Consider the following 131,527-nt stretch of genomic DNA (forward strand, 5'->3'; position numbering starts at 1 on the left):
ACGCGCATAATCATGCGCATGCAAATCTGACAGGCGATGGGGCGCATGCGCTCGGTGCCCGTTTTGAATATGCCCCTGCCGCCGATGCTCGAATGCGCTGACGACGCCTTTGTCACCGATGCTCGACTTTGCTGAAAACGCCCATGTCGCCGATGCTCGATTTTGCTGAATACGCCCCTGTCGTCGATGGTCGACTGCGTTGAGTACGCCCCTGTCGCCGATGCTCTACTGTGCGAGCTACTGCCGCCCATGTCGCTGCTGTGCTCCCGCTCACGTCATGTGACGGTTTACTGCCCTACAACACACGCGCCGATCAGAAAGTGAGTTTTACTACGCGCTCCCTGGCAATGACCTCGTGAGTCGAAGAAAGTGCTCCCGTCCGACCCGCATGAAGAGAAATCGGCCGCGCTGCCAGCATCAGTACTTACTCCCGTATCAGGCGGAGGGGCGCCGGAGAAACCCGGCAATTCAACATGCCAGAGAAACCGGCCCATGCAAAATGTCCGCGACCGTTGCCGGCCGGCCACCAGGGCCCGTCACCCGACCCGAGCGCGGGTCACGTGGCGTCGCGACGCCGCCAGAGGGAGGTCTCGTTCTTCTGTGCCGAGCGGCCGGTCGCAGCTTGCCCCGGGAGCGGGTGCTGGCCCCGTGCGTGTCGGTAGGTCACGCTCCGCGTTGACGTCATCATTTGACGCCGGCGCGGATGCGCGGCTGGCCGCCGTCGTCCTTCAGCCATCGGGCCAGACCCGGAGCGGGCGTGAGTACAGTTCCGTGCTGCAGGGACGCTGGCGGAAAGTGAAATTCGTGCTGGCTTGGGATGTGACTACGAAAGGAAGTGGTGGCGATAACACTGCCCTCTCGCCCGACTGCCGGAGTCCCCTCAACCGGTCGCGGCGCACAAGAAAGTCAATGACTGGCTTTCAGAAATCCGCCGCTAAATCCGAGCTTTCTTTCGACGGCCGGGCGCGCCCCTGCCACTAAGCCCAGCCAGCTCGCGGAAGAAAGGTTTCGGAAAATCCGCGCGCGCACGTGTTTCAAGGACAGGCGACAGAGGGCGAGTCCATGCCACCGGTCGGCAAGGGTGTGAGCGGCCGCCTCTGCACAAGGACACGGCGGGTGAACGAACGTGACCGTGAACCGCGCCAGCCCCTGCAGTCGTCAGTCGGATTACCTGACCGCCGCTCTCGGCTCGGCCGCGGCCTCAGGACACTGCAGCAGACGCGTGACGTCACTCGGAGGCCGGTCCGCGCTGCCGGCTCACGCAGCCGGCGGCGCGGCCGGCCCGGGGCCGAGCTGCGGTCATCGTTGCATAACGGGCCACGAGCTGGCTAGCGCGACGAGACCGGTGCTGCGCTGCGCCGCGCCCGACGAGACCGGTGCTGCGCCGCGCCCGACGCCGGCCGTGGAAAGTTCGCGGCCCGCCACTCGGCGCCGCCGGAGCGGCAGCTCAGTTTCACTTTCGGACGCCGCCGCGACGACGACTCCGGCGGCTCCGGCGACGGCGGCGACCAAGCTTCCGCGGCGCTGTCGGCTTCGGCTTCATTTTCGACGGAGGCCGCTTGGCTGGCAAACAGGGCTCTGGCTGTGTAGGCGTCTTGGTGGGGCTTTTCCGCACTTAGAAAATGTCTCAAAGCGCCGAGCAGACAAAAATGTGGCACAGAGGCGGAGGACTTAGCGCTTCGGCAGTAGAGCCAGTAGCGTCCCTGAACCGATGACAGATGAGCCGCTGCACTGGGGGTCAGCGACCAAAGCGGAACCAGCAGAGTGACAGCTCGGGGTCACCATGGCGAAAGATCTCCTGATAGAGTTTCTTGGTCCTTGTAATCGTGAACGGGTAGTTACGAGGTATTATTAAGCAGCGTGCAAGACAAGACGTGATGGGGTAGATGGTTTGGAAAACAATTAATTCAGGTCGACGAGATCCAGTGTCATCCGGAACAGAAATCCAGTGTTACCTGGATCAGTGATCCAGGTGCTTCTACCTGCTGTGGCATGCCGGCTGTAGAAGCAGGTAGAAGCACGCGGTCATCAAATTTCATAAACATGACACGATTGGGGGCCTCAGGTGCAACCGATGCTTGGTCTGTGGTTCAGAATAGTATGATGGGTTTCGTTTTGCATCTTGCATGCATCAAATGTTCATACAAATATGTTGTTGCGTAAGCATTACAAAATTATGTACAATTGTTAATGCAGCTATTATGATGACGGTATGTGACAGATAGCAGCATATACAGATAACGTAGGAGGAACTGCCCACATGCAAGGAAGATAGCATATGTTGAGCGAAAACACATCGCCAAAATAAATCACGGACAGCAACGTTGCCGTGCTTCGCCTTCGAACGTCGCACCGTTAACGCCCCTCACATACTTCCGCGTGGACGACGACTTTTAGTTCGTTGTGACAGGGTTGAGTCACCGGCCGACCTGCTGGTCATTCCGTGGCATCTGGAGCCAAAGGTTCGCTGCTCAGCCATTCCGCTGACGTACGATGCACTCCCCTGCCAAGAGCGCTGGCAGCAAACTTTCATCCGATTTCGCCCGCTGGTGGGCGAGCGACCGAATTCATTTTCCAATCCGGCGGAGGCGGCGGGCGCTGCAGGTCTGATTCAGCGGCGCGCGGCACCAGACACAATCCCGGTCGTGTTGTTCTTGGAGTGCCATCGCCTGGCCGGTCGCACTAGGCTCGCCGCTTGAGAAGTGACTGCCTTCCCCCCCCCCCCCTTTCCTCGCTCGCGGCAGCGCACGAGTGACGTCACGGAGCGCTGCCAGCCGGCCCAGCCGGGACGCGCCCCGAGGCTTCGCGCGGCGCCTGCCGCGAGGGTTCGCTGCTGCTCCCGACCAGGAGCAAGCGATAGCCAATTAGCTGTCGGCTGGGGACCGTCCGCTCGGCCGGCTGCCGGACGACCGGCTCGCTCGGATGGCCGAATGGCGTATTGGCTGCCGCGGGCGCTGCGCTCCTCGATGTGCACGATGTCCGCAGGCCGGCGGCGGCGGGTGGTGCAATACACACACACGACTAGCAGGCGGGTCAGGGAGGTCAGGAGGTCGCGTTCCCAGCGATGACTCAGTCGGGACAGTCCCGTGTTTGGTCCATCACGCCTTCGGAGCGGAGTGCCGGCTGATTACGGAGTCCAAATACAACACACTTCCGGGCTGATGGACTGGTTTAAGTGCATGCCTGGACCCACGCCCATGGCCGGAGGAACAGCCCACCGACACCGACCACTGTACACTGAGACAGGCTCATAGGGCGTCACGATGCACAAGCTCGGTTGTTTCTACAGCTTCTTTTCGTCATCTCGGACTTATTCCAGATGAATTTCCATTGTGACTTGATGCAGGAATACTTAAGTCTAATCCCTGCTGGATCCGTATCTATGGCTGCATGTTATACCGCCGACACACATCTGGTGAAACTTACCTGATACGTATTTCAAAGTTGCATGAGGTATGGTGGCCGACGCTTAAGCAGCCCACAAAGTAGGCCACTTGGAACCAAGTGGCCGCAAGCAGAGAATGTCACCCAGCCACATTTACTCTTCAACGGTTCCCCTGCAACCCGCTTCCCAAAGAGCTGCAAACAAATCTGCACGAAACTCTCGGCTGCGTTCATCGCGCACTTCAACACCACACGCAACATCGGTATGTTAGCGCTAACCAGGGCTGACAAAAATAGTATAATATGCTCTGATGCATTGAATCCGTTCTCTAACATCGATCAGAAAATTTCGATTGCAGCGGCTTGTAGTTTTTCATGAGGCTTTCAGTAACAACAAATTGAGAACAACTAAAATATTGCATATTTGGCATTTGACATTCGGCTATAATGCAATGACTTTCGAGGTTATCCTACCTATACTACCATGCCCACCATACTACAATGCATTGTTACATCTATTACGTATAATACTAATATCTAAACTTATTTGGAGCCGGGTCGCGCAAGAACGAATATTATCACCCCTGGCCATGACAAAGGCTCGAGAAGATGCACCTCAGCCAACCAAGGCATAACATGAGCAAACCACTGATGTTTAAGTGTAAAAGGCTTGGTCAAATCCGCAATCAACGATAATTCATTTCAAAGACGGCCGACCTCATCCATGTACCGTCCGATTGCCCAATCACAGGGCAGATACTCAACAGTCCTCAACCAATCCGCTGCAATGCGGAGAGCTTGGCTTTAGCTCTGCCAAATGGATGAAATTTTCTTAAACGCCTAAACTTTATTCTGCGATTTCCGCTAGACTGCTTTGTTTCAGCAAAAAATTTACATCAATAAAAGACACCATGAAGCTCGCCTACGAATATTTACAAGGTGTTTGACGGCAGATAACTAACCTCTAGCCTTATTAGCAATGACATTTTTGCTGTCGGAGACTTATGGGCTGGTAGACGAGCGAAGACCAGAAAATGAATTGAAGCGCAAAACTGCGGCGTTCGCCATCATGAGGCGGGCAGAAGGGAAAAAGGGATGGGATGGTCAGCACTGGCGGCGATAGGGGGTACGGCGGGCGTATCGCCTCCTGTTTCCTCTTTTCTCTTTCTGTCCGTTAATCGTGCGATGTGAATCTTTCCATGAATCATGCGGCTAAAAAGCACGGAAAATTCCCATTCGGTTAGCCGAACAGGCATTGAGATGACTTGACCTTGACGTGGCCATGACCCTTAATTTCTGTCAACATTATGGCATCTCACGCAAAAGAAGACGGTCTTCCGATTCACATCATCGGTCGCAAAGCTTTACGACCATTTTAAATAATGTCAGAATGTTCCTCAGACTTATGCTGAATTAGTACTAGTATGACTGGCAATGAGTACTTTTTTACTAGCTGGTTTACCATTTTTCAGTACTAGGCAATGACTAATACTGAACCCCACGGATTTCACAAACGGGCGGTACGACAAATGCCTTCCACAAATTTGAGGAATTTTAAGTAGCTTTGCGCGGCCTCTCATATTAACAGCCGTGTTACGGCGATCACCGTAACGTTTCTTGAATGAGCTTCCTCACTGGGTCGATGCCCCAAATGTCTCATCCCGACGGTTACCCTTAGGCCCCTGGGAGAGCAGTAACACCACAGGCGACCGCAGTGGGCGAAAGGCCCGGGCGCCGCCAGGTTGGATTCGCCAAGATCGGGCTATATCTGCTCTTGAGGGAAAAATCAGCGTTTGGCTCCCAGCGCTGTCAGATGTGTGACTGTTGTCGCCTGATACAGCGCTGTCAGATGTGTGACTGTTGTCCCCTGATACAGCGCTGTCAGATGTGTGACTGTTGTCCACTGATACAGCGCTGTCAGATGTGTGACTGTTGTCCCCTGATACAGCGCTGTCAGATGTGTGACTGTTGTCCCCTGATACAGCGCTGTCAGATTGTGACTGTTGTCCACTGATACAGCGCTGTCAGATGTGTGACTGTTGTCCCCTGGTACAGCGCTGTCAGATGTGTGACTGTTGTCCCCTGATATGTTTGTGCTTGTGTTGACGCTCAATTGAAGTGTTCAACCCGACCAATTTCACATGCGAGCTATACGGCAGAGGACCAAAAACTTCGTGTTACGGCATTCCCTAGCTACCTCCAGTAAGCTCCAACAGAACAGCCACCTTTGGCCAAGGGCGACTGACCAACAGAACAGCCACCTTTGATACGCTGATAATGGTGTAACATACGTGCTATCCGCCGTATCCATCCACAGACCGCCACGTTTCATTTATTCAGTAAGTGAGGTGTGATCTATAATTGCCGCTTCCATGTCTGCATAAAATGCTCACAACTTGATAAAATTGCAAGAACAATGGGCTGTCCACAACTTAATAAAATCGTTTTAACAACTGCCAGGCAGGAACGAGGCCTAAACTCTTAAAAAACATTGCAAAGGCTTGCAAATCAGTTCTTTGTTTCCTTTGGTTAAAGACAACTTTTTATCAAAACATCTCAGTTACAAATTGTCCTAGGCACCAAAAACTAATTGCTAACAACAACCAAAACTACATCGAGGCAAGTTGCCAGATGGACGTAAGATAATTACATCCAGTTTATGGCACCTAACAATGACAGCTCAGAACCCTGGTTTGAACCGGTTGAAACTGTGCAATGGCTTTACTTCAGAAGCCCTCGTGCCAACGCGTTTCAAGTACGAATTGGGTCGGTTGAGCTGGGCGCTTTGTTTCACCGCATCACTGCACACTTCCGTGTAGGCGATCACGCTGTTATCATCCGTCCAATAATCTTTTAGAGGCATGCCGCCTGAGCCCCCCCCCCCCCCAAGCCAACTGCCGTACCGCCCGCTCTGCGAACGCGGCTGGTTCAGCAGCCGAAACAGATGGCTGAGTCAGCAGTTGCAGCCGGGGGCCGACTCGACAGCCGACTCCGCGGAATGAACCAGCAGCTGTCTCCGCGCGAACCAGCAGCAGTAGCCCTGGGCTGACACAACAGCCGTTTCCACGAACTAGCTCTGCAGCTGTCAGCAGCTATTCCTGGTGGCTGTCTCAGCAGCTACAGCCGGAAGCTGTCAGCAGCTATTCCTGGTGGCTGTCTCAGCAGCTGCAGCCGGGAGCTGTTAGCACCTATTCCTGGTGGCTAGCTCAGCACCTGCAGCCGGAAGCTGTCAGCAGCTATTCCTGGTGGCTGTCTCAGCAGCTGCAACCGGGAGCTGTTAGCACCTATTCCTGGTGGCTGGCTCAGCAGCTGCAGACGGGAGCTGTCAGCAGCTATTCCTGCGAGCTGGCTCAGCAGATGACTTCGCTGGCTGACTCGGCAGCATTTTACATGGAATGAGTCAGAGGACGTACGTGCTGGTAACGTGATGATTAGCATCAGCAGGTGTCACGGCTCGCCTCTGAAGCCGTAATCCAGCCATGCCTCACCAGGTGGCCTGATCCGTGAGGTCTGCACCGGTCTCCAGGACGGCCGCTACTCGTTTTTGAAGCGTGGTGAAGGATCTGCTCACCGTGCTCGACGAATGAACACACTGGCACCCCCGTCACGACCATTATTCGTGGTCGGAAACTGCCATCCAGATTCGGAGAGCACGGCGGCGCGACCAAACCAAGAACTTGGCGTGGGAGGGACGCCAGGCTCGGCTCCGCGTGACGATGGCCGGCGCGGTCCATGTCCGAGACAATGCGAGCGAGATGACATTTCGACCAGGACGCGCAGTAGACCTCACACGTGGGTGCGGATAAGCCAGCTGAAACATCCGCCGCTCAGCGCAAACAGCGTGCCAAACGTCCGCTGACCAGGCGGAGACCGCTGCGGGCCCGTCACCTTCAGGGGTGACCGAACCAGTGGCCGTAATCTCAAGCAAGAATTGGTCCGATCAAGGGAGCGCCGAGGCCCCTCGACTAACGCCGCGAGAGACGCCAGGCTCATGTGGTTAGACATAGCAGAGGGGGGGGGGGAGGGGGACGCTGACCCCCAGAAGCCGTTGCTCACTTGAGAGGAATAGAACATTTTATCACCACTGTGCTGGTGCCGCAAACCTCGTACCGTGGGGAGAAAGCGTGCGCCATCGTACGATTCCGAAGTTGCGCTGTCAATATCGGACTCAACGTGCCAAACTGTTCTATTCGGCTGAGAATGTGGTTTACATTTGATCAAATTGCACACGACTCTGTCCGAAACTGAAGTAGTTTGGCAGCAGCCTTGCCTAAATGGATGGCTCGATCATTTCTAGATGAGACGATAACTACAACAATGCGGAACATTTTTAAAGACAGCTCCAAGGCGTTGCTCCTTTATTCCGAAGCGGGTCCGAACAACACGGGCGGATAGCTACGGAGTGATGTGATGTTATCAGTCTTACACGGACGTTTCAGTCCGAACCGCAAGAGCCAATCAGTCACTTGTCTATCTCAGCTGTCCAAGGACGGCCAGTCAAGCAATCCGGAGCCAGCCAAGCATCTAAGAGCCGCAGTCGCAGTCGGTCGCAGTCTCCGTCTGCACTCGCAGCTAAAAACCCAGCTTTAAACGCGACACTGAAATGTGGCTGCGGCTCGAAGAGGTTTCCCCTCGCAAAACCTTTCATTTCTGCGGCCTTGATAGCATGCGTTTGTTATGCAATCCGCACGCACACAAACTTCGCGACGCCGGTCACAAACAAGCGGGCAATGGGCGCGCTTGGAGCGCGGCTGCCTCTCCATCTCACGCTTGACGGCGGCCGTACCGGCCAGCCTCGCGGCTGCGGCAGCTGGCCCTCTCGAAACGACGCTGGGAGTGCGGAGACCGACGCCGCTCTCGCCGCAGTCGAGCGCGCTGGCGACGGCCCGCACGGCACACCTCCGACCAGACGGGCACAGGGCCACACCCGTAACGTCGCACGACCCGCACACCACGGCTGGGCGGGGGCGTCACCCTCCCCGCTCACTGGACCCCGCCTGAGTGTGGAGCTGTGGGGGGGGGGGGAGATATTGCCACCGGCGATGACTTCTGAGCGCGGTTCTGGGCGCCGCGCTCTCCAGATCAGAGAGTGGCCGTCAGCGCCGGCCCCGACGCCGCACGCTCGCAGATGCTTGTTAAAATGGAAAAGTCGGTCCAAGTTTGCGGCCCGCCGGCCGGGGCACGTGAAAAGGCTGCCGACCGCTCCCACTGCGGAGCGGATCTGGTTCGGCCCCGCGGCCGCCGGGTCTATTTCCATCCAGTGCGCATGCAAGTGCCCAGCACGCGGGTCTCCAACGGCGGGTGCAAGCCCCGACCGTCGGCACTGCGTGGTCCAGAGCCGTCAACGCATGGCGGCGGCCCGGCGGCCGGCCAAGCGGCCTCTGAACGTTAGCGCGGCCATATACAGGCGAGACCGCCGCAGGCAGCCCCGACCCCGGGCCACCTCGCACGGGCCTCGAGGCGGCGGCGCCCGAGCTGCACATGGCCGGCCGCTCCGCCGCCGCGTGTGGAACCGCCAGCCACCGCTGCATCGACCGGGCACCGGCCGCCCTGCAGCCGGCAGCAGGCCGGCTCCGACTCCGGCGTCGGCTCCGGCTCCGGCGGGCTCGGTTCACCTGGCCGGGCCGGCCGGAGGTCAATGACTCGCCGACCGCGCGCTGCTCACCTGGACGGCTCCCGGTTGTGGCGCGGCGCTCCCCGCCGGCGGCTCCTGCTCGCCGTGCACGCTCACCGGCACTGGACGCGCTCGCCCCGACCCGGCGCTCGGGGCTGATAACGCTCAGCGCTCCGACGACAGCACCGCACCGCTCGCGCCCCCGCTCCCAGCCCGCGCCGCATGGACTGCCGGCCGGCCGGCCGCCGCGCTGCCGGCCGGCCGCCAGTGACGTCACTCGTCGGCGGGTGACGTCACCGGGCGGAGCGGGGCGGCGCCGGGGCGGCGGAGGGCGGCGGTGGGACTGGGGGTCGCGCCCTTCGGTAAGGCCCTCCGTGGCGGCCGAGGCCGGGTCAGGGCACCACAGGCTTCGCGCGGGGCGCGTGTGACGTCACCGGTCGGTGCTGGAGTCATTCACCTCTGGGGTGCAGTCGATAGGCGGCCCGGGGCGGCGGGCTGCCAAAACTGGGCGGTCGACAGCCGCCGCCCGGGGCGACGCCCCGCTGGGTCAAGCAGGGAAGCCCGGAGATGCCGCTGCGGCTGCAGACCAGAGCTCAATACCACATGTGACCACCGAGCTCAACACCGAAGCTCCCTGCAGCTGTCCAACAGTACTCGGATCGGCGTTCATCATAATGCTCACTTCACAGCTTACTGAAACACACCACCAAGAGGCACTGTACTAGGTGGGGAGCACACAGGGGTCGTAGGAACGCTGAGCCCCCTCTTAGGTACAGAGGAGTATTAAAGGAAGCATCTTAACTTGGTAATACCTTTTACGTACTGATAGATCAGACGCGTGCGATTTGATCAGTAATACCGTCTTTTTCTGGAAATCCGTTTGAAGAGCTCAGAATTTGTATTTGAAGTAGTCGCTTCTGTGGTAGAAATCTCATTAGACCACCTCCTCACCACTATAAAAATAATAAACTTGATTTGCCTTTCTTTTTCCAACGTGTGCATCCTGTAATGTTTGCAACACACAAAGGTGTCAAAATGTTTGTGCAATGAATGCTACAAAAGCTTGAAACACTCTGCCCAGACCAAGACATGGAACACGACGCTTTTATCTCACAAATTCCAAATTGTCATGACGACGGTAATCGCGACCGCAGGGAAGAAGCAAAGTGCTATTACAAAGCATTGACAGCGCAATTGAGACAAGAAAATAAGTAACATTGCCATCCTTGTGATGTCTTGACGGTGCTGCAGTGACATTACCCAGTGCTTGACGGTGCTGCAGTGACATTACCCAGTGCTTTTTTAGACGTAACTGGTCTTGACGTTTCACAAGAGTACGCTTTTGAAATATGCCCAAAAGTTGGGGCACTCCTTTTGAGGTTTCCTCGGGACCGACAATAGAGGGCCTCCTACATCAGGATCGATGCGTCATACGTCCCTCTAAGGGCCTCCGGATAGCTGAATTGAATTGGCGATCTCACCTGTCCCACTGTTGGTGGGTAAGTCTGCAACGAATGAGAAGGCAGAAGGCAGGGACTTTTCCGCATTGTTAGACAAAAAATAGCATTCTTATAATCTCAAAGGATCACAAACCGGGCACAGGACATCTGGCCATTACAACATAAGGATATTGCGGATGCCAACACAACAATTCTTATAATCTCGAAGGATCACAAACCGGGCACAGGACATCTGGCCATTACAACATAAGGATATTGCGGATGCCAACACAACGGATGATTACAAGCGCCCACGTACGAATGAAAAAGCCTCTTACGGCTCACAATCTTTTTTGGGAACTACCCACGGACGTGTCACATAATTATCGCTACCACATGAATCCACCGCAAGAGCATAATGGCCTGGGATTGCTTCTGATTTCATCCGAGCACAGCTAATCCGCCGGAGCGTCCGATGCTGGAGGCATCATGGCGTCTCAGGGTGTGTGGGGGGGGGGGGGGGACCGCAGCTGTGCACAGACGGAACGCCGCTTAAGGCTTAGGAGCCGCCGCAGCGAGTCGGTCTTAAGCTCGATGCTGAGAGGGTCATTGTCCAGCCGTCGTGCCGCAGCGAGAGTGACCCTGGCCGCCGAGCGGAGCCTTGCACGGGCCGCAGGACACCGGGTGAGGACGGACGGGCTGTGGGCTGCCCAGGGATATCATACTTTTGTTATGACCGTTTCGAGAGTAGTGTACATGAAGCGGACAAGGTCACGGATAAGATGTGAAATCTCGTGCTGGTAGGACGAGATCATGAGGCGGTTATGAAACAAGTGGTGGGAGCCAGAAAGCAGGGTGTAACGTTTGTAGAAATCCCATGGCAATCAGCAATTAGGGTTTGGTGCTTATGAGGGAATCATTGGGAGCCAGAATTAATGAGAACCAGAGATCCGTTCTGTGTGTTCGCGAAGACAAAACATTGAGAGCCAAGAGCCAAGATGTGGTGTTTTCAAAACAACCGAAAGGATCTAGGAATCACGGGTGGTGACGATGAAGAAGTCGGTCAGAGCCAGGATCCAAGATATTATTTTCGGAGGCGGGATGGGGAGGTGGGAGGGAACCAAGAAGCAACAATGGAAACCAGAGACGTCCATGGGTTCCACAAACATTCCACAGCATTGTTTCGGTTCGCCGACTTTTGGGAAAGCGTGGCGCTTGGAGGCGCTCGTAACTCCAACGCACGCGGCCTAAGGCGCGAGCAGCTCATTTCGTGACAGGATGAAGGCATGGACAACTTCTTGAGTCGGAGGCGTATTAACGCTGAGTTGAGGGATGCTGGAATATTAACCGAATATCCCGACTAAGAGAATATTCAGATAGTGAAATCTTGGAAATATTTTAACAGACACGGAATTCAGCATGCACGTGCTGACTATTGCTATTCTGACGCGATGACTGCTATTCAGACGCGTGCAATGTCAGTTCGGACCTAAAAACTCACATTGTTGACCGTTTTAGGTTGAAATTAATTTAGGTGCAATCAGGCATCGGTGTACATTTATGTAAGGCTCAGAGCGAAATGCTGATGTGAACAATGCACACCTGAGGGCAGAAGCGAACAAACACAGCTGCAGCCACTATTTCCAGAATGACGAAATCGGCCTTTGACCAGACATTTCCCACCGCTAGGTCCGGTCATCAAAGCTTACAACTGAGTATGAAACGGCTGCTGGAATAACTCTGTTCACCATATTACGACGGTGCAGTTAAAACTCTCGCCATGGTGCAGAAGCCCAGCCCGGCGTCAGAAGCAATGCTTGATCAGTGGTAAAACATCGGTGGTCGATCGGAGGCAGCTTAGAAAGCATGTTGATGTTCTCTAAATAATCGAGAGATATCCTAAGCTGCTGGTTTCTTGTTATTGTGGCTTCTTATGCTGAAATAGCCGTTCTTCAATGTACCAGAGGGCAGGAGCAAATGAAGTTGTCAAGGCTGGGGAAGGGGGTGGGGGTGGGTGGGGCGCAGCGCACTCGCTTCTTCTCACGCAATGCCATAAGCTTAGATTATCCCCATTTTGGTGGAGGATGGGGGAGGGGGGAAGGCTCGATCCTCAAAACCGTGCAGCACGATAGTTCCTGCACCTATGCCAGGAGGTACTGTTTAAACCAAGACATTCAGTACTCATTGGGTGGCATGACACGTATGTACCTGGATAGGTACCTAGGGTATACACGATCACGGAAAGCGTGCAGATCATTAAGGGATAGCTACCTAGGGTATACACGATCACGGAAAGCGTGCAGATCATTAAGGCATAGATACCTACGGTATACACGACCACGGAAAGCGTGCAGATCATTAAGGGCACACATGCTAGCCTGGCAGGACACTTAGAATAGTGCTGCAAACACCGACTGAAGACGCACATTGTATGGACGCTGACAAACGGCACAAAACTGCAAACAAAACATCAAAACTGATGCATATTCACATCTTCGTCTGGGGCTAAGCACCCAAACTTTTGTCCTTGTATGTGATTTGGGTAGCATATTTCGGATAAGATTAGTTCAGAAATCGTTTGCAATTTGCTGGCTTTAATGCTGATGTGCTTTAGTAAGCTACCTTTTAAGCTCGCTGCCAGTGCGGGCCGTCGACATCATTCCGTTTAGGTGTCTGTGATTCCGGCAGTCTTTTGCATGGCCTCGTTTATCGGGTGTTATGATGTACGCATCTGAATGACTCCCCTGATGTTTTTAGTTCGTTCATTTCCGAATTTCTGTGAGCCATGGTTCATCGGGGGCTGTTGGCTCAGACGCCTGTGCCGGAGCAGCCTTTAGCATAGCTATCATCATTATTACCAGCACATTCATCATGACTACTCGCTACATAAATTCATTCATCATCATCATCCATCACGGATAACATTCATCATTACCGGAATATTCCGGTGTGATCGGCGTCTTCAGAATACACATTCATAGCTCTGTCGTCCCTTGATCCATCGCCGTGGGTCATCATTAAATGACTGCCAAAGTTGTCAAACGGTCATGCACGTGAAAAGCTAGTGCCATTCGCTAGACGGAATGGTAGCGGTGACGAGAATGTGGTGTTCTCGGTCACTGCACTACACACGCGGAAGAACTGTCTTCATGTAACTTATGAGCGAGTCGTGCGATGGCATGACGCGCCCGTGGTCACGAGCATGCTATGGTTTTGACGGGAATACGCACAGGGTGCCACGACACTAGCTCTACGGCAAAACCGCTACCGACAGGAGTGCTGCGTCAGTTTAACGCAAAATTACTTACGCTGCAAGAGCTTGTACAGACCTTACTTGTACGCGACATGACTTCAACTGCAAAGGCTTACACACGACATGAGTGCAACACGACAAAATTGTTGCTTCGAAAACTTATGCGCGTCATTACGTCTGCTGCAAGAACTTATGCGGCCTTTACCTACACGCGATATTACTTCTACCGCAAGAGCCTCATACACGGCGTAAATACTACACAACGTAGCTTATAGTGCAAAAACATATACCAATCATTACCTCTAAGGTAAAGGCTTGACCACAAGTATTTGCTGTAGCACCAATGTCGCATGAACGTATATGCAGTAGCATAATTCTGTGTATAAGCAATGACTGCATAAGCTTTTTTTGCAGTAGAGTTCATGACGGGTGTAAGTTTTTGAAGCATAAATTTTGTCGTGTAGTGCTAATGTTGCGTTTAAGTCTTTGCAGCAGAGGGAAAGTCGTGTTTACGTTTTGACTGTATACGTTTTTGTAGTGAAAGTAATGAAGAGCATGCATTTTTGCAATATAAGTTTTGTTACGCAGCACTTCTATCATGTACAAACATTGGCAAGTGAAAATAATGTCATAGCACTCCAGTCGGTAAGATTTTTTGTTGTGGCACCAATGTCGTGGAACCTGCGCACTGCACACTGAAGTCTTTCTTTCAGGCTTTAGGCCACGGGAACATCTTGACAGCAATCACTGTACCTGCACTGATGACCACGTTGAAATAGTATCATTGTTTCCGATAGAGAACTCACAACATCGGAAGGTTTTCTCAACAAAGGCGCACGTTTTCTCGTATAAGTAATGACTGTACAAGCTTTGCAGCAAATGTATGGACGTGTACAAGTTCCTGAGGCATAACTTTTGACGTGCAGCACTCATGTCGTATATAAGGTAATGCAGGTTACATACACAACAAACGCACACACCTAGGGTGGCACGGGTTGTGGTGGTTGTTGTGCACCGACCGTATCTGGACAAATGACCTCATCACACAGCAATCGTGCCCGGACGATGGACCAGTGACCGTGTCACACGTTAGCTGGACCTGAGTCAGTGATCTTGCCACAATGACATCCGTACTAGTGTCCCCGTCGCTAGTCAGCGGAATTCGTGTTGGTGACCCTATGGCGGGGCAGTGAGCTTGTTGTACGCCCTCGGCGCGAGCTGTCAGCGGCATGGGTGGCCTCGGCTCACCCGGAAGACCGACTCTGCGCAGCACTCTCAGGCTTTCCTCACTTAGCCGGGCAACGCTTTCGAAGATAAAGTTGCCCGCGGCACGAAGTTGACGCCGCCCACGACCGCGCGCCCACACGAGCCGCGTCACTCTGGCTGAGCGGTACCTGGTGGCGGAGCAGTTGCCTTGAGGGTCGAGGACATAATCACAGTTCGATACGGGGACATATCGAACGCGACGTATTATTTTCAGCGGTGTTCATAACCGTTGGAGCGTTCTGGGACACTGTAGTACTTTATTACCATTAACCTGTCATAACCGATCCAGATTTAAGTGCCCGGCTCTATCCAGAGGAAAATCCAGAGACGGCTTTTGGAACTATGTTAATATGAAGGGAAGGGAAAGCCCATGGCAAAGATGGTTTCACTGTTTTTTGTGTGTACCCAGCCGATGTTTGACTGAAGCAGACATGGCACTGTATGTTATATGTTGCATGGTGAGTGGGGGCTTCAAGACTTAACACATGTCTCGGCGGTCGGCTGAATGCCCTTCGCTTGCGCGGGAGAAAGGGGTCAAATTGACCTGAAATATTGAAACTAAGATAGCTAGAAACACAAAATTCATAAGGTATGATGACTTGTGTGAGCTCACTTGTGTCAAAATTTGAGGTTCCTAGATTATGGCTCTGTAGTAAAAAAACGTTAAAAATGTCGAACTTCAGAATGGTATTCAAGTGCCCCAAACTTCCCCATGCAGCCGTCGCGAAGCTAGATACCTGGTTTAAGTAAGGTTTCAGTGGTGTTCAAATAAGGCCAGTGACCAAACTTGACCTTTATTAAGTCAAGGTGATCAAATATCTTCGAGATTGCTACTTTTTTGTTCTTCAAATAAGCTTCAGGGATTAGGCCAGGCGGTATGGTCCTGAAAATAAAATGCCGAGCGGGATCATTTTGAAGTTAGTGAGTCATCCTGACCCTAGAATGTTTATGGGACATGTCTGTAGCGGTCCCTGTCATTAATAAATTTAAAATGAGCACCAGAAACTATCCCATCAGCCAAGCTCTCAAGTACAAAAGCGGTTTAGCTTTGATCTAGGCCTGGCCTTCATATCTGCCCTAGGTGAATGGAATTTGTTGCAATTCTTAATTCAATTGGTTTTTTGTTTAAGAAACTACCTCATATATATATATATATATATATATATATATATATATATATATATATGTGTGTGTGTGTGTGTGTGTGTGTGTGTGTGGCTCTGTCTAACACCCCGTTGTTGCATATCATTGAACGATTCCCAAGCTGAACGCCACGGCCTGACTTTGAGCCTCTTTAGGTCAGCGATCTTACAAGGACATAGGATATTTCTTTTCTATTCTCTGTAGCCAAAAGAATTAATACGTCTACGCCGCGCAGCACGGAAATAATTCCGGAAAACTTTCGGGAAGGGACAGGGGCAAATTCCCCCCCCCCCCTCCCCCAAGCGCGTGTTAAAGTTAAAGGCTTGAACGCCAAAATAAGTCCAGCGAAATCTGTTATCTCCACGTGTGAAATTCAATATCCACAAATAATGCAAGCGTACTTTGACGCGGGAAAATCGGATTAATCGGTCAGGGCAGCGTTAGATAAGCACTCTTCTCCTAAGAAGAGATGACGCGGTCGGAGTAAGCTCTAGTGACAAACGAGATGTCATGTAGTTGCAGGTTTGGCAGCCATGCTTACTGCACTGCACGGAGGTCTTGATGTTTAAAGTGAAGGTTTCGCCTGGGTACGTTTTTTTGCATGCTGCCACAACATTTCGAAGAATAAATTTGGCAACCGGGAGCTCCAAAGCTTGATTCCGGGAAGGTATTATGCTGAACTTTGCTAGTCGAATTCGATGGCAGAGCCGGTTTCAGAGTAGCAAACAGGGGTGCTGCGTGTAAAACAAGTTCAGAAGATACTGAAAGCAATGCACGTAACCATATAAAGAATACGATTAGTTTATTATATACATATAATCCTCCAGGCATATTTCGATACCCTAGACAGAAAAATTGTCCTCAGGCCAAAGATCGCGTCGCTCATTTGCTTGTTAATGATTTATTGGTGTTTCAGGTAAAACAGACATTTGGTGAAGTATATACAAGCATTATTTAGTGGTCCTTGTGCAAATTTCTAGGTTCTAGGTTGTCAATCGATGAGTAGGAGAGGGAAGAACTTAGGATAGGTAGATGTCTCTGATTGTCAATAGACGAACATCTTTCCTTCTCGACATCCTGGGGATGTATATGTACCCCCTTTTGCAACGCGGGTACGCTTCTGAGACAAATATTTGCAAGAAGACAGTAACCGTACGTTGTGCTCTCTTGTGTCATTGACATCACGTCCTGCAAGTTTCCTGCTGTAAGTGCTACAACCAGAAATGCATCCCTCAACTAGTCCATGAGAAATGTGTTTGTTGTACGAAATATACAATTTGGACCAACAACCCGCGCTAGATACTCAAGAAAGATGCAGAACGGCAGCTTGGCAAAAAGTCGTCACACCCACACCCTCACTCTTTCGCCTTCGTGACTTCGCCTATGACACTGGGACTTCCTGTTCAAATCAGGTGCGCAGTACCTATCGAACCGCGTAACCTGCATGAAATTTGGATCACAAAAGCAGTGAACGATAAAATACCTCCTGGAATTTGCACTTTCGTCCCCTTTACCCCGCTTCCACATATTTGTAAGACTTCACAAGGGCGCGGGAACTGGGAGCGGGGGAATTGGGGTCAGGTGCCTCCCAAATTGAGAGCTTGGTTGCCCCCTTCCCCCCCCCCCTTCTAACTTGGAGGGCCTGTGGAGGGTTCATTCTGGTATGTTAACGGCTGATTCTAAACTGAAAAGGGATTATGTACGCCTGTAAAAGTCCATTCTGACCTGTCGAGGGCTCATTCTAGTCTGTGTAGGATCCGTTCTGACCAAAAAGAGCATTTTTGAGCCTGTAGAGGTCCCATTCTGATCTCAAGAAGCCAGTCATTGACTGTGGAGGGCCCATCCCTGCGTGAAGAAACATATCCTCATCTGAAGACGGCCCATTATTGACTAGAGAACCGTTTCTGGTCCGTAGAGGAACCAGTCTGGCCTTTAAAGAACCCATTCTGCCCTTTAGAGGGCACCCCCTGGCCCTTAGAGGACCCGTTCTGCCTTTTAGAGGGCCCACTCCGGCTTTTAGAGAGCAAGTTATGGCCTGAAGAGGGCTCGTTATGAGCTATAGAGGGCCAATTATTGGCTGTCGATGGCTCATATGGACCGTGCATGGTCCATTCTGACCTATGTAAGGCACTTTACCGACGGTGGAGGTTCCATTCTAGCGTGTACATGGGGCCCATTCAGGCTTGTAGAGGAACCATCATTGACTGCAGAGTGCCAGTTCTAGCTTGTAGAGAAGCCATTACTGGCCATGGAGGGCCCATTCTGACCAGCAAAGGACCCATTATTGACTGCGGAGAGCCCGTTATGGCATCTGGAGGGACCACTCTGGCCTCTAGAAGACCCAGTCTGGTCCCTAGAGGGACCAGAGTGTTTTTGAAATGATTCAGGGCTACAGACGGTCTATTCTGACATGTGGAGGGCATACTATCGACCAGGGAGTGCCATGCTGGCCTGTAGAGGGGTTCATTCAGGTCCGTAGAGTGGCTGTTCTAGCTTGTGAAGAGCCCATCCTGAGCTAACAGGGGCCGTCGTGAACCGTGGAGGTCCCAGTCCGACCTGCAGTGGGCCCTTCTTACCTGTAGGTGGCCCATTATTGACTACGGAGGACTATTTTCTCCTGTGGAGGGCACAAAAAGTAGACTCAAAAATAGGCGAAAGTAGACTGCAGAGGCTTATTCGGTCTTGTAGCGGTCGTGCTATGATCCTCTAGGCCACATTCTGAATTGTAAAGGGTCCATCATTGACTTAAATGACCCATTTCGGCTTGTACGGGGCCTACTGTCTAATCTAATGGGCTCATTTTGGTATTTTGCAGTTCACCCCCAAGCTTGAACATAGTGCCCGTGTCGCTGAGACTAGATTACGACAAATAAAACGCGATTTTGCCTGGGACAAATCTTTGCGGTGATTCTCGGCAGTCTGCCCCCTGGACGTTATCGCGCTACGCGGCTAAACATGAAGTGAATCGTGGGTCATTCGGTAGCGCGTTGCTTTCTAGTGCCGTTCTGCCGAATTAAACTTGCAAGTCCGTAGGTTATCAACGCTTTAAATGCCGTACATGCTTACCGCACGGGCTCTGAACTTGTTTTAAAATGAACAATTCTGCAGATACGCAGAACATACTGTTCTGACGTTTACTAGTACACAAAGTATGTCATCCGCACTCAGCCGGTAATTGCCTGCCTCATGGAGCCGTGTCACACAATCAAATTGTTAGGCCCTCTCTGGGCTCTGTCATGACTTGCATGAATCCAACAGTCTGTTACAAGCACCTCTCGTGTGGTACAGTACTCAGTTCAGCGGCAGTCGTACGGTACAGTACTCATTTCAGCGGCAGTCGTACGGTACGGTACTCAGTTCAGCGGCAGTCGTACGGTACAGTACCCATTTCAGCGGCAGTTGTACGCCTTGGTGTCATCTCAGCTTCCCGCGGACGTGCTCGTATCGTAGTTCATCAGGTGTACCGTTTAAGAAGACCCTGCTAGCAATTATATGTACATGCACCACTTGCAAAGGTGCTTTGCTTCCAGCATAAGCCACCGCGAACAAGAAGACAACGAGCTCTCATTTCCAACGGCATCTCACAGTTCCTCAGCAAGCTTGAATCTGAGTCCCACCCTGAGTCCTGGCACATGTGGCTCGAGCTGGAACGTGGATCATCAATGTCCCTACCATGCGAGCGCCAGATCAAAGTTTGTCAAAGCACATTGGACTGCTAAATTTCTGTGTAAAATCGAATGGTCACGCATGCCGTAACTTCGTGCCTGATCACTGGTTTCAAGCTTGGACCCAATCCATTATTCAATTCCCTTTGCACTGCATTATTATTTCTTAATTTGGCTTTATTAGTGACAATCATTTGAATAATGGCAATGCCTTAGTAATGAGTCTAAGTCGTAAGCCTTAAGATCTGATTCGATTTAGAAACTAAGTCTTTGAAACATGCACCGTTGTAAAAATTTAAGTGCGTGCCAAACGATATCTTCGTATACGCTGTTTAGCCTGGCCACCAGCTCTCAACATTGCTGTTTTTCTCAGGCGGCTCATTCGTTATCTTTAAAGGATATTTTAGCAGGTCAAGTATGCATGTTCTCTCTCTCTCGGACAACCTCCCACGAACGATGATCGTTATCTGTTTCCGGTGATCACATCGGATCGTCTCATTAGAATGTTTTCTGTGAATTACACCCAACTTTAAGATTCTAAAATGGCTGCAATTTCACAGGGGCTTGAGCTGGGAAGTTGGTACCGGGCGATGAAAAACAAATCCTTTGCACCAGGAACGCAAAGTTAAGTGGCCCAAATTCTGAGAACAATCAGGCTTTGGGGTAGACTAGTTCAGCTTTATCAGCCAAGCCCTCAACCGATTTTTAAAAATGACGCCCCTGTTCCTTCCCCGTTACCCACTGATTACGCTGGGTGCCCCCCCCCCCCCGCTGGTTACGATGTGTTATGCGTAATGTCCAAAACAGTAGGAACGTCTGTTTGGACCTCAATTAAGATAGAGACGCGAAACAAATAACGGGCGTATTCCTTGGCATGGCAGGGAGCAAATGACATCCAGCTTTAAGGCTTTAGGCTTTTTGTGTTTAATTATTTTGCCATGATTAACATCCTCACCTGGGCGTAACGTTAAGTTTTCGAAAACTTCCCCGTCCCTCTCTTGTAACAGTCTCGTTACGCTCCACCGAAGTCCCTCCGCTTCCCCTCCATGCGTAGCGTAATTTATGGACGGCCCCCACAGTTACTCCCTCCACAATAACCCAACAGTTTTCTCCCCCTCTTCCACGTGTAGCGCCTCACTGTAGTCATAATTATTCTCCTCCACTGTTTCTTCGGCAGCCTATTCTAAACAATTGATCACACTCAAAAATGCTGACTAACCTGTTCATTAACTGTCACGTGGGTACCCTTTATGTGAAAATAAATGGCAAACCAGACGCTGATTTTTACCTCAGCATCATTATGTTTAACTTCAAGACGTTCCTTCACTTGGGAGGAGGGGGTAAGCTCGCAGCAAATCGTAAGCCCCGGTGCGGTAGCTGTTCGGGTATCTAAAAAAAACATGTAAAACATGAAATGCTATTGAAATCTCTCTCCCTGTCCCCCTTCTTCTTTTTTCACGATGGAACAGTTCTGTATTTTAAAGTAGGAAAGAACTTGAGGTGCTGATGTTTCGCCGTCATTAGTCGGGTGTTCTTATTCTGAGCACAACCGACATTTATTTTACCAAAGAGGTAACGGTTGAACGGCGTTATCAAGCAAGCACTGACTGTACTTAACAAAACTAGACGTTTTATGCTGTGCCCATGGTCACAAGTAACAATGAGTCCATCATAAGTCCGGATATTTAGGCTTCCGCCTTCGATTTGTGGCGAACAACTCGAAGCACGCCATAAAACATGGCCAGGTGCGAAAGGTCAGGTGACAGGACAGTCTGCATCAAGCATTGCGCTACGTTAAGCTTTCATTAAGCTTTCCCGGTCAAGTTCTGTCCGTGACCCGGAATTTCACAATCGGATGGTGGGGCCAGGGCTTACTTCACAGGCTTTGCCCAGAGAGGGCGCTGATCCTGGAGTTTCATCCGATCAAAATGTTAGAACGGAATCATAAAACGACGGTAACTGCAGAATATAGTCAAATTCAGCCCCGGGAATGCATCCAATTCATCATTACTTGAAGTTAGTGAGCAATTTGACAGATCGTTGTGCTGGACAACATAGAAATAGACATGATCCTTTCAACTCTCTGTTATGATCAAACCTATGCAGCCCTCGCACTTCCTGGGAATGTAGAAAATGTGAATGAAATCCTTTTCTCAGGACCCTTTGCTAAGATGGAGGAGATCAGCACGTACGTGAGGTGAGGGTTAGAGATTAATTTAACTCAAGAAAAGACGAAAAGTGCTTACTTTGGACAGCAGCTCAACGCCTAGGGCACTGGACCAAGGCGCGCCCGACAAAAAAAAACCATGCTGCTAGCCCATCGAGGGTCATCCGCACTACGGGTCTGGGATATTTAGCTGATCGGCATTCTTCTGGCTCGGTAGTAGTGGCCAAAGGCGGACCAGCACTGGCAGGGCTGTAGGAATGAGCCACACGATAGTGAGTAGCAGCAATGTGTGTATTCGAACGTGTCAAACGTGAATTACTCGCCCGGTCGCTATGCTTCACATGCTACCGTCAGGCTGGCATCACGAAGCCAGTACGCCCCCAATGACCAAAGTGTTGCAATATCAATGTTCGTCAGCTCCCGAAGGATAGCGAATGGTCGATAGAGAGCACCAACCATGGGAGCGCATAACACCAAATGGTAACGGGAATGCATTATTTCGCTTTTCAACGCAAAGCGGGACTGAAGTATTTTAGGGATTTGTTGCACTTTTTTCTACAAAACATGAGTGTATTTACGTAATTTGAGAATGAATGAGTGAAGTTTTACCATGCTGTTTCTACAGGATTACAAGGATTACATTATCACAAAGAGTCAAAAACTTCCCATTTGACATTATGTATGTCGAGAGCTTTCCTGGACACACATGGGGCACTGAGATTTGCTCCATTCAAAAGACCTAATCAAGAATGTTAATGTAACCGATATTTACCGCCCATGAGCACAATGCGTAAATGTCTTTCGTATAAATCAGTGTACCTACTCAACACAAGAACGCCTCTTCCCCCGTCATAAAAAGTCGTGTTTACCCTAGCTGCCGGATAAAAATCGCAGCCGCTGCGCGGATAAACGATGCAACCAACGTTACACACCGAGGGCTTTAAGATGCACAAAGAATGGAGAGGTGAAAATAAAAAGCTCCGGATCACGGAAATGACCCAAGTTCCTCCTAACTAACCCCGTTCCCGTCTCCCAAATGAAAAATACCTGCCGTTGTCTTCGAGCGGTCATAAAGAAGTGCCTTCGGTGCCATGAAGTGACCTCTGGAGGGGTGCCTTTACTTTCCCATCAAAATGGGCACGTACTTCCGGTACCCCCTGCCTCTAGATCTGCCCCTGCATGGCTATTACGCTGCTTAAATTAGATATCATTGTTTGCTTAGTATAAAAATGACTTGCTTTCCGTCGCACCTATGTGTCGACGGCTACAAAGTAAAGTGACTGAAATCTAGAGAGAAACAGATATTTTGCGCAGATTAGACCGTTCTTAAGGCCATTCACCTTGCTGGGGAGGGAAACCTGGATATACTGCACCCAGGAGGGACTGTTAGCGGCGCAGAATCCGAGCGTCATTAATTTTGACACCGTAAGATCAGGTACCTGAAAAATGCACAGTAACACCTTACTTTCTGTGATTGCTTTGCAAGATATGTTTGGGATGCAAACGCCAGTTCAAGCTCATTTTACGCCCCATGTCTTTTAGCAACTTTCCCAAACGTTCTAGCATCCCCGGCCAATCGTTAAGTTTTTTTGCATGGTAGCCGACCATCAAAAACCTGTTTATATTCCTACTGCAACCCCATGGGCATGCAACTTACCACGCCACGCCTCTTCTGTCGCTTCCCTTCCCAAATCGTTCAACGATTCGTGCCACGAAATCTTTACCACGCGCTCGGGTGGGGGTCAAATTGATCCCCCCCGAAGGTTTTTCAAAAATGGTTTCCGAACAGCGTGGCGTAGCCGCGCCAAATTTAGCATAGCTGTAGACAATTGAATAGCGGATCGTTTGACATCAAACATTTAGGCGCATCTTGTAAGGTCGCTGACCTATTGTAGGTCAAAGTCAGGTCATGGTTTTAGCGAAGGCAATTTCTAGGGAATCATCCAATCTGATACAATAACGAAGTGTTTGACGAATCCATACATCTCTGAGATGTTTTCTTAGGCAACACAAATATTGAATGAGCAAATCACATTGACCTAAGGGTAGGTATAAAGGTCAGACCAAGGTCAAAACCAACCTGATTTATAACTCTAGGGCTTCCTGTATGGGATAGTTTGTGGTGCTCATTTTGAACTTATTGACATCAGGAACCACATTATACATCTTTCATTGACTTCTTAGAGGTCAGAATAGGTCGTTGACCTAAGATGACCCGGGTTAACATTTTGTTTTAGGGACATACTGCCTAGCGTTATGTTTGTCGCTTATTCAAATGCAAAGCTCAGAGAAGTCTTGTATGGTTTTGGTCACCATGACCTTCAAAAGGTCAAACAAGGTCATTAACCTCAAATGGGCTTGTGAACTTATGCTAAAAACAGTTGCCTAGGTTCTGGGGGCACTTTGGAGAACAATCTGGAGTTTGACCTTTTTAACCTTAATTAATCTAGGTCATGACCTAGGAAGTTCAAACTTTTGCCTAAGTAAATTCACGTATAGGTCAAGACACCCTGCAAATTCGGTGTTTCTAGCTTTCTTAGTCCCCGAGATCTCAGGGGGGCAAATTGACCCCCCACCCACCCACCCGAGCGAAGGGTATCTAGCCGGCCACCCGGGCGCACGTTTAACATCAGAGAAGGCGCCGACGGCAGCGTCCGACAGGATGCATGTGGAAACGTCCAGAGTTCGTAAAGTCCAGTGGTCAAAAAGTCTAGGATCGCAGCATTCAGCGCTCATAACGTTCAGAAATCGTCCAATACCCTTGAACAGAGGAAAATCATAAAGTCCAGGCTCGCAGCATCCAGTGTTCATTAAGTCCAGTGTTCATAAAGTCCAGTGTTCATAAATTCCAGCGTGCGTGAGATCTGCGAGTTGGGATATTATCCCACTTCCTCGTGACCCTTCACCTAATGGTGCTGATATTGCCCGATCGAGAGCTACCGGAACCGATTTCGCCCGCCTCAGCCCGACGAGTGACGTCATGCGGCACAGTGCTGCCCAGTTAAACCACTGTGCATGACATGAATATGGACGCTTTGTTTGAGCGCACCAATTCTGCCGCGTCAGCACGACCTTGGCAGCAGGCGCGTTAAATAATCCAAAACTTTGATCCCTGGCTCGCGGCATCGGAAATAGCTGGTTACTCGGTGGTAGCTGCACGGTAATCGTGGAAGGCACTTGCCAGGGTACCTGCTAATTGGTATTGTGGGCTATGGATAAAATTGTCCGCTGTATTTAGTTCCTTTATTTACTGTGTGTGTTGGTGATGTCTCTCATTTTTTGAAGGACTTGACTGATGAGTAAGGCTAGACTGATTTGATGTCTGCTCCAGGCAGGCGCGCATATAGATTTCCAGCTCCTGGCAAGCTGACCTATATTGTTAGTGATTTTATTTGGCTGATTCCCCTCCCCCAATTATACATTTTTTTCACAAGCTCCTGCAGATGGGACTTGTTCGGAATTATACATGTCTTTACTCTCAAAGAGAGAGGGTGGGGCTGTCTCATCAGCTGAATCCGGGCACTACTCCCTGGTGAGACACATTCAATGGCCCAGCCTACAAACGGCTCCTCTCTTCAATCAGTCACGTTTTAAACGGGCGTGGTTTACCAAAATAAGTCGGTTGGCTGAGCGATGAAAATACAGCGCAGAGCACCGTGATAATATGCCAACAAACTGGTTTCCCTCCGAATTTGGCTCACTTTTTCACAAATCTGCAGGCTGCAACTCAAATTACGGTGGGGATGAAACCCATGCAACTGAATGGGGAAGCGCACTTCTGGCTGTAAGTAAAAAGGAAGTAAAAAAGCAAACGTTGACTGCAAATGTACTCAACTGCCTTTCAAACGTTACACAAAACGCTACACACGTGCTGCGCTTAAAGTCACTGTTGATTCACCATCTGAACAGCGGAGCCTAGTGTGTCACTGAGGTGATTTGCGAGATATAAGCTGAATGAATTGGGAGAATTATGAGCTTGTATTCGCCATCAACTTCATCAATCTTGACGCGTTTTATTTTCCTTTTACGCTTCAGAACCTCCTAAGTATAAAATTTGAGGTCCGGCAACACCAGTCTGGGGCTTATCGAGACAGGTCCTGTTCGCGCCGCAGAGGGGCGATGATGGCATAGTGGTTAGTGGTTAGGGTGTTCATCTCTGGACTTTTGTATTCTGGTATGGAGTCCTGGTCACACCACTACCGCATCCCGCGTACCTAATGTCTGATCAATACGTAATACAGGCGTTCCGCCTCGAAACAGCCATAGCAGCCGGTGAGACGTAAAGCCCTAGTCGGTATGACAGCCCGTCCCGACAAACAAAGCGTCGCCCGCCAAATTTGTAGACAATGCTTTCGCTCAATCACTGTGTAGATATGGGAATAATAATGTGCAATCGGTTGTACGCGGAGCTCGGACACACATACATACCAGCCCAGAGGCTGCACAGCTCGACGGTCCGGCCGGCAGCTACGCCAGCGGCGGGCCGGCGGACGAGGCAGCCCGGCCGCCAAACAAAGAACGCATTCACGCGCGCGCCGTCCCTCGCCCGAGAACGGAACCCCGCCATACGCGCGCGAGCCCCGTGCGTGGGAAAGCCCGTCCGCGGTCGAAACACTGCCAGCTTAGTCGGGCACGCCACCATCTTCGCGTCAGAGCCCGAGGCCCCTGGCTCGGTTTCACTCGGTTCGCCGCGGTACACATCCCGGCGGACCAGACATCCGGACATGCCGGACATCTCGGGATCTCGCTCGTGCTGGACCGGAGCCCCCCCTCCCCCTTCCTTCTTCTTGACAGGCGCCTTATGGAAGAGCCTTGTGTCAGTCAGGAACCAGCACCGAAAAGGGTCCCTCTGTTCGTTTCCTCTAGGGCCAAATGTGTCGAACTGGGATCCCTGCGTTATTTATTAAACCCGCTACGCTTGGGACTTTTTGGGTCGGTGAGTGGCTCCGCGTTGATCCAGGGTCAACCATCCCGGTCAGAGAGCCTTCGGTGTCAGAGAGGGGACCAGTATATCGTGTACATTAATAGTAACCGACTGGAAAAATGAAAGGGGACGGAAGGTCCTTCAGCCCCAATCGGGAAATGCGTGGGGTCTCAAGTCTTTGCTGAAAACTCTATTGGGATCTGGCTGTTGAAGGGGGGGGGGGGCGTGGGGGAGAGGGAGAAGGGCGAGGGGTCCAGGAACCCCTGGGAGGAGCTTTTTTCGGAACCGTGAAGCCCAAAACTTGACAGAACTGAACGAGAAGAGCAAGAAATATTGCCAAACACAAATTCTGACAATACCGTAGCAGTGTCTAGCAGTCCAGAAAACCCTTCTGGTAACCTCGTGAACCCCCTCTTGCCACTCAGTCGGGAGTTCTTGGTTGCCAGGAGAACACTGGTATTTAAGGCCTCTTGCAACTACTTAGACTTCTGTAGTCCTTCCAGCTATGGACACTAAAGGAACTGGAAAGCTACTAAGATACCCTGGTCGCTCAGGGGTCGCATTAACCGCTCAGGTATCTCCAGCAGCGCACACAGAAGATGTACAGGGACCCGTGTCCCGTCCCCTCCCGTCCAAGGGCTCTGCGGACAGACGATCAAAAACCCGATTCGTGGCTTCGAAAGGCCCGAAGGGCTCGGTGGAGATCGTATTAAGAATTCCGGCCCTGCGACCCGGGTCCGCATGGCCGGTATTACAAAAGATGATGTATGTAGGTATAAGATTCATGTAAGAACAAGCAAGAGAACAAATTCATAAGCTGTTCAGTGCATTAGTGAGGAGCATTGCTCACATAGATAAGACAACAGTGGTATGAGCCTTATTGCTCGGAGAAAAAAAAACAGGAGAATAGAGATATAGTTAGGTTGATATTTTGGCAAGATGCCTTTATCTAAACAGTAGCAGAAGTGAATTCAAAATTCCCTGCCGATTATCCTATTCGATTTTTCAGTTTTTTTTTAAACAGCAAGCCACAGTTTTTGCAAGACACCAACATTCAGGGGATTATACAAAGAACAATTGTCAGCCATTTCGATGATGCAATGTTTTTTCTGAGAATTATAGTGCGCAAACATACGTGCACATGCAAACGAATTTAAGCAAATGGGCATTACGCAGCACGTTTCATTCGAACGTGCAAGCAAGTTGAAGTGAACAGGCATCACACATCGCCCATCAATTATACATGCAAGCGATTTCAATTGAACAGGCATCACACATCGCGCGGCAGGCATCACTTACACATGCAAACGATTTTGTGCTAGCACTCATCACACAAAGGCACGTACCACGCTTGCATAATCGGCCACGATGAGCCTTGTAGGTTAAGATTTGGTCGCCGACTTTTTATAACAATGGATTCACTTATTTTCCTGTCTGGGTGGTCCTGTGCTCTGTAGATGACTACAGAGCACATCCATCTACAGAGAACATCAACCTTTGCGTATGTTTGTATATAAGTGCATTTTGCTATCATATATACATATATATATATATATATATATATATATATATATATATATATGCATATATATATATATAATATATTTTGCTATATAATATTTGCTAATTTGCCAATTTTGAACCCTTATCTATTTTGCTTATTTTGCTAATTTTGAACAAAATAATTTTGAATTTTAAATAATTTTAAAATAATTTGCTACTTTGCTATACAACATATCAGTGCATTTTGCATCAATGGTCATGCGGTTAACTCAGATTTTGCGCCAGGTAGTCGTCCAGAATCGTCCAAGATAAAGGGCCATTATAGGTTAAGTCGATCGGATTTGTTATGGAAAATTATCTTCATTGCCTGTCCCCGTTCACTAACGACAGTCTCATGGGAGGGTAATGCAAATACACCTTCAAAAATAATTATGTCCCAAAAGCACTGCCACGCCAAATGCTCACATGCATCATATATGTTTTCGTGATTGACGGCGACAAGTTATTTAGATCCCTCTTTCGGTGAAAATGACAGCACATCGTGCAATTTTCTGTTTCTTGTAAAGATTATCTAGCCTCCGGAACATCTGGCCGAATTATGACCTGAGGACATAACGGGAGAGCATTGGCACTCACAGATCGAAGTGCAAAGGTGTGGATTCATGAAATGTTACGCCAAGGAAATATGTGGCTGATAGCAATATCCCCTCTGCATATGCGTTATACGCATGGTTAAGCACCTATGCCCGCTGTACGTCTTAACCATCGCCCTGGTTCGCCGTTTTGCATAACTCGGACTGATAGGGGAGAGGTGGCTGGTGCGACTCTCCCCCCGGCGTTTCCATTCTTATAAAATAGAGCTTGCCGAGAGCACCAATATGCTGTTCTGAACACGACCTCACGATTGGTATTCATTTGTATGTTGTTGACAGGTCAAAGGTCGAATTTCCCAGAAAACTGCACTTTGTAGCTGTAGTATCGTCCACTCTCACAGCCCGACCAAACACTAAGTCAGGTGCTACCGTGAGTATTTTCCCAATACCTCGGTAATAACAACAAAGTAATAATATAACGCCCGAGGCGTCCGAACACGTCGCGCCCCCGCCACGCGCCACCTTGTCAAGGCCAACTCTCTCGCGCAACTGCCACTTGCCTGGCGCGTAGGCTCCCTAAACAACTGCCATACACCACAGTAGCTTTACTTAATATTTACGGAGAATAAGCCTTGCGGTGACAAGAAACTTAAACTGGCGTGTGTCTTGTTCAATTCTGAGTACATTCTGTAGTGTAATTCTCTAGCCGCCTGCCGCCCGAGTCAGCCATAGATCGCCGTCGAGTGTTCATCACAAAGTGCCGCTGCTCCGAAGCCAGAAAACCTAGGAACACGTTTTGGTATCAACACACGTACGATAATCACCGCCAATCATGGCGATGGTTAAACGTCATGTTATTGCTGCGTTGGGTATCGGGCACGATCTTTCGTGAAACAATATTCCTCATTTTGCTAAAAGCTGAAGCTGTAGCAAGCAAAACAGAAAAAAAATGTTCGCTTACTTCGATATTTTCTTGCTCCTAGCCCGACCTCACGCTGACCCCGTCCCAAAAGACCAAGTCCCTCGCGACAAGTTGGACTCTGTCCGTGGGCTGGCGCCGAAAGGTTCTGATGCTTGCGAAGCTTTTCCCGTCAGAACAACTAGAACATCTTCATTGACGCGCCAAACTGTTCGCATGCGCATTGGCCAACAGGCAGGTTGGGGCGAAAGAAAATGGCGCAAACCATAAGATGATCGACCAAGGCAACCGATCGCTGTTATCGCGTGAGACGAACTGCAGTGAGCGCATAAAACCGAACGAAATATGACAGAGATACAGGTATTTAATTTGAATATGATCATAATAGTTTTCAAAATGTTCAGCTCCTTTCATCGTTTCGCTATGTCTTTAACAATGGATGTAGGAACACACAGTGCGTTTACGGCAAGCCCACTGTGTGGGGCATGCTACAAATGCTCTTGAAACGGGAGATGCAATAATGTGGGCGTTATGCGACAAGCAGCCGATCGCATATAGCAACACCGAGACAAATGTCAGAGCATCATGTTATTGTCGGTATTTAGCGGATACGTGGCCAGCAGGCAGAAGGGCGGCGGCAGGTTCTGCCGTTTAATTTGATCGTTCCCCCATTTCAGGCGGAGGTAGGCTTCTCTGATGCATGCCCCGGTTAAGGTGACAGCATACCGTGCATTTGTGTTTCTTCTCACATTTTTCTAGTCTCCGTAATATCTTGCCCAGTTGTGAACGGAGTTATATAACGGGATGTATGTGTAACCAGAATTAAAGTGCGAATGTGTGAATTCATATGATGTAATGCTTAGAAATATGTGGTTAATGGTGATATCCCTTCTGTATGCGTTATGTCGCACGCATGTGTAAGTGCCTACTCTCGTTGTCATACACATTACTTTGTTGCTGCATTGGATATCGGCAATGATGTTTCGTGAAAAGGTGATCCCTATTTTGCGACAATTGCAACCATGGAGGCAGGAATGCTTGCTTACTTCCACATTTACTTGCTGCTTGTTTCATCCCACACTGAGCCCACCTCTGAAAACCAACTCCCATGCTACAAGTCGTGATCTGCCTGGGGTTCGTTGCTGGACGACTACGGCGCTTGAGAAGCTCAAAGCGGGAAACGTCCCCGTCCGACCAATTATGAATGTCATTAGAACATTTTCATCCACGCGCCAAACTTCACGCGCTTGACAACAGGCAGGCTGGCGCGAACGAAAATGGCGCGAAAGATGAGCTGATCGGCCAAGGCAACCGATGGGCGTAACCGCGTAAGTCAGGAGTCAGTGAACCATACGTCGCATGAGGCCAAGGGAAATATAACCACGATACAGGTGTATATATGTATAATGGATGTGATAACAAAAGTTTTTCACTTGCACAATTTGTTTCATTGTTTTGCTACGTCCTTGGTAATGGGGGTAGGTACACCGTGTGCTCAGGGCAAGGGCAGCAGAGAGCACTTTGAACGGTGCTTATCGCAAATGCTCTTGAAACGGGATGAACGATGGAGTATGCAATAGGCGTCCAGCGGCGGGCCATGTGTAGCAACACAGCGCGCGTACCTGTTCGCGTGCGTACCTCAGCCGCTGGTGGGTACCTGTTGACTTGAAGGAAACATGCGATTAGAGCCTGATTGGGGATAGTTTAGAGGCAGCATGGCCCAGTGCACATGTCTCGTACGAAGGAGGCACCAGCTATATAGCATGTACAAACAATACTTTTCGGAACATAGAATCGGGCTTTGCAGTCATAGACACAACACGGGATATCTAAGATCCACACTAAAGTGACATAAATAAGGCTTACGCGTGGAGCCGAATGACGAATTAAGAAGAAAGAACGTGCTACGCTTTGAGGCGATGAGGCGATGAGCTGTGTCTTGGCAACCGACCTTGAGCAATGGCGGGTCAAGAGCGGTAGGGGGTGAGGGTGGGATGGGGATACGCCACCTGTCCCTTGGGGCGAGGGGGCAGCAAAATATCATGGTGAAGGGGCAGCAAAATCTTCATTTCGGATCCACATAATCTTCGTTTTCAAAAGGCCCCCAAATTTCACAGGCATCACAAATGACTACAAATCTTTATTTCCGATGGGCACTGAAATCCAAGTACACCATAACCGGCCCCAAACCTTTATTCTCTAAAGGCACCAAATTTCAGGGATACAACAATGTTGTGCCTCCCACCCTGATGAAATCTTGGATTGGCCCCTTGGGCTAGGGGGCACCAAAATGGTCAGTTTGGGGCACCATAACTTCCATTTCGCGGCACCATAGCTTTTATTTTGAAAAGCCCCTCTATCAAAGTGGGTAATTTAAATTTGCCAAAGCTTTGGTTGTAAACAGGGTTCAAAATCAATGGACATCACAATATTTATGCCTTTCATCCTGGCAAAATTATTGATCTGTCTGTTCCACGAGGGAGCATCAAAAAACTTCCTTACCGAGCATCCTAGCTTATATTTTCTAGAGGCACACACTTCCTGGGGCACCACAAAGCGGGAGCGGTTCCAAAGGGAGGAGGGGGAGGGTCTGGGGTCATTCCTCTCCCCTTGGGCCCAAGTAGGTTTGGATGCCCAGAAGAGGCACCAAGCCTCATCGCGAAGGGGCAACAATGTCTTCATTTCGGAACCACATAACCGACATGTTTATGAGGCACCAAATTGCAGGAGCACCACGACGTTCGTACCCCGGCCTCGACAAAACCCTGCGTCGGCCCATGCGGTGAGTGAGCACCAAATCCTTTATTTCGGGGCAACATAATCTATATTTTCAAGAAGCACCCAATTCCAGAGAGCACCAGAAAGGGCCCTAATTCTTTATTCTGAAAGGGCCATTAATTCCAGGGGCATAACTATGTTGAGCTTTCCGCCCTGATAAAATCCTGGATCGGACCCTTGGGCAAGGAGGCACAAGGAGGCATTGCAATCGGCGTGCCTTTCACTTTGGAAAAATTCTGAATCGGACCGTTCAGGAAAGGGGCACCCTGCTCAGGGAAACAGGCACCAACAGCCTCCGTTGTGATTGGGGCTTTACGACGAGTCATCACAATATCCGTGCTTCTGCATTGACGAAATCCTGCATCGGCCCATTCGGCCAAGTGACACCTTTCTTTCGGACCACCACTGTATCGTTTTCCTTGGGACACGAAATGCAAGTGGGCGATTGAAGAACAGTTCAAGGTGGTCCAAAACTTCCCTTTCGAGGGGCGCCGAAATACGGGGGCACCACGATTGCCCTGCCTTACGCTGTTAAAATCCTGGTTCGGCTCTTACGGTGAATAGACGGCAAGAACCCTGATTGGAGGGGGGGGGGACAGCATAACGTTTATTTTTATGAGCCCTCATTTAAATTGGAGTACCACAATCAGCCCAAACAGTTATTTCAAAGCGATGCAAGATTTCAGGGGCACTTAAAATAGCCCCTAAAGCTCTATTTTCACGGGGAACCGAATCAAGCAGGACTCCCCCTCCCCCCCCCCACCCCACCACCTCCATCTTAGGCTCCAAGGGTCCCTGGGTTGCAAAGGTCCTTTTTTGGTCGCTTGGGGCCGAAGATCAGGAGCCCGATTAAAGAGTTCGAAGGGCAGGCCAGAGATCGTATGGAGGGATCACAGCCTGAAGATCGGACCCTAAAATGTAAGAGCGGCTCTAGCACTGATCGGAGACCGATGCGACTGTGTCTCTATTTGAAACAACTGACTGAGAACAGCCATATCGAACAGCCCGTTTCGTAATATTCTGTGGCGTAGTGGTTATTTCCCGAGCAGAGACAAGTCCACGATCTCTGAATGCCAATTAGAGGGCATCTTGCATTCGTCGGGACACCTGGAACAATGAAGGACCCACACTGCTGGTCTGTGACCACAGTCCCTAGCAGGAGACCATCCATCGGCAATGAGCCCCAGGGCGGCCAGGAGCACATTTGCTGAAGAGGGACGATGATGGGCCCTCGTATGTCAAAGGGTCTATTGTGCTGGTTTGGACCCTTCTGACAATGAAAGGATTCATGAGAAATGACAAAACGGGGTTCTCATGTACAACAAGACAGTGGAGCGGCCTGTGCCAACCAGGGACACCAGAACCGGACGCCTTTGAATCCCCTGCACCATTTCAACCAGGGACCGATAAGGCGAATTAGTGTCTCGATACCAGTCATTGGACTTCCTGTGCCAGTAAAGAGTCTGTTTGCATCAGCGAGGGCGCCTGTGCCGATCCGTTGCTGGATGTCTCAGTTAGAGGGCCAGCCGCATCGAGGAGGGGACCGGTCGTGATGCATCCTTCTGATGGTCTCTGTACGGTCCTGTGGGCTATCACTAGACTATAAGCCGCTGGGGACCCCAGAATGCGACGCAATGCCCTTGAGCTGCTGACCAGAACGTTTTACCAATGTCATTTAGTTGACTGACCAGTTGATTCTCCGAGCGGGTTCAGCAGTTGCAGCATTACGAGCAAGAGAGATTACGTCATTGCACCTTCCCATTGCGCCTTACCGTAATCCGTCCCGACTGCCAATCTAAAAATTGCACTAGTGAAACATCCAGCAAGGGGACACTTTTTATCCGCCTACCCATTGATTTCATAAAACGTTAGAAAGTGCCGATTTCGATGCGTGGTCATTTCCATCCGTCTGTTGACCGCTGCCAGGTATTGCTGCAAGGTCCCGTATGTTACAATGGTGTAACGACAACATTTTTGTTCAGACGTCTTACGGAGCACCTTACGGAGGGACACCAAGGCATCATGTACAGCTTGCCTACAATACTCTTCTCGCGCGCCGAGCGCTTACACAAAGCACTGCAATTCCATCATATACACACAAAACAATAAAACGTAACATTCTGGATGCATTGCTCATTTATGATCACAAACGACTTCTAAGCAAAGAAATGAATCAAACTACTGAATTGTTTCTTTGGAACAGCATTACACATAAATCAATTAAACAAGGAGCAAGACACTGATGAATGGCACGGGTATTGGGTGATTGGCATGCAGTGTTGGGTGATTTGCTGTGTTGGTTGTGCTCTTCACAATGTGCGGTGCTAATGATGCCTTCTACACGGCTAAAGAATTGTTTGTTGCTGCCAAGTCAAAACGACAATGAGTGCTGTCAATTGAAAAGTATGTTGCTGGTTTGCATGCTGGTGCTTTATGCTCTGATTTGAGGTGTTTAAGGTGCCGAAATGAAATGTAGAGTCAGACATTTAGAAGAGTCAGTCAGCAGTCATATACCATGCAAGTTCTGCGAGCTTTGTGTGTCTTGTCGTCATAAAAGTATATATATATGTAAATATGTGTGTGTATGTACGTATGTATGTATATATACATCATTATTAAACGCTCTGTGCGATTCGGGCAAAAGCACCGGCTAGAACTAAAACGACACCATATCGGAGTGATCGGAAGCAGTAAACTTCACGGTAACTAGATATCCACGCATGGACGTTGCGAAAATGCTAGAGGACTGGAGAAGGCCTCTTGCTTTGTGAGCTCTTTAGACTTCAGGGTTCTATCCACCACAAATCCTCGTATTCCGGCCATTGAGTTTTAATATTCCTACGTCCGCCGTTTGTATACGGGAGCCTAGCTTACTGCGCACAGCCCTAGAAAACTAGGCGTGCTTCGTGTGCAAATACTTGGAACTTGTTCATTTTCGTCGGATCATGGTGGATCCTGTCATTTTAAGGCTAGGTACTTGAAAGAAAACATGACAACACGCACTTAATTGGCAGCTAAATGCCATCAAAATCAAGCATAAGCTGGATTCCTACCTCATATACGATTAGCGGGGTAGTTGAGATCAGGTGATGGCTGAGGACTGATACAGAGTTTTTGCTTTGTCTGTTGCAAGGGAATATAGAATATCCTATCCTTTGAGATATATTAAAACGTGACTTACAAGCATAATAATCGTCCCAAATTCAATAAACAACGGAAATAAAATACACGACGTCGGCGGTGTGTAAAATTATGTTCGACGTTGACAAGAACGAATTCATCGGCGTAATCAGCATAGCCGCACATTCAGTCATCGGTCGGCAAGAAGTAAAGCCCCAATAAAAATTATTAAGACTTAGGTCCCAATCAACGGCGTAGGCTCTTCTATAATATGGGAAAACTCGAGCCTAGTAATGACGGCACCTGGGCGATCGAAACTGCCGTTGTAAACCAACAAAAAGGCTCCAGTGAACAGCAAATGGTCATCATAACAAGCGAAAAGAACCTTACACCAATATGGTGGGACCCCCCGAACGATCGGGAGCACCCCGGCAGGCTAACATATATAATCCGGCTGGAGTACAGGATCCCCTGAACAGAGGGCAATAACCGAAGATTAGTGTACATGAGCTAACGCCCCTGCGCGATCAAGAGTGCCCGGGCTGGTAAACAGAGAGCGCTCTGACAAGTGAAGTGGAGTGAAGGATCCTCAGCAAATAAGCTCAAAAAGGGAAAGAGCCATAGGTCAATGAAGAGGGCCCCTGAACATGGAGTGCCTCGGAGCGTTAGCTTATATGGGGACCAGCAACAGCACAGTGTCCTCCAAGCAAGTGGATAGAATCCGATATCAATATGAAGGGCCCCTGAACAACCGAGTGTACCCCGGCATTTGGGGCCCAGGCAGCAGCGGCGGCGCGGCAGAGCCCGCTTACCCCGCGGGCACAGCGGTCTTTGCCGAGCCCGCACCGCTCGCCATGTCCCCAGCCGCACCGCCGCCCGGCGCGTCTGCGCCCAGTCCGCGGTGAGCCCTGGGCGCGGCTACGCCCAGACCGGACACGGCCGCCAGGCGTCTAGGTAATTTATCGTAACCATGCTTGATGTACGCATCACGAGACCACCTGTGGAATGTCAGGTTGACTGTGCCATCTGTTGACAAAAGAGGGAAATGGCGGCAAAACTCACAGATGCTTCTGTAGTGTTATCTAGCGGCAGGAATCCAAACTAGCCTGGTTGCCATGGATACTGGACGTTTTGAACACTGGAATTTACGACCCTGGATTTTGCGACTCTTGAAGCTGCGTCCCTAGACCTTATGAACGTCTCAATGGGCACGGAATTGGACGTTTTCTGGACTTTATGAACGTTGGATGCTGCGATTCTGGACGACATGAACACTAGACGCTGCGATCCCGGACGTTTTGATGGTTCCCCGGAAAATGGCGCCCCCGACGCTCAGCCATCCACACTGAGCACGTGATCTTCCACAATAAATGAGGTTTGTTCCACTATCACATTTATTGAACCCATTTATGCCTGATGCACCTCTGCCTCTACGACAAAATTGTCCAAGAATTGTAAGCAGTGGTGGATTGTAATTGTAATTGTACAAGAATGAAAAAATGTAACAAGAATTGTAAGCAGTGGTGGAGGGGTGTAAGCAGTGGTCATCTGTCGGCATGACAAAGGTCAAAGCTGATCTTTGCGCTCACTGTGTATGAACATTGCAATGTTGACTAGGTGGACCAGATGACTGGTGGAATTGGACCCTTTGCCGAGAACACGGTTTGTGAAGGATATCAGATCGGCATGGGAACCAGAGCCACAATCGTAGAACCACAGAGCCACAACCTTACCAGCCCAGGGCTACATCGGCATCGTCTGTACAGTGTCACGGCAATGGTGCTACAGCAAGAACTCCCACGGGCAGGAGTGCTACCTCAGTTATTCGCGACATTACTTCTGTTGCGAAGACTTATGCGGACTTCACGTATACGCAACATTACTCCTACTGCAAAGACTTATACACGGCATGAGTTCTACACGACAATTTTTTTCTGAAAAGGGTTATACTCGCCATTACTCATACAGCAAAGGCTTATACAGTCGTCACCTCTACGTGGCATTACTTCGACTACCAAAACTCCTACACGGCAGGAGTACGACACGACAAAGGTTATGCTACAAAAACATACAACCGGTTATTAGTTCTACACCAAAGAATTTGCCGCAGTTATTCGTGGTAGCACTAATGTCGCGTATAAGTCCTTGCAGTAAAAGTAATGCCGTGTATAAGCGATGGCATATAAGTTTTTGCCGTAGAAGTAATAGCGGGTGGAAGTTTTTGATGTAAATGCCATGTCGTGAACCACTTATGTCGTGCATAAGCTTTTTATTCGCAACATTAATAAGCTTTTACGGGAGAGGTAATGCCGCTGTACCCCTGTCGTTAGGAGTTTTTGTTGTAGCACTAATGTTGTGGACCCCGTACTTACCTCGTCGAGTTCGTTTGGGCATGGCACCGATAATTACCGTTGCAACCTTAATATGAGCTTGATCACGCATCTACCACCTGTGTGAAATCATTCAGGGGCAGTCGGACGCTAGGTAACACAAGGTAAACAAGCGGAATGGTGGTAACAGTACAGTATGTTCAGTGCTCGAATTTCGGTTGTGCCATTGCCCATGAACGCCTGTATGGTCAGTACAGTCGCTGGCATGCCATGAGACGAGGCGTAACTTGCTTCTTTTTTGTAAACAAATGTAACATGGGAGAGCTGTTGCGGCTAACAAATGATGATAAATCATGATTACTTTATATAATTATTATCATAATTATATTATATGTTTCACCACAGTGACAGAATGTGTGAAAAATGCATGCGAGGTTTCGTCGAGCGATAATTCAAATCATCTTTGCATAGCCGAACCTCATCCAGGTCACTCAGCGAGGTGAACTGCACTCAAGCCATCGGTGACACACCAAAGGTCTTCAGTATTTTTTATGAAATAAACCACCGTTCCCATTGTTTTTGGACCAAGGCATTTACACAAAAGTTTGTATGCAAAGGTTTGTGAGCAAATGTTCGCACGACATAAAGTGCGCATGGAAAATGCTCTCATTGACAAAGTTTGCACCACAAATATAGTATGCATCAGGAACATACGCAGCTGTTCGTAAGAAAATAGACATACTCATATATTCGAATCGGATAAAGGCACGCAAAGGTTGATGAGCAGCATAGGCACCATCTGGCACCAGTGGCGCGCTCAAAAGTGTTAGGCGAAGTTGTTGACAGAGGCGTCGTCGGGGTCAGGGATAAAGGGAAGCGCAGCAAATTCGGTGGATGATCTGCAGTAGACATGTGTTTTTATTTTCTAAGCCTCCATTGCCCTACATCTCCGGGTTATCTTGCACTGCCTCAATTGATTCAAGTTCATTCGCTGGCCATCTCACAACATCAAAGCTCGTGCAATGGAGAGCTGGGTTTTAGTGGAAATGCCTGACTTGAGTCGTGCAATTGTCAACATCCATTGCCACCCCCTAACCCCTCCTCTCCCCAGTCGACGGAGTGTTGTGTACCACACGGTGACATCCATCTGACACCTGACACCAATAATGGATGTCTGCATTCCAACGTTCAGTACACATCTGCATGCGGAGTTTTGCGCATGTACTAGGGTCAGGCAAACTCATCCCTGCGAAACATTTTCTTACAATCTTGGTGTACTTTTATCAGATGCCGAAATGCGAGCCTCTGCTAACCTACACAAAATACTTGCTTGCGATCTTTTTCCATACGAACCTATGCGAACGAAGCTTTTTGGTACGGACTTTGTTCTGACGAACACTTTACCATGTGATCTTTAACCATGCGTACCCTCACTATTACGAACTGCTGCCGCTGCGCTTACGAAGTTACCTGTGTGCTTTATCCTGGCGAACAATGTCCATACGTACGTTATCCTACGAACAATAGCCATTCTTAGTTGTTCTATACGCACATAAGTCCGCAGCCCGTTCAAACTGGCGCAGAGCACATGGTTTGACGCCTGTTCGCAGCTGGCGCTCGGTTCGCGGCACAGACAGAAGGAGCAAGATCGCAGGCTCAGCCTCGGAACACGGTGTGACGCTTCTTGAGTACGTACACCGTGACAAACGGCACCAGTGCCCTAGAATTGCCGACTTTGGGTGTAAAGCAACACCCTATGAGGAGGAATATCTCACTCCTTTTTCTCTTATTTTATGCGAACTTTTTGTGTGAATTTATGACCAAATCCATAAAAAAGAAAATTTCACTCTCGCTCGACATTGTCTAATCCCACATGCCAAACCCCTATTTCCCTTTCTGGGGTTTTCGTATGTCATCCAAAACCGAGCTCACTTGAAACCGCCAAGCACAAACGAGGCTCCACAGAACCTGGACACCTATGGCTATGTCTTGCCTCACCTACATCTGAATCATGTCTATGTGTGCACAGAGCGAGGGCGCCCGGCCCAAGAACCCCAGCGGCTCCTGCCGCTTGCACGCATCAAGTTTGGTTTGCTTACAAAATGCATCATCATAATCGGCAGCTGTGTGCCAAATGCAAGGTTTTCACGCATCCCCTATTTTTTGGTCTCACCACCACACCACGAAAGCAGAGCCTGGTGAAAACACCAGCAAGGCCTGGTAGGGAATTTTACTCTACGTAGTTCTTGTTCCCGAGCAAGCTTGACCACTAAATTGCATCACTTCCGAAATGCTGGAGTGAAAATTCAAGAAATGTCTTCTAAATTAAACTTACAAGATGAATATCACCATTTTAGCACTTCTGTTAACAGACTTTAAGTCAAATCAGCTAATTGCAAAATTTTGCGAAAAAGGTATCAGTCTTTGTACTTATTTAACTACTTTTGTTTTTCTTGGTACCATACGAATGTGATGCCACTTTATTCTTCTTTCCTTTTCGATTGCCTTCGGAGGCACCATCTGTTGCTTAAAATGTTGAACAAGTTCTCTGCAAAATGCTCCTACTGCAAACTTGCACGTATTTCATACATAAATTGGATTAATTCGCCAACCGCCCAAACATGTTTCATATTCACTCAAGAGTGAACAATTCGCAGGGAATGAAGGAGACAATTTGAAGCACGGAACTTACTTCTACCGGCATTTTTGCCCTGTTAAACCCTAGGTTAACCGATTTCTTGGTGAGCTCTGGACATTCTGTACATTGGACATTCCGTACTTTGGACAATCTGTACCTTTGGACATTGTGTACCTTGGACAATATTAACGCTTCCCATTTGTTTCGCATTTAAATCTCGTAGGTTGGTGGGCACGATTGACATTTATATTTGAGGGTTGAGTGGGATGACTGTCTGCCAGCAGGCCATGCAAAAGGTACTGACTTTTTTGTTTTGGGAGCAGAAAGAAGCCAGTAGGTCTCCTGTGGACCGAGTAATTGCTTACCTTACCTGCTTTCAACACAACATTGGTAACCAGAGTAAGCCATATTTTGTTTTATTCCATCGAGTTTTGTCATAAGACAAATTATGACGCCACGAGGCATGCAATGGGCTTATTTTGTTCCATATTTTTGATTGTTTGCCCCAAATTTCTTCAAGTGGAGCCTCATGGCTGCTTTAACCGGATTCTTCCCATAGTTGTCATGGTTCGCTGACTGGCAAATGACTATGCTGTATATATGCACTATATTTTTAACAGCGACACTCTAAACTGCATAGTAATTATAACATGAGTTATATATTAGCATGTAACAAATAGACAGGCCATCCCATTTAAAATGTGACCCCAACATCTCAAACTTTGTCATTAGATATTGATAAACAAGCGTAAATAGATGCCTTTGCTGCAGCTGAAAAGGGAAGCAGCAATGCTGGTATGGTCATCCAAAAGTTATGTTATTTTTGGGGAAGAGAGATTGTTTTGTGGAGCATACCCATTATTGCCCTTGACATAGGCTAGCCATGGCAATCAAAATAAGTTGTTCAAAGTGATTTAAGTGTTTTGATTTGTATGTTGTCATTTTTGTCTGATGTCAACAAGCATACACAAATAAACTGAACAAGAATGCATGTTGAAACCAGCCAAAAATTAGCTTTATCATGTTTTATCATAAGTGCTGCTGTGAACGGATAGGTGAGTTGGGATGATGTACAACATATAGGCTACTCTAAGTTAGGTTAAGTTGGTTAAGTGCGTGGCAAGTGGCAATGGGAACTGTGCAAGAATCAGTAACTCACAACTGCTGCTGTGATACAAACAGGTTAGACAGGATGAGATGAAGTAAGGCCTCTTTAGGTCAGGCGTAGTTAGAATACTTTCATGGAAACAAGCATTGGTATTTTGTATGAAACAGTGGCAAAATGCTTGTTTTCCCCGACTCCATCTTAACTGAAGCCAGTGGCATGTCTATTGTGTTTGTCTTGGTGATGGGTTGATGTGTAGGGGTGCAAGTATTTTTTGTTGTTTTTGTTTGAGTGTTTTGTGCTTGTTGAATTTTCTGTAGTTATTTTGTTATTTAATTGCTTTGCTTTGTTTTGTGTTAAAAGTGCTGTGGAAGGGAAGTGTAAACTACAGCATCAAATCATTGGTGGCAGTAATTTCGTATGCTCATTACACTGTCATGAAATTACTATGCTTTAATGTATTCTGTTTCACTTAAATGGCCTAAGATGTTAAAAAACAAAATAGTTTTGTCAGGTTTCTGATATTACGTCCATGCCAACTTGAAATAGATGTCTTTGTTTGCTGAAGCATCAGTCACGAGCTTATAAGTTCCATCTATTGTGAATTGATTTTTTCACTCTCGCACGGTCTTTTTGCGATGGAATTTTTCACTCCCACCCTAGTTCAAAAGCGATTCTAACTCCCTGAACAGCACCCATGACGTATGTTAACTTCTGAGTATGGATTGGGAACGCGTTTTGGAACGCTTCGCATTGATGGAGGAATGTAACATGCTCCACGTGCGTAACAAAAGCTCAACGCGAGATATTTGCAAGGCCCGTTTAACAGTGTTACCCTGCACGAGGTGTTCACACCGCTCTCTGTCAGCTTGCATGTTAGGAACTTCCTAGAGCAAAGAAGGTCTTTTCGTCAGCAACACGTCTGGAATAAAACTGAAAAACATAACTAGAGGCATAAATAGCTATGTAACATAACTAGCAATGTTGGCTGCTCTGGTAGAAGGCCCGCACGGGTGCTGGCGAGCGAACGATGATTCCCTGAGCTTTGCCTGCTCCAAACCACGGCTATAGCTCCTTTGTGAAGACCTTTCACTACTGTCATCGCTTCGGCTCCTGAAACATTGCACCGTACCGAGGCGTGTATTGATCGTTAACATCCAGCTCAGGGGAAGTGACACGAGGCGAGGTCAGGCCGCACCCCCGGCCCGCTTCAGCGACCTGGACGCGCCGGTCTGCGGACGGGCGGCGGAGGGGACGCCACGTCAGCCTGGTGGGAGGGGACAGGGCGGGTGGGGAGGGGCTGGGGCCTCCTCGGCGCCATCCACACCCACCAGGACCGTCACCCGCCCCGCTGCTCGGCCGTCCCGCGCGCGGTTACCAGGAGACATGCACGTAGACGTGAATATGAGAAACACCGGCCTCCGGCCGTCGGGAGTCGGGGACGTGACACCGCTGGTTGGCCCGGCCCGACGTGGTGCAGCGGCGGGCGTTGTCAGCCGGTTGGTACAATGACGTCACTGGTGCACCGGCGTCCTCCGACGCTCGGCATCCGTCGACAACGAAGAGGAGGCCCGGCTGAACGACGATGGTACACAGGATTGGAGCATACGCTAGAAACACGCGTCACCTGTAAAGGGATAGCTTTTGCTGGAGTGCGAATTCATGCGTACATGATCAAGTTTTATGAGTTCAGACATCCTGACAGTTATCAGCCTTGATGTTTATGGTGTTTGCATGGTGAGGCTCCAAAAATAGTTCTTTATTCTGCGGCACCAATGAGTGATGATGGCGACTATTTTCTAATCACCTCCAACCATACCTAAGGCACTATGCCAAGTCTAGGTGATCCTGTGATTTGCACAAGTTTTGAGGAAATATTGATGCTCGCCGTGCACACCATGATCGTGCTTCAACTTAGTATTAACCACTGGTCTCAGCTCAAACCCCAAGCACAAAGCTAAACAACGCCTGTGAATGCAACATGACACCAGTATGTAAAACATAACTAACGTGGGGAGTTTATTCTTCCTCCTCTTCCTCCTCTTCCTCCTCTTCTTCCTCTTCTTCTTCCTCTTCTTCCTCTTCCTCCTCCTCTTCTTCCTCTTCTTCCTCCTAAACACATTCACTGGTTAAAGTCTCCGTGCTCATCAGCGTAGAAATAGCCTTCACTGTCAGCTGACGAGTAAGGGACATTCTGACCGGATCGGCAATCACGGCCGATGTTTTGAATTTGAAAAGACAGCGGTCATTGTGTCTCTGATTGCCTTTGACGAGATCTTGGTCGGACTGGATGACCCTCGCCTCGCTACGTACGCATCAGAGCCCAAGACCGAACATGCAGCGAGTGAGGGCTCCCGGGTGATGAGATCGTGACATGCGTATCAGTAGGCTAAAAAAGCCGTTTCAGAACTGCGCACACTAAATTTGCTGCGCGGGAACGCGGCAGTTCGAGTTATCCTTACGATTTAAACGTGGTAATGTGTCATCAGCTTCGTATAGCCTCCGCTGACCATGGTGGGACTGGAAACCCTACTTGGTGTGATGTGGGACGAATGAACGGTTTTCCAGTGATGTAGGGCACATGAGAACACATCATGCATGCATCCTTTCGAATAAACTTTCCAGCTCAAATAGCACTATTTCCACAGCCATGAGATCACAATCTTTCGATTCTGGCATTTTGGGTCTGTCCCAGCGCTAGTTAAGTCATAGGCTAAAAAATGTCAAACGTGTCAGCTGTGCTCCTTTGGTCCTAGAATTATTTTCGCGATGCATGACTTTCTGACAAGGAACCAACGGCACGTATGAGCCTTCCGTGTACATGCTGCGCATGGGTGCAGCGTGACTCAGGCGCCTCGAGTCAGTGCCTTCATCGACCGGTCAGACATGCCCCCAGGCGTCTCGTGATCCCCGAGCGCGCCCGCCCACCTCCTCGACCTCCTGTGGCGGCGGCGCCATCTCCTCCTCCTTCTCCTCATCGTCAGGCGTCTCGGGGTCGTCCGACTTCTTGCCGGGCCGCTCACCGAACCACTTAGGCAGGCGCGCTGGCCGACGCAGAGTCAGGTCAAGGTCAGGCATGATGCAGATTAATACACGCGGTACATAAGACATTATCAGATGTCGTTTTCCTGGTGGCTTTTGAGTGTCAAAATCTAATATGATTTGCTGCGTTTATTCCACAGTATTTTAACTAAAGGGACTGACTGTCATTTGGACATTTCAACGGCACTGAACAACGTAACGTTTTTGAGGAAATCCAGTTGCAGCTTGCTCCCGCTAGCCTGGAATGAGGAAATATCAACTGGCTTTGTAGGTGTGCCCTATCCAGGCGATCCCACTTACATTTGGTCTTGCTTCTGAAGGCTTTCAACCGCTCAGTCCATATCTTTTCATGTGCCTCCAAGGTCAGTTTATCCAGACCCTGTCAAAGGTGCACCATCGCACTAGGTTATTACGGAGCTAATATGTGGCGCATGCTGATGTCCTCTGTCGATGGTCGACGGCCGGACGAGCAACGCTCCATGCTGCCACCTGTCGGTGTCGGACCAAACTAAGTGGTAACGCCTCGCGTCTTCACTGCCGTGCTCATGTGGGATGGTTCGTGCCGAAATGGAATGGTCTAGGGCCCATTGAGGTTTGCCTTTTATCTGGCGGGCCAAACTCTGTGCAAAACCGGGACAAATTCCTCTCCGTGGGACTAGACATTCTACCGCCAACTGCATCTTCTGTCTGGGCCTGCGCATTCTGTTGGGTGCTGCGGTCGAGACCGGGGACCACACGCCTGCTGCCGCAACTACTCCTTCCTTCGGGGACTACACCTCCTGCCAAGCCCGCATGCTCTATCGCTGACTCCGCCGCCTGCATGGTACTACGCTGACGGTCGGGGACTGCAGTCGGACGAGGTGAGACAGGGACAGGGACGAGCTGAGACAGGGACAGGGACGAGGTGAGACAGGGACAGGGACGAGCTGAGACAGGGACAGGGACGAGGTGAGACAGGGACAGGGACGAGGTGAGACAGGGACAGGGACGAGGTGAGCTTCGACTTTCCCGGATGACTACGCTTTTCCGCTCCTCGACTAGGGCTGCTAGTGCGGTTCACCGTCAAAGGTGCAGTTCCGCCCAACGCCGGGGCGCGGCGCTGCGATCGTCCCATGCGAACCGTGCACTCACTCTTGGGACGCTTGCCCCATTCGTCGAGTTTCTCCTCCCACATTTTGTCGTTCTGTTCGGAGAACATCACCGTCCAGCCCTGCAGGTCGGGCGGCCACCGTGCATTATAAGCCGGGCATACTGCCCTGATATGAACATTTGTATCTGGCTCGTCGGCGTTCCGTATGGTTACGTATTGCCATAGCCGTTGGAAACCGCGTCGTTTGTGGAGAGAAAGGCGAGTTGTTTTGGAGTAGTGCACATTGCCCGTTGTATATCTATGACCCGTGAAGCACTCATTTTCAAACCATCAATGACGATGTAAAACATACGCAATTTTTGTAGAAAAACAACGGGAACGATGCCTCACATTGTAAATGACCTAAGCAGCATTGAAGTTGACACAAACAATTTTTCACCATGTTACATCTATACTCAAAGCTTGGAAAAAGCACCGTATTAAGCATAAAAAGGCCGCAGCAAGTAATAAGGGACAAACCTTTCCTACCACGCGACGAACATAGGATTAACCTATCTAAAAAGCAAAAGCATTTAAATGCGGGCATGACAGATCCGATAATCTGCCACCTGGCATGCACTTGTTCCCCCGACAGACACACATAGGTAACAGCATAAGCAAATGTTAAGAGGTAGCTGTGCTACAGTGCTACATTGTCATACAGTCCATACATATGCACGTGCGGCATCAATGGAGGCGTCAAAGATTGATCGGTCCCCTGTGGTGAACGATTTTAGGCAGCCAGCTCACGATGCTCCGATGAAAATCCTCTCGGTACGCGGTTCTCACGACCCTGACGTTAATCTGACCTTTTAAGGCCCGAAAATAACGGAAACCAGTCATTTAAAAAGTAAGTCATTGCCATTGCACCAATGATCTGGGCTCGTTCGTTCAAATAATTAGCAGTGGGGCTTGAAAGAACGTACCACCACTCGTATTAATCTTAAGTCATGGACACCTAAACTCTTTACATAATCGGGCTGCACTAGAGAAAGAAAGCACGTTTCATCGTCCCCAGACATGATTATAAATATCCACTCACTCCGTTGAAGAGGTCCTGCTTGTCGACGTACGTGCGATGATCTATAGTCCTCTCGAACTTTGAGGCGACCCGAATCTTGGGCTAGAACGCACCCGGCACTACCGGTCAGCATGCGACACTGCACTGCGACCCGGGATCTACCGCCCTGCTCCGCTCAGGTGCGATGCTACCCTGTGAGCGATGCTCTGAAGGCAGGCTGGTGCCCGCTCTCTACCGACTGGTACTGCGTGCAGCTACCTCAGGAGCCATACAGCCCTCCTTCTACGGCACTTACACCATCGAACAGGTGTGTCTTCTCAGAAAATGTCCGCCTATCAACTTGCCTCTCGAACTTGGACGCCAAGCGCACTTTAGGCTGAAACGTTCGGCAACGTATGGGATCTACGGTAACCGGGCCGGCACAGTCTTGACATTTGTAATGGAACCTGACGCCCATTATAAAGAATTTGGGGATATTACAGCAGTGTGTCATGGTTACAGCGTAATTGGTGGGCACCGTTATATCGTGATGCACCAGTATTGTAACGAATTGTAAATCTAGGGCCTCGTAGCAGACAGTGTCATGTCCTAGGGCTGGACCATATGCCAAAGAAAATGTCCTTATGTATATTATACGTACCGGGTGTTTTCCGGTGAGGGCCCTGAAAAACAGGCGGGTGACGTCATATACAAGTTAACGGACATATCGCTGCACCTTCGCACAGAGGACTACTTTAATGTACCAAAACTCGGCGCGGCGGCGGAGCAGAGACACGCATAACAAAAATCCCCGCGTACCGGCACGGCTTTTGAAAGCGCGTTGACGGCATATGGACGTGATTAGCCAAGGCATCTATGACCCTGCCACATCAAACGACTTTTCAAGTCTTTGAGTGAGCACATTAGGCACCCTGAAAAGTACGAGCAGGCCCTCAGCAGGCACTGACGTCATACTCACTCGGGCTCCAGACCCAACCGGACAGCCTTGTGCCGCAGCTGCATTTTCTGCCGCTCTTTCAGCTCTTTCAGCTACGAAGTCCCAGGTGGAGAAACGGGCTCGATTACACGGATCTGATCCGACCGAGTGCACTGCGCATGCATCAGATCTAACAACGGGATGAGAGGTGAGGGGGTGGGGCAAGACTGATGCCGGCTTTGGGGAGACTTCCTAGGTTTCTAAAAGGTATGTTGAACTATGCCTCAACTGGCCAGAATGGTTGCGTTGATGTTCATTCGCATTTCACGTGTCACTGCGGCGCGTCTGCAAGACACTAGTGGTTGTGTCAAGTAGGGCATGCTTGATGTTACTTGGTTTATCAGAACGTTACGTGCCGTACCAGCGTTAAGTATTACGCAAATTGTGTGTTCATGCAGTCGATGCATAATGCCATCTTCCCATGGTCAAGGGCAGGACTTCACGGATGCATAGGTACTGCTGCCCATTCTTATGGCACTTTCAAACACCAATCTATAGATTTATACCGGCCGTGCATATATAATTTTGGCCTGCAATGGATGCACAAGGGCTGCTGGTAGCAGATGTGTGCTACGGTGATCTAAGAAAAAAGAAAAGAATAACACCTGATCCGTACCGAGGGTGAAGGGAACCGTGCTCACATAATGCATAGCAACGTCTGGGGACGCCTAACACCGAGACAGTTGCTCGTGCTAACACGTTTTACATCCACGTGCCCAGGCATCGGCAGCACTTACTCGGGATCGAGCCCCTTCTTAAGCGCTTTGTGTCGCAGCTGCTGCTTTTGCCGCTCTTTGAGCTCTTTAAGCTACAAAAGAAACACCCCAATAGTGTCTACCGTCAGGAAAATGGGTCTAACAGCCTGGCATACTGGGACACGCTAGCCGCTGGCATCCGTCTCGAACGGTCTAGACACGGCCACGGACACATTCGGTGAAATGGCATCCATTTCGGGACTGCAGACTCGTCTGAAAACGCAGTGGGAGCAAGTGCGGTGTCTCCCACCGTTTTACAGGCTAACACCGCACACACACAGTGGTGGAAGAGGTCTGAGCAGTCGCATACCGGACTTATGTCCACCATCTGATATATGTCCACTATCGGATACATGTCCACTATAAGATGCATTTCCAATGTCAGATATATGTCAGCTTAATAAAGGATATGTTCTTTTTTGGAGATGGGCCACTTTTCGAATATATCCAATATCAGACATATATTGGCCGTTGTACGTAGCAGGATGCCGAGCACATTCGGGATGTCCATGTGCCATTTACCCATCGTGCCTGAGACTCTGCTCAAACGTCTTTCACGTGCATGTGGCTAACAGCAGACGAGAGCACGTGAGACGCATTCGATAACCACTCGCATTTTTGTGCTCCATGCAGTGGCCAGACGCGATATCGATCAGCCCAGCTGGTGTCGTAGAAGCCCGTACTAAAAGGTTGTCAAAGCAGCGCTAAGTAAGGACTTAGTTTGCATTGCTTTTCTCCAACTCAGTCCGAGCGAGTGTCCTGGAGTTCAAGCAGCCTTGCCTAAGCATGATCGCATTCGTCGAACTTGGACTACAGACTAGATGTTATATGCGCGTGCGAACAACACGGCGTTTCTCTTACTCAGGATCCAAACCCAATTTAATGGCTTTCTGTTTGTTCTGCTGTCTCTGCCTCTCTTTGAGCTCTTTCAGCTGTAATGATTGAGATAAATCGATAATGGCGATGTGGGATATAGCACAATATAATCAAACTGCAATGAAGCGGTTCAGTTTAGTAGTATTAAGCTAACAGTTTAATTGGCTTAAGGGCACATAGCTAAACAAAAGGCTGAAAGAAGTTGTGGGGTGGAAAATCGTCATTACGTGCTTTGTGTCAACTCGATCTGAAAAACAGGATGCGCTTGGCGGCGTAATCACTGTCAGTGCTCGTCGCAAAGCAGAACCCATCCCACCCTGCAACATGTACAAGTTGCCTGGAAATTGTAGCGCGTCCCTGCGATAGCGATGTTGCCTTCGCACAACAGCTGCAAAGCAGCAGAGCTGTGCCATCCGCAACCCGTCTCAGGGAGCATCCCATCGCACAACAGCTGCAAAGCAGCAGAGCTGTCCCAGCCGTAACCCGCCTCAGAGAGCATCGAGGGCGTGAGCTGCTTACGTCGTAGTCCTGCCGCTTCTGTCGCTCCTCGAGGTCATACTTCTCTGTCTCCAGCTTCACGATGTTGTTCCACATGTCCTCCGCCTTTTTCTTCAGCGCCTCCAGGCCCAGACCCTGTGTGCGGCACCAGCGGTGGAAGCAGCGGCTGGGACAACACTGAACCGGTGAGGGGTCCCAGGAAAGGGCGTTGTCTGCAGCCCAGACCCGGTCTGCACAGGAGGAGGGAAGTGGCCACTGTTGCATGAGTCGGCTCTTCCATGCTACGATGGGACATGGATTGGGCCAACACCGCATCTGTCCTTTGAACTTTGAACAGCGCTAAGTGTGAGGGGCATCACATTTGTTTCACCCTCACAAGGTGTGCCGATTTTTCGTAAAAAAACAACACTTTGTATGCATCCAGTAAAGAAACTTTGCTTCACACTAAGTCTTCTTGGTGGGATGAACGCAACCCATAAAAACCACCAAGACACCAGTGCACGAATGGAGACCAGTAGGTCTCTTAACATCGCTACTGTGCTAGATCGATGGACCGGAGGAGTTCGGTGAAGAGCTGTGGGCAGGCACGCACCTCCACTTTGAGTGGCTGGATGCGGATGCTGAGTGCGATCTTCTTCTCTTCAGCCAGCTGCTCCTTGGTCTTGCTGATTTCCGTCTTGGCAGCTTGGATATTGGAAAGCTGAAATTTGAGCCGGGGTTGGCTTTAAAAGCGGGCTGATGACATGCACAGCTGACCTATCCACTCACTTTCGTCTATATGTAAGAGGACATTCCAATCGATAATATGTGAGACCGAACACCTTGACACCTGGTTTAGAACGTACCAAAACCGTTCCGTCATTCTCAAAACCCATGAACCGACGATCAGGATGCCAACAAAATCATGATGCCATGTCCCTCGAACTGAGCAAACGAAAAGGTTGAAAAAATTAATCTCAAAGCAAGTTTGCAGCCTCACAACTTGAAGCAGGTATGTACATTGAGATGACCCCTCCGACCGATTTGCAGCCTCACAACTTGAAGCAGGTATGTACATTGAGATGACCCCTCCGACCGGTTCAAGCTAGCTCCGTTGAGTCCAGCTGCTGCCATGACCACGAGCTCCTCACCTTGTCATCCTTCTTGCCGACCTTGAAGTTAGCGCCAGCGCCAGCGGCCGCCTTTTGCGCCTGCGCAAGCGCCTGACGCTTCTTCTCGGCCTCCTGCAGGCGGCGCATCTTTTCCTCTTGCTCGCGCTGCTTCTTCTCCTGCTCCTCGCGGTAGCGGCGCTCGTCTTCGGCCTTCTTGGCCTCAGTCAGCCGCTTCTCCTCCTCGGCGCGCAGCACCTGCCGGGGAACGCGGGGTCGACGTCAGTGGGAGTGGAAGGCGGCATCAGCGGCAGCGGAGGAGCTGGCGAGATCGCCGTCACGGGCAAACGAGGAGTGACGTTGTTGGGATCCCACTCCCCCCCCCTCCCCCAGCGAACGGGGAATATCAGTCTCACCGTCCTGATCTTGGAGATACATCGAGGACGGCAGAACATATCTGAGTTCATTGCCAGCGCACGGTAGTAATGCTACTAGCGATACTGCTTACTACAATACTGTGAATACAATGCAACGTCCCTCCCCCCCCCCCCCCCCCACCTCCTTCGTCCCAGGCGAACCTTTCTCTTGGCCTGCTTCTCTTTCAGCTTCTTCAGCTCGTCCTCCTCCTTGGATCTCTGTTTGCGCCATTCTGCGATGTACTCCTTCAGTTGCTCGTCCAGCTCAGTGTTCTTCTTCTCCTGGCGATGCTGTCAATGTACAAACGATAGTCTAGGTCAACTTGGCACGATGCAGGCATGGGCATGAATTTAATCTGCACAAGGAAATTACGCAGGTTAGTCAAACTGTCGTCGACAGTGTAGGCGTTTGCATGGCATGTTTCGGAAGTGCTGTTCAAATCATTTCAGGTTGTTATACCAGGCGTCGATTGAGTTAGTTACAAACGCCTCCTTCATGGCATCAATGCGATGTTGACAAGCGAAGGATGTGTAATATGACTACTGTAACCGTTCAGTTGGTATGTTACCACTATTTTGGTGGACCACTGAATGGTAACTGTACCGAGCATACTCACCGTGAACATGTTCTCCTTTTTCTCCTCTTGCCTGGAAAATGCAAGCGCTAGTGAATCTTAGGTCCGATGCTGCTTTGGTAATTTTTGGTTCACCGACAAGCACTTCAGTTCTCTGCTTCACTCAAGCAACATCTAACGTCCCATAAATATTGCAATTACCGAGGTCCGCAAGCTGTTGAAATGCTACTGAGTCACGTCACTGTGTATCGCATGCAGTTTACGATCTTGAACAACATACATGTTGACTGAACAGCATTACTATGTCACGTCTTGTCAACATTGTCAATATTGTGATGTTATAAACAACATCGCACACGGTTAGAACACGGCAGTACATAGAACAGAACAGAAGACCGGCGTCGTGCTTCGTCCTCTGCATGTGCCGGCCCCTGCATGTGATGGATTATGGTGGGAATATGCGGGGACCTGACCCGCACACTCTGCTCATTAGCTCACGACAAAGGCAGGCTGAAAATTGGCCCACGACCGCAGCACATGAAGCTGGTCCCCGAACACACAGTCACCAGACAGCACAAATGCTCCGCACAAAATGTTTGGACAAATGCGCCGCACTTCCTGCCGGCTTGTTAACCAGAGCCATGCGTGAGGCTTTGTCACTTAGTGCAGCCTGGGACAAGACAAACGACATTTTTCAAAAGCATTTGGCGGGATTTACAACCACTGAAAATCAATGTCTGTTAAGCGTTTTACATTCATTGGACTTCCACCCGTTGACAAATTAAAAGCCAAAAGTAGCAGCGAAGAAGGCGACCCAGGCAGCAGCCACATCAACAAATAAATCCGTCTCACTTACTTCATGGTTTTTGATCTGTGAATAAATAAGACAAATTATAATTCATTTCAGTGCCGTGCACAGGTGCTTGATGGGTACAAGCGAGGTAATAAACACAGCACATTGTGTTTCTCGTTTTGTCGGCCTCGTCGCCTCGGCCGTCATGCTTCCTTTGTAAACGTGCTGTGGGCTTCTGAGTTTTACAGTTCTAATTAGTGAAGGTTACCGACTAATTTCTAAGTTCTGACACTCTCAAGTTACGTAACCCGACTACCAAGTGACTGCTAGATGTCACTACGTGGTAGTGGACGGTTGATGTGGCATCATTTTATGCCAGCACTACGTAGATAAGGCACAACGCGCTGCATGCAGCCCACATCATTGGTGATGCTGAATACCATGAAGCTAATCATAAAAACGTCAAATAATTATCAAGCCGGTATGTGTGAGAAAAAGTGTGTAAACCAGAATCGGTTTGTACGTAATGCTGCTGTCAAAACGACATACATAGCGATACTGATGACAATGTACGTATGAAATAATGGTGCCTCAAACGAGAAATCCCTCAGAATGTACAACAAATCAATATAGACTCAAGAGATGTCTGACTTCTGACAGAGCGGGAGATAGAGGTGCATCCAGAAGGGGAGGGGCATCAGTCCATTCACGCCCCCCCCCCCCCCTCCCCCTAACTGGGTTCCTACAGTCGGCCGAACAGATGTAGTTTTCAAAACATAAAACGCAACAAAATTGGATGTCTTTGGGTTTCCAGGCGACCAAGAACAGTCGCAAGCAAAAGTGAAGGACCCATCAGCAAAGGAAAATAATTTTTCACTGATTGGGAGGGTAATAGTTTGGAGATTTTAGGGCGCATTCATCGTTCCATAGGCTCATTCATCACCATCCTTTTAATGCTTGGGGTTCCTGTTGGGGGCCATCTGATAGCCTGTTCGGGTACGCTCAATCCTTCAGGAGCACTCCGCACTGGGTCCTGGGTACTTCTTGTCTGAATAGAGGGCCCTACGCTTCTGTCGGGGCCCTTCTGATAGCCTCGTGGGCACACAGAATCATTCAGTGACCCTCCACGGTGTGGCGTGGGTATTTTGTATTTGAATGGAGGGCCCTACGCTCTTATCGGTGGTCCTATCTGTCAACCTGCTGGGGTGCACGTGATCGTTGGGGGCCTTCCATATCGTGCTGTGGCTATTTCTTATTTGAATGAATGACCCTATGTTTTTGTCGGGCCCGTCTATTAAGCTGCTCAGGTCAGCAGCGGATCCAGAGGGATGGGGGCGGGAGCATGCCCCTTTGTGCCCCAATGGCGACCCAAAGGCTGCGAGGGGCCCATAACCGGCCGAGCGGATGCAGTTTTCTGACAACACGCATCAAATTTGGACGTCTTTGGGTCCCAGATGACCAAGAACAATCGCAAGCAAAAGGGAAGAGCCGTTAGAAGACGAGGTTAATCTTTCGCTGATTGGGAGAAATTTTGAGACTCATTACACTGGCCAGAGGCTGCACGCTGTTTCCGGGGCCCCATAAATACCGACGTCGTATTCGTCACTTCTGTTGGTCAATGAAATTGTGACACTAATCATACTGTTACGTCACATTTTTAATGCCTTTTAAATTCTAGGATATGTCGTACCCCTTGATAACAGACAGAGCAAAAGCTTTACATTAGTCATCAGCCATCAGCTATACACATCGACCAGCCGGCTAGCCGTAAACAAGCTATGAACCAAGCTCGCGCCTGGTTTGGATAGCACTTAACAGTCGACATTTTTTTGTCAAGTTCGTATGCAAAAAGCTCAACTTCAAAATGACAGGATTCACCATGATCTGGGGAAAATTAATAAGCTCTATGTATGTGCATACGCAGCACGCATGGTTTTCTAGGTCTGTACAGCAAGATTGGTTCATGTGTAAAACATATCATGCCAAGAAACACGTCAGTTTTTAAATGCATTTGCGAGGAATATTATTCACACAGATAAGACAGCAGTAATCGCATTATTCATCGGAGAAAAGTCAGGAGAATGGAAATATACGTGAGTAGATACTTTGGCAACATGCCTTTATCGAAACGAATAGCAGAAGTATTAACGCATCTTTATCTCCATTCTCCTGGTTTGTCTCCGAGAAATGAGGCTGCTAGTAATATATTATCCATGCTAAGAATCTTAAAATTCAATGCCCAAAATGCGGGCTATCTGGAGGGGGCCCGATCTGGAGAAAATTAATAAGCTCTATGTATGTGCATATGTGTTGTATGTGCATACAACATTCAATCAATCAAATAAACAGCAACAAAACCATGTGCCGGAAATGCTCACGATCTATAAATTTACATGCCAAAGAAATACATGCGCTTTCACGAGTCCCCCACTGGCATGCCATTTCGAAAGAGCGACGCAAATTTCATGCTTTAGCACACGTTGTGTTGTGAAAAACTTAGGTGATTCCGACTCGGTTCGCGACATGCTCCTCGGCAAAACTCCACAAATTACAGATAAACGCTAAACCGGCTAGATAGAGCGCAGCCTAGGTCACCGCTTCGGAGTTCACTCATTCATATGGGGGTGCTAAGAGTCCTGTGTGCACTTACTCTTCTTCCTTGATCTCTTCCTCCTCCTCCTCCTCCTCCTCGCTGCTTTTGACGGGCGAAAATACAGGGGTCAGTGGAGCACGTCGCATCAGGTCACCGACCATGCCCAGCACCATACTCATACCACAGAGTCCAGATCTGGGCTGCGTTTCAGTCAAGTTATACCAGTTGTCAGCGCCCGTTCAATGAATTGAACAGCACTGTGCCGAATTTGGCTCATTGCTGGTATTGTGAAAGGCACCGACATGATTGTTTTTATGATATATGACGGAATCGAGAGGTAGTTTTAGTTACCGCTCGCGATACAAATACAAAATGCACCGGACTGACCAAACTTTGACCTTTCCGGTTTCTGAAGCCAAAATGGACCCTGGAATGAGACTTCATTTCAGCTAGCGAAGCTACTACGCTCCTTACGCACCTGGCACAGACCCGGCCGACTGCGGCCGCCACGACGTATGCACGACACGACAGTACATACGCACGCATACGCCGACTGCGCTGCCGTCACCGCTCAGCGCGTCGCCCTCCACGGGCCCTCCTACGACTAATGCCCGACACGGATACTGACGGATACGGATACACGGATACTGGTGAGAACCGCTGGGGCCGGCGCCGAACGCAGGCGGCCTACTACAGGGCGGAAGCTGTCGGAGCAGACGGGACTCGGTGCCGCCCGGGCGGCCGTCCTCGCAGCGAGCCAGGGAGGCAATACTTACACCTCCTCCTCGGATCTGAAACACGGGTGGGTGCTCAGTTACCGGCGGGGGGGGGGGGGGGGCGCCGGCTTGCCGGCTGCGTGCTGAGAAACGATTGGAGCCGCGTGTTGCATTAGATTGAGGCACCAGGATTTATTTGCGTAGCATTCACTGTGAGCACGTGATATTGTTGCTGTGGCATTGATATATATATATATATATATATATATATATATATATATATATATATACTAATCACAAACATCTCCACAACCATGTCCGATCGCGTCAAGTAAATGGGCATAAAAGCACTGCATTGTAAGCGTGAAAGCAAACTCGAAGTTATCGCAGTGTCCATTGTCTGGATTATTACGCGAAATAAACAATTGCTGCTGCATGAATCATAATATAGTTGATCATTTTGTTAAGCATGCTTTTGAAGATACTTACGAGTATTCCTCGTCAGACATTTTGGCGGGTGTTTTCGGTTACCTGTGAATTAAGGCAATCGAACAATGAGTAAAAAGTGGGCAAGACATGTTGCTGTCTGTAAGTGAATACAAAACAACCAATCATCGAGAAAAAAATTATTGAACAGCAACACAATCAGTAACACGCAAAAATGAGATAGATATAATAGAAACGTCTTGTCGAATATTTACACGATGCAAACAGTGCGCCAGAAGAAATCATCTATATCAGTGTTTAAGAAGCAGCAGAACAAGAGGAGTGATCAATTGAAGCGATTACGTGCACCATCTCTTCCGCAACTTCAGAACATTTCAAAAACTGCATGTAAAATTCCAATGCCTTCATCTTCTGCTTGCTTTGTACGTCCGCATTTTTAGAGAGGTAACGGGCTGGGCGCTACTACATGACAAGTTATCCAAATGTGAACTCGAGGAGCTCGCAGTCGTGTCACGCCGTTATCACGCCGCGTTACAACTGAGCATTAACTGCTTCTGCGCACAGCTGAGACCTTGCAACTACATCACGGCGAAGTCTCTTTGAAGGCAGTCAACGTCGAACATCTAGTGAAATGTATTTTTGGTACAGGATGTAAATTTTGGGCCATTTCAACACTCGCATATCGATAGCAAACTTTTATCATATTCTTCTTGAAGCCTCCGCTATTCCTCTCGAGTTAGCGAAAATATGATTTTTCTGCAGACGTCGACTTTTTTACAGCTGACGTCGCTCTAGCGCTTTGACCGAAAACGCGATCATATCTGAGAGTACTGGGATGCATTCGCAGCGAACTGGAGGACAAAGAATCCATGCCGTCCATATCAGTCATGATGCTATACTTAAGGAAACACGTCTGTCAGTGTTCGCAGTGACCTGGACAATGAAAATTCTACGTGACGCCAATTAAAGTATTTGCCGGACTTGCATAACCTTTTCCCGTTATTTGATCGAGGTCAGACAGAAATGGCGTAACAGGTACATCTTTGAACGGGTCAGTTCACGCACCCACGACCGACGACGGGCGAAGAAAAGGTATGCCACATGCTGCAAACAGCAGAATTTATTGCTTCCATGATTAATGCGAACGCGTGGTTCGTACTGACAAAAATGCTTAAACAGCGTAAAGAGGAAATGCCCGATAAAGGAGAAAACACGGAATATAGGTGGGTAGGAGAAGGCGCAACCTTCTACGCATTACACTGACGCGTTTTATCAACGCGTCTCATTCCAAAAAGGGAAAGTAATTTTGCAACGGGCGAGATGCGTAGAAAAAAGCAATCCAACATGCTTCAAGCAGTACTTTGCTAGCATTACGTTAAGGGTGACTCGCAAACAGGTGCAGTTAAATGGCCACAGCAAATACAAGGACATCAGGCTGTTGAAACAGTGTTGTTTTGTCACAAAACACGTGTTCGGACGGCAGAGCTATAAACTCTCTGACCGTGACGCCACGGCAAACATTGCGGCTGCCAGCTTGTTGGAATGAATCATACTGAAGCCTCTACGGGACTGCCCCAACAGCCTTTATCTTGAGGTGGAGCGAAAGGTTGCCAGCAGACAAGCCATGGACATGAAATGGTGCGGAAGTTGAACTATGTCAATGGGAATTGTGGTGATGGGCCTACAAACTGAAACGACCATAGCAGAGCCGTACCATGACCACAGGCCATACTGCCCTATGCTGGGCAGTAGATGGACTGGAACATCCCAATTTAGTATGGAGTTTGTGCTTCAAATTGGGTTCGTGTGTTTGGCTCGGGGAGCGTCGCAAATCTCTCATTGGCAGACTAGTCACACCCTCAAAAATTGTCTTCTATCGTCTCCGAAATCGCTTCATGGCACAGAAAGTTGAGGAGTGCTTACTTTATATAATTGCTTGCTCATGGACGCAAGTTGTCACTTAACGCAAAAAGCACGCCAACGCCTACCGCGTTTCTTGGTGAATGTGTGCCGTCCACTCAAAATGTCACCACAATCAGTGCAAAACAAAAACGCCCTCTGCTCTTGGGTGGGCGTGGAAGACGGCCCAGCTGCGGCGGCCGCGCCGGGGCCGAGAGACACTCACAGCGGCGACAGCAGACGGGCCGGGGAGTGCGCGCGGCTCCGGGCTGTGGAATGGGAGCACCGTGGCCGCGGACTGAGGGCGCGCCGGACCCTCCTGCCGGCCCCGGTCCCCGCCTGGCCGGCCGCCAGCCCCCAAACTTAGCCGGCAGCGGCCCGAGCCGCCGGGCGTCAGCCGCCGTCCCCTGACACGTCCCACTGTCAGCGGTCTGGGAGCATCGCGGCCGTCAGCCGTCGTCCGACCGGCCGCCGCAGCACCTTCGCACCGCAGAGCAGGCGGCCGGCTCATGACTGGGTGTGGCCGACTGACGGATTCACCAAGCTGGCTCTTTGTGGGCGGAAGGCTAGTTTCGAACTGCAATTGACTGCTCATTTCATGGGCTCGGTGGGGAAATCAAGTGTCGGAAAAACACGGTCTCAAAATTACTACTGTGTCGCCATTTGTTGGACATACAACGATACGCCTGTCGTTTCATGACCATCTCGCATGGGCTCAACAACGATTTGTATATCTTAAGTGTTGATCTAGATCTCCAGGTGAATGAATCTGCAAAATCACATGCTTTTCAGTGGGAATGAAACTGCTTGCAGCTTTTGTCACTGTTTTTTTTTACTAAACGCTTAATTTTTTATCACCATTGTGATTGCTCAAAACAGGTAAAAATGGATCTGCTACAAACGTGCTCTTTCCATGCATCAGCTCATCTAGCTTATTCACAGATATCACCATGACGTGGGAGTAGTGTGCATTAGCAGTCGGAATGTCCTATGATAAAGGAAACCATTGCCCACGCGTCTTATTTAGAGCACTCGCCACTGTTGTTTAAATATGATAAAGAAGTAGCATTATTCATGCGAAGAATCTGTCTTGTGTACTTCATAAGTGGATAACAACGAATGCCAGAACAAATGATTCATTATTAGTAGAAGGTAAGTAATTTTCAGAATCTACTGATATCGCACCACCTGCAACCTCTCTGCAAAATAAGGTTAACATCGACGTTATCCCTGCAAAATGAATTTGGTGTTACAAGGTTAAGATAGCCCTAGCACTCTCATAAGCAACTAAAATGACTGAAGGAGCCAAGAAACAGTGTTTTTTCTCGCGAACTTTGTCCCCATGTGCTCTAAATTGACCAACAAAGTTAAGATGAGGAAAACGAAATGTTGTTTCCAGCCCATATATTGACTAAGATCTAAGGCAAAACGCTTGTATGCACTTACAACTCCAGTTTTCAAACCGATTTCGTTAAGGCGTGATATATGGGGGGGGGGGGGGGGGCTGTCCACCGCAAGAGGATACACACAGTTTCGGAACGGAACTTTTTGGCACATTGTCGTTTGACTGGAAAACCAAAGGTTTACACTTACGGTCGGCTTGATGAAGTTATTCTTACCTGATCGCCTGTAGTGTTTCAAATGTAACCGGTTAGTGCATGTCATGTTTCAAATGTACGAACCGTTAAGCGTCAGTTGGGGGCACAACATTTTGGTTCACTGGCTGCCAGAGCTGTTCTGGGAAAGCCGACCGCATGAGTTAGACTTCTTATGCGGGCAGCCACCGGCCTTCAAGACGCAAATAGATACTGGTTAAACGACATTATCAAACGAACACTGGTTGTATTGTCATGCCTGTGACCAAGGCATGATAAGATAACTGGACGTGCATTGAAGCCTGGGGAATCTGTGGTGCCTCCTGGCAAGGGCGGGGGGCCTGACACCGTCACAGACGTGGGGAACGCGTCCACACAACTTTCACAATGTGGGGGATCGTCCCCCACAGTCCAAAAGCTCCCGAATTGCCAACTGCATGCACGCGTATTCTAGTGAAGCGAATAACGGGGAACACTCAGACAGAACACTAGACACGCTTTACACAAGTCTTATGGCGTCAAACTGAACACATTACACGCAAATCATCTCGATAGTCAGCTCCTCGCAATGCAAACGCCAGAGCACCCACTCACCACTTCGATTGTTCAACGCATCAACGCTTTCCCCACGCAGCAAAAGTTGTTTCGCGGGGAACGGACTTTGCGTCTCATTGCGGGAGGGAGGGGGGGGGGGGGGCAATATGGAACTTCCTCATATTGCGCTCAACCCCTGCAATGTGGAACTCTACACCATATTCTATAGGTTGTCTGAAATGACAAAACCAAATTGCGCGGAAAAACAGATCCGTTGATATTTTTAAGGTTTAGTACGAAGCGTTTGACTGGATCAACATAAGGGATCAACGCCCACACCAAGGCGGTTTTGTTGCGTGAGTTCCCACACCATCAGGGGCGGATCTAGCCTGGAGTCTTTTGCGGGGGGGGGGGGGCAACCGTTCGTCGCCAGCTGGCTGGTGTGGGATCCGAGGTCCAGTGCATAGTGCCTCTCGCGAGTATCTATTAGGGACACCATTCAAAACCAAAAAAAAAAAAACACCGAAATGCTTTTAAATCTTAAACAGAAGTTAAAACAAAGCAGTTAAAACAGTTCAAGTTAGAACAGACGGTAAGAGGACGAAACTTTTATTATGAAGTTCTGGGAATGCTTTGGGGGGCCAAAACATACTCTCAGAGGTTTTGGGGGGCTATGCCCCCCCCCCTCCCCAGGATCCGCCTATGCGCACCACCACCTGATCGTGAAATCTAGGTCAACAGAAGAATCTGTTGTGGTGAAACTTTAACGTGTCGCGATGCCCGGTACGATCTGTCCATCCCCCTGACCTCACCTGACCTTTAGAGTGACCGCTGTCACTGGCCGTGGGCTGTCACCGGCCTCGCCATGTGCGAATAGCGAAAGCCAAAAGCGCTCGTACCCAGTATCCGAACTGGTGAGTTGGGTAGGTGAATCAGAACGCGTACGTTCCGACCAACTGAGTGACCAGGAAGGCTACCCAGTTGCAGTGGAATAAGCATGTGGCACATAGTGTTATGTCGGCCACTGGACAGAACCAGGAATATTTCATAGGAAAAGCACAAAAAACCAACAACAACAGCAACAAAAACAAAAAACAAACGCTGGATATTTTTATTCAGGCGCGCCACATACATAAAACGATGAAATTAATTTCACCTTTCAAGTGAAGAGGCAAGTGAATAGCGTAATGAAAGAATTTACCTCACACTCCAAGCATTGACCGTTTTTAAAGGTATGCGTAATTTAGGACTCGACCTGCGTACCCGACCTGAGCCTCTCACCTTACCAGGCCACCTCCCCAAATTCAGAGGTACTCAATCAGACCTTTTCATTATTTTAGTCCGATTTCCTAAATTTTCTGACTGAACTTGACACCGCCACGTCAAGTGATGCTGGGGAGATAACTGAGCCTGCCTGTTGATTTTTCGGAGGTGTCTTAATCCTCTGCTTGCTTGCTTGAAATGCTTGACAGAGGAAATGGAAGTCCTCCAAGTTGGAGAGCCGGTAGTGCAGCCCATCTTGGCCCTCCGGGTGTGTTGATAGTCGATAACTGTTAGCATAAGAACTCCGAGATCAAAACGCCGAAAAAAAACGACAGCTCAATGCCGTTCCTGCTTATATTGAGTAAAAGAGCGAAGATAGTGCACAACATACCGCCAGTAGTTGAAGTAAAATATCATGTCTTAAGTGTTGTCATTGCGGGTACCACACGGAATACCTTAAGACACTATTGATCACATAACTTGGTGTTGCAGCGATGACTCCGTTGGGGAGGTATTTGTCGCGTTATGAATGTTTTTGGTTTTTCCATTCAAGCTCACAGCGAGATTGTAAATGTTTCGATGCGCAGAGACGTTCGCAGACCTCCGTGTGGTGACTGCAACGAAGCTCACATTGCCGGGTGCCGAAATCCGGATTTTCAAACCAAGGTCAGGCCATCCAAACTGTGGTCGGTGATGAGATTACGAACGGTGGTCGAGACCTCAGGCAGAAGGAGTTTTAACGCCACCCGAACGACATGCGTGTAGCCCCGGCGCTCCAGCATGGCGTGACGCTGACAGCTACTCTTTTGACTGGCTTAAATGTTTCTAACCATCGATTGTACCGCGTTACAGCTTTTAAGAACGCAAAGTAGGATTCTTTTCAAGACACGAAATAATGTTGCTGAGTTATTTTTGGCATGCAAGATGTTTCCTCAGACGTAGTTCACCTGCATCACGCAATTCAACCATTTCACCTGCCCTTTTCGATTTCAGCCCAATACAATCGGTCCTTCGTTCGTTTTCGGCCCGGGCGATCGCGCCTTATCTAACTTCAAATGGTCACCTCATGCTCCCCGGCGGCGCCCTCTGGCGGCGGTGACGGCCAGCCGGCGCCTGCGCCATCTCAGGCCGCGCCGCAGTGGCGGATACCTATTTCGGAGTGTCGCTGGCCCTGTCACCGGCATGTTGGCAGCGGCGCCGTCCAGATGCCATAGTCACAGAGGCACGCTCAGCATGGCGGCGCGCAGCCGTCCTGCGGCCCGCACCGTGACGTCATCGGTGCCACTCCGGACCCGAGTGCGGCTCCGTGGCTCGCAGACAAAACGGTTTGAGTTTGACCACGAAGGTAGTCAGTCCTGATGAGGTCACTGCTTTGCACCGCTTCCAGCCGTGTGGGCGGTCGGCCTGCTGTTCTCTCCGACCCACAGGGCAAGATGGTGCGGCGTCCAGGCAGCGCACAGGGCAAGATGGTGCGACGTGCTGGGATTGCGCCCCAACAGCGGCGGCGGCGGCTGCACAACAGCCGACACGCTCATGCCGTGGCGGCTCGTCAGTGCGGCCGTCTTCGGCGCGCTCCGCCGGCGCCGAGCACCGCCAACATGGCCCGGCTCCACCCGCGGCGGCGTGCGCGGCATTCCGCGGTACCGCTGCTCCCAATGTCAGCCGGGACCCGGCCGCCTCCCCGGCAGCCGGAGCGCGAGAGGCCGCGGCCGCTGCGGGAGCCAGGCCTCCCCGGGCGGCGGTCGCTCGCCGGCGGCGCCGGCCTCTCCTCCGCCGTCGCAGGGCTGCGGCGGGCGTGATTGATGGCGTCAAACCAGACGCTGCGCCACTACAAACACGCGGTGCGGTGTGCTCAACAGGCCGCTGATGACCCGGGGGCGGAAAGCTCTGTGTGGCGGGAACTGGGAGGGGCTGGCACTGGCGGCTGGGAGTAGTGGGTGGCAGGTGGGTGGGGTTGGCGGTGTCGCCGACGTTGTCTGCTTGGGACGAGGACATGGCGGGTTGCTTGGATTGGAGTCGGATAGAGATGCAGGTAAGGGCCATGGGACGCTGTACAGTAGTTGGCATGGCCGGCGTACCGTTGTCAGAACGACCGACAACAGCTGGGAGCCACCAGACCCCCTGAATGACGACGTATTGTTCTTGGTCCACACACGCAATTAAAAGAGCCGTGAGAACTGCATGGCTGATATTCTTATACTCTACGCATACTTTTGCATCGACGCCCGTCGTGCAGAATGCACATTTGTGTGCTATCTGTATAGACCAATTTACCGTTCGTATCGTAACAGGTTTCTGTCCGACTCCAACTCTGCTGAATCGAATGCGATCCCAGTTAATAATGTCTCGTGGACTGAATCTGGATCGAGACGCTACAGGTCACTACAGGTGCAGGTTCAGGATGGCTGGGCTTCGATCTCGACCGAGATTAAGTGGTTTATTTCTGGTATAGATCCCGATGGAGCCACTTCTCGTGACAACTCGAGCCACTTCTCGTGACATCTCATAACATCTATCCAAATAAATTAAGCATTAACTCAAGTCGCCAGTTACCATTCAGTGGCAAATGCTGGTAACATTAAAGTCGATTCCTTCATATTCTAGAAGAAAAAAATCGACGCAGCTCAGCTATGAGTCAATCGAAATTGGCCGTCAAATGCATGCCACAGGATTCAATAATACTCTAGGTGATCGCGGAGCGGCTTCCGGCTACGCCCGAAGTAAGCACGTAACATTTGTTTTACGAGATGAGTAACGTTGTCACTCTATCAGCAGGTCAGAACGTTTCACGTGAAATTCCGTGATTCAATTATACAGGAAACTAGGGTCACGGATTACGGGGTATTTCCGACATCACTTGACAAGTTTAACGTTATCTTTACTTGAAGCATTCAATGAAATAACCCAAATTAAACGAGGGCAAATCAGCATGCCCGTTCACTCTTTACAACATCTAGCATTATTGGGAGGCGCCTTTGAGTGATTTTTAGTTTGTCTTGCTTTGTTTGAGTCTACTTTCTTGAACACACTTTCACGCTTCTAATTCTTTGAACACCCCGATGGGGTACAGTCGCCGAGATCGCGAGATCTCACCGAGCCGAGAACAGTCCCTGCATCAAGCCAATTACGCGTGATCAACAGCGAGCCCAGGTGGCCTGACAGGAGGCCCTCTAACACTGCCGTGATCCGGCTCGGGCCGCCGCATAAACACACCACACAGCCAGCGGTCGCCGCCGACGACAAGGCGGTTAGTTCTCGTCTCGAGTGACAGACGCTGCCACCAGCGCGCGACGAGTCACCTGGCGGCGGGCGCGCCTGGAGAGCCTGGCACCGCCGGCGGGCCGGCCGCTGAGCCGTGGCCGTGACGAGCGGGCGCCCCCCCCCCCCTCCCCTCATGGGGTGCGAGAGATGTACAGCCGACGCGCAGTTACCGCGAGGAGCGCGGGGACGTTCCTGGCTGGTGGGTCAAGTGCCAAGGCTCTAGTGCTGACAACAAACCTAACAACAGAATGCCAAATCGCTGCTCCCAACATGTGGCTACCTATCCTGGGATGGTAGGTGATACTGTTGGAGTACTGCATGATTAACGCTCTATATCATTATCTTAGCTTGGGCTGTACCCATTTACGTGGAAATGTTGGATATGATTACAGGTGGAAACGCATGCGGCTCAACTGCATTAACATCTCGCTGAATCCTCCAATGGAGCAGCATCTTACTGAACTGATTGAAATGTCTGGTCGACCGCCATCGACCGGAGACAATAGTTTTCACTTTTACCAGAAGACACAAAAAGGTAAAAATGGACAGAAGACCGAAGGCCACAAACTTACAACCACAAGCCTACACATTGACACACAAACTAGACACTGAAACAAGCTGTAGACCATGCAGCCAGTCATAACATGATGTTACTATTTTTTTCGCGTCACGGGGCGACGTTGACAGCAAAAAGGCCAGAACATCAGCGGCACCTCGTCGCGTGCGGCGTGTTTAACCTGGCGTCTTCTCCGCCCAGCGTCCATTGGTCAGAAGCGACAGTGTCCCCGTCCCCATCTATGTCTCAGGTGACGGCCCCCCCCCCCTCGGTCTCCGTCCCCATCCCCGCCTCCGCCCCGTCTCCGTCTCCGTCTCCGTCTCCGCTCCCTTCTCCGTCTCCGACTCCGTCCCCGTCTCCGTCCTCGTCATCGCTGCCGCTGCCGACTCCGTCCCCGCCGAGTCCGCGCACCCGTCGCGTGAGCGTCGATGATGGCGGGCGGCGCGGCGGCGTCACCGTCCCTGGCGATGTATCGGCGGCCTCCGCAGGCGTCAGTCCTCCCCGGGACAGGAATAGCCGTCGGCTCGGCTTACCAACGCCGCCGGCTCTGACAGCTCCTCTTCGGCCGCCCGAGGGCCGGAGAAGGCCACACAGACGGGCAACGCCATCTCCCGGCCGCCGGAGCTCGCAGGGGAGAGCGGTGAAGAGAAGATACGCAATCGGACGGAGAGTTCAGAGCAGGATATTCCATTCCGACTGTCTCCGGAACGAAGCGGAGCTCCCCAATCCTTTTCTGGTTTTGGTGGGATGGCAATCCCTAAATATATACATAACACGGTCACGACCTCGGACAGGGAATTCGTCCCACCACATAGGACACTGCGTCCGACCATTCCAGTCTCAGGCGTTGCATACTTTTGAGGAGCTGCATCCTTGACGTAGGCTGCACCCAGCTAGCCTACCACGAGTAGTTCATTATCCTGCAGCTCTACACTGCCACAGACTCGAGCTCGCCGTTAACGTCCCGCCTCAGGCAAATACTGACGCCCTGTTCGTGCCTCCATCCATGGACCGCAACGCCACAGACAGCAAGTGGACGGCTGCTACCGGGCGGATCTGACGGGGCGCTGCAGACGCCCTACGCCTGACGGGAAATAACATACATTCGCCACACCACGCAGGGCACACAATAGCCGCACCATAATATTGCTCGCTCCGAAAGTTCAAAATATTATCAACAGGGCTGGGGCCCAGCACGAGAGAATCGCATACATGAATGGTCGCAAAACCTCAAAACGCGACGGTTGCTGACTGGCATGTGACTGGAAGTTGTTCCCAATGTGTTCCTGTTTCTATTTCTGCGTAGATTTGGTGAACTTGCCCCTCATTCATCAGACATTTCCTCCTCGGACAGATTAAGCGAGCTTGCTAAATGGCATCCCTTCGCGATGTCTTCGCGCCCTGTCTGGTAGTGACCCCCGACCTAACTTCGATAGGGCAGTGAAATGGTAGTCGGTGGTTCGGTGCTCCGCGTCCCCGATACCTTTAATCGGTGAGCACGCTGGGCTGCCACCCGCCAGCGCTCCACAAACTACCGCATCCCTGCAGCCAGAATGGCACACGGCACATCCAAACCCCAGCACAGAGACGCAATGTATTTTCGAAAACGTACTTCTCAAGATAACCTTTCGACGTAAATAGGGGCTTCCCCCCTTTGAAATGAATAAAAAAGAAGATAACTCCTTTCGGCCCGGTTGCCAAGCGCCCACTTCTGACACGGCGGAGGCACTCCTTAGGCTCACCAGCTCGGGATCCAACGGCGGCCACCTAATCTACAACGGTTTAAATACGTCTCCCAGCTCCTCATGCATATCACAGGACATAAACGTAGTACATGGAACTTCCCGTGACTATCAATGTGCAACGGCTTTTGTTCGGCTTCACAGGTCGGCAAATAAACTGAAAAGCTGTACAAAAGCGAAAAGAGCCGCCACGCAGCGATTAAGTGTGCTCGCGATACATCATCACCATCTGCCTCACCACCTCTAAACGAATTACACCGTCGTAAAAGAAACGCGAGGGCTAACTGATGACCGGGAGGGGCGGGGTGGGTCCTCTTCACCCCTGGGGGACCAGCAATGCCCCCGGCGGCCCCACCTCCCCCCACGCCCGGAGACCGGCACCGCCCCTTGCCCTCCGGCGGCCGGCGCGCGGCTCATCTCTGACCACTGAGGAATGACACGGACCGGCGGGGTCCACCTGGGCTCATGCGATCGCCTTGGCCTCGGGCAGGAACGTCTCCCACAGCTTCACCAGCTGGAACAAGAGCCAGCGGTCAGCATGAGGCTAGGGCGGCCGGCAAGCGCGGCCGCTCCAGCTGGGACGACGGAATAGCTTTCAGCCAGAGCAGCCACGCCGACAATCAACAACACACTTAAAAAACAGCACCGCAAACAACACCTCCGCTTGAATCGACCGATGCAAATATAAGCGGTATCACTTCTCCGAAGAAATTGCAGCGTCACTACTGAAATCGACCTTCGGAAGTCAGCTAAAAGTACGAGAGCCATGCCAACTGGCCGTACCATGCCATAGAGCGGCGGAGCATGGCCTATGGGGACTGCCTGGGAGGAAGCAAGCAACACCACTACGACGCGAACACCCGTAAACCGAGCACACCGGACACTCACCTTCTGTTGATTGGCCATGAGCGTTTCCAAATATTTGACAATGCAGTCCTTGAAGTCCTTCACTCGGTTGCAGTCGAACATCTCCATTTCCTTTTTGATGGACCTGGAGATGCGCTCGAACTCCTCCTGACTTCTCTCCACTTTCGCCTCCCACTGAGAATGACAGAATCCATTAATATCAACATGCAACAAGTGAACGAGCATCGCAGATACACAAAATCATATCAACACCAGTGATATCCTGAAGACAACAAAATACACGTTCTCGGGCGTGTCGAACAATGAGCCATTGCCCACGCTTAGTTCCCGGCCCTAGTTGAAAAATAACTAAAACGAACCACGCTGGACGCTGAGAACAATAATCTCGTGCGCCATTTCACCTGCTCTCAATCAAAAAGCCGTTCCCAGTAGCCCCAAAATGTCCCCTGCGAGTGAACTATACCAAATACATTGCAGAAATTCGTCGAATGTACACTACAGCCTCAAAACAATCAATCCTTTCTATCATCTATCAATCAATTTCCATCAATCAACCCTTGGTGACCCTTCCCGTCACTCACCTGTCCAAACTGCAGTGGTGACTGCTCGAGTGACTGACCCCTGTAGCCCTTGGCGTGATTGGCTTTCTATGACCTCTGTCGTGACTGACAACTGTGACCGCTGCCGGGACTGACTCTGGACACCTGCCATGCGCACGACCCGTGTGACCCCGCCACGACTGATCTCAGAGATCCCTGCTCGTCATACGACCCCTGTGACCCGTGCCGTGACCGAGGTCTGTGACCTACGCGCTGGCTGACCACCTGCGAACGGACATGATTGGCCCCACATGCCCTCTACCGTGACTGACCCCCGCCGACACGCGCCGACACGGGCCGCGACTGACCTCGGTCACCTCCTCAGTAAGCTGCTGCAGCTTGTCGGAGCGGCCCTGCAGCTCCAGGCGGGCCTTTACCTCCCGCTTCTTGGTCAGCGTCTGCTGCGCGTGTTGCCACGTTTGGTACAGCTTCTCTCGCTCGTGGAACACGTCCTGCCAGAACCATCACCGTCAGGCAACTCGTCCTAATCGCTCCATCACGCGCTCCTCGCGTTCGCAGAACAGGTCATGCAGGGGACCATTGTTATATTACACCGCTCCTTTACTCTACCCGGCCACCAGTAACGTTACGTGCGCGCGGCACATAACCTATCGTCCGCAAACTGAAAGCCAAAATTGACATGAAACCCCAGCCTGGTGGCTCGTGTTAGCTGCGTGCCATTGCGGCGAACACGCGTTCCTGCGCCTGCCAGTAGGTAGCGAGCACACACGCCGGCCGAGCGGCAATGCTTGTACTCCGTCTGCACTAAAGTAGGCACCAGCAGCTAAGCACTGCGCGCGCAAACATCGGTCCGACCGACCAACCCGGCCCTAATAAGGAGTGTCTCCTACCTTGACGGCCCCGAGCAGCATGACGTAGTCCTTCAACATCTCAGCCAGCATGTAGAAGTCGTTGTCGGCCTGCTGCGTGTGCAGTCGCTCCACGCGCTCCTGCAGCTCGGACAGCTGGCTGAGCGCGCGAGACAGTGCCGTGTGCTCCTCCACGTTACTGGAAGCCGGCGACAAGGTGAGGGCACTGCTGCACCGCAACGCACTGATAAGTCGAACAAGCCGCGACAGATGGCAGAGTTTTTGGTCACCAATGCTAGATAAGCCACCTTACCGGTTCACGTGCTCACGTACAGACGTCGTGTTGTTTGCGAAAAAACCAATGACGGAAAAGCGCCCCAGCAACGCTTAGCACAAACCCAGCAAGCAGCTGTCAGAACCACTTCACGGCCCTTTCCTGTCGGACCGGTCAGACCACCTGTCTGGTGATGGTCTCCACTCCCCCAACTGCCAATCGCAGCCGGGCCGGCAGCTGCACCCGGCCCGCTCTCGCCGCCACGCTGCCCGGAAGGCTGGCACCGCCGACCGGGCGGCGGGTCTCACCTGAGCATGGCGGCGGCGCGCGCCAGCTGCGCCGTGCTGCTGGCCAGCTCGCGCCGGTACAGCACCAGCGCCTCCACCGAGCCGTGCAGCTTGCGCAGCTGGCCGTCCAGCGACTCGACCTGCTGCACGCGCTCCTCGAACCACTGTCGAGGCGGCGGCGAGCGGCGTCAGGATCGAGTCACTCGTCCTTCTCCCGAGGCATCAGTCGCACCACGCGCGTCGAGGGAGTGACATTCCGACCGTTACCGGGGTCGGCCCATGTGGCAACGCTTCGGGCACTCCGACTTCACACACTTCATAACAACTTCTACTGCGACATCACCGACTTCATCCACTACGAGGCACTGGAGAATTGGAATCAAAACATCGAGGTCACAACACCGATTCTATGTGTCCACTTCGATCTGCCTGACACCATCCACTAGGCATCGACAGTGGTCGTAAAAACAGCCGATGTGTGGGTGCATGCTCCATCAACAAGGATTTCAGCTCAAAACGTCAGCTCGCCGGCAGGCCATGCCACTGCGCCGGTCCATCTGACCGCGTCTGGACCACCCCTCAGCCGGGAGGGCAGGGGGGGGGGGGGAGCGGGCAGGAGAACGATACGCGTCGCACAGCCAAGCCTACGTCTGCCAGGGGCCTCCATCTGCAGTACACAGAGGGACAGGAGCAACCACGCGACGACAGCGCAGCCGGCCAGCGGTCTACAGTTACGGTTACCTGGCCCTCCCACTGCGCGGCGGCGGCGGCGGCGGCGGCGGCAGCGGCGGACAAAGGTGCGTCAGTCAGGCGGCAGACACAGGGCAGCACCACAAACAGGCGCAGGAGACGGCGGTAGGGACGGCGCGGTGGGACCCAAGCTGCAGGACGCGGCGGCCGACCGTCATCCAGCGGTCACACACGAGCCCTGGCGTGGCGGCCAGCAGTCGCGCATGGCGCCCGGGTACGGCGGCGGGAGCACCGATGCGAGGCAGTGTGTGGGGGATCGGTCGGCGGCTCCAGCCCGTCCCGCGCGTCCGTCGGGACCCCGCCCCCCCCCCCCCCTCGTCTAGCCGGCGGCGCCGGACGCCTACCCACCACGTCTGACTCGTCCATCTTGAAGGCAATCTTGCTGACGGTCTCGCCGACGCGGTTGAAGAGCCGTAACACGCCGGCCGAGCTGAGGGCGGACGTCTGCGTGGCGCGCGGCAGCTCGGCGTCTGGGGGCGCGCCGTCACCACCGTCACCCGTCACGGAACGGCAGAGCGTGGCACCGCACGTGCGTCCGCAATACACTCACGCCTCTTGCTGGCACGGCACAAACGCCACACACACAGCAGGAAAGTGAGACTACACGTTGACACGGCAAACAGGGATGATACGTCCCCAACTGTAGACGCTGTTTCCATGAACACTCTACCAACACTACGAAGCATAACGCACAGTGCCGCACGCGAAATAACTGAACGGACGCCCCCCCCCCCCCCCCCCCCACACACATACATACATACACACAACGTCCTGGACTCCACTGCACAACGGGGGAAAATAACACCTAGAGCCTGCAGCAAACTACAGCCGCAGACATTTCCGCCGTACGGCAACACTATCGCCCCAATTCAGCTACCACGGCAGGTGCCCTCCCCCTCCCCCGTGGCCGCCACCGCCGGGGCGGCGGCACTGACCGAGCTCGAGGAACTCGCGGAAGTCTGGGTCGGCGCGCAGTGTCGGGTGCGCCGCCGTCCGGTTCAGGTAGCGCTCCAGCGCGGCGCGGCGCCGCTCGATGAACTCGTTCGGTCCCGTGTGGTCGTGGGTGCCGCCGCCGCCGCCGCCGCCACCGCTGCCGCCCCCGCTGCCGATCTTGATCTTGGTGGTGCCTGCGGGGTGGGGGCCGTGTCCATAAGCGATGGCCGGTAGCGGTGCAGGGGTGGCATGAGGAAAGCCGGGCACGAGAAAGCGATGGTAGGCTCACTGTCAGACGACTCAGCACGTGGATCAACACTCTGGGACGGTGCTACGCAGTTACCGCACTAACTCCTTTTGAAGCGATGCAGCTATACCGCACCGCCTGGTGAGCGTGGCAGTCAGCTACTAAAGCTTGTCCCAGACCAGTCGGCGCGCCCTGACCAGCTTGAACTGAATCGGGAACAGATGCGTTCTTTCAGATGATGTTGCTCGCTAACGCGCATCTCTTAGCCACTCAAAGCTGATAATCGCAGGTTTCCTGTTCCGCCCCCCCCCCCCCCCCGTCCCCAAAAGGCAGGAGCCAAGCGGCCCACGTTGTCGCCCAACTCCTTACGCCCCAGCACTAGCGTATCATCGACCAGAGCCGTGACCCCTGTCTCGCCCGCGGCTCCACTGACCGCCGCGTCTGCCGGTGACCCCTGACCCGGTCGTGACCCCTGTCTCGCCCGCGGCTCCACTGACCGCCGCGTCTGCCGGTGACCTCTGACCCGGGCGTGACCCCGTCTCGCCCGCGGCTCCACTGACCGCCGCGTCTGCCGATGACCCCTGACCCGGTCGTGACCCCTGCCTCGCACGCGGCTCCAATGACCGCCGCGTCTGCCGGTGACCCCTGCCTCGCCCGCGGCTCCACTGACCGCCGCGTCTGCCGGTGACCCCTGACCCGGGCGTGACCCCTGCCTCGCCCGCGGCTCCACTGACCGCCGCGTCTGCCGGCGACCCCTGACCCGGCCGTGACCCCTGCCTCGCCCGCGGCTCCACTGACCGATGACGCTCTTCTCGGGCGCCGGCGGCACGATGCGACCGGAGCGGATGTGCTTCTCCACTAGCTTGTCGTGCAGGCCGAGGAAGTCGCTGAAGCGACGCATCACCGAGAAGTGTTGCCGCCTGCCGGCACCACGGGCCAGCGTCGGTGATCAGACCCCACGGCCGACAGGGCGGCAGACGTCGCCGGACTCGCGGTTCAATTCTCGGAAGAGGAAACTTTTGGCGAACGGCTTTCAACGCCGTGGGAGGTGGGGTACCTAGCTGGGCCAGGGTCCGCACGCATCCGAGCACTGTCGTCAACAGGTTACAGTCCACAGTCGCCGTCGTCTGATGGCTAGGGGAAGATGCAAACATGGGGAATGGCCTCCTGTCCACACGACCACAACCTGGTCTCCAAACGCTTCAATGTATGAGACCATCTGAAGGCCTGGGCTTCACTGCGATGCTTTTCAATCTACATTATATCGCGAACAAACATATGCTTCGATTCGTGCTGGAAACATGCCGTGGTCGAACTTAACTCACGTGAAATAGGAGACGTTGGTCTTGGTGGTGACTTTATAAGCCATATAGGAGGACATGCCGTCGCCGATTTTGACCGGCTCTACCACCTGCACCTGAATAAACTGATCATCCTCCTCCTGCCGCTCCAGTTCGTCTTCCTGCGCCAAAAAACAATCAGTCAACAGAGAGACCCGGGTGACAGCGATAAAAAACAATATAGAATTTGCTGGTAAGCCATCTTAACTGACCATTCTGTTACAACATAAGCGCTACACACTGAACCATTCTCAACTCATGATGAACCGATAGTGCAGCTCTTCTCAACTCGCGACAGGGAACCTTAACACGCGATCGGGTGGGGTGGGGGGTCAAATTGCCCCCCCCCCCGCAGGTTTTCCCGAATGGTTTCCGAACGGCGCGGCGTAGCCACGCCAAACTTTGCATATCTGTAGACAACTGAATAGCGGATTGTTTGAAACAACAAATTTAGATGTACTTTGTAAGGTCGCTGACCTATGTCAGGTCAAAATTAGGCCATGGTTTCAGCGAAGGCAATTTCTAGGGAATCGTCAAATCTGATATAATAGCGGAGTGTTTGACGAAGCCATACATCCCTGAGATGCTTTCTTAGGCCCCAAAAGTATTGAATGAGTAAATTACGTTGACATAAGGTCAGGTATGAAGGTCAGACCAAGGTTAAAACCAACCTGATTTTTAACTCTACCGCTTGCTGTATGGAACATTTTGTGGTGCTCATTTCGAATTTATTGACAGCAGGAGCCGCATCATACATCTTCCATTGACTTCTTGGAGGTCAGAATAGGGCATTGACCTAAGATGCCGCGGGTCGACATATTGTTTTAGGAACACGCTGCCTAGCATAATCTTTGTCGCTTATTCAAATGCAAAACTCAGAGCAGTCTTGTATGATTTTGGTCACCATGGCCTTAATAAGGTCAAAAAGGTCACTAAACTTAAATAAGATTGTGACCTTTTGCTTAGAAACAGTTGCCTAGGTTCTGGGGGCACTTTAGAGACCAACCTGGAATTTGACCTTGTTTAACCTCATTTGACCTGAAGGTCATGACCTAGGAAGTCCAAACTTTGACCTAATTGAGATCACGTACAGGTCAAGACACCCTGTAGATTTGGTGTCTAGCTTACTCAGTTTCGAGATATCAATTGACCCCCACCCGAGCGAAGGGTATCTAGCCGGCCACCCGGGGGCGTGTTAAGTATTACTGACTTCCGCTCAACGGACACCGACACTGGCCAGTGACATCACCCAGCCGAGCCGGCGGCACCACCAATGGATGACACAAAGGCACGACCAACAATATAGTCAGCCCGCATATATACAATACAATATAGTCAGCCCGCATAGCGGCACCGGCACACGGGACCTCAGCGGGCGGCGGGACGCCGACAGTCCGTCCAGACCGCGCTCCGCGACCTCTCCCCGCGTCAGCCCGCCACATCGACCAATCCAGCTGTCACTCAACCACCGCGAGCAGGCCGCACATCCTCCGACCCACGGCAGAGCGCGGCCTGCATCCTGACTTGGGCTCCTATCTGTGGCTTGACCTGGGATCCCACCTGCGGCCTGATCTGGGGCCCCAGCTGCGACCCGACCTGGGCCGTGACTGGTGGCCTTACCTCGAGGCTTATATGAACCCCGACCTGGGCTGATCTATGTCCTGATCTAGGCTCTAATCCGCGGTCTGACCAGTGCCCTGACCCGGGGGCTGATCTGGCGTCTGATCTGTGACCTGACTTGGGAGCTGTGGCTGACCTACGGTCTGACAAGTGACCTGACCCGGGGACGATCTAGCGTCTAATCTGTGGCCTGACTTGGGAGCTGTGGCTGACCTTCGGTCTGACCAGTGACCTGACCCGGGGGCTGATCTGGCGTCTAATCTGTGGCCTGACTTGGGAGCTGTGGCTGACCTACGGTCTGACCAGTGACCTGACCCGGGGGCTGATCTGGCGTCTGATCTGTGACCTGACTTGGGAGCTGTGGCTGACCTACGGTCTGACCAGTGACCTGACCCGGGGGCTGATCTGGCGTCTGATCTGTGACCTGACTTGGGAGCTGTGGCTGACCTACGGTCTGACCAGTGACCTGACCCGGGGGCTGATCTGGCGTCTGATGTGACCTGACTTGGGAGCTGTGGCTGACCTACGGTCTGACAAGTGACCTGACCCGGGGACGATCCAGCGTCTAATCTGTGGCCTGACTTGGGCGGCTAATCAGAAGCCTGATCGGTGGCTGACTTCTGGCCTGACCTGGGGGCTGATCTGGGCGCGGCCGGCGCCGTTCTCGCGTGCGGCCGGCTCCGGCTCGCCCAGCGCCAGGCGGGGCGCACCGGACACCGTCGGCTCCGACTCGTCGTCCTCCAGGCTGATCTCGGCTGTGGCGTCGGCCAGGTGGGTCGACTCTAGCTCCGGTCCACGCTCCGGCTCCGGCTCCGGCTCCGGCGCCGCGCGTGGCGGTGGCGGCGAGGCGGCGCTCTCCGTTAGCGGCGACTGTAGTCGCGTGACGGGGCAGGTTACGTCACGCCATGAGGAGGCAGGTCACGACGAGCCGGAGATGACATGCTCGCGGAGAGACGTGGCAGGCCAGGGCCGGGCACATCACCGGGGACATACGCCAAGGGCCGAAACACAGAAGTCAGATCGCTGGGCACGTGACGCCATGTCAGGGCATATCAGCAGAGGTCATGGTCATCGGGCAACACGGCACTCCGATACCCGGACACACATGAACGGAAACGAGTCGCAGGGGCACAGCATATCTGGCCAGGACGCGAGACAGCGGCCAGTGGCGGGTACCACAGAGCAACACGACAGGCGAGGTCACGACACGACAGGCGAGGTTACGACACGACAGGTGAGGTCACGACACGACAGGCGAGGTCACGACACGACAGGTGAGGTCGCAACACGACAGGCGAGGTCACGACACGACAGGCACGGTCACAACACGACAGGCGCGGTCACGACACGACAGGCGAGGTCGCGACACGACAGGTGAGATCACGACACGACAGGCGAGGTCGCGACACGACGGGTGCGGTCACGACACGACAGGCGAGGTCACGACACGACAGGCGAGGTCACGACACACACCTCGTCCGATACCAAGTGGTGAATGGTAGTTCGGAACAGGATTGTCCCGCAAACAAACCGTTGCTGTCGATTAATGGTTGGTGAGATGTACCAAGTGCAGTATTTCGCGACGGTGCTAACCATTTTTCAGTTACGTTATGCTACTTTCCAGATTTTCTCACCATGACGAACGACATGGTCACATTCAATTCATGCTGCTGAAACAAGTTTTGCCCCTTTCTGTAGCCTATGCAACTAAAACACTACCTTTGAGCTATTAATGCAATATGCTAGTGCAACAATGTTGAGGCACGGGAAAAGTACAGATACAGGCCAACCATGGCCAACCATAACACACTACAGATGCCCGTGCCAGTCAGCATCACCTCATGACCTTTCACAACATTCTTAATAAAACTATTCACCAAAAAACCTCCATGTTCGCAAGCATTGCAACAGACAGAACAGGGTGGCTAAACATCGATGATGTAACACATTGGTGTGTACTCTCAGTTCGTATGATTGTCAGACTTTGTAGTCAAATATCAACAAGGAATTCACCTGAACAGCCGACGCAAAAAGGTCATCATCATCCACCTTCAGAGTTTGCTCGACTGAGTCTCCATGGTCCTGCTCTTGCGACATGTCTACTTCTACAATATAAACAGCAGATGCAAGCCTGCAAAAACAAAGACAGCACTCCATTATAGCACAGTCAAGAGACCATTCAGGCACAGATCAAGAGTACAGACATTACTTAATAATCCAACCAATCCACGCAAACGCCGCGTATACCTGACATCCCAGTTTACATAATTAACCTCGTTCGTTTTTTTTGTTATCATTGGGAAATCTGCTCAAAATAAGAAAATATTTGGCTTATAAGCCATCAAACATCTTAGTTCTTCGCACCCATTGCCTTTTAAACATAAGCGATAAATTGCACATAGGCGCATGTGCAAGTACATGTGAGTGCATATGGATACAACCTCAGACTAAGTGTACACATCTTGATACAAGTATCAGTTTGGTTTTGATTTTTTTCAAAATTTTATCCGAACACTTTGAATGGATGGATTTCTGGGATCAGTGCTCACGCTATGCAGCGCTTATTGTGTGAGCCCTGACCCCCACAATCCGATCGCGCAATTCCAGGCAATGGTATAATTTAGTGGCGAAAGCTCAACGTGCGGCAATGCTCGGCGGGGTCTGTCCTAACCCCTGACGTCAACCGACCTTTAGCGCGACCGCTGCCACTAGGCGCAGGCCATACCTGCCAGGGACAAATAGCGAGAGCCTAAAGCGACTCGAACCCATCCCGCCACCTTGCAAACGAACCCACCACGCCACGTTGGTTGCAAAACATTTCGCAGGCCTAACACAACATAGCCACATAGCCTGCAAGAAATTGTCAAAACAGAATTTGTCAGGAAAATTTACTAGCTCAATCTGGAGAAAGACAATATAACAGTCTAAGACCATGTGGTCTCTGGAACTCCCTGGACAATGGAGCATAAAGGCTTTCTTTAAAGACCATTTTTAAAGGTCCTTTATCATAACAGGCTGCACACAAACCCACCAAATGGGCGCCAAATGACCACTGCAGTTCGCGCGCCCCTAAGTTCCAATAAACAACAACAACAAAACAAACCCACCAAGCTGCACACCTAGGGAAAGCTTCTGACCCATCAAGGCAAGCCTCTGGTCTGAGCAGAGGTCCACGCAGTAGTGAAGAGGCTAACTGAGCTTAATTGCGGAGAAATCCACCCAGAGGCCGAAACACATTACTTCAAGGTATTCCAGTGTTTAAGACAAGGCCTCTGTAGTATTCCTCTGATCAATATGCCATACAACAAAATCAATCAATATCAAGCTGTGCTTGAATAACTTCTCACTTGGTATCAACCACCATCTGACACTGTTCAATAGCAACAGCTTGACCTGTTGATAACAGCTAACTCTGTACAACTCCTTGTCTATATACCTACCAGATGAATATTTGTTATAAAGAAATGGCACATCACAGCATCATGTTCATTCATAGTTCTATCAAATGGGCAAAAATGATTCATAAAGTTGATAGCCTTTGGGTTAGCCCTTTCAATGCAACTACTCCTTTATTACAATCTTAGTTATGACCATGTGTAACAATGGGAAACACAAGAGAGATGCTTGTTTCTGGCATCCATGCTCATTACCTCCATCATCATCACATGACACATGGAGTTGGAGACCTTACTTGGATGCTGGTTTTGACCTAGACCTAAGCCAACTTGGTACTTCTTTTTCATCTCAAACTATCATTTATTGAAATAATGTCATTTGCCTTTAAATAATGCAGTTTAAAATATTTATCATGAATGCAGCCACCCACCATCCAGAAAAAAATCCTGAGTTTCATTTTATGGTGGTCCTACCCAGGACATCCACTTTGGTCAATATCAAACAATGCCACAATGACCAGAAAATACAATAAAATAAAACAGTGCAATTTTGAATAATTTGTAAGAGCACTTTGGCTAACTTTATCTAAAGGATGGTTTTGGTTAACTTTGTCATTGAAGAGGAAAACAGACATCATAGCCAGCATAACATACTTAATGCAATGTTTTCCATATTGAGCTGTACTGTGAGCTTCATGTTGTAGTTTAATCACCAATGTCAATAAGTTTCACATCTCTTAAATATGTGTTGGCATGCCATAAGCTACAAACATTTCTAGCTGAATTAACATGAATGAACAATGAATAAAACAGCTTGATATGATAAAATGATCAATGACCAGAGTTTCAGGTCAGTATTTGGCTGTGTGTATCATACAAACAACAAGGTCAGTTATGCTTATATCTGGTCAGTTATGTTATTAAATAAGGTCAGCTATGCTTATATATAAGACCAGTTATGGCTTATACCCCCTCCAAATTGGAAGATGACCACACAGCAGACCTACACATCCACAAAGCAACTAGGGTGACCAGATTACCTTCATTGACCACTGAAATAATGCTGGTGATGCCCACACAGCCACCACAGCACATACACCAGTTTTCCTTCACCACAGTGCCCCAATCTCAGTGGGTGTCTCACCACCATGTGTGCAAACATTGTCCCTTTTCTCAGTGAGCTGGTGCCCTTGCAAGCAGCAGGGACAATGAGTGATGTGTTTTTCAGGCTCAAACTATTTCAATCAGCAAGAAGTGAGAGATAATCACTGATCACATGATATGAGTGCTCCTTTTTGCATCACTGCTACTATGCTTGTCATGTGCAGAAAATAGGATAGTACAATTGCTAGCCATAGAAGTCAGGGACGCAGCCAAAGGGCAAGGGGGGGGGGAGTGGGTCAGACCCCTTGTAGGTCTGCATTTTTTCATTCAGCAGCATAGACAGCTCATTCAGCTATCTGATGATGAGCTCTTGCTGGCAAAAGGTTATGTGAGTCCTAATTTTGTCATACATTAAGGAGAATGCATGAATGGTCTGCATATTAAAGTCCCTATTAAGCGATGATTACTTGTTCATTTTTCACTATTTGATGAACTTCCCAGTTCACATGCTTAATGTGAGATGACACCCAAGTTTCTGCCAATGTCATATATCAAGATATTGCCTCACAACATGGTTTCCTGTTTCCAAACTCAAAGCTTTCAGTATACAAACAGCCATTACTGTAATGTGCTAAAGGCTAATGCAAAGGTGTCCTCTACTTCCATCAAATCAGAGAGCTGGGATGATGTGCCCTGCAAACTTTAATGCTGAAAGCCACCAGATTTTGGAAAAACTGACAGATGAGCTTGAGTTTCATGACTAATCCAACCAGCATATAAATCATGGGTTTCAACAATCCTATGGCATCACAATGTATCTCCACAACTGGTCAAATATGCATATGACTGCCTCATTACATGACATTTAAATTGATAGGAGCTGGATCCCATGTGTGGGTTTGTAACCACCCTCTGTTTAGGAGGGTGTATACACACAGCCTTTCAGTTAGTTTCTTATAGTCTCGAAATTTGGCAAGTTTTGATAAACAAGACTTCAGCCTGCAATGCCAATGGAACAACAAAATATGCTTCTTCACATGTCATGACTATTGCAACAAATATTCTAATAAAATGGCGCATCCTGGTGTTGACATATCTGCCAACATAAGCCGCAGACCGCAGACTCTGGCGTATTCATTGAAGACACGTAAGCTTTGCGTCCAGGCATGACCCAATCGTGCAGGCTCTCAGGTTGCGGTTTACACCGTGAAGATTCAACACTGCATAACGGCAGAAACTGCCTTACCTAATCAAACCCCTCCACCCTTATCGCTTATTTACACACCACGCAACAGCCTACTACCAACCAATACACCTTCAACTGACACCGAGAAACCGATGATGCGTCGCTATTTGCCGCATGCTAGACAAATGTGGTTGGGGGCGGTACAAAGTCACCGCGAGTAAATATTGTAATGTATAAGACGACGAGGACCTCCCAAAGAACTCGGTTCAAAGGAACTCTTCCTCTGTCACAACGGGGCGATTACCAGTCGCGGAGGGCCCTGGCAGTCACGACCTGGCGCTAGGTAACCTCACTGGCCTCAAGTGGCCCTAATGGGACCTTTAAATAAAGAATCATACAGGGTCTTGCCAAGAAGTTGCCAAGAAGGCCTTCACTTCTTACGGACTAGTTGACCTGCTCAGAGCGCAAAGGACTGTCTCGGGGCCTAACCCGACCCGGATCTTCGGACTGCTCCAAACCCCGGGCGAAATCCAGACCTCGGACAGCCTTGTGACCTCTGATTCTGTCAGAGCCCTATGATCCACTCGGGAGCTCCGTCCATGTCAGGGCTGCTTATCCTTTCAGGCCCCTGAATGTTCCAGGGCTCGCTGAAAATAACGAAAGCAACATTTTAGCATAGAGGGGCCACCACCCCACTACTTCCTTGGTTTTATCACTGGGTATTCGTTTTACGAAGATCTTTGTAGCTAAAAAGTGTGTGAATAAATATATTATATGGCTCCGCCTATACATTGTCTCATGGAGTGGGCGTGGGGGATGAAGCCCGACCCGAAACAGGTGGGACGGGACGACCCAAACGACCCGAAACAGGTGGGAGGTGATGGGATGGGGAGGGTAACATGACGCTCTGTGTGGTAACAAACCATGCTTAAGTTCTTTGTAATGTTTGAAATACTGGAAGCCGCATAGCGCTGGCTTTCTCTATAACAAGTGATATTCTTTTTTATTCCGCACCTCCAGCTTACTTTGGAGCCAAACGAACGCCACCTTCTTGTGACGCAACGTTTAAGTTCATGTAACCAAGGGAATATTTTTCGCCTGGCGTGGTCAGTGTCCAGATGCGTAACGTCCGCAAGAAAGAAAAGACCGTAAAACGACATTATTCTTTCCTTGGCAATTTGCAGATCACGCACATGTTATGCGCTAATTCCCGCATTACGTGACTTCGCGTATTTCAATTTCACCAGAGGGCCTATTCGGGGGCTAGAAATTTCCGCAGTTCTTGCCTCACGTCTCGCTTGGCCACTTCAGTGTATCTTCTAGATGAGCAGGGAGCAGTGCTCTCGGACGTCATCAGAATATTTTCATTCATCTAAGAGCCAGCAGACCGAGTGGGAAGCCACTGACCCTCTCACATTCCCCGCCAATGCGGGCGCTACTGGCCGCCTCATCACCATTGGACAATGTTATTCCAAGTTCTGAGACCGTTGTCAGAAGCACGTACACATCTAATATCAGGGTTATCACAGGCTCGGCCCCGTAGCCGGCGTACTTTTAATCACTCGTGACGTTAACTATCATATTTTATTTGGTATGCGTCCCGCTCTGCACACTGCCATTAAATATTATTCGCGGTTCCCAAACATGTTGAAAAAACGCGGAAAGCTCTGTTCATCACCAGTGCGTTGTTTCATGCTTGTGAAGCGGATCACTCAACTCGTCAAGGGCCGCGTCGATGTGCTCCCGTCAGAACAGGCGCACAGGTTGCGTTGTTTCATGCTTGTGAAGCGGATCACTCAACTCGTCAAGGGCCGCGTCGATGTGCTCCCGTCAGAATAGACGCACAGGTTATCGCATTGCTAGCATTTATATGGGAAAACGCACAGGTGCTGCAACCGACCTGCACGGCCACCGAACCTCCCACAAATATACCTTTGTAATCTGATGCCGACATAAAAGCCGCTGAATAAAATCGTTGTTAAAAGAATTAATGAAAGGAGTTCAACGGGTACACACGTACATCAAAATAGTGTGGTCACGGCACTTGGGCTACGGAACATAACTTTCCGCCAAATGCTTCTAACGACCAAGCATCCCGAGGGAGTGATGTAAATACACACCGTATGTGGACAAGGAATCATTAGGAGAGGGTTGTGTTGCATACGAAGGCTCTTGTGCAGGGTTTGAAAACGTTATCTAAAGTTTGGCGTTCGTGTGCCCCACAAAGACCTCATAAAAGCTGAATAATACAGCATACCACTGAAAGGAACACGCCACTGCTCTTCAGCTGGCCGCAGGCCGTGCGGCGCCAACCGCCGTCGCCAGCGGCTAACCGCCGACGCCACTTGTGAAGGGGGCCGCGTGTGGCCACGTGCGATCCATTGCGACCGTGCCACTTCCCTGGCTGCAGGTGTGCCGCACGCCGCGTCGGCTCTGACGCGGTGACGTCACGGTGGCGTCGCGCGCCGGCGCCCCGTTGGCAGGCGCCGGCCCCGCGGAATCCGGCGAAGTCCGGACGGCTGAGCCAGCAGCCGCGGAGCCGGTGGCGGGCCGCTGGTGCCGGCGGCGCGGACGGTGCGGTGAGCGGCGTGAGGACGGCGGTCTTGGGAGGCGTGAGGACGGCGGTCTGGGGAGGCGTGAGGACGGCTGTCTGGGGAGGCGAGGGGCGGCTGTCTTGGTGAACTGAATGCCGCTGTCTCGGGAGGCGTGAACACCGCTGTCTTGGGAGGCGTGAATACCGCTGTCTTGGGTGAGAGGACGGCTGCGTTGGAAAGCGTGAGGAGCCCGTCTTGAGACGTCTGAGGACGGCTACCTGAAGAGAGCACCCTCGTGCAGCAGAACTGAAAGTCCCGCCTTCGGGCGACGCTCGGTTCGCCGGCAGTGTTGTGAGATGTGGCGAGCTGGCAGTGCCGTTACCGGCGCGTGAAGCGTGTTGCGCCGGACGCGCGCCGAACGTGTTGCACCAGACGTGCGCCGGACGTGTTGCACCAGACGTGCACCGACCAGCTGGAAGATGGCGGTGTGGAACATTGCTTTCCTGTTGTGTGACGTTCTGCTAGCGGCAATAGCGCTGCCCGCGGAGATTCCGATCGGTGAGTGATTCGTGGCGTTAAAAGTGGAGGTCCGGGTAGGGACACCGCCCTGGTTTGTTGACGTTTGCCGGGGATGTAGGGGAAGCCCGCCATCAGGCCACGTGCATTACATGGTTAGGTCTGTCCAAAACGTGAAAGAAATTCCCCATGACTGCGGGAGGTTGACACGAACAGCAAACATTGGTTCATCACTTTTATACTCTTGAAGTTAGTCGCGAGAAAGTTTTGAAATGTTTAATGTCTAGAGCAGCCATCATAGAAAGCCATCCCTCTCAATAATTAAAGCCAAGAGCACTTATACGAATACTGCGTACCGGAGGCGAAACGAAGCATGTAAAGACTGTAGTGTTAGGCAATTCAACTGTTGGGAATCAGTTTTGCTTCAAGGTAGGTCCCTGTGGAAAGAATTAACATATATTGTGTTTATAAAAAAATGGAAAATGAAAATAACCTCTCTGGCGTTCGGTACTTTGCTGAAAACTACGGTGTTTGGGTATTGTATTCTGTAATTTTTTAGTCCATCACAAACCTTGCTTCGTACAAGCCTGGCTTCCAGACCATGCTCCATGTTACCTGATATCAGCTTGTGTGATTGGTGAAATTTCTATGTTATGCTGATTATGTGAACGGATTGACGAAACGTCGACGAAATGTAAAAATGTAGCATTTTTTATAGCTGTTATTATTATTCATGTAATTTACAACCGTTATGATGGCAATCATAGCGATCAGTGTTTACTATGCATATCTTATTGTTATATATTTGTTTATTTTGCCATTTTGAGCCATAAAATGTTTTTTTCTCTCGTTATGCTGCTCGACAAAAATAGTTCAGTAGATACACGAGTAATGAAATTGCCTCTCCGTTCCCCATACGTAGTCAATTCAACTTCCGACTTTGGCTCCACTGACTTAAAGTGGGCATTCCTGAATTGCTCTGAATATAACCTTAATCTCAGGGATCAACTATTGATATGTATGACAAATGTGCGCTCGTTGCGGTGCACCGTTCTATAAACTCGTCAAATGTTGTTGTTTTTTTAACTACCACGTCTGTTGCAGCGTTGAGGATGAACAACTGGCATAAGAAATACAGCTTTTAAATCTAGTTAGGGTCATGATTACGTGCTACGTTTCCGAGCAGCGAAGTGCAAATCATTTTGATGAACGACCCCAGGCCATTCCGCGGGGCGACCAATTCCTGTTTGATCATGTGATCCGGTCTTTTTGCTGGACGGCACTTCCCCGTAGGGCACTTCTACGGCCACTATCAGTCACGAGGGGCTAGCGGCCGTAGAATGCACCATGGCACTTCCCCCTACCACATTACGCCGCCCTGGCGTATCTGGCTAGTGTCGACCTTGCCACAGACTCCTGGATCTCACTTGCCAGGGGGACACCCACCCAAGAGCTCCATGATAGAGCCGCCCAACGGCCAGGCAAGCTTTATGGCATGGCTGAAGCTTTGTTTCTTTTTCCGGGAACATTCCAAAACTTGCCTCAACGCTCTTTTTAGAACGATTACGGAAAAGTGGTACAAACGCCAAGGGAACTTAAAGGTCCGCCGCTTTTCCAACAACATGTCGCTGGTCCCTCCCACGTGCATGTTATGTAACTCCCCTTCTGCCTTGCGGTGCATTCTTGAGCTGTGCAAATGCTGTGAACTGCCCCGATGAGTGAAGTGTAGCGAGTGAGCGGGTCATGAAGCCGGCGCGCGGGCCGTGTGATCAGCGCCTTGAACGCCGCACTTCGTTTGCTAATTTCTTGCAACTTTTTGAATAACAGATTGCAAAATATCTTAACAAATAAAAACCACAAGATATGAAAAAGCGCCCGTTATTTTTTGTTCATCGGTGTCGAGGCAGGTGCATGGTACTCGATACACATGCTTGCTTAACACACGTGATAAACATATCCGTTATGTCACGGCACTCTGATTCAACTATCCCACGCTACAATTCTGCGCATCAGCGATATCCGGGGATTACCATTTGCCTGCTTTTAGTCTTATGCATATGAAGTTATGTATTCAAATCCGAGTGGTACAATTCCACTGTGTCATTAATTAAGTAGGGCATATCGCGATAATAACCATATCTTAATAGCCGCATGCTCATAAAATTCAAAGACAGGACTTGATATTTTCATGGCATGTTCAGGGAGTGTTTTGTCCCATGAAGACCGCATTAGGCCTACCCGCATTATGTAAGTATTCAAAAGCAGAACAGAATCGGACTGCGGCTTGAAAACCAACGGCCAACCGAAGTTCACCACGCCCGGCCCTTGCGCAATCACTCAGCAGAAGGAAGCTTCCACCACGCCCGTCGTTCAGACGAGCTAAGTCAGAGGCGAGCCCTGCTGACCTCCCAGATGACCCCTGACCGCGCCGGCCGCCTGTCGACACCGGCTCCGCCAATGGCGCTGTCGCGGCGCCCTTACATCGCGCTCCGATTTCCGCCGCCGTGTTTTCAATCAACAAAGCTTCTGCCTGGGGCGCCTCTGCCCCGCTGCGCCGTGTAAATATAGGCCAGCAGGCGCACGGCTGCCAGGGTTGGCGCACGGGCGCGCTCAGGCACCGGACCGCGGGGGGAGGGAGAGGGGGGCAGCCGCTGGTCGCCACTGTCTCGGGTGGCCGGCGGGAAAGGACCCGTGCGCTTGTGCCGCAGGGACTGGGCGTGGCTTTGTGGGTGTGAATGGGGGGGGGGGGGGGTAGATGACGCTGGGGCTGCCGCTGCCATGGCGCAGGTGGCCACATTGACCCAGAGGTGGGCAGCCGGCCAGGTCTGGGAAGAGCTCGGCCGTCCCAGCAAGCCGCTGCAATGTAGAGCAGGCCACTACAGCCTGGGTCAAACCGCCAACCGGCAGCAACATGTCACCGCTGCCAGGTTAAACCAACACGGCAGAAACGAATCACCACAGCTTGTGAGATCAACCCGGGCTGGGGTGACCGAATGCGTATGCGTTAATCGTGCCACTACCATGACACCGCAGGCTTGGGAACAGGTGTCGGGTCTGGACATCCAAATCTGTCTTTGTTGGCGTTCGAGGCTGACCCAAGCGGGATGCATGGAAAGAATGGACGCAACGCTTGTCAACTTAGCTGGCATTACGCCTTCAGCAGTGGATACGCACGAAACCTTCGTTTGGCCACATCTGAGGTGCCTGAGCAGTGTTTCCCAACGTTCTTAGATCCCTTCCCCCACAGAACGGGGAATTGCTGTTATTCCCCGCTCTGAACCAAACAAAACGCAGCTAGCATGAGCCATGTCGATTCTTGCCAATCAGTTTCTACGGGGTTTACAAGCTGGTGATAAGTCCAGACAAATGCCCTAGACAGCGCTTGTTTACGAGCAACACAAATCAGGTCACAGATTTTACCGTTCAGTATATTGATCGGTCCTGAACATTCCCTGTCGGTGGCAACATTGTTCCTCTTCGTGGATACCATAGCAGATCATGTGCGACTCAGCGCATGTAATGAGTGGCAGAGCAGGTGGCACCGCCCTTTCGCAGTCAGCACCTACCAGTCGACACTGCCTGGACAGCTATTTGTCTTGTCTCAGACAAAATTTGGCTACGATGCAATGTCCCGGGACTCCTGTATTACACCCTTGGGGAGAAGTTTCCCAGGTTGTTGACCCCTGTGTCGGAGCAAAAAGACGATAGCGGGGCAGCAGCACTGTGCGTGATCTACAGCTTTCCTTAGGCCAGGCCATTTTGAGGTACTTCTTGTGAGTAATCAGGCAGGTCAGACCAGACGAGGCCAACGTGTTCTCGTTTCTACCATCTCTAAGGTACCTTTGCATATGCGCACAGAGTAAATATGACATAAGCCAAGCAATTCACGGCTCACATTAAAATGGTTGCGTGATGTCACCGGAGGGAATGTTGTTCAATGACGTTGGCCGTGTTTGACCTAGCACGTATTATATGAATGCACAACAATGATGCAATCTTAAAGGCGTACCTCCAAAACATCGAGTTGCTTTGAACACAGTATCTCACGTAACCTTGACCTGAAATGGCCTCAACCCTAACGCGTTTAATAGCCAAATTGATGAAATTTTCAAAATGAATTCTGCTGACTTTGGACGACTTTACGGATACCTACCAGCATTGATGGCAAACATGACGTAACGCCTTTACGCTCTCGAATCCCTGGCTAAGATTTGGCAGATAAAGAGTTAGAAATGCGTCGTGGAGCGTCGTAACCTCCTGTTTTTCGCCTTGGAGAGCTTCCAGAACGAAGATACGTCAGTGTCTTGGCGTAGTAGAACGTAAGATCTACGAGGCATGTGCAACACTGATAGCTCAGTAACCCCCTTTCTTTTCGTCAAGTTGTTCCCTGCGCACTAAAAAAAATAATCCAAAGTTTTGGTCTAAATACTGGGCCAATGAGAGGCATTCAATGTGGTGCTGTCTTAGTCTATAGTGTGACAATCATAACAAATTTAGAGGCGGAACCAGTCCCTTTTACGGGTGTGGTATTAACCTGTATGGCAGCTTCCACTCTTGGAAGCTGTCATAAAAATTCACTACCTCGCAAGCCATCTGGAACCGCACATTCTGTGATGACCGCGTAGGGGCTGATCATCGCTGTTTTTGACAGTGTAGATCACACCTGGATCAACTGAACACAAAATTATTATTAAATCTCAAATAAGAAAACGTCAAAACTGTGAGCATCACTACCTCGCTTCGAGTGTCGGCGCCACCATCGCCGTACTCGTTTGACGCAGTGCAGCGTCACCAGTACATTAGCCGGTAGCTAGCGACGGGACATGTGTTTGAGAAGCCCTGCCAATGCGCCGTAGGCGTTGCGAAAATATTTGGCAGTCTGCAGCGCAGTTTGGCTCTTGTGGAAACGGCCACCTTATTATTTAAAATTGGATGAAATTGAGTATCAATAACTCAGTACCAATATGCAGCAAGCCAGGCAGTCCGCTAAGGCAGCGTAATCTCACAGAACATCCGAAAAACAGAGTCGGTTGTCCTTAAGTCCGATGCCTCAAAGATGACTGTCGCAGTACGCGTGTTGTTGTTTTTGAAGGGCTGCCAGCCACTCTTAGCGAAATGTGTGACTTTTGGGGGCATACAGTTGCGTTTAATTGCCAATAGATTTTTGATGTTGGCTTGGGTATGGTCGATTTAGACTGACGATAGCTTAAATGAAACAATCAAGGGCAGTTCGCGTATAATGGTGTTAATAGATCGAGTCCGCTCGCTCTTCTGACTTACTTGAAAAGCACTTCAAACACGTGCGCGTATCGAAAAGTACTCCTCAGACGCACACTGACATAAATTGGTGCACGGTCTAAGAGACCAGAAAACGCAGCAAAATGTTCTTACACAGTTCTTACGCCTCGCCGACGACTGCGATTCACACGCCCGTTCCCGCCTTGCCTCTGCTTTAGTCGGCCTGTTCGACTCGGGCGATTCCGGGGACATCCAGGCGTTTCAGAACGCCGTGGACGAAGTGAACGCCAACTTCGAGTGCTTGATGGGCAGCCGTCTGGTGGGCACTGCCGTCACCGTCTACCCCGGCGACAGCTACAAGGCGGCCAAAGATGGTGAGGTCGGGGAGCGAACATGATGCGGGAGCAGTTCACGACTGGCTTCCTCGTTGGCCGCGTGTAGATGTGTGCTTCGGCCTCAGTGTGGTGTTGAGTTTGCTTTCGTGCAGGCTGCTCCTTCACTCCTGAGCGCGGCTCTGCATTCTGAATTGGGATTCTATTGAATGCACTTAGCCCAGGTAAAGCTTCGGTTCACGTCAGATCTAAGAAATGACATTTTGTACCGCTTTTCCCGGACGATACGATGTCCCGCAGGTGTTAGGCCCACGCGGCACCGCGTGCGCTGGGACAAGTTTTTTTTTACATACCCCGATCCGCTGGTATGCTGTCCCCATGCCACCACGTCCTCCGATGCTGGCACCGCGTGGCCTGCTGTAGTGGAGTCCCAGTGACATGGCCGAAGACGCCTATGGCAGTGCACGACCGAGGACGCTTCGTCACAGCACCCTGCGACGTGCTGTGGGGCGGGGTGCCAGCGACCTATGTCCCTCCCGCCGCGGTGGTGGGGCAAAGTCGTGGCGCCGTGGTGCGGTCTCAGCGACATCGTTCCCTCCTCCGGCGGCAGTGTGCGGCCTGCTGGGCAGTCAGGGTCTGGCGGCCGTCGTCGGGCCGCAGGCGTCCTCCACCACCTCACGCCACATCCAGGCGGTCTGCCACAACATGGCCGTGCCGCACCTGGAGGCGCGCTGGAGCTACTCCACGCCTCAGACGTTCTCCACGGCAGGCTGGAACGGCCAGCAGTTCACCGCCAACCTGTACCCCAACGCACACGAACTGAACCAGGTGAGCGACAGAGAGATATGGGCGAGCAGTTCATGGGTAGCCTGTACGCCAACGCGCCTGAGCTGAGCCAGGTGAGCGGAGCCAGTGCGATGCAGACAAGAGGCAAGGCAGGGCTGGGCTTAGAGTCCGACTTCCACCGGCGGGGCGAAATCGAGGACGTCGTTATTAACAGCGAGTGGTCACAATCCGTCTCAGGAGATGGTTTATTAATCGACATTTTTTGTTGAGGTGAGATTGTGCTCATGGAGACATCAGATGAGAGCGACGAAGGTCTTTCATGCGTAAGCTTAGGAGAGGCCCAACGATAGATCTAGTCGCTCTTGACGAACGTGAACCATTCATCACAGCGCCACCGATCACCAACACTCTGCACAGCAATCTTATCGCGGCTAATATTTCTCAGTCATCATCATCGCTCCGTCACCATATCCATACGCTTTCAGGCCTATGTGTCTCTGGTACGGGAGTGGAACACAAACCAGTTTGTGGCTATTTACGAAGATGGTGATGGCCTGATTCGACTGCAGAAGATCCTGACGCAGTTCAGGCAGCCCCAGTACAAGGTTCACCTGGCGCAGCTTCCCACTGACAGCCAGCAAGACTTCAGGTATTACTCACTGTCCACCTTCAGGGATCCTCCTGACCTGGTTCTGGTCCTGGTGATGACCTGGTCCAGCTGTCCGAAGCTCCTACCGGATATATTTTGTGTGCGGTTTTCTGCACGCCTTATGATGACCTGGCACAGTTTTAGAATGGCGGCAGGAGTCTGCATCCTGTGTTCCGAGGGGGAGTCTCTCGTGATTCACCTCACTGGACTATTCAAGGGACCGTTACGAATGGGCAGTACGTGCCACATCGAACCTCCGTACACCTCTGCGTCATACTATGTACCAAAATTCTCTTTAGTTTCTGGTGTATCTTAACATAACTCGCTACATCTCCTTCCTCAAAAAGACACATATCCCCTTTTTCAAACCAAGTGCGGGGTCACAGTCACTCCTTGGATTTTTAGACCCATGCGTCAATATTTTTGAGCATATGTCCGAACGCGATGTGAGGCGTGTAACGCAGCAACAAATCCTGCCACCGCCAGTGAGATTTGACCGAGCGGAACAGTAGAAAGACAGGTTGCCAGCGTCCTTGCTGAGTGCGCCCCGCTTCAGGCCGTTCCTGAAGATGATCAAGCGAACGTTGAACCGGCATCTGGTGATCGACTGTCGCGTCGAGCTGATCAACGTCGTCCTGGATCAGGCTAACCAGATCGGCCTGGTCAGCGAGTACTACAGCTTCATGTTCACATCCCTGGTTAGTCTGTGAGCTCCTGCCAGCGCAGATCGTGCTGCGCAACGTCGGAGTCCAACACGTGTGTTTGGCACGGTAAATGTCACCGCTCAGACATGTCCCCTAGCAGCACGGTCAAGCCGCGTGTGAGATACCAGACGTCGGAGTCCAGCACGTGTGTTTGGCACGGCAAATGTCACCGCTCAGACATGTCCCCTAGCGGCACGGTCAAGCCGCGTGTGAGATTCTAGACGTCGGAGTCCAGCACGTGTGTTTGGCACGGCAAATGCCACCGCTCAAACATGTCCCCTAGCAGCACGGTCAAGCCGCGGGTGAGATTCCAGACGTCGACGTTGTGTCCCATGCAATAAATGCCTTCAACTCAAGTTTCAAAGGCATAAACGATGCATCACGTTCATGACCACCTCAGCCCCTCCTGAAGCTCAGTTATCATGTAACGATGTTTAAGACATGCTCGCTGCAGGCAGTTGGACCTCCTTTGTTCTTCTGAACGGTCAACATTTCTTTTCACGGTCGACTTACGATGGGAATAGATGTGTCTATAGGTGCTTACTGTGATCCAAAAGGCCTAAGTCGCTAATTTCTGGAATTTTCAATGTTGGTGACGCTAAAAAGACACAATGATCATAATCGACGATCTTGAATACCGTTACAGCGAAGATTAAGAAGTGAGTCTTTTTCGGTTAGCTTAGTTGGTAGAGCCCTGAAATTGCAACCAGGAGACCCCGATCCGAATACCAGAATTTCCAAGGAAGAAATTCGGAATGTGACGTGTATATGTTTGAAAGACAAACACTATATAGTCCCTCTCAGAACCCAATAGCACCTGAAGATTGCCGCATAGCTGACTGGCCAAAGTGTTGCGCACATTATTAACCCACCAGACAATGGCGATGGTATGATTAATTATTTTATCTGTGGTCAAATCGAACTTAGATACACCAGAAGTTACCGGTGAACATGTGGAATATTGAAACATCACATTTAAAAGACTTTACGCTTCGGTTCGTGATCGTTATCATGAGTGTCGCTTATCACTTCTGGTGAAGATGCGGAGGGAGACGACGAAATTTTTAACGCAGTTGCTTTATTGGAGATTATCACTCTTGAACATGATCACCAGAAAAGGTAACGTCGAGTTTTTAGTGCTATGGTTTGGTATCATATTACATGCCTACAAATAATTTTTGTTATATTAAGGGTCGGTTTTTGTCGCTTCGTCTGCTTGTCAACATTAGTTGTAAAAGTACTGTTATGGTGGACAAAGCTATGTTATGACTCTGGACACTGGCTGCACGACGTTCTGCGCTGCAGCTCTAGTCTGCTATGTCGACAGGACCTCCACACGGTGGACCTGACCTACTACCAGAGCCAGCAGGCGCGGGTGAACATCACCGGCTTCAGCCTGCTCCGAAACAACTGGCACCAGGGCCATTCGTGCGTGCGCTCTCCGGACTGGCAGACGATCACCTCCAGGATATTGGTAACCACTACCGGGGCCCGGGTGGGTCTGGCTTGATATTGTGGGCTGAGCAGCTGGTGGTGGTATGGTACAGTTGCTGGAAGGCGCTGCCATTGCCTGAATTCTACGCTTTGGAGATCAGGTGTCCCGCGAGTGAGCGGTCCACGTATTGTCTTAAGTGTCCCTCTTTAAGAGTGTTCCACTCTTTTTTTATTCAGTTGTGTATTCTTGGCTTCACTTCGCTTGAGCAATGAACACGAAAATACCCTGAGGACGGATGATCTCGCAACGACCTCGATGCTGATTGAGAAGCAAACTGCCGAAACCTTTGTCGTGTTCAGCGTGTTGTTTATTGATATTCGGGACTGGGTCTACCCTCGTCATATCTAAACATCATGTTGGATATATATATATATATATATATATATATATATATATATAATCATATGTCATATAACATTATCATATCTCATCATATCACCATATCATATTTAACCATAAGTCCATCAACCACCCTCAACCTTTCCCTTCGCAGACGACGTCAGCACTGCTGTATGACGCCCTACACCTATTCTCCAAGTCGCTGCTCGATAACGACATTATCGGACCCATCAACGTACCTCTGCTGGACTGCGAGAGAGACCAGCAATGGGGCAGGAACGGCTCCCGCATCATGGAGCACCTGCTGGAGGTAGCACACCGGCTCCCACGAGGCCGCCTCGGAAATCCCACGTTGTCTGACGGCCGCGTGTTGTACACGTCAAGGTTTTGCGCGAAACGTACGGAAGTCCGCCCCGACTCTTGGTGACAAATGCCAACGTCAGCTCTCATGCGTGCATCAGATCCTGGCGGTCGCTCCGGCAGCACACGTCACAGGCCCCGATGCCGTCCGCCAGCTGCAGACGCTCGCCCACTCCTGTCTCAAGGAGCCCTTGTTCCTGTTGCCTATGCCGAGCACTTGTGCAGGCCCCAGCAATGACCCCAACACCAGCTGCCTGCCCGCAGATGCAGATGATGGGTCGCAGCGGGCTGCTCCAGTCTGTGCAGGCCTCATCACCGACCCCAACATCCGTTGGCTGCCCGCAGTTGCAGTGTTAGGTCTCAGCCGGCTGCTCCGGCCGGTACAGGCCCCACCGCCGAGCCCAACATCCGCTGCCCACCCGCAGATGCAGATGCTGGGTCGCAGCGGGCTGATCCGGCTGAGCAAGGACGGCCTCCGGCACGACTTCGAGCTGGACGTGCTGGAGCTGGGCGCGGCCGGCATGAAGACGGTCGGCTCGTGGTCACTCCGCGGCGGCGTCAACTACACGCGCACCTGGGGCCAGAAGGAGGAGGAGATCGCCACCAGCATGGCCAACCGCACCTTCCGCGTAGTCGTCGGAACGGTGCGTGGTACTGGCCGTCGTCGCCTGGGCGCTCGGCGGGGCTGGTTAGAACGGTTGCTGCCTAATGCGCTGGACAGGTATTTATTTATACATTTCTGGGGTAAACATTCGATTTGAGTTTCACATTCAAGCTGGAGTCGTTGCAACTCGGCTGAAAGTTTGCGCACGTGAAATTTCGAAGATGTTGATGCGATAGTGAAGCTGTGTTTTGCCATTTACAAAGTTAGCTACGTTTTCGTTAGATTGACTCGGGAGTTGAGTTCTGTATTCGAATGGCCTGGTTTTCTCTCTTCGGTGTCAATTTTTGAAAATGCACATACAGTTGCTCATCGTCGTTTCGGGGTGTTGACTTAGCATGGTTGAAGCCAAATCGCATGGACCTGGGATCGGCTATGGACAACGAGCGTATATAAGCGCTTATGCCACGTAATGAACGGAGGTTAGAGTTTACGTCATTTGCCCGCGCTGATTGCTACCAATAGCCATCGCCATGTTAGCACCATTAGATAGGTACCTATTTGGTACCAAATCTGAAATGCACGAAGGATAGGATAAGCAAGAGTGAAATCCATGGTGTGCTGCCTGAGCTATCAAAAAAGCATATTTCTACTGCGGATGCGATTTTTTCATCATCATGTGCTACTTCGTCATTTCACGGTTGCAGTACTTCATTTACAAAAACGCGTCCAAACTAAATTGACTGGCTATTTCGACAAGTCCGACAGCCAACGATGGGTTTTGCTTATGTTTATCCTCTGGTATATTTCAGATTTAGTACCAAATTAGGTTGTTGTCTTATCGTGCTGGCGTGAAAAGAACTTACGTGACCAGTGTGCTACACGCCCTATAAATGCTCTAATTTGAACTAAATTCAGTCCATTGCATGCATTGACGTCCACTTCCATACCAAGCCAGATACGCAACTTGCCCGTCGTAGGGATAGATAAAACAGGTTGCGTAATATTTCTTCATGCAGACTTTGTATTCATCAAGATCATATTGCTCATGGTCGTGTGGTGTGGTGACAGTCCTTCCCTGCTGTCAATTTTTTAACCTTGAATTATATAAATCAAGTACATCCGCATTCATTTGTGAGCCCGCGGTGTAGACTGACTCTTGTTTTCCTTACTTTTCCAGGCAAATCCCTACGTCATGATTGCTAATGCTACGGATGGATCAGGAAAGCAGCAATTTAAGGGGTTTTGCATCGATCTGATGAATGCGATCGCGGAAATGAAAAAATTTTCTGTTATATACCACGCCTCTCCTGACAACCAGTACGGCAGCTATAGTGAAAAGGATGGACCTTCCGGAATGATCAAGGAACTCATGGAAAATGTAAGGGCAAGTCGTCGTTATTTGGTGGTGTTTGAAATGATTACAGTTTTGTTCTGAGAGTGCCTGGCGCAACAATTTCGTAATGTGCTAATGATCAACTCTTCCCTGAGTCGGATATAATGAATTACAAAAAACGACCCACGACGCAGATTAATGCGAAAACACGAGAGATCCCAGAGAAAAGGAGTTTTATTCTGGAACGCAATCCTTCGTAATTGACAAACGAATAAGTAGATGCGGCAACCTCACTTCTAATCGTGAACTTGCGATCCACTTCATTCACTTTTACATTTAGGGAATGCTACTGAAATACGCTTTCCGTTTCGTTGAGGAAAAACACACTTGCTGTGGGCACTAAAAAGACAACCACAGAACATTAAAGGTGTCTATAATACGTTGTTGCCAGACCGCATGCTAGCTCAAAAAAGCTTGTTACGTGCTTGTTCATGCCGGGTTTTATGTCTCGAATGACCATAGCTTCTTTATCGTTTCATTCGAGATGGCAGTGACACATGATATTCTCCCCGCAACTAGCACTTAAGCAAGAACACGAAAACCCAGGTGAAGTCCAGCAGCGAAGAATGAAGCGTACGCAATCTCTCACGTATGTGGCAAGGCACAGGGTGCAGTTGACTTGTCAATGCTGGTCGTGCAGGTTTGATCACAGCCAGATGTGCAGTGAATGCGCAAATATCGCTGGATGAGAGGGGCTGGGCCACGCGCATACAATCCTATTTGTTTTATGCCGTTTTAGTCGTAGGTTGACGTATCTTGTTCACAGTGCCTGGATAACCTAGTTTTGAAAAAATGTTGTCATCGATCCCCCATTAAATTTTATGTGGCTTGTAACCATAGCGCTGTGATGCTCTTAGACGGTGCTCACAACTTATGACAAAATGTGATTGCACAAAAGTGTGAAACATGATACTAAAAATAATGACGCTCCACTTATGTTAAAGATTAAACCACACTCAGGACCTTACCGCGAATCTTGCCAGCACAACTTTTGACTTAAAGAAAGTGTCCCACCTTTGGGGCATATTTCAAAAGGCATAATGTAGTGAAACCTTAGGACCAGTTACAGCTAATAGCAGCACAGGGCAGTGTCACTGCAGCGCCGTCAAGAATTAAATATATCGATTTTGATCATTTTCGAGTTCAAATTACGCTGTCGACGCTTTGTAACAGCAGCACACTTCTCCTCCGCAGTCGCGGCCACCGTCGTCATGACAACTACCGTGTGCACCTCCACTGGCGCGAATAAAAAACAGAACAAAACAAACCCCAAATTTTGCGATTGGCTCCGCATTTGCGATTACCGAGAAGTGCATTGGTTAAAACTTGAACCAGTAAGTCACATGGGCCGTGTGATACTCCCATTCCCAAGGCGAAAGTGCGCCTCGTAAGGAGCCACTGTGGTAAACGCGCAGGGGAGAAATCGAGGCCTTAGTGTAACGTTTCGTTGAATTCGCGAAAAAATAGCTTCGTGTTCGCATATCTGTCTCAACAGAGTGTTTCAAGCTTTCGTAGTATTTATTACACGACCGTTTTGGCACATTACTGCGTTGCAAACATTATGGAATACATATTTTGAAAAAAGACAGGCGAATTAAACGTTTTACTTTCATAGCGGTGACCAGCGAGTCCAATAGCATTTATCCCGCAGAAGTGGCTACTTGAGATCAAAGTTCTGAGCTATTCAGAAGGGTTTCGAGAGAACTGGTAGCACTGGGCAAATCGTACACGCCTAACGTAACAATAAGTGCAAAATTGCAAAAAGGTAGAATACTCCCTTTGACAGCGAACCTTGCCAGGGCAACTAATGGCTTGACAGCGAACCTTGTCAGCACAACTGATGACTTATGGTTCACCTTGCCAGCACAGTTGATGACCTAACGGCAAACCTTGCCAGCTCACCTAACAACTGTTTTCAGACGGCGGACATGGCCATAGCTGATCTGAGCATCACCCTGGAGCGGGAACGAGGCGTCGACTTCTCCATGCCTTGGATGAACCTCGGTACGTAGACGTCGGTGAAGCACCGAAGGCTCCGGTCGCGGTTTCCAGAGAACTATCCAGGTTCTCGTCAGGGTGGCCGGGCTGTTTGCCGACATGGTCTGAAGGAATGTTGTCTACAGCTTTTGAAGCTGCGCGGTCGAAGTGGCCTCACGATCGCTCACGTGCACCTTATCTGGCAGCCTTTTCCGGTTGACCGGCGACCGCGTAACGCTCGGCGGGTCAGCGAACGCAACCGTCTAGAACCGGACGAGATGGGGACACACCAAACGCCTGCACATCGCTTATCCTTCGACAATGGCGGATGACGCCCGCGCGCATGTCTGACATTGACGGCGGGCGTCAGACCCTGCACCGTGGTGTCTACCTGACCATGTTACGGAGTCACACGCTGCGCGCCGCCGCCTGTTCGCAGGCATCAGTATTCTCTACCGGAAGCCGGTGAAGGCGCCGCCGCGGCTATTCTCCTTCATGGGCCCGTTGTCGGCTGAGGTGTGGATCTACATGGGCACCGCGTACCTCGGCGTCTCCGTGCTGCTCTTCATCCTGGCCAGGTGCTGTGTCGGCGCTGAGGAGCCGAGACGTGCAGCATGCGAATCAAAGCGTGCCTGCTCCACTCCTTCTTGCACAAGCCGCTGACAAAAGTGCTGGGAGACTGAGATCCTTGTATTTCTGTTGTAGAACATCAGTTTCACGCCAGTTTGAATGTCATGGTGATAAAACAGATTACAACAGACACAATACATGCGCATTGTTGATAAAATGTAGTAGATACAAAAGATCGCACAGATACAGGAGATACAATAGATCTGCATCGTCACAGTTAGCGTGCTTTCTTAGTTTTTTGTATGTACTTTTGGCAAGTTCATGACATCAACGCAGAGGACTCGCCACTATTACACATGCTGATGACTTGGCAGAGGTTCGTCGTTGCGTGCGAGCTGGCGGACCGTGGCCGGCGCCGCCGGCGCCCCTGACCTCTGCCTGTTCCGCCCGCAGACTGGCACCGGAGGAGTGGGACAACCCCAACCCCTGTATCGAGGAGCCCGATGTGCTTGAGAACCAGTTTACTATGCTTAACTCGCTCTGGTTCACCATAGGATCGCTCATGCAGCAGGGTTCGGAGATCGCCCCCAAGTAAATCTCGGCGTCCGTTTCAGCGCCGCGGTGCGGTGCGGCTGGCCGTGTGCTTGACTGCAGTTTGGTGTGCAGTTCCTCCGGCGGGGCCTGGCTGTGCCGTGGCGCACTCTCTCTCTCCTTCTCTCTCCATCTCGGGCGGCTTGGGTGCCTTTGGTGTGCGCAAATGCCCGTCCCCCGCTGACTTCGAGGCGGTCACATCACGTGCCGCCGCATGGGATGGCCTCACGTGTGGTACGCGCCGTGCGGGCAGAACCACGCCTGAAACTCGACTTGTAGAAGAAGTCGAGTGGCCTTCTGATGTAAATGAACATCGGAAGGAGTCGTACTATTTGCGCTGAGAATTTCAAGTTAAACATTACAGCAATGCCGCTATCCACAATATTCCTCACACTAGGCTTGTCATTGCGGCATGCACATTGCACAAGCAGTTATTGCTACCCACATACTTTCCGTATGTGCACGAGCTCAAGGTCAGCCGCTGTGAGAATTGCCTGCCGGTTATCACATGGCGCAGGTTGCACTTTCCAAATCGCATTCAACCGGAGCGATCAGACCTAACAGGGACACCTGTTGTTTTACAGTCCAGGGCTCATTTCTCTCATTTAGTGTTCAGGATTAAAACAAATAATTTAGCGAGGCCTCTTTGGATTCACTGTCAAACAACACAGGGCTCTCGAAACTGAAGGGGCAAAATCAGTGGCATCTCCTGACACAATGGTTTGGGAGTATCACATAGCCGCTGGCCTGAGAACCGAACATCAGAGACCACTTGGCTTTTTAATCGATCGGTCTGAAAATGTCGTGACGGGCAAACGAATTCATCCCAGCGCGCTGATAAGGTCACATTTGTCGGCTCTAATCGGGGAAGCAGCGTTTTAGTTCGGTCGAAAGAAATATGGCATTTGTCGGCATTAACGCAAGCCATTCCATCTGCCGATTTGTTCAAGCCACGGTTTGGCGTCATCATTACATTTGACGTGGTTTGGTGTCATCTTTTGACGTCACGACATCATGACCACATACCAACTCTCTGACAATCTAAAAAACAACACAGAAATGGTCTACGAATTTCGGTTCCAGGCAACAAGAGCGGCGACCAGCCGAGCCCTGCCGGTCCACCCCTCCTGACCTCGAGCGGCGGCGTGACCCGGCCGCTGACCCCGTGTGACCCGCCTGACCCCGGTGTGGCCCGCAGGCTTAGCCCTCAGGAGTGGGAGGAGCCGAGCGTGTGCAGTATGGCCGGCGCTGAGCCCGACTTCCTGGTGGACGAAATGAACCTTCGCAACTCCTTCTGGTTCACCATTGGGTCGTTGATGCAGCAGGGGTGTGATATAAACCCCAAGTACGTGGGGCGGCGATAAGGCGCTCGGCGCCCAGTAGACTACCCCTAGTACTGCATAATAGCTGCCTGCTCGCGATAGGAGAGAGAGCTTTCGCTCAGTCATCTGAACGCTCAGCTCTCTAAATTGCCTCCCGTGTCATCCCCTGGAGCGGGGCGCCGGCGCCGCAGCAGGGCAGCAACCGAAACCACAATACGGGAATCGTATCCCGTCTGTGATTAACCAAGACGTTTGTCGGGGCATGTAAATCTTCTGAACCGTTGGATTAACTGAAGTGTAACGCCTCAGCGCCAAACTATCCGGCACGGGCTTAATGTAGCGGGAGTCAATTGCTAGCTTGATAGATTAAGAGTTCATTGGTTTGGAGGCAAAGTCACAGCCTGATGCGAGTCGAGCACTTACATAAGGAGGAACGTTAGTAAACATAACATAGTTTGAAATAGCGTATGATGCTTGCTTGTTGAGGAACGTTGGCACGGCTAGTTTCTGTATGTTTTCTTAGAATATGTGAAGCGGCCTGTAAGTCCTTCATCTTAAAACCATGCTTGGAAATGCCACAACACCAGATTCATGCTACCGATTAAGGAAAAGTGCACGTTAAAGTGTGCGCTTCCCCCCCCCCCCTCGTGAATTTGAATTACAAAAGCATTTCGATTCCATCCGCATCGACCATGATAAATTTTCGGGTTTTCTAAATGTGATTCTGCCTATACACATTTGAATGTCCATAAATATTAAACATAAGCAACCTACTTGGACGGTACAGACAGTGTGCTCTGCATTTTAACACGCGCCAGGGTGGCCGACCGAATACCCTCTGCTCGGGTGGGCGGGGGTCAATTTGAACCCTTCCTGAGATCTCAAAACGTAAGATAACTAGAGACACCAAACTCACAGGACAAATTAACCGTTTACGTGACCTCACTTGTGTCAAATTTTGATGTTCCTAGGCCACGACCTTCGGGTCAAATAAGGTCAAACAAGGTTTAATTCCATATCGATGTTTAAGGTGCCTTCAGACACATACAACCGCCATAAAGCTAGATGCCTGTTCTAAGCAAAATGTCAGTGAGGTCAGTGACCTTCTTTACCTGTGTAAGGTAAAGGTGACCAAATATTTACGAGATCGCCCCTAATTTGCCATTCGAATAAGCAACACGAATTACGCTAGGTGATATGGCCCGAGAAACAAAATGTTGATCTGGGTCATTTTACTCTGACCTCGAAAAAGTCCATGTGACATGTCTGTTGAGGTCCCTGTAATGAATAAACTCGAAGTGAGCATCAGAACTACCCCATGAAACCAAGCTCTCGAGTAAAAAGCAGATTAGTTTTGACCTCGTTGTGACATTTACATCCAACACTAGTTCAATGGAAGTAGTTGCAATTCTAAATTCAATCGGCTTTTTGCCTAAGAAACTATCTCAGACATGTATGGCTTCGTCTAACACTTCGTTGTTGCATCATATTGAACGATTCCCTAGAAATGCCCTTCTCTGACAGTCATAGCCTGACTTTGACTTGCCATAGGTAAACGACCTTACAAGTTACGTCTAATTTGTTCCACCAAAAGACTTGCTATTCAATTCGAAAACGACTATGCAAAGTTAAGCGCGGCCACGCTGCGCTGTTCTGAAAAGATCCTGGAAAAACCTTCGGAGGGGGTCAGTTTGACCCTGACCACCCAAACGTGTTTAAAGCGTGTTTTAAGTCCACTAATGTTTCATTCTTTTAGAATCACGTCGACAAAAGAAGTCCACTGATGGTATTGCTGTGAAATATGCATTTTCAAAATGATACAGTTTTTGGACGCTGTAGTTGGCTGCTTATGTTGCAAATGTGCTCAATGTTTACAAAACAGACACTGCTCAACGCGTATGAAACCTATTGAAGATGCTCTAAGACGTGCTGTGAGGAGGCAGCCTTTGTGTTCCTATAACTGGACATCAGGAAGTGCGCAACAAGCATATTTTACCACACAAATGCCGTTTAAAAAGTTTTGGTATGTCCGCTCTAGTTGCTAAGACCCGATTCCATACAGTCATTTTGGCCTCCACCTTTTATTCAAAACCGAGCCGTAGGATTGCAAAACGAGTTGAGGAAACTGAGCAGTGAAAAAGGGCAAACTTTACCACCAAAATTGTCAAAGAAGCAGCGTTCTATCTGGATTTAGCGCCTTCCATAATTGGGGGGAGGGCTGGCACCCAAATTGAGAGGGCTTGAGCCCCTAGAACTGAATGTGAAACAGCAGTTCTGGTTCAACGGATGCATTACACCCAAGTGCAACGAGGATTCTTTGTCATTGAAATTATGGCTCTACGCAGACTGATATGAACTGTTGTTTTGCTCACATGTCATTTCCGATGATGCCTTAATGTATTTCATGGTGTGTAATTTAGACTGATGGAATGGAAACATTATGCAATCAGACAGCCCAGCCTTGCTCATAAGTGGACATCTTAAAGCTGCTTCGTAGCAGACTTTTAACCCGCTGTCTCCATCAACCAAATAAAATTGCTGGATGTATGCACACGAGCTATCTTTAAGTTAATATTCTGACTCATTGTCTGGAGCAGCCAAACTTAACTGCTCGCCGTGCACACTGTGTGTGGTATTAATGATATACTCCATGGGTCACTTAGACTATATACTTGAAGATGTGTCTCGAAAACATGCTCTACGTTTTCAGCTTGCAATTTATCGAGCTGGGCAGCAGACACATATGTATTATAACAAGCTTGGGAAGACGGGCATTAGAAATTCAAGTTCTGAGATGGCCTTCAGAGTTTGAGCCCTAGGCTACAGGTTATGTTACCTGTCTGTATTATGATGTGAATGAGACCTATAGACCTAATGCGAATTGCGACCTAATATAGACCTAATGCGAATATTATGATGTGAATGAGACCTATAGACCTAATGCGAATTGCCATGCTCTGACCTATTGCCGCATTCATTGGCATTCGTTGCGGGCGGCACATGAAGTATATTACCACAAGACACAGCTCTAAAATATACGGCATCAAAATTTCATTCATATTCACAATGGTCCTTCGCTGATATGACAACCATAGACCCCCCGGCAACGGCACACGAAATCCAGGTTTCGAGGGCTTAATGTCCCAACATCAAGTCGGCACAATACATGTACAATTGCCTACCCTATTTGTACTGTCCACGTCGTCCTATCCAACTTCAAGCTACCTCCAGTACCGCAAATATGATATATGCTTGCTTAAAGGGAGTATGCCACCTATTTGTACTTTTCAGTTATTGTTAGATCAGACGCGCACGATTTGACCAGTAATACCAGTATTCTCACAATCCTTCTGAATAGCTTAGAATTTTGATTCGAAGTAAACACTCTCGTGGGAGAAATCTCGTTGGATTCACTGGTCACCACTATGAAAGCAATACATTTTATTTGCGTTAGTTTTTACATGTGTTCTGTGATGTTTGCAACGCACTGATTTGTCAGAATGCTTGTGTGATAAATGCTACGAAAGCTTAAAACACTCTCTTTAAACCAAAATATATGCGAACATAAAGCTTTTATCACGTGAATTCGATTAAACGTTATACTAAAGTTGTGATATCTCGCCTATGGCGTTCACTACAGGGACTCTTTTGGAAACCCATTTCGACTTTGGAAAACGAAGCACACATAATCTATCGTAACACACTGGTTCAAACTTCTACCAACTGACTTCTTGGTAACTGGCCTTGCAGCCGCTGTGCCAATCACGGACGTGTTTTTATTTGCACTAGTAGAGGTGCCACGGAGGTTGTCATGACGACGGTGGTTGTGGCTGCTTCGAAGAACCAAAGTGCTGTTACAAAACGTTGACAGCGTCATTTGGACTAAAAGATAGTTAAATTGGATGTCCTTATTACGTCTTGACGGTGCTGCAGCGACACTACCCAGCACTATCATTAGATGTAACTGCTCCTGACGTTTGATCAGAAAATATGTTTGAAATATGCCCCATAAGGTGGGAAACTTCCTTTAAGACTGCCATCAACCTATTCAAACGACCACGGCGATGCAGTTACTCCCATCTACCCGGCTATTGGGCTTTGGATAGCGATGGTACGAACTACATATGTGAGCCTAAAACATCCAGCATGCTTCTTTCGCCAGCCAAAGCATGTGACTTGATGTTTGCGGTGCACTCTTTGCATGTGCATGTCGGTGAATGGAGAATGTTGATTGTAAGTGTGACATACGGCTGAGCTGCCGGGCCGAAGTGAAATCCTGACTTGATACTCCCCTTGAACCATGTAGATCACCAAAGTCAAAATCGCAGAAGAATAGTTACGTTTATTGGTATTGAACCTGCGAACCAGGACTTGTCTTGTTAAACAATGCATATCTAAGACATTTGGGTTGCGTTCGTGGTCGCTCATCTGACTTCTGCTGCGACCCACTCAAAAGCTGACAGTGGCAGGTCCAGTAATAGGGAACTTCGTTGTCCATCCATAAACATGTGCCCGGGCAGTTTCATTGCAAGACAGTGCCCAGGCAGCTTCATTGCCCTTAATGCAAGGTCTTGATGGTTGTAAATAGAGCTTTCATGAGACAAATATCCTGTACCCAATTCATCCACTACCCATTAAGCTATTCATATACCCCCTTCAGTAAGTTTCGTGTAAGTTTCGCAAGTGTCTCACTCATACTCATCCGCATAATTTTTCCAAAACCCGTTCCTAACTAAATCCGTTACCATTCTTCATGGGTACCCCATGGTTTTACCCAAGCCGTGAGGTCCTTTATTGTGAATGGCACAATGTCAATGCTTGGGCAATATAAGTTGGGAACTAGCCCATTGTCTCCAAAGTAGCCAGTAATCTAAAGATATTTATTGTCAATGAGCTCCGCCATCTCGCGAAGGTAGCCTGTCAATGATCTAGTGACTGCAAGTCAAAGCTTGTAGTCCACCATGGGCCTCGGACACTGCAGAAAATATCTGTGGCTATAAGATGCGATTCGTTGCCAAATGGTCTGCGGCCACACCTATTTTCGCGTTTTTTTTAACATTGGTCCCGTAAGGAAATAAAGTCCTGAATTGGTTTGGCCCATGCACTTTTTGGCACGTTCCTACGCCGTGCAGCAGAGTACACCCCTCCCGGCCAACACCGTGTCACCGATCACCTGGCCCGGTTCGCGTCGCTCGCCCCCGCCCCTTCCTGTGACCCCTACTGACCCGGCCCGTGTGCCAGGGCCGTCTCCACGCGTATGGTGGCCGCCTGGTGGTGGGTGTTCACGCTCATCATGATCTCGTCCTACACGGCCAACTTGGCCGCCTTTCTGACGGCCGGCCGCATGGAGACGCCGATCAAGTCTGCCGAGGACCTCTCCAAGCAGACGGCCATCAAGTATGGCGCCAAGAACACTGGCTCCACCAAGTATTTCTTCCGGTGAGCGCGTTGGCGGACCGTACGGACACTGTGATGGCGCCAGGCAGCGCAGTGTACGTGTGCTATGGAGATGTAGGGGAGCTTTGTTAGTGACGATCAGAACTGGGTCTGAGATTTTCGGGAAGGGAAGGGAGCGAGGATGTCCTGCGATGTAACAGTGGCCAGATTTCGCGAACTAGATGCCTCAGGTTTTGAGCAGGGAGCCGTTCCCACCCTTCTTCCATTTTGTTGTTGTTGAAAACCTAGCGTTTGCCTAATGCGCTGAGGTTGGACAGCTGCTGCTCCTGGTACGCTGTTGGACAGCGGAGGTCAGATAATCACCCGGGATTTTCGGGGGGCAGGCCCCGACGGACTCATGACATGAGTCCTCATAACGTTCTCTTTTCGAGGACAGCAGTTGAAGACGGTCACATTATCCTTCTTGTATTTGGGTCTCTTGGGAGCTTCTAATGTCGTGTTTGGTGCGCTGTAATAATGAACTTGGAAATAGGGACTCCCCGGCCGCTTTCATTTCGTATTTTCTCTGACACCCGTGGGCCAGCATGCAATGCAGAAGAAGCACGGACACTTGCGCCTCTCCCCAAGTGGGCCTCGGCCGCTGTCGCCGCCGCCGTCTCAGCCCCGTCTCCGACGCGACGCAGGGACTCGAGCAAGGAACACTACAGACGCATGTACAACTTCATGGAGACTGCTCGGCCGTCGGTGTACGTGGACTCGTCGGACGCCGGCGTCGAGCGTGTGAAGAAGGGCAAGTACGCCTTCCTGATGGAGTCGGCCGGCATCGAATACGTGCTGGAGCGCAACTGTGAGCTCACGCAGATCGGCGGTCTGCTCGACCACAAGAGCTACGGCATTGCCCTGCAGCCCGGTGAGACGGCGAGCACGCGCGGTCACCGCCGGCTGGCGGGTAGGCGACGGTAACGGCCGGTCCGGACGGGACCAGATCATCTCCAGCTGTGGTTTTTTTAAGTTTTAGATGGGCGATTCACTCGAGCTTAACTATACACTTGGGTTCTTCTCAGTTACGCTGCTATCAAGTGATTCACGGCAATGTTTGTTTTTAAAAGGGGTTATTTTGTTTTAATAGGCTGAGATTAATTTGGTGGATACCGTGTAGGTTGTGTGCTAATTTTCGGAACGCGTGACCCTTTCCCTTGAGCCGTTTTAATTATTACTGCATTGTTTAGGCGGCGTTACTGCAAGTCATCAGCTGTAATGGTGCGTCAATGTTTGTGTTGTGCACGCATAGTTGACACGTAGTTATTTTCTGACAGGATCCCCATACACACCCATCATCAACTCAGCTATATTAGAGATTCAGGAAGAGGGAACTCTGCTTGAACTAAAAAACCGTTGGTGGAAGTCGACCGAGTCATGCGTGAGTTTTTCAGCCACAAATGACGAAAAATTTGTACACACGTCGCTTGATAATTGCCCTTAAATCGCTTCCATAATCTGCATAATATATGTTTGATCATGCGTATTCTTCATCTGTGATAAAATGACTGGTGTGGGGGGGGGGGGGGGCAGAAACAAAGCCGTTACGGGTGACGTCTATGTCCGTGAGTCGGAGTCAGTGACCGAGGCGTAAGGGTTCGTTCCATGATGTACGCCAACTACCTAGTTTCAAAAGTTCAGTAAAACCTTCAACGACCCTTTGTTGTTGCCAATCTACAATGGTATACCTGAGTGGACTATTCCAACCGAGCAGTATGATCCTAATTTCATCTGACATCCTACCCATTTTGACCCCGCTTTCTGCACACTCCCGACTGCGCAATGCTGCCCTCTAATCTAGCCACGCTCCCCCAGCCGGATGACAACAAGGTCAACGCCAACGAGCTTGGCATCGACAACGTGGGCGGCGTGTTCGTCGTGCTGCTGGGTGGCATGTGCGTGGCCGTTATAATCGCCTTCAGCGAGTTCATCTGGAAGTCCCGCAAGCTGGCACACGCCGAGCACGTGAGTGGCGATCGAACAGAGCCGTTGTATACGTTATAGACTACTGGGGTGAACTAAGCTGTCTGTACACCCAGCTTCGCGGTCAAACATCACGAGGATGTGGTCAGATTACGAGAAGGCTGCATATAGTTCTTGGCGTGAAGCAATCATGTTTGACTGCTCGACTTGGGCTATCCCCTTCCACTAACGCCGAGTTATATTCCCAACAGACGTCCCTGATGAACGAGATGGCCAAGGAGCTGAAGTTCGCCTTCTCCTGCAAGGGATCTTCGAAGCCCGTAAACAAGCCGGAGCCGCTGCGGACGTCGCAGAGTGCCGCCTACCTGGCCAACGGGCCCACCAACTGGGCCGGTGACACCGGCTTTGACGCGTATCAGCGCAAGCCGTAGTCCACTCGCCTGAGCTGACGGAGAAATTCGAAGAGACTAATGTCATTTCAGGTCGAGAGGGTCCGAAATCCAGGTCGGATCTTTGACGGATTCGGCTGAATCTTATCAGCCACACGCGACCGGTCGGTCGACGCGGAACACTGGAGCCGTTTGGACTGGCTGACCTGTTTTGGCGCGCAAAACTTTGAATAGTCTGTTCCGCCGCTGACGACAGTGGTAAAGAGTGTGGAGGGGCTCCATTAGAACAGGTGACCCAACTCAAGGAGCTTCGCCTAACCGACGCGGCGCGGCATCCTGCAGCGACGCCTCTGGGACGAGGAGGTGCACTGAATGGGTACGCGAACGTGCCGCCTCCCTTCGCGTGCTGCCTTTGACGATAATGCCAGTGACAACGTCGGACTGAGCGACATGCAAATGCCACTTGCAGATTAGGTCTCTGAGTATGTGCACGTCTAAAGCATTTTCGTGATATTTGCGTGTGCTGTTGCGCACCGCTGCGTGAAGTAGAGCGGTTAAGTGTAGTTATGCAGCAGGAGGTTGTTCACATTCGTGGAATAGTTGCCCAGAATGCATCGTCATGTCAGCGTTTGAATCTGCTCATGACGGCAAGTTGATAAATGACGCCGACGTTCGGTTGCACGGCGCAGTTATCAGATGACGCACGGAGTCATCCACAGATTTAGCAAGTCGCTAGCAAGCCAACATATGACATAGGGATGAATAAGACTCTTAGACCGACGTTCTACGACTCCGTCATGAGAGATGACCGCCACAGGTTGTCGGACAGGTCGCCCTCAGCTGTAAGTTTACTCGTTGGGCTAGGTTGGGCGTAGAAGTTGTCAGGTCTTCATGAATGCACGTGTGTCAGGTTGTTTTGTTTTTGTGTTTGGAACCGCAATTGGTCTAGCCTCGTTGACAGTGTGAAACAATTAATTGTCTTATATTTGCCAAGTATACCAACCTGTCTAGCTGTGCATGACAGGAACACCTAGTGCATGATCGGTGGCATGTTTCGGTCTAAAAAAAAACTGATTTCCCAGCTTGCCTCTCCTTGCTCACCAGGGGAAGCTTTAGGGCTTTGTCCGGAGCAAAGCAGCTGCCGAGAGAGATGTCTATATGCATGTGGTGGGTGTCCTCGACGATACAAAAGGAGCGGAACAGCAACTTTTCCACACGAACTAGACATTACTTCGGATCCCGGTTCCTATTTTTTGGCGCGTTTTCCATCAGAAACGGCGTCTTCTCCAACACCTCAGCTGCTGATGAAATAGAAGACAGGCAAAAGCATGGAGCAAAGAACATGAAAACGGCACACCATGTAAGAAGTCACCCCCTAAAACTGTCAAACTGATCGAGCTAGCTGTCCGAAGCTGGCAAAGTGAGATCATGGACCATGAATGAATTTATCACGGAACAAGAAACATGCACTAGCTCGACGAAAAACATTCAGCCACCGAGCTATCATGAAGCTGCAAAGACTTCTGCTAGAAAATAATTTTTCCAAAGCTGCAATACTTAAATGCTTTTATCAACTTTTATACCGATACAAATTGCTCGAGAAAACGCTACATCAGGAACTGACCTACTTTAAGAGAAGATAGCCCATGCACCTAAGAGGTGTAGCCTCAAGAGAACATGCCACAACGTCACCGAAACGTTGGTGAGGGATGTCCTACCGGGAGTGTGGCAGAAAATATTGTGGGGGGGGGCATTTCTGTGGTGGGATGTGTGCGTTGCTCTGCTGCCACATTGCTGCTGGTTGTCGGTGCGTTGCCGACTGCTGCCGTCACGCCTCCTCACAAGAGCGACTTCGTGTTGAGGAGCCCATTGGTCAGCGCGCGAGTCAGATGATGCTAGCGCACGACTCGGCACGTTGTGACTCCGGTGCACCCGGCATCAACCCACAATCATGTGGGCCGCACAGCTAGGATGAGGCGGGTGAACTGTATTGTGAAACTACTATTGTGCAGTGGAACTGTATTGCCGGAACGGTGGGTCCGGCCAGGCACCATGAACGGCTGTCTCTCCATACGTGGCTGTGCGCCCCTAAACTCGGTACACCACCTCCATACTTTAGCTGATGATGTTATTTAAACGGGGCAAACCCTCGGCCTTAGCTGATCCACACGGACTTTATGCGTTCGGCACCTCACCACACTCACTCCAAGGATACGCATCCGTTGGGGCTCTCGTCACCCCACTCATTCTTGGCTCGCACGCGGGTGGACCCCCCCCCCCCCCTGTTTTGTCCACCACATTGGCAAATTATAATGATATAACCCTTTAAAAAATAATTATGATTGCGTGCGGAGGGTGCAACCGTATAAATCTCATACCACTCTCACAGTGCCATCAGCCGCAACGCAACATGGTTGTCGGCCTACAGCATCAAATCATTTTAGTTGACCCGCTGACCAGGGTCTTTTTAAAGGGCAAATAATCACTGGCAAATTTCGACACCGCTGAATTTGTTGTCATGCTGACAGTTCGACATAGCTTTCATTTCGGATTTTCTTGTCAGACCCAAGTAATCTTCTATATAACCAATTATAGACCCGGACTGCAGAATGAGGTCAGTACGATCGTGAGAACTAGAAGAGACTACTGTTCCTAGATACAGAAGTCGAGACAACTAACAGCAAGTCCAAGACATCGCTGTACCGGAGACCAACAGCAGCCGGCCACCACCTAAACTTCCAATCACACCTCAAGGAAGGCCTCGGGCCATGCTGTAAGGATTACCCGGAAGCCATCCTCCTGACCATGCTCGGTGACCGTGAGGAGGAGATCCGTCACAAAACCTTGGCTAGAACTGTTTGATACCGAGGCCAGGAATGTAACGAGGTGTGGTCGTACCTGTTGCCCGACAGGAATTTTGACGCCATCAGCCACAGCGATCACATCGGTTGGTTGGTAGAATGTGTTACCGAGTCGCCATTCACCGCGTCACTGGGTGTCACAGAGCTGCAGACTGCAGGTCACACAGACCGCAGTCACTGGGTGTCACAGAGCTGCAGACTGCAGGCCACACAGACCGCGGTCACTGGGTGTCACAGAGCTGCAGACTGCAGGCCACACAGACCGCGGTCACTGGGTGTCACAGAGCTGCAGACTGCAGGCCACACAGATCGCGGTCACTGGGTGTCACAGAGCTGCAGACTGCAGGCCACACAGACCGCGGTCACTGGGTGTCACAGAGCTGCAGACTGCAGGCCACACAGACCGCGGCCACTGGGTGTCATAGAGCTGCAGACTGTAGGCCACACAGTGACCCCGTGCGCAGTGCACACATCTGCTGTAGAATGACCGAGAATGCGACACTGGCGGAACTTACCCGTTCTTGGGTCCAGGCAGGATTTAGTTTTCGATTGATGTGTTATCATTATTTATGAGGCACGGACAGCTGTCGTCGTTTAGCGTAATTGACGTTATCGGCATTGTCTTGTAATCGCATGATTTTCACCCTTGGCCCATGTGTTTGTGATCTTTTATATCATTAGTGCACACAGATGTGATGACTGTTTAGTTTTCGGCGTTTTAGTCTGAAGAAAGGGAAAGGCTAGAGGTGACGTGTACACGCCAGGGCTGCTATACGGCGCCGACTTACGGAGACCATCTGTTCTTTAACAATATTTATATAAAACCACAAACGAAGGCACAATGTGTTCGAAAAAAACATTAGCTTAACCCGTAGCTCGCAGCTCATATGTCTTTTTAGCACGTTCCTCCTATTGAATTACCTAGGTCAAAGTCGCTTTGTGCACAAAGTTTACCTTCTTAGATAAAATGAAATTCATGCTAAGTATATAGCAGGTATTCGATACATCGCTTTTGTTGGAGGAACTTCAATTCGACGCTGTGATATTTGTGGGCATGAGCCCCTCGTTTCACACTTCTAACCGATTTTCCTTAAAGTTAACCTCCTGGTGTTCCATCCATGGGGTATAAAACCGATGCATGGGCCTCAACAATCAGCTGCGCTTGGTGCTCTGGTTATTCTTCTGCTCAATAGATGGCGATGCCAGTAGGCGCCTGAAGATCCCTGCCGTCTGTGTTGAGAACCAACTTAATGATGCATGATAAAGTACCACAATTAACTGTCGTGTACAGGGTGCATAGGAAGGACCTAAAAACAGCAATTCAAAGTTTAAATTCCACTGCATGGTGAGGGTTCGGAATAACAGTGTTACCTCACCTTGCTACCCCACCTACGACAAGAGACTGACCGCGACGAACCCGTGTTGCCACTGAACATGACAGCACAAAAAAACAGCGCTCCTCACGCCATCAGCTACAACGAACCGGTCAAATCTCACCCACAGGACCACTACGTCGCGAGCTGACACCGTAATTGGGCTACGTCGCCGACCGGAATGCGCTTATGTCCTCCAAATACGACGAGGATGTGAATAATGCACGACTACAAGCCACACTGAGCAGATGAACATGACAGCAGATGCACCACCAGGTGGGCTCATTCTCATTACTGGCTTGAAGGCATAGCAGTGAAGACATCATGTTCTTTAGAAGCGTTCCAAAGGATGAAAGGTTCCCTGTACAAACATGTACAGGGAATTGTGTTAGCGGGGGATTCCCGAGTTTGCTAGTGAAACTGGACCTCTAGAACACCGGAGATGCACGGCACCACCGTGTAACGACCATATCGACTGATGACTCTAAACGGCGTGACTACGGCAGATCAATTCCCGAAGCACCGATGACGTCATCTTAAACTGGACATGCTGCGAGGTGCTCAACGTCGATTGGCACCACTGCCAGCACGTTTGGTAGAGCACGATTTCTTGTGAATCCTGACCATAACCCTCCATTTAACCCTTTGAGTCACTTCATAATTCTACAGGCGCCCTGATTTACAGCGTAAATAGCATTGAGTCTACTGATCCCTTTTTCATACGGGTTTTAGGGACAAGAAGAGAAACTTTTTAGAAGCTGTGCTGTCTAAATTTGAAATGATTTCCTCACAAACTCTGCGACCACGCACGGTTTCTTGCCACACTATATGTTCGACAAAATACCACTATCCCCATCAGATTAACGTAAGAATGACGTAATTTTCAACTTGCACAAAAAGCCGGGAGAAGGGCGTCGACACGGCTGAAAATAAATAATATCACATTTGACTTTGTTCGACAGGCAGAAACGTATAAGGATTTTGTCATCCTTACTTTTCTACAGCATTGCCTTCTCGTGCCAGCTGACTTTTCTACGCCCGCCCACCGACCAACGAGCCCGCCCTGAGCTCGTGCTAAGTGCGTCTGAGTTACGAGGCCGGCGTCTTTCTGCCATACTATGCACGAATACGTTCCAACGTGTCCTCATTATCTTGTAGAACAGCATCGTCAAAAATACTGACCTCAGCGTACAGAGCATGACACCACCGAATTTGAGTTGGTTCCCCGGAGCCGGGCTACGAGTGGTGTTTCCATGGCGATACGACGAATCCGGGCTACTTCAGGAACTGGCGTGCATCGGTTATCTTGGAAGTGACGTCAATTATGACGCACGTGTGATATTTTCACCCGGAGCCTGTTCTACGCCAAGCCTCACGCTTAAGTGGTGACATAATTGAATAGGCGAATTTGATAAATAGTGCTATCACATATATTTATGTTTCACCACTGGGGTAGCGAAAAAGCCAATTTCTGGGGAAAATATCCACGATGGTCATGCCCTCCCCCTCCTATCGTGCTCATGTCCGTGTCACATAATGCACAGCGAATCCTCGCCGTGGAAGACTTCTCCTACAGAGGGATGACGTCACTACTCCATCCATTCCCAACGGTACTGTCGCAATGATACAATGGCTGGAGTTAATATACAAAGAACATCACGCCATTTGTTTGAAAATATAAATAATGATAGCATTTTTGACAAGTCACGCTTTTTTGCCGACATTGAAGGAGTAATGCTTTTAGTGAACTTCACTGATTATCTCAGATTATGTTTTTGGACCTGGTATGGACAACTGTGCCCATGGTAATGTCCCGTGCTACTGCTACATGTAAAAATCTGAGCAAATGTGACGCAATAGCTAGTTTTAAATTATAGACAAAAAGCATGATTGCGCTGGAAGCATAGACGCGTTACGTGGATTTTCAAAGTGTGTACATGGCGTCTAAGGTCAAGGTTTTTAGGTCAAGGTCTCTGCATGTTCAAACCATTTCGAGCACGAAGCTTATGACCACAGGGTGTGGTTTCGCAAAATGACTGGGAGGGGGAAGGCTGAGCGGTGATGAATTATCAAAACTGCCCCTAAATGATGCCAACAAGCAGGCTCATCCCCAGATTTTGCCCACGTTCTTTCCAAAGTTGGGGAGGGGGTTTCAGCTCCATCCTAACTCATATCTTATCAGGTCATTATGTCACGTGCCTGCCGTCAGGTCGTGGTTGTAAGATTGTGCGCTTCGTTAAGAAAATTGCCGGTTGCTGGTGCCTTCATGTAAGTATGCCTCGTTGATTTGCAAAGAAACCAATTGGATCCAGAAACCAGGGGCTGGTGTTATGAAAACAACTAATCGTGTCCAGAAACCAGAGGCTGGTGTTTTGAAAACAACTAATCGTGTCCAGAAACCAGAGGCTGGTGTTCTGGAAAAACCGGCCGGCCGGAACCAGGGTTCAGGGCCTCGTCTTCATGAAAGGGAAGTGGTAGCCAAGAACCAAAATTGGAAATCAACTATACGTCTACTGGAAATTTCAACGATATTGGGGCGGCTGGATATTGGAATGGTGTATCGCAGCTGGACCACACAGTTTTCGCCTTTGTTGCCGGCTTGGTCACATGCCGGTATCGTGACTTGAACCACGGGCTGGGAGCATCAACTCGGACAACTCCACCTCCACCCAGCTTGGTGCAATCTAACTGGCTCAGAAAAGTCAGTCAGGGTGGGTTTCTGGTGGCCTCACAAAACTGCGTGAGCATCGTCGGGGACTTTGAGAACATGTCCAACATTTGCATAGGTCATGCTACAGACCACCAGTAACGCACAGTTCGCCGCCTGATAAAACCGCTTCTGGAGAAGCAGCCCAGGTTAGGCCGGCGGACTGCTCGCAAGCCGGTGATAACTAGGCTGCACATACGGCTCAGGTGGCTGAACCAGGCGAAGGTGGACGCTGCAGCATTGCGGCGGCGAACTATCAAGTTGATCGCCATCATCAGGTTCATTCGCGACATCATCGCGGAGCTTGAAGAAAGCGAAGACGTTGCCGAGCTTGTGCCTGAGTGTGCAGGTGAAGCAAGGCGCTATCGACGGAGGCTTCAACAGTGCAATTATTATGGGTTGTGGAAGTGTTACGTTTGTGATCTCGGGGAGTCAAAACAGAGCCAAACAGCAGGAGGGGGGGGGATGCATGGGCGGAGCTGGCGCCCAAGTGGGGGCGAGACTGGAAGCTCTCCATCCCCCACTGAATAGAAAACTACACCCTTGCTCAAGTTAATAGATTGAGTGAGCCTGGATAGCTACTGAAAAGCGTTCCACATGCGCGTGTGCTTCTTTTCACTGCATGTCTTTGACTTTCTAGACAATCAGAAATCGCCCTTGGAGAGTGTCCCGTACGACACAAACGCTTCGAACTCTGACCATAATCAAAGTTGGCAAAGATCGATCTAGTGATGAGAAAAGCATCTGCATTTCCATTGGGTATCTCTGTATACCTAAAGTTTGTCAAAAACTGGCAGATAGCATGCTTCTAACCGCTGAAAAATCCATGTATCTCCAAAAAATATTGAAGTCGGCTCGTATTGTAAAATATTGTTCGCGCGACTAAAAGTAGGTGATTCCATGATCTCTGAAATCGGATTTTTGAAGCAAAACCAAGAAACAATTCAAAATAAATATGTGAAGTACTGTTCAGGGGGTAAAAGGCATTTCCATGACCAATGAAATCCGGATTCGAAAAGAAAACCAGATTTCATGATGCCATGAAAACTAGTTCCAAGCCTCAATCACAAAGTCCACGATCGCTAGGCGATCTTAACAAAATCCGATCTTGCTATCCGTGCGACCCGTGAGCCACGTGCGCCAGCAATCGATCGGGAACTGGCCAATATCTCCTCTTTAGAGATCGGTCTGTAAAACAGTACGCTATCTTCTAAACATTGAGTCAATAATACTGCACTTTACTACGGCAATAATACTACCCTTTTAACCGTGCTGCCAGGTCCTTTTTATGTGATAGGCTTGTCTCATATTGCTTATGCGTGCGTGCGTTTATGTGTTTCACTTTTCATATTATTACCCTTCTTTCACCCTCATCCTTCTTATCACCCACTTTCACCATTATCACTTTTCGTTGATTTTTTTGCCCGACTGTTTTATCTTTCAGGCTAATGACACTTCATAGCCACCGATGTATGTGGAGTGTCAGCTGATGTCAAATACAAATTCAAATGGATGGACAGATAGCCCATTTGATGCGACCGCAACCAATATCCACCCAAATTGTGTGCGCTCTTCCAGTGCTGTTGTGTCAGTCATGAAATATGTAAAACATTGCAAGTTCATCTATTTCAGCGATTAAAAGAGCATAAGACTGCTGGACTCAGGGCCAGACAATTTTTAAGTCATACTATATGTATTCTCATGCGCAAACGCTAAACATAAATGCATTTCTGTTTGTTTTTTTAACTCTAAGGAGAGAGAGAGAGGGATATTCCAATGTGAAGATAAAGCATGTTCTTGTGAGTTCTTAGTCGCAGCTACCCGTATCTGCTTAAGCCTTGTTTGCATCCACATGTCGACGACACACATCTGTTGTCACCTTGCTGGTCTCAAGACGCCGCGACAGGCGTCTTGCTGACTGAAGTCTTGACGATATAATCATCCACTCATTGCTATTGGCTGCCCAGCTGCTAGACATTCCCTGCGACGATTGAGATTATATCGTTAGCATTAGCTAAAACGGCTTAATCACCAGCTGGCGCTCTGCTCGCTTGCACGGCCACTCCGACCAGTCTACTTGTGGCTTTTGTCTTGCTCTTATAATCAGCGTATTCACGGAAGCAGTCTTTCAGACCGACGTCGGACAGAGCTCCCTGGCAGTCCGATGGATGAGGGCTTGGCCTCCATATAGATCCTTTTTTCTAGGGGGAGGGGGGGGGGTGACGGCCCGCACGCTGTATCGTGGCGGTGACTCTGCGAAGGGCCTGGGCCCTGCACCCAGACCTTTCGGCCATGAGTTCAGTGGTCTGCCGGTCCTCAGTTTGCTCCCAGGGGCAGCTGCGGAGCGCGGAATTAGGGGCGTCTATGGCCGAAACTTTGCTTCGTAGCACCCCTGCGATTTCCAAAGTCACCGCCACTACACAGTACGTAGGCAATCGATGCAGATGGCTTTCTAGACCGGCTTTGTAATCGCCAGATGCTTGCCTTTCGATCCCAGTCTAAATGCAGCTCAGCGAACCTAAATTTTCAACAAAGGCATCACCTTAGGAGGGGACGTCGACCCTCCTGGATACTCGTGCGACGCCGCACACATGTTTACCCGCTATGTACATCTACTCGCAAAGACCAGCGACAAGCTTCCTCGAGGTTTTGGTCTGCGTTTAATCGCAGGCGCGTCGATGGGAGTTACCCCAGAGGAAACATGTCGCGTCGTCAAGCACCTGAGCCCTGTAGTCTTGGCTTCCTCCGACATCCTACAGCGCAGCGCACTTACGATATGCAATTTGATCTGCACCTTCGCCGAAAAAAAAATATTATTTCAACTGGGAATGTTCATGTTTGCACGAGACTGTTTTTACTCAGCTACAGTAGCTGTGAGCCGCCGTAATTGCCTGGTCGGTTCGTAGCCTGCCGGTGTTGTTCGCCAGATAGTGCAGAAAATTTGACTTCACCCACCGGGACTCTAACCTCGATCTCTGGAATGCCGGTTCATTTTGTTAACCATTGCACCTTAGGTGCCTAAATAAAGCGCATTCTACCGCCTTTGATGGTTGCTATTTCTAAATGGTAACTATGTTATGGGGACTCTCATAGCTGGGAATCATTATGTTTGACGCAATTGGCGGCATTCCAGAATTCCGGAGATCCGTGCGTAATCCCGGTGGGTGGACTCAAATTGTTCGTTCTAGCTGGCGAACAATATAGGGGACAATCAATTTAGGCTAATCAAAGATGGAGAAGTTGAACAAAATAAGCCCCACACAATTAGGGATATTTGACTCATGATGGTTGAAGTGTAAGGACAATTATTCAAGGCCAGGTCTTAGTTGAAAGCAAATAATCGGAACTTCAGCAAAGTTGATGACCAACAAGAATACCACGTTGGGGATGAGTGTACTGTGCAAAACGTGTCTCTCTAAAACGTGCTAAATCCCAAAAGTGTGCACGGACGTTTGGAAAGCCTTGGAGAGCACAGTTGTATCGACTTTGACATCGGTGCCAGTTTGTCATTTCGACACATTCTTGGGTGATTCCAGAACAATGACATGAAGCTTGTGTGAGATGGTTCCACGTTGAACAACTGACATGGATTGCACAAATTGCTTCAGAAATGGTCGGGGACCCAGAAATGTGATGACGATACCATTAACACCACCACCAAAAACTACCTTGCAGAGCCAGCGCGATAGCCCACGCTTTCTCGCCATAGCAGGCGCTTAACCCCCGCCCTGATAGGGAGGAGTGGGAGTTCGACGCTAACCCCTAAGGTTTTTTAGAATGCCTCTCCGGCATGCTGTCCAACCACGCCAAAATCTTCAGTATTCTATGAGTCATCTCTTGCATGTGTTTCGACAAAAAAAAAATGTTCCTAGCCTTTCTGGTTTCCGACCAGCGGCAGCTGTCGAGGAACACTGCACAGCGATCTATGACCGACGCGGGAGGCGAGCTGCAATTGACGATGCCGCGGAATGCGCTCGGCGGGCTGATATCGTTACATTCTGAGTTACGGAGTCTTATATTACAAATACAAGCTTAAAGCACATACAACATATGCGCCATTGCACTCAGAATGCAGAAGAAGCTGGCAAGGTTAGGTTTCGTGTCACCAAAAGGTGAGATATCTTATGCATGATATGAAACTGAAAAAGTGCGAGTTTCTGGAAAATTTAGTCTTTGACCTGGCATAGCCGGGTCAATTGTAACCCTAACAAGAGGAAAATAGTACTTATCACAAGATTGAGACAAATTGGTGGTATTGTCTCCTAAGCTCTGTCTTCATTACTTTGGAAACGTTGGTTCGGATATTTCGTTTTAAATAGCATGACAGTGTTTATAAGGCGAGCGGACTGTAGTGCATCTTAACGATTTGATTCCACTTTCCTTGCGCATTTCAGTATATTGGTATGAGCGCCTCAGGTAAGCACACCTTCAAATGTGAGCAACAAATTTTATTCGTCTCGCACCTGAACTTGTGACTTAATTTTGCGCGGCTTTACAACAGGTGACCAATGAAACGCTTGATATAGGTATTCCTTCCTTTATTGCAGATGTACATGCGTCGTGAACGTACCCTTGCACCTTGTTTTGGAAAAGATTGTCCTGGTCAGTTATGCCATTTTTTCCGGATAAAAGGCTGAGTTGGGGAATAATTGTGAACGCAGCTCGCGTTAAAGACTGAAAGTCCAGTACCTCGGTGCTTCCGACCCGTCCTTGTTCATCAGATCATAGTTATTTTCATACACAAGCACGTCGTTTTCAGAAAGATCCAGCCGCAGGCATGTCACTATTCGACCGCTGAGGGCAAGCAGCTGGCTTGATAGTCATGGCAATTCTAAAGCGTGTAAAACCAGACTTCCGAATTCTCTAAAGCTTGACTGACTTCGAAAAGAAACATTCTTCAAGATAAAACTCGCTTTTCGGACACGTACCACTCCCCACGAAATGAAACCAAATCTATATGTATTTTTTTCATGATGCGCGATTCGATGAGACAACAGCGTGCAGTGCCTTCTTACATAAACAATTATTATGCATCGATGGTAATTTGCTGACACTACATCACCGTTAAATGAGAAGTGAAAATCGGTAGATTGTCGAGATACGAGATCAGGATGTTTAAAGCATCGGGCAGCTCGGACGCTAGATACAGCGCTCTTAATACGCGCAGCCGTACATCTTTTTGATAAATTAACACGTGATATCACATTTTAATCAAGCATATAACTGAAGCTTATTTGCTTCTGTATAGCTTCTTTGACAACCACAGCTGCAATCCCAGTCTCATCTGAGGCCTCATCAGAGCAGGGGATATTTGTGCGCCGGCAGCGGCACAAGTTTGCCGTCCACGTAGCGTTTACAGACAAGGCGGGCACAGCAGTCGGGAAACTCCTTCCTCCTGTCTCGCCGAGCCTCGCGGCAGAACAGGTTGTTGGCCTGCAGCTTCTTGAAGTCCACCTGCTTTTGCACCGACGGACACCTGCAAAAGCGAAGTGTTGATGAAGGCAAGCCAACAACCAAAAACGCTGGCTTTACGGGACGAGTATGTTGACAAACGGCATAGTATGCAGGGCTGCTTAGAGCGAAGACAGTTTTCCTCAACGTCCAACGGCCAATTCATGAAAGATAAGCAACGCAAGTTGTAATAGTATTCTCACTAAAACAATATCACAGCGTGTTCCTTTTGTCCCATAGGATGACCTGTGACTCTGCATGACTTTTCCTGTCGAGATCCAAACCGTCAAACTCACTGGAATCTGGCAATGTAGAGAACGCCCTCCTCCTTGACGCAGTGACTCTGTTTACAGCCAGAGAATGGGGAGCTCCATACGTCCCCTATGTTGAACTCCTTGTCAATATTGCTGTCATGACATTTGGCGTCGTCATCTGTAATATGCATGTCGACCCCGCGTCAGATAAGATCATTGGTTGGAGCGGATCACGGGTCATATCGATGGTCAGAATTTATCACTCACTGTCCTCGTAGTCAAAATATCCAACACATCCATCTTGGTAATACGGCACTTTCCTTGCTGAAAAAGTCAGTCCAATGTTGTTTTATGCTCATCAGTTGAGCAACAAGCAAAATGAAGAAACAGCATCTCTCCAACCCGAACCTCACCTCTGCCAACCGGGAAGCGAAGGTATCTCGGATACTCTGCACAGCACAGCTGCACACAAGCAACAGCGATGACCAGTAGTTTCCACATATTGCTGCCTGAAAGTGTTGCACTAGTCCACTCTCGTCTGCTGCCTGGTCTGGCCACCAAACGCTGCTGTATGCAGTTCCCAGCGGCCGGCTCGCTATATATGCGGCACCGGATCGTGACGTCACGTCGCACAGGGCCGGCTGTAGTGTGGGAGGCCCGCGAGAAAATCTCTCCAGCGCCGTTTTTGACGGCGTGCATGCAGCGATTACGGTGCGGTCATTCGGGGAGAACATCGTTGGAAGAGTGCTTTTCTCGACACCTTGCCTGACGCCCGGCCTTCGGGCACCGACAAGGCGACGGGTCCGTCCCAGTGGAACCCATATGAGATCTGTGGTAAAACCAGCCGGTCGACCATGCTGAACATGCCGGATGGGTTTAGAGAGGTAGGCGTGAAGTGTGGGTCAAGATGGTACACACTGCATTAGTTTTGAGAACCATGACGTCATGGTCAGTGCATTGCAACGCCATGGAAAAGTCACATGGTGACTTAGTCTCTTCTATGACTTGTATTAAAAAATGCAAATACGCACTTTTCAATAAGGCCTTGCGGCAAAAATATGCAGCACCGTTCCCATGACAATCACCTATGTCGGATGGCGATGTTTTTAGTCAGGGTCCCAAGATGACAATCAATGTTTGTAGCAAATGTGTTCACATCATCGAGAAATGTCGGCCGGATTTGAAGACTGCATCCAGCCGCGAACGCCTAATATTCGGAGAGAATCCTCGAGGGCTCCCCACAAACCGCGCACTGCATCTTACCCTCAGAATATCTTTGCTGTTCTTTTGTAGGCAAGGTGGCGTTACGTCTTGGTGAGATGCCGTGAGCCATATGTAATTACGCGCGTTTCTGACGAGTCCATTTCATGTGTCCACCTGATGTCTGGAGAGGGGGGGGGGGGGGGGTACGCATTCAGACGGCATGTACCCGTGTACCTTCTCCTTGCGTGCGTCTCCGTGACAACCCGCTAAGAACAATCGTATGGACGTGCTCACATACGCGCAGACGCAGAGTTGTTTGACCACATTAATTTCAACAACCACCGGAATGGTCAACGACGATTCTTTCAAACTCAGTAAAATGGTCATCAAGCAAAAGCCTCAATCCATACGACGGCTCGGACAACACTATTAACCTCTTGACGCTGCCATTCATCTACATCACACCAAACGCTGCGATCGATCTGTCCCTGAGTGTGACGGCATCAAAACCACGTCATGACGTCGTAAGCTACAACAAACCAGCTCAATTTCATGTACAAAACCGGCCCGTCACGGACTCGCGCTTCAACTGTCGGATCGAATGCCTTCCAAGGAAGACGAACATGTAGCTAATGCATAAAATTCACAAAACCGCAGCCATAGTGCAGATAGAGCATAAGAAGAAGCCCTAGCTTAGCTCATGCCACCTCAGGCGCAAAGATGAAGTGGCAGGTTAATCACTTTCATTGGACAGATCACTACTGCTTTAGGTGCGCAAGGAAGTGTTACGCAGCTGGATTGTCCAACAGAAGCCAGCAGCGTCCCGGCTCGCCGGGTCAGCGGGACGTCCAAGATCAAGACCTCCGCTGTGCAGAGGCGCTAGTCTGGATTGACGAGTGCTATAGATGGCATGGCTCAACGGCCGAACGGTCATCTGAACATTGGTGACGTCATCACCGCTCGGGAGGGGGGGGGGGGCTCTGGGCCGCTGCTCGAGCCTCGGTGATGTTATCACTACTTAGGAAAGGGGGAGTGGGGGGAAGGTTCTGGGCCGCTGATCGGTGCACAAAGCCCACTGACATTACTCTCAGCAATTATCGTAAAGGATGCGTTTTCTTCGCACGCAACAAGCTCCCCCCGCCTGTCCCTTGAGGTTAGCTAAATGTGTCATCCTTGAGGTTATCTAAATATGTCCACGTTACACTGTAGTTCCGCTCCTTGTAGCGCTAACACGATCACCTTCCCGTTATTTGCCGCCCGTCACCGCAGTCCCGGCGGTCAACATCGCCAGCATGAGCTACCACACCTTAATCAGGAACGGCCGACCTGCTGGTCCGCACGTTTTCTCTGACCAGCCTATTCGTGGCATATGTGCTTTTCGTTCCAACACTTCACTCATGCGGGTGGCCTTTCCAGAGCGGCTCTCGAGATACCAGTTTGCTTCCTTTCGGCTAGCGTGCTGACGTGTGCATAACTCGCTGCCTACGCATGTGTACTATTGGAGTGATGCAATCGACCAGCGTGCCGCCATGTGCGTAGCTCGTTGCCTGCATATGTTTACTATGGGAGCGACGCAATCGATGGATGAGGGCATCACTGCAGTAACGCAAGATACCACCGAAATGATAGTACGAAGTTCATCTGGCTTTCCGTCATCTATGTCCCTTCAAAAACCGCTGGCGCGTATGCTCGGAGTGACCATCGTCTTATATTGTACTACAGGTGGACCAGAAGGCATCGTTTTCAGGACCACAGGGCATCGTTTCAGCGTAGGCAGCATATCCCTTCAAATATGTGATTGCTGTGACATTGGCTCGCTCTAAAATGCTGCGTGACAGTTGCATCTAAATATGTTATTGTATTTGCATTTTATTAAATCCGAACTTTTATGGTACTCATGCAAATGCAGTCGATCCGAACAACCAAGCTCTACACTTCTCTAGTGTATTCCATCGTCGTCAACTTCATGGTTCAAGTAAGCACCCTCTAGGAATGCTGTTTTGTTGTCAATCTGCCTTTGGCGCAAGCTTGAATGTGTGGAAAGCGTCATCTTCATAACATGAACGGCGTTCCAGTTGAAGTAAACTTGTTTAATCTGCATTTTGAATGAATGGCATAGAAGGATAAGAGTACTTGCTAAACACAGCCTGGAGAGCGTTCCTTGACATCCAAGCAAGGTCGACGCAGTCCACTGCATAATTTTGCCTCCGGCTTTTCTTTTAAAAATCCGTACAATGCAGTGGCACAATACGCCCGCCTCGGGCCGGGCTAATCCTCCTTGTCAGCTGCCATTTGACCTTTTCATGCCAATTGGAACGAACAGCGCCCCCTCCCCCCCCCCCCCCGAAGACCCGTACCCATTGCCGCTGGATTACGATTGCAGTATTTCTCTGCTCCCAAACCATGGATTTCCGAACCCCACTTCGTTGCATACAAATATGCGCAATTGTTGAACATAGACTCGCACTTGTATTCAGCCACAGTTTTCATTCATCTGTCTTCGCTTTTTCATTAAAAAGGCTTTGAGTATGCTTTGTGCACATATTGCTTTAAATAGCATCCGGTGAATACTGCAATTGCCCGCTCAACTTTCTCCCAGAAGTATGCTGTTAGCCCCTCAGGTTCGCGTGAAAACGGTGCAGTGTCTTGCTTATGTAATGCCCCAATTCTTATTTGTACTTCAACTTTCAAGAGCAGCCCAGAATTCTTTCAGCATCCCGATGCCTTTTCCGACTCATTATTCGTGCAGAGACGTAAGGCCCTCAAAAACAAACCTCATGTGTGTTTGTACTTATTTAAAAGTAGCTACATTCGTCGAGCTATCCACCATGAAGTGCATGGTTACACAAAAACCTATCACACAGCGATGAAAACTCGATCGCAACACATTGTAGCCAAAAGTCTGCTCAATCAACGATACAAATTAAGAAAACTTGAAACACGAGACCATGTTGCTTAATGGATGAAGAGATGCATACAGAACGCACGACACCATTAACACACACCGACATAGCCATATACTTAATCGATCGTCGAAAAACACAATGTCATATCAAAGAATAACATACTTAAAAACCAGCTGGTCTTGTGTGCTTTCAAGAGCAAATGCATACACAAGCAAGCACTTCAAGGGGCATTCTTTGGTAACTATAATTGCAATCCCAGTCTCATCTGAGCCCGATCAGAGCAGGGGATATTTGTGCGCCGGCAGCGGCACAAGCTTGCCATCCACGCAGTGTTTACAGACAAGGCGGGCACAGCAGTCGGGAAACTCCTTCCTCCTGTCTCCCCGAGCCTCGCGGCAGAACAGGTTGTTGGTCTGCAGCTTCTTAAAGTCCACCTGCCTTCTCACCTCCGGACACCTGCAAACGTAAGGCGCTAATGAGAGGAGGCCAGTGTGCCAAAAACGGTGTGAATTCACGGAAAGCAGTGGCTTAGACGTGAAAATCATACAAACGTGGGTCATTTTTGATCTTATTGAATCAAAAAGAGGAGAAGTTCCCAGTTTGCTTTTAACATGTAATGATGCTAAGAGAAAGAGCTTGCTGTCCTGCTGCTGCTCAAATGCTCGTGCCACGCTGTTCTCATTTACCGACCCCTCTCACCCACCGTCGTCAGAGTCAAACTGGTCAAATTCATTGGTATATGTCAATGTAAAGGACGCCGTTGTCTTTGATATAGTGACTTTGTTTTCAGCCAGAGAATGGGGAGCCCCAGACATCACCAGTGTTGAACTTCTTGTCAACCCGGTTGTCATGACATTTGGTGTCGTCACCTGAAGAGAACAAAAGGAAGCCGAGAGTTGCCCTCTGGATCTCGCAGTCAACACATCCGGTAGGCTTAGTTCAGTTTTGCAGCTGCTTTGTTCATGAAAAACTACCTTGCTTTCATGCTCGTGAACTGACAGAGATAACAGACAGCCGGCGTTAATTGTCTTCATAAAGTCACCAAGAAACCACACCAAAATTTCTTACCTCTGCCAACCGGTAAACGAAGGTATCTCGGGTGTTGTGCACAGCACACCTGCACACAAACAACAGCAGTGACCAGCAGTTTCCACATGTTGCTGACTGACAGTCTTGCACCGCAGCTGACCAGAGACCACTCTCGTCTGCTGCCTGGTCTGGCCGCCAAACGCTTCTGTATGCAGTTTCCAGTGGCCGACTTCTTATATATGCGGCACCGGACTGTGACGTCACGGCGCACAAGGCCGGCTGTAGTGCGAGAGTCCCGCGAGGAAATCTCTCCAGTAGCGGTATTTTGGACGTGGTGTACGCGCATCGTTATGAAGGTACTATCCTGGACACCGTGTCTGACGCCCGGCCTGTCAGCCGTTCAAGCAGAATCGAAATGAAATATGTGGTAAAATCCAGCCGCTCTAACATGCCGACCGCGCCAGATGGGATTAGAGGGGAGTGCAAGAGAACTGAGTCGAGTTCAACCACACTGCCTTATTTATAGGTATAATGTTCGTCATCGCGCCTCCGCACACCATGATTAATATAATATCGCGGTCACTCGGCGAGGGCACCCTCCATGAGGGTGCCATTCGTGACATTATGCGGCACACAACCTTTGAGAAAACTACGTTGACGCATCCGTTTTAGGGGAAACGAGGTTTGCCAGACCGACTATTTTAGGGGAACGAGGTCTGCCAAACCTTTGCCAAGCCAACTGCTTGGCTGAAGGACATGCACCAGGACGCCTGGCCACCTCTGGCAGAGGTGTCCAGGCCATCTGATCGAGAAACTGAGGGCACCCTGGAGTGTTAACTTTTCCGGACCATATCGCATATTCAAACTAACTTTTGCTACTGAAAAGGTGAGATGACACACAAAAGCTTGCCAACCTCGCTAGGCCTGTGTCATGACTTTCTATTAACAGAAAATACTGAATTTCAACAGAGTTTACGTAACTATGACCCAAAACGTAAGCGCTCACATACACCCTCACCAGCCCAAAGACAAGAGATAAACGCCTCTTTCAATGTCCCACTACATTGCTAACCGTTTTCGTAAGGATGCCCTAAGTACATAATGCTGGATCGAAACGGGGTTTACAGACTACGGCGGCCAAGAAAGTAAGCTTTTACAACCCTGTTTTTTCAAAACTACAGGTTTAGCGTGCATGTATCGCTTACAGCCTTTCCTCCCTTTTCTTCGATTCTACTCACACACAGCTGCAGTGGCAATAACTACCAAAATAAAGTGCTACGTGTCGTTTCGGTTTACGTAGTCGCAAATTTCGTCTCCTAGGTAGAAACTTTCCCTCCACATGCAGCCGTTCAGACGTTTGTTGTGTTGAACTGAACATCGATCAGGATTTCCTATCAATTGTCATTCTCTACGGCAGTTGTTGAACTGAAGAAGTACGCAACATAGCCTATTCACTTATGAACCGTAGTTTTGCCATTTCATTTCTTTCATGATGAGCCATCAGTTGCTGAATGAGACCCTTTAGCCTACAGGAAGGACCGCTGGAGGACCACCCCTACAGTTCTGAAGAGGTGGGAAGGCACCACAAAGATGACCATCTTCACGACAATGCTCAGGAAACCCCACCAATCTTGGAATACCCGTGGGCGCACGGGGTTCGGTGTTAGGAGTTTTCATTTGATCAGACTATTTGTCCATGGTCATGCCGTTTAGACGGTGTGGCGACAATATGAAAGGCACCCACAGGCCGCCAGGGCCCGACAACTCTAAAGCGCCGCGATTAGGATACCTGGCTGCGGAACAAACCCGCTTACGATGGTCGCACGGAGCCCACCGAGGCATGCGATAGAAAAATGTCCATTGGTTCAGAGGTCAATAAAATGGACCTAGAGACGGTCAGATGGTCTAAAACTATAGAGCGTTAACAAAGTGCGATTGGCTTTCGGTACCCGTGCGACTGGAGTCTACGGGCGGCTTTGGGATCGAAGACTGGCATGTGACCTCCTGGGCGGTTCAAGGATGTCTCGAAATGCCAGAGCACTGGGTGGCCGAGACCACGAGCCCTGAGTGCTTAGGTTGGATTGAAGATGGCTAAATGCCACTGGCGCTGTTGGGGGACGTTCTAGACACGAAGCTCAAAGGCGAGCACTGACTCTGAGGGTCTTGGGACGGACGGCCAGATGGTCAGATGGTCAGAAGGACGTATGGGAATTCAAGAGTGCCATGCAAACTCTCATTGGCGCGAGACAGTTAAACAGAATTGAGCTACGGACCAAGCGAGGGGTTTTTGAACAGAAGGCGACAGGGGCGACCAGAATCTCAGAACAGATGATCAGCGATCGTACCGGCCAAAGTCTTTGTGTGAAGCCCGGCTGCTACCAATTCCGTCCCCACCGGCCGGCCGGGCTCCGACCGAACCGGCCGGGGAATTTCACTAAGTCCAACTTCTGACCGGCCGGGAGCCGGCGAAAGAGCCGGAATGGGCCGGTCATTCAGTCTGAAGCGCGCGCTTTGCTTGGAAGTAAGACCGATCATTATATATATATATATATATATATATATATATATATATATATATATATAAGGGCTATTATAATAGTTATCAAGGTATTTGTGAGACGGGCATGCATTGAAGTGTGCAGACTTACAGATTACAGATGATTTAAGCAATTGTTGGTTGTGTAAAATGCTTGGTCTGCTTGCAGATACAGGAGATGCAAGAAGCACTTGGAGAACATATCCAAAGCTTACACCTGTAAAATGGTACAGTGTTGTCTGTCATTCCCGCTACTAGGCGGCATTTCTGCTATTTCAGAATCATATAAAAAATCAACCTTATCTCAGGATCACGTAAGTGGCTAGGATGCAGATATAAAAGGTCCGATACACATCATTTACACGGTTATCAGTACATTTCCAAACGCAATGGGGAGCTCTTTGCATGGTGGTGTGAAAAGCTGCACACCGCATTGAACGTTGGTTAGGTGAATTCGCGTCAGATTATAGAAGCTATTGTATTCTAAATGGCATTCCCTGCAACGTTTGCACTAGAAAATAGCTACACATGGAAGGGTCATTTTTTCTTTCGAAAGGTAAGGTTGGATGCACCCCGACGTGTTATTTTGAATTTCCGGACAGGTGCTGTCAGGTTCCATAAAGAGATCCCGGTTTACCAGATCCAGGTACTTCCTGAACATCTGGTGACAATTTCAAATTTTTGCCGTCCCGGTTGATCCATCCGGTTTTTAGGGCTCGAAAAATTGGCGGGAACCGGTTTTAAGTTAATTCTGGGGGTTTGCCCGTGAATGGGCAGTCTGAACAGATGTAACCCGAGCAAATTGTTTCTCCTAGCTTGCCGCTACAACACCCAAATAGAAGGTGCATGAACTTTCGGCTAGAAGACGCCGTTATCTCTTAAAACTCATGTCGTAATGATTTTGTTCCTCTACTCGAGATCGACGTAGTGCAACAGTTTTTCGCGAGATCTTGCGCGGTGTAAATCACTGATGGACTGTTTTACTTACCACCTTCTTATAGATAAACTTGCTTATTAAACAATTATACGTTCATCAGTGTCAGAACACGTGGCGCCATGATAGCTGAGACAGCTGTCTGAAAGCGGTTACGATGCTATGGTTAGTAGTACACGTTCGAAATCACCAGTTCCAAATTTCATCAGTTTATTCAGTGCTTTGCGAGACATTTTGGTGGTCGGCGCTGGAGACATTGTTGTTACGTGACAGTGAACTCGCGTTGTGCCGACAATGTCAAGCGCATTATGAGATCTGGAATTTTCATTATTATTGGAATAATCTACACGATGATGGTATTTGTGTCCGTTATCATCTCATATAGGCCACGCTGCAACCGGCGTCCAACTGGCGTGACTCAACGAATGACAGATATCACGCAAAACGTCATGTCGTTCAGCTGACGTGATCCAGCTCTGAGCTTTCAAGGGGAGCGACGTACATGCCCAAGGGCGGAGCTAAATTGCAGTGAAGCGTGGTCAGTGTGGCGGTCATATTGGCCTGATCTGTTTTTGACCTCCTAGCTGGAGTGTACCGATTCATCGCGGTCTAGCAAAGTTTCCTTTGAAGTGCAGCGTGCGAAGTTCCTACGTTATGACGGAGTTTGCCAGGATGCATCTTCACTTATTATGCTCAATCTTAGTTGCCAACAGGCTTCAGGGACGGAAGAGCCGAACTTTCTCCCTTTCCTCGCTGTCAAAAAAGTCGCAAATTGACCTCACGGGGACGGGCCGGACGTCAACGGGGCTAAGCACGGGCTCACGCTGCTGACTGCCGGGCGTCGGGCCCACGTCGTCACAGGTGGCAGCACCGTCGACGTGGGCTGCTGCGGACCGCAGCCGGCAGTTGTGGCCGAGTGGCAGTGTCCTAGAATTGCCGACTTTTGGGTGTAAAGCAACACCCTATGAGGAGGAATTTTTCACTCCTTTTCCCTATGTTTTATGTAAACTTTTCACTCCTGCCTGACATTATCTAATCGCACATACCAAACCCCTATTTCCCTTTCCGAGGTTTTCAGATGTCATACAAAACCGAGCTCACTTGAAACCACCAAGCATAAACGAGGCTCCGCAGAACCTGGACAGCTATGGCTATGTCCTGTCTCACCTTCATCTGAATCATGTTTATATATGCACAGAGCAAGGGTGCCAGGTACCTCCAAACCCAAGAACGCCAGCGACCCCAGCCGCTCGCAAGCATTAAGTTTGGTTTGTTTACAAAATGCATCACAATCTGCAGCTCTGCGCCAAATGCAAGGTTTTCATGTATCCCCCATTTTTTGGTCTCACCACCACGCCACGAAAGCAGAGCCTGGTGCAAACACCAGCAAGGCCTGGTAGAGAAATGTACTCCACGTGTTTCTTTTTTCCCCGAGGAAACTTGACCACTAAATTGCATCACTCCCGAAATGCATGAGTGAAAAGTTCAAGAAATGTCTTCTAATTCAAATTTACAAGATGAATATCACCATTTGAGCACTTACATTAACAGATTTTAAGTCCACTCAGCTGATTACAAAATTTTGCGAGAAAAGTACTCCTCTTTATATTTATTTAGCTACTTTTGTTTTTCTTGGTATCACACCAGTGTGATACCACTTTATTCTTTCTTCCTTTTCGACTGTCTTAAAAGGTACCATCTGCCACCTAAAATTTTGACTAATTACTCTGCAAGATGCTCCAACTGCAAACTTGCACGTATTTGATAAGATATATTGGATTAATTCGATATATATAATAATAAATTGGATTAATTCGCCAGCCGCCCAAACATGTTCGATATGCACCCAAGCGTGAACAATTCACAGGGAATGAAGGAGGCAATTTGAAGCACGGAACTTACTTTTACCGCTATTTTGGCCCTCTTAAACCTTCGGTTAACCGTTTTCTTTGTTCAATGCGGTGTTCAATAATGATAAATCCAAGCCTTTCGAGTGTCTGGCTCACCAGGCTACCTGTCAAGGCTATGAAGGCAAGGCAAAGCTGCATACAGAGCCTTGGGACGGACCTGACACAGCTAATACAGAAG

General features: G+C 50.0%; 4 protein-coding genes across 11 annotated transcripts; 1 reads left to right on the forward strand and 3 right to left on the reverse strand.

The window, feature by feature from the left end:
* Nucleotides 1-42,967: 42,967 nt before the first annotated feature.
* LOC119107525 (troponin T, skeletal muscle) lies at nt 42,968-58,968 on the reverse strand. Of its 6 annotated transcripts, XM_037230993.1 has the most exons (15): nt 58,892-58,968; nt 56,809-56,850; nt 56,380-56,394; nt 52,260-52,290; nt 51,805-51,933; nt 51,269-51,484; nt 50,731-50,838; nt 50,160-50,273; nt 49,626-49,696; nt 47,674-47,695; nt 47,329-47,409; nt 46,015-46,093; nt 44,770-44,885; nt 43,852-43,953; nt 42,968-43,468 (listed from the first exon to the last, which is right to left on the reverse strand). In XM_037230993.1, the coding sequence occupies exons 2-14, from the start codon at nt 56,826-56,828 to the stop codon at nt 43,861-43,863; spliced, it is 1,095 nt and encodes a 364-aa protein (XP_037086888.1). In that variant the 5' UTR covers nt 56,829-56,850; nt 58,892-58,968; the 3' UTR covers nt 42,968-43,468; nt 43,852-43,860. The 6 variants fall into 6 exon arrangements, with proteins under 6 accessions (XP_037086888.1, XP_037086886.1, XP_037086883.1 ...); XM_037230991.1 differs by lacking the exons at nt 46,015-46,093; nt 47,329-47,409; nt 49,626-49,696; ... (1 more) ...; nt 56,809-56,850; nt 58,892-58,968 and adding exons at nt 45,184-45,262; nt 47,055-47,135; nt 48,747-48,817; nt 53,074-53,088; nt 55,661-55,791; XM_037230988.1 differs by lacking the exons at nt 49,626-49,696; nt 56,380-56,394; nt 56,809-56,850; nt 58,892-58,968 and adding exons at nt 48,747-48,817; nt 53,074-53,088; nt 55,661-55,791.
* An 8,481-nt stretch (nt 58,969-67,449) lies between these two features.
* Snx1 (sorting nexin 1) lies at nt 67,450-81,162 on the reverse strand. Of its 2 annotated transcripts, XM_037232070.1 has the most exons (13): nt 81,088-81,162; nt 77,356-77,473; nt 75,973-76,212; nt 73,708-73,844; nt 73,181-73,302; nt 72,138-72,329; nt 71,551-71,672; nt 71,194-71,205; nt 70,474-70,616; nt 69,934-70,090; nt 69,391-69,534; nt 68,505-68,657; nt 67,450-68,130 (listed from the first exon to the last, which is right to left on the reverse strand). In XM_037232070.1, the coding sequence occupies exons 2-13, from the start codon at nt 77,437-77,439 to the stop codon at nt 68,080-68,082; spliced, it is 1,557 nt and encodes a 518-aa protein (XP_037087965.1). In that variant the 5' UTR covers nt 77,440-77,473; nt 81,088-81,162; the 3' UTR covers nt 67,450-68,079. The 2 variants fall into 2 exon arrangements, with proteins under 2 accessions (XP_037087965.1, XP_037087966.1); XM_037232071.1 differs by lacking the exon at nt 71,194-71,205.
* A 2,390-nt stretch (nt 81,163-83,552) lies between these two features.
* On the forward strand, nt 83,553-109,381 carry LOC119107198 (glutamate receptor ionotropic, kainate 2). 2 transcript variants are annotated; one of them, XM_037230592.1, is made up of 17 exons: nt 83,553-84,119; nt 89,534-89,689; nt 90,258-90,475; nt 90,919-91,082; nt 91,639-91,780; nt 93,114-93,260; nt 93,775-93,930; nt 94,406-94,624; nt 95,762-95,962; nt 97,897-97,981; nt 98,394-98,532; nt 98,978-99,115; nt 105,679-105,876; nt 106,518-106,744; nt 107,151-107,254; nt 107,689-107,838; nt 108,048-109,381. In XM_037230592.1, exons 1-17 carry the CDS (start codon nt 84,041-84,043, stop codon nt 108,225-108,227), a joined length of 2,703 nt encoding a protein of 900 aa, XP_037086487.1. In that variant the 5' UTR covers nt 83,553-84,040; the 3' UTR covers nt 108,228-109,381. The 2 variants fall into 2 exon arrangements, with proteins under 2 accessions (XP_037086487.1, XP_037086486.1); XM_037230591.1 differs by lacking the exon at nt 98,978-99,115 and adding an exon at nt 100,314-100,460.
* A 10,730-nt stretch (nt 109,382-120,111) lies between these two features.
* LOC119107073 (uncharacterized) lies at nt 120,112-121,381 on the reverse strand. The gene is made up of 3 exons (XM_037230430.1): nt 121,245-121,381; nt 120,874-121,009; nt 120,112-120,602 (listed from the first exon to the last, which is right to left on the reverse strand). Exons 1-3 carry the CDS (start codon nt 121,330-121,332, stop codon nt 120,422-120,424), a joined length of 405 nt encoding a protein of 134 aa, XP_037086325.1. The 5' UTR covers nt 121,333-121,381; the 3' UTR covers nt 120,112-120,421.
* Nucleotides 121,382-131,527: the final 10,146 nt, after the last annotated feature.

Source organism: Pollicipes pollicipes, unplaced genomic scaffold (genome assembly GCF_011947565.3).
Source record: "Pollicipes pollicipes isolate AB1234 unplaced genomic scaffold, Ppol_2.1 Scaffold_6686;HRSCAF=7923_pilon_pilon_pilon, whole genome shotgun sequence".
Classification (NCBI taxonomy): Eukaryota; Metazoa; Arthropoda; class Thecostraca; order Pollicipedomorpha; family Pollicipedidae; genus Pollicipes; species Pollicipes pollicipes.

What these genes read in the sequence shown, in the direction of transcription:
- LOC119107525 (XM_037230991.1), bottom strand. Translation starts at nt 55,782, where the DNA reads ATGAGTATGGTGCTGGGCATGGTCGGTGACCTGATGCGACGTGCTCCA. An exon ending in CCCTCACCGGAAAACACCCG is followed by an intron (nt 47,136 to 47,673) that starts GTACGTATAATA and finishes GGTGCGTTCTAG; the next exon opens with CCCAAGATTCGGGTCGCCTC. An exon ending in CGCCACAGGAGGTCGAGGAG is followed by an intron (nt 43,954 to 44,769) that starts GTGGGCGGGCGC and finishes GAATGTGTTTAG; the next exon opens with GAGGAAGAAGAGGAAGAAGA.
- Snx1 (XM_037232070.1), bottom strand. Translation starts at nt 77,439, where the DNA reads ATGTCGCAAGAGCAGGACCATGGAGACTCAGTCGAGCAAACTCTGAAG. An exon ending in CGCGCCGCCGCCATGCTCAG is followed by an intron (nt 70,091 to 70,473) that starts GTGAGACCCGCC and finishes GCCGGCTTCCAG; the next exon opens with TAACGTGGAGGAGCACACGG. An exon ending in TTACTGAGGAGGTGACCGAG is followed by an intron (nt 68,658 to 69,390) that starts GTCAGTCGCGGC and finishes TGTCATTCTCAG; the next exon opens with TGGGAGGCGAAAGTGGAGAG.
- LOC119107198 (XM_037230591.1), top strand. Translation starts at nt 84,041, where the DNA reads ATGGCGGTGTGGAACATTGCTTTCCTGTTGTGTGACGTTCTGCTAGCG. An exon ending in GACAGCCAGCAAGACTTCAG is followed by an intron (nt 91,083 to 91,638) that starts GTATTACTCACT and finishes GCCCCGCTTCAG; the next exon opens with GCCGTTCCTGAAGATGATCA. An exon ending in TCCACCAAGTATTTCTTCCG is followed by an intron (nt 105,877 to 106,517) that starts GTGAGCGCGTTG and finishes GACGCGACGCAG; the next exon opens with GGACTCGAGCAAGGAACACT.
- LOC119107073 (XM_037230430.1), bottom strand. Translation starts at nt 121,332, where the DNA reads ATGTGGAAACTACTGGTCATCGCTGTTGCTTGTGTGCAGCTGTGCTGT. An exon ending in TCGCTTCCCGGTTGGCAGAG is followed by an intron (nt 121,010 to 121,244) that starts GTGAGGTTCGGG and finishes TGCATATTACAG; the next exon opens with ATGACGACGCCAAATGTCAT. An exon ending in CTCTACATTGCCAGATTCCA is followed by an intron (nt 120,603 to 120,873) that starts GTGAGTTTGACG and finishes TCGCTTTTGCAG; the next exon opens with GTGTCCGTCGGTGCAAAAGC.